The sequence below is a fragment of the Schistocerca piceifrons genome, chromosome 2 (genome assembly GCF_021461385.2).
Source record: "Schistocerca piceifrons isolate TAMUIC-IGC-003096 chromosome 2, iqSchPice1.1, whole genome shotgun sequence".
Classification (NCBI taxonomy): domain Eukaryota; kingdom Metazoa; phylum Arthropoda; class Insecta; order Orthoptera; family Acrididae; genus Schistocerca; species Schistocerca piceifrons.
The window spans coordinates 618,534,027-618,678,205 of record NC_060139.1 but is presented as its reverse complement, the minus strand read 5'-3'; the positions used below and the strand labels follow the sequence as shown (position 1 = coordinate 618,678,205).

Genomic DNA, 144,179 nt, shown 5'->3' with positions numbered 1-144,179 from the left:
TAGCGTCTGTATTGGGTTGTGCAATTTATTTGGATGATATTGCATTTCCTGATGCTTTGACTGAGGGACATCTACAAAATTTTCTAGGCAGAGTTGCCTACTACCGCAAATTTCTGATTGAGGCAGTGATAGTTACTCAGGCTTTACATGTGTTACTGCTCAAAAGGACTCAGTTTTGCTGGTAACCGGCGTGTGCAACCTCATTTTCCACCCTTAAGACTATTTTGCAGTCATCACCCAGTTTAGTGACATACCATCTAGGCCTCCATTTGGTCCTCATGATGGACACTTAAAGTTATGGGTTGGGGCAGTTCTGGCTCATAGAGATATCTCAATAGCTCCGAGTGGTCTATTGCTTATGCCTCAAAAATGCTGACTCCTGCTAAAAATAGATACACTCAGATTGGCCATTGTATATGCTGTGAAAAAATTCCATGTTTTTCTCTATGGTACCAAATTCTACTTGGCCACTGATCACAAGCCATTGGTTTCCTTATTCAGTCCTTCTGTGTCATCACCAGATAAAGTGACAAATCACACTCAAATCTGAGCACTTTTCCTTTTGCATTACAACTACGAGATTCATTTCCACCCAACGAATCAACATACAAATGCCAATGCTTAGTTCCACATGCCGAGCAGTCTGGACCCAGTATCTGATCAGGAGGAAATGCTTTGGTTCCACACTGATGTCACTGCACAGCAGATGGTTGACGGTTTTCTTGTACCTAGCACACAGACCGCAAATGCTGTAGTTTCGGATCCCATTTTGTGGAAGGTCATAATATTCGTACAACATGGTTGGCCAGATTCACCACCTTCCTGTGCATCTGACCCCCTCCATAATAATTACATCTTTTGACACAGATTCTCTGTTGTGAATGGTGCTCTCTTAGACTTGGGTCACATGACCCCTCAGGCAGCAATCCCCTCAGTGCTTCATTCAGAGGTTCTCCATTTATTAGATGCAGATCATTGGTTGTATCACACATAAAAGCATTGGTCTGTTGACCCATGTTTGGCCCGGCTTGGACAGTGATATTACCCACCTGGTTGCCTCCTGTTTACAGTGTGTGATGCACCAAGCAGCTCACCAGGTATTATTGTCTCCTTGGCTGATGCCACTTTCAAATGTGTATTTGCTGTTGGTTCTAGATGGTATTCTCATTTTCCATATGTCATTTGTTGTGTTTCTATGTCAACAAATGCACCATCACAGCCTTCTCCAAAAGTTTTTCACTCAATGGCCTGACCACAATGTTAGTGTCTGATAATGGTCCACAATTTTCATCGCAAGAGTTTGTGGCATTTTGCGATGCCCATGGTATCCGTCACATCTGTGACCAGTTGTTCCATCCACAGTCTAACATTGAGGCAGGACACCTAAGGTGAATATTCAAAACTCACATGAAAAAGTATGCTACCAACTTTCCATCTGATGTTGCCTCAGATCGGTTTCTCTCCTTGTACCATTTCATGGTGTTCAGTGAGAAGAGCTCGGCAGAGCTCCTCCATGGGTGCCAGCCCAGGATACTGCTCCACCTCCTGCGTCCTCCACATGAACATCAACCCATGCAGCCACTGCACCTCTTCCCACCATGTGTGGCTGTCTGGGCATGCGGTTTTGCATGTCGCCCAAATACATTTCAGCTGTCATCACCAGATGCTGGGGGTGGCATCTCCGCAACATCCACATGGTGGACAGCCTCTGCTTGAGGCATGATCAGCTCTGCCTTTGCATGGATGGCTGGGTGTCCCTGATGTTACACCATCCAGTCTCTGGCTGCTGAAGCCAGAGACTGTGGCCATGTGTGTATTCATCAGTCTAAAACAATGAATGTAGTATTTCAGACCAAGCATAGTGAAAATTATAATATAAATGTTAATATAAATGGAAACACTATTAAAGAAGTAACCAGCACAAATTTTCTAGGAACTATAATAGACAAACATTTGGCATGGGGGGAGCACATAGATGCACTGTGTAAAAAGATAAACAAACAGATCTTCATCATGCATAAAACAGCTAAGACTGTGGATGATAAAGTCCTCAGATCAATGTATTATGGACTTGTCTTCCCACATTTGTCTTATTCGGTTCATATATGGGGAAATGCACAAGCTGGCTACCTAAAAAGAATATTCACAATTCAGAAAAGGGCAGTGAGATGCATTGCAAAAATACCACCAAGACAGACCTGTAGGCAAGCTTTTGTACACTATAATATTATGACAGTATATTCACTGTATATATACCAAAGCATAATGGTGGTAAGGTCAAGTGATAAACACCTCCTAAATAAAGATGTACACAAACACGGTACAAGAGGAAATGAAAATTACTACATGATAAACAGAAATCTAAAACTGTCTATGACTGCCCCAGAAGAAGCAGGCAAAAGGTTTTTTAATAAACTCCCCAAAATCATTAAAAAAGAAACAGATCTAAAATGTTTTAAAAATCATTTGAAACTATATCTCACAGAGAAATGTATATACAGTTTGAGTGAATACTAAGATGTGTTTAAATATATCATTACTGAAATGTACCTGTAAAAATTATCATTTCTGTATGTTTTTTTGATTTGTGTGTACATATAATGTGAAACATGTAAAACCTTTGTATGATTATGGACTATTTCTGTTTAATCATTTGTTTCATTTATATATATATATATTGAAATCAAGTTGGATGTTAATAGGCTATTGTATGACACACCCAATACTCTCAGCTGGATTTTCAGCTGGAGTCCATGGGCAAAGAATAAATAAATAAATAAATAAATGAGCTGTGTTTGCGTGTGAGTTGTGTTTGCATATGTGTTTGTGTGTGTGTGTGTGTGTGTGTGTGTGTGTTTTATATATTTCTGATGAAGGCCTTGTTGACCCAAAGCTCACTTTCTAACAGTCGTTTTATTGTGCCTATCTGCAATTCAGCATCTCCGCTATATGGCGCTATATGGTAAGTAGCAACTGTCCTTTTCATAATATTGTTACATACCATCCTGAATTTTCTATTATTTGATAAACAGTGGTCTAATAGGCAACTGCCTGGTGACAAAGTTTGGTCCATATCTGGCTTAGTGTATCTCTTTTGCATTACTCTGTTAAGATTTGTCTGCAGAATACATGAAATTAATAGAATGAACAGATCATGGTTCTTAGTAAGTTATTTTGGCCCTCAAAAGGGCACTGCATGTGGCTTGTTTACCAGTGAATGTTGTGTCCAAAGGCCTTCAACTTCAATGACTGTCTGCAATCTGCTAGGAAGGGAGTCTGTGAGGGGGGTAATAAATCTCTCATTTTCTGCCATTTCCTCCCAGGCAGCTAGGGTGACGTTCCAATGGTCATCATGGGTTCTTGGTGTGGGCTCAGGCCAGTTTTCTCCCATGCTTCATTTTGTATCTGCAAATACATATTCAATAGGGTTATATCTGGTGCAGAAGGAGGACAATCAAGAAAAGAAGTCTCATTCTATTCTGCAAACCACTCCTGCACTGGCATGTGTAGAGGAGTCTGGTCTAGCTGGAAACAGCTTACTTTCTCAGTATACAGCTGCTGCACTGATGAGACCATAATATTACTCATAATATGGGTATAGTGGGAAACATCAAGTTGGCTATCGATCCTGTTAAGCATTCCGAGTCCATGTTGTAATGGTGTGTGTTGTTATTTAATACAGCAACATGTCTCACTTCTCTTTACTATAACAGTGAAAGATGTTCATGGAGAACATGACTTAAATCAGTAGTGTGGGAAGAACAGCATACTGTGCATGCATTTTTTGGATTTATGTGCAGATATGAAGGGCAAAATGTGAGCACAGTGTATCAACAATATTCGATGCTGAGCAAGGGTCTTTACTTGTGATGGAGAAGTCATTTACATTTTGCAGTCATGCTTTGGGAATGCCGTGGACTCCAGAACATTTGATGCTGAGCAAGTGTCTTTACTTGTGATGGAGAAGTCATTTACATTTTGCAGTCATGCTTTGGAAATGCCGTGGACTCCAGAAAAGAAGGGACCTGATGATAGTTGTCTAGTCCCAGAACAAAAGAAACTATATTATATAATCTCTTACTTACTCACTGTCATTCGATGAGTTATCATGTCCAGATTGGCTATGAATGTTGTAAATGAGTGATCTGTTCACTTGATGTCACAGTTTATGAGAATTGTTAAATACTGATGGGTTCTTTAAAGAGTAGTCAGATGTTTTCACAGATGATGGATATAGAAACGAGCTCTGTTACAGCCTCACCCCTTTGCAGAAGGAAAAGAAGTCCCATGCTAATATTGGTGGTATTCAATAGCATCTGTGCATCTGTGCATCAAGAATACTAGGAGAAGAAACCATCAAGTTGAAATAAGGTAACAGCAACTGTGAACAGCATCAGGGTGATAGATCCATTCATGAAGTAGGTATCTATAGCAGTGCATATGCAAACCTGAGTGAACCGTACCATTTCAACATGAACACATCCAGCTGCAAACTGCCGTGGACGCAAGGGCACTGTGAGATGATTTATGAATATATTTGGGGTGAAATGGGCAACTTTGCTGCATCTACACTTGTACTGGATCATCATTCACTGAGAACAATACTGACTCATCAGAAAATATCACGTGCTGTCAGTCACAATTGACACTACCCTCAGAAAATCCTGTACAGTAGAGTAGATGTTCATCACAGAACTTCTCCTTGATGGCTACATTTGCAACATATGGTAAGTAATCTGGCCTCCCATAACTGGTGCTAACCATATCTACTAACTCAGGAAACATAGTAGTATGTTTCAACTGCACTGCTTTTAAAAAAGGATTTTGCTGTGATATGTTCCAAGTTCATTATCCTGGATGGGTGTTGTTACATGTCAAAGTTCTGATCCTACATGCCTCTGGAACCTATAGATTTCCAATAGCATTTTATCCATTGTCATGCAGTGCACTCAGTAATGCCATATCGTGTCCCAGTCTCTGATGCTGTCAAATTCCTTTCTTCCACAAGAGCAATAACATGGTTCATGGTCATGAATGACCTATTGAATCTGAGGGAAAATGTGATTCAACGGAAAGTGATGTGGCAAAGTTATTTGACCTTGCTTGTGTACTTTAATTGGCTGGTTTAGAACGAATGGTGCACTTGCAGACCTAACTCTCCATGACAGGCTGTCAGTCTGCTATCATGTAATATAAATGAAACTGTGTGAATAATTCTCTCATATTATGTCCAATAGAGGTAGTAAATTTGACTCCAGGGAGGTCATTCTCCTCCAGAAGTGACTCTCATTGATTTATAATCAAAATTCCATCACATCTTATATAGGAAATGAGCTGCACATCATCAAAATGTTTATGTATAAAGCCTGAACACTGCTTATTCAGCTACAGTGACCATTAACAAACTTATATCTATTCAGTTAACTTCCACTATATCTATAGATAATACCAGAATATATTATTTGCAGAAAAAATCGTGTGTCTTCTTGGAACATATTTGGGAAACTGACAAGATTAGTTTCCTGTAACTTTAGCAGTAATATTTCCCTGTCTGCAAGTTCCCAAGATAAACAGAAAAATATAGCACAATGTATTTCATTCCTGTTATGCTGTAATGGACTTTAGCTGTTATTTCCACAGGACAATTTTTGTGCTGTCAAGTGAACAACTTACGTTTTCTTTAGATAATTTTTATTTTGCAGAGAGGTAGAAATTTCATGTTACCTAAATAATAAAGTACCAGTGTATTTTTATCTTATAATACAAATTTGTGCTTTTATGAATAATTGTTTGAAAATAAAGTAAGAACCACTTATCAGCATTGAAAAGTATTATTTTGTTGTTGTTCTTGTTGTGGCATTCAGTCTGAAGACTGGTTTGATGCAGCTCCCCATGCTCCTCTAGCCAGTGCAAGCCTTTTCATTTCCAAATAACTGCTGTAAGCTGCATCTTTCTGAATCTGCTTACTATACTCATCTCTTGGTCTCTCTCTACTATTTTTATCCCCCCATGCTTCCCTACTTGCATGCATATCAAAATGCAGGACTCTCAAAAAGAAAAGTTTTAGATGAAAAATTGTTCGTGTATTGAATATCTCACTAAACTGCTTTCCAGTATTCAAGAATAATCTCTAGCTGTGGCAGTTCCATTTCGAAGGGCAACCAAACCTTCATCATCAGTCTTATACAGGGTACTTACACCCATCAAGCTGAGAAACTGCAGTATATTCATAAAATATGTTTGCCTCTTAGATCATTACTGCCAGAAAATAAAGTTAAAGGAAGACTTTGAAAATCTCGCAAACTACAGACCTATAAAAGAGTCATTTGTAAGCCCAAACAGATACTGTTTCAAGGATAGAACAAAGCAAACCTAGGTTGCAGTGTGTACAGAAAACAATATAGGTGCAAAATTCTTTAAATTCTGAAAATTATTCACAATAATTTTTGAGGAGACATTTCTGAAAGTGGCCATGGCAGTTGCAGCAGCTAGGGAAAATAAATAGATAACTGCAGGTATTAGAAAGTCCTCTGAAATTCTTAAATACCTAAGTTCTTTACAAAAACATTATACTAATCCATAACTCCTAAATTATTACCACAATCACAAAATGATACAGAGGAGTTTTGCTTGCTGCAAAAATATTATTTAATAATCAAAGAATAAATAATGCAGAAAAAAATGAAGAATAATTTTCACAATATGTACAGGCCTTCATAAAATGAAAAACTGGAACTGGCAGACACAAGTGCAAAACATAAAAATCTAATACAGGAGTAGGCTAGTAGCATATTTTGTACATAATTATTTTTCATGTAGTATTACAGAAAAGCTGCAAACAAAATTTATCACCCAGAGTGAATTATGCAGCCAGCAAAATGATGGTGTAACCCACAACAGAGCAAGAAGTGAGGAAGACAATACAAAAATTTAAAAAAAGCTTCAGGCCAGCAGAGCTAGATGTGTCCATCTCTTTTCTGAAAGCATGCGTAGACAGCCTAAAAACTTCATTAACAAACATAATAAATACATCTTTTAGTTCAGTTATATTTTAACAGTATCTAAAGTATGCACAGGTAAAACTCCTACTTAAGAAGGTAACCAAAAATACTGAAAAATACAGGTCAGTTTCCTTATTTTCATCAATCTCAAAAGTATGACTTCTGAGGGAGCAGAAGAACAGTATTGGCCTTAACAGAGTTTACAAAATTGGTACTTGAAGATCTTGACATGGATGGCTATGATACAGGCATATTTATAATGGCAAGGTTTTTGACACTGTTGATCATAAAATGCACTGGGTATAAGAGTTGCAGCCAATGCGTGGGTCCAGTCATACATGGAAAATAGGGTGCAAAAGATCACATTTCAGATGATACTTAATATATAATGTAACAGCTACCATTCTCAAAACATATTAACATAGATGTTCCTTGGGATAATATATTGGCACCAAATCTGTTTTAATTGTGGTAACTAATGAACTATCACCTAGGCTTTGGGCACTAGCTGAAGTCTCCATCAGAGGCCACAAGGAGGCAACATGGTGGCCAAGCAGCAGTGCACAGCAACTGCACAGGTGCATTCAGTGCCCCTGCCATGTACAACAATGTAGGCAAATGCTGACTGGCCCTCAGTGTCATTCGGCTCTAACTCTGACTGTGACTTACTTCGGCATTAATCTGTGTTATTGTTTCCTTGTCGTGAAGCACTACAAACATTGTATTCGCTTCTTTTATCTTGTAACTGTGATCCAAAAATATATTTGTTCTAGCAGTGACAGTGTGTTTTTTATGCTGAGGATTACACATAATTGGTAATGATCATTGGTGTAGACCGGGTATTTCACTGGATGAGGTGATGGAAATCATGCTCCAGCAGTTTGTCCAATAGAAGTTAGAAGGTCAGAAACATCAAGAGGCACTGTTGCCCATGTTGCTCTCCTGACAGTCAGATGTGAACTCACTGCCATTCCCACCATATGACAAATCAGCAGAGTGGAGGGCCTATGAGAAATACCTTCAACAGCAGTTGACCATGTTTCAGGTAATGGATTACAGCATGGCCAAAGTCCTTTTCCTGTTGTGTATCTTGTCTAGTGCATACCAGGTTTTGTGCAAACTGGCCACTCTCAACGGAAGTGGTGCACCTGTTATTTGATAATATGTGTGTTTTGCTCTCAAGTTACTTTCACAATCACTGCCATGCCACTGCATACCATGTGATCTATTCTCAAGGTCATAAGCAGGCAAACCAATCCTATCATGCATTCACAGCTAAACTGCAGTGACTCAGTAGGAAATGTTGATTTTTGACTCTTGTGCATAGGGAGCCATATGCCAGTATGTTGATTTGGGATGCCATTATTCAGGAGTTTCTGGATATGGAAGTGTGGCAGAAAGCTTTACACTTTGAAGACCCATCTTTGGAGGACATTCTGAAATTATCTCAGTCCTTCAAAGTTTCCTGGGGGGCGAGTAGCAGCTTTTGTTTCCAACTCAGAAGAGGAATTTGACCTAGCCAAAGTAGCAAATGTGGCAGCTGCAGAGAACAAACACCACTGGCTTCTTGCCCAGTCCCTGTCTGAATAAATTACCTCAACAATATTGTGGGGATGGTGTCTACGACAAAAGAACACTTAGTAAATTTGTGACAACTGTTTCACACCCTCCAGTCTGTGAGCCTCAAATGCAGTCTGAGAAGTCAGTTTTCTTTCAACCATTGATTGAATACCTAGGGCATGTTATCTTCCATGATGGTATTCAACCCACACAGACGTTGATCAAAGCCATCTGTCCAGAAATCTAAAGGACCTCCAGTCTTTCTTGCGTAAGGTCACATATTACAGCAAATTCCTCCTCAGTGTGGCATCAGTTATCACCCACTAAACAATCTACAGAAGAAGAGCATCCCTTTTGTCCAGTCATAAGCATGTGAGCAGGCTTACAGGTTGAAGCACACCCTCTTATCAGCCTCCTGTCTGACCACCTTTTAACTGGTTGGTGGTGGCAACAGTTACCTCTGAATGGACCCTGGGGGCTGTCCTGATTCATAGAGATGCAGACAGCTTGGAACATCCTTTCTCTTTCATGTCAAAGACACTCAATGCTACACAGAAGAAATATTTGCAAATCAAAAAGGAGACGCTTGTGATTATCTTTGCACTGAATGAATTCCACATTTTCCTTTCCAAAACAAAGTTTTGCATCACCACTCTCTCTTCAATCCATTGGTGAAGCTCTCTGAGAGGAAAGCCCACCACCTCCAGCACTGGCCACTTTTTCTCAGGAGGTATTACTATGAGATTCACTTCTACAATGGCACAGAATACGCCAACATGGATGGCCTTTTCCCTTCTCTTGATTGGACCCAACCCAGGGTTAGACCAGGACAAGATTTTGTGTTTTAACTTTCACTATCACAGTGCCCCATGTGTGGCAGCAGTGATGGTGAAAGATACAATTTTACAACAGATATGGTGGTAGATCCAACAGGGCTGGTCTGACCACAGTCCCGGTCAGGACTCCAACCTTTTGTGCCACTTTTTCACCTTCAACACCAGCTCATCCTGGTGGACTGCATTATCCTCCTCATTACTGACCAGTGGTCTTCCTGGGTGGTTCTGCCGGAACCTTTGTGCCCGATAATACTACAGCTCCTACACCAGGGTCACTGGTGCATCTCTCATACCAGACTGCTCACCCAGCACCAAGTGAACTGGCCAGGCATAGACTGGCAGATCGAGCATCTTGTTCACAGCAGTTCTCAGTGTGAAAAACAGCAGGTTGTGGTCTTCCAGATGTTCCATTCCTGGCTGATGGCCTTCTGCTGGTGGGAGCGAGTTCATGTTGACTTTGTGTGATTGTTCTTGGCTACAACCTGGCTGATAGTCATCAGTGCATACTCCAGCATTCCATATGTTGCCAATGGTTGGTCCATGAGTGCAGAAGTTACAGTCAATGTGCTTGTCAGGATTTTTGCTACAGAAGGCCTTGCTCTCATGCTGCTGTTGGACAATGAACCGCAGTTACATTCCCAAGTTTTCAGTGAGCTCTGCTACCACAACAGCATCCTCCTCAGTCGAATGGTCAGGCGAGAAGGCTCTTATGCACACCAAGATGCTGATGCAGAAGTACTTGGTCTACATTTCTGCAGATGAGGCCCTTAACATTTATTTTTACTTCATACAGGTCGACGCCAATAGGGGAGAAGAGCCTGCTGGAACTCCTCCATGACCGTCAGCCCCAGATGCTTTTCCCCTCATGCTGGCATTGCCTGGGAGTGTGTCCACAGTGCCACTTCCCCATTTCTGGTGGGGCACTTGCATGTGGGCACAGGGGCCAGTGGATTCCAATGAGTTTCGGGCAGCAGCAGGGCCATTGTGTGTTCACTTTGGACACAAGGAACTGGTTGGTGATGCACAATCAAAATCTGCTGCACCTGTGGCAGGAGATCCTTCCAGCCACTCCTCTGGACCCTTCAGCAGTTGCTCACTGTGACATCACTAATGATTTTCATCCCCACCTCTACTGTTCCCTCCCGTGCTGTGACCCAATGTGAACATAGCGTGGCCACCATTGCCTGCGGTGGAGACACTGCAACACTGACCACACAACTGGATGGAAGCCTTCTGGGCATTTGCTCCTGTTATTGCCACCTGGGAGTTTGTCAAGCTGGAGAGGCAGTCCGATGCTTCTGATGATGTTGGCCTGGTTAGGGGCACTGCTGGATACCTGGCCAGATGTGAGTTACTGCACTGAGATGCTATCAAACTACCACCTAGGCATAGGGTATCAGATGACATCACAAGCAGCAGCTGCTAGGAGGTGATATAGCAGCCGAGCGACAGTGCATGTTGACTGTGCATGAACATTCAGCACCCCCTGCCACATGTGCCTGTCTAGGTGAGGGCCGACTGGCACTCAGTCGCATCCAGCTCTGGCTCCATAACTGATTTACTTTGTCATTAATCTGTGTCACTGTTTTCTTGCCATGTGGCATCGTGGACATCATATTTTCTTTATCTTGTAGGTGCAATTCACAAATATACTTGTTCTAGCACTGATGGTGTGCTCTTTTATGCGTGGATTATTACGGTAATATACAGTACATCCATGACTTTCCAAACACTATAAGAGAAAAATTCATGTTGCTGATAACAGCAAGTTTACAGTCACTGTTAAAACAGAATGACTCCTTGCTGAGAAGGCAAATGAAATCCTTAGGGATAGTGCAAACAGCCTGGCCAACATACTATTGAACAGCGTGGCATAGAACATGAAAGGTGTTACCGTCTGCGCTATCCCAAAAAGTCAGCTGTAGCAGAACATGCTCTGGAAAATGGATACCGAATTGCATTCGATGAGATATCTATTATTAAACAGACTAATGGCTTCTTGGATATCGTTATAAACGAAGCCATAGAGATTAGAATTTCTGACAACACCTTCAGTAGAGACGGTGGACTGCAGCTGAGTACAGTGTGGGATCCAGTGTTGAGGGAGATGAAGCAGGCCTGGTGGTCGCGTGGCCAAAATATTACCATATATGGTGCAGGACCGAGCACCAGTGACATCATGAGCAACAGCGTGGCTATGTAAGCACGGCAATGACAACCACACGACAGTCATCCACTTGACAATGGCAGAGGAGATCTCTGCCAAAAGCTCGTGGGCAGTAAACCACCTGACATGGCTTGAAACCCGAGAATGTTTTATTAATGGATATCGCAGCGAAAGTATGCATTTGTACATAATGTACCTCTACAGGGAGGAGATGTGGTGCAGCTTCAAATCCCTGGGAAAGCTGCACATTGAGAAGGCTAATTTACTAAGCTTGCCCGCCTTCCTACTATGCTGCCGTTATGAGAAGCCAGTTCCACATTTTGCCATCGTTAATCATCAGATCAACACCATGACAGCCAGAAGAATTTTTCGCCATGCTAGCTTCGCACTGCTATGGGAGAGGATACATTTCACCAGAAAACAGCTGGATATGAACGCTCATAAGCTTTTGGCCGTTCACCTGCAACTGACTAGGTCACTTTCAGCTTTTGATTGGGACTGGATTGATGCAGCAACAGTTGCACAACAAACATCATCGAGACAGAGAGCAATGGAGAAGCAGGAAGGGAAATTCAGTAGGCTTTTGCTGCAACAACATGGAGCAGAACATAAAGTTACGGAACGTGCTGTGATCAACATGACAGCAAGAAACATCGACACAGGTACCACCTCAGCACTTAAGAATGGACTTAACTTTGCTCCTTCACCACGAAGCATCCCCTTTTCTGACATATTGAGTGGCGTTGAGCAAGTGGTTTGTAAGTTTCCAAGTGATGTGGCTGAGGAAATTCGTAGAGAAATGAGCTGTATTCTTTTAAAATCCATACCACCTGCTTCAAATGTGACTAGAGCTGAACGCAGTGGCCTTTGTGCTTTCCAGAATGATCCTCTCACTGTCATCCTATCAGCTGACAAGGACAGTGCTGCCATCTTAATGGAACGAACCGACTATGATGCAAAAATCAGATGGATGTTGGAGGAAGACACATACCAAAAACTACCTTGGGACCCAACATCCAGAATAGTGAGGAAGACTTCAGAGCTGCTCAAATGGTCATCACTGGAAGAGAATACTATTAAGAACCTCCTCCCCAAGGTACCAAGACTGCCCACGTTCTATGGTCTGCTGAAGGTGCATAAGAAGGACACACCATTGAGGCCGATAGTGAGTACCATCAGATTGCTGACCTATAAACTTGCTAAGCATCTGCCCACCCTCCCCTCTACGCACGTTGGACACTGTGGACACCATATAAAGAATACGGCGGAGTTCATCAATTGGATTAAAGGTCTGCGACTTGCTGAAGGGGATATTATGGATAGCTTCAATGTGGTTTCTTTATTCACATGTGTCCCTGTCACAAACTCTATTGACTTGCTGTCCCAGCTCTCTGACAATACCATCGTGGATTTATTTAAGCACACTCTGACGTCATCGTATTTCTTACATGATGGAGAATATTTTAACCAAACAGACAGTGTGGTGATGGGATGTCCGTTAGCTCCAGTAGTAGCCAACCTCTTTATGGAGCATTTCTAAGACATTGCCTTGGACACGGCTCCTGCAAAGCCAAGCTGTTTTTATTGCTACGTCGACGATACCTTCGTCATTTGGCCACATGGACAAGAAAAGTTAGAAGAGGTCCTGGAGCACCTCAACAGCATCCACGACCACATCAACTTCACAATGGAAGTAGAGAAGGAGGGTTCCCTGCCGTAAACCCAATGGGTCTCTAGGTCAGCATTTACCACAAGCCCACACACATGGATCAGTATCTGCATGCCACCAGATTTCATCATCCAGCACAGAAACAGTCAGTTCTGAGGACCTTAGTACATTGTGCTGAAACTGTCTCAGATGCTGAACACTTGCTGAGAGAATTGAGCCACTTACGCAAAGTTCTTAAGGAAAATGGTTACATCAGCAACCAGATCTCACAAGCAGTGTCATCCAAGCCCCAAAGGAAGAAGACCTCTGAAGAAGACACCAAGCAGGTTGCATTCTTACCATTCTGTGGTTCGACAACAGGGAAGATTAGTTGGCTCCTGAAGTGGCATAAAATAGTCACAATCTTCAGGCCTCCGGCAAAGATCCGGCAACTAATGAAATCTGTGAAAGACGATGTAGGCCTCAGAATGCCAGGAATTTACAAGATACTGTGTGGATGTGGTCAGTTTTATGTCGGCAAGGCTGTTCACACTATTTAACAGTGCCGCATAGAACATGAAAGGTGTTACTGCCTGCACTATCCCAAAAAGTCAGCTGTAGCAGAACGTGCTCTGGAAAATGGACACTGAATTGCACTCAATGAGATGTCTATTATTAAACGGACTAATGGCTTCTGGGATAATGTGATAAACGAGGCCATAGAGATTAGAATTTATGATAACACCTTCAATAGAGATGGTGGATTGCAGCTGAGTACAGCATGGGATCTGGTGTTGAGGGAGTTGAAGTGGACCCGGCAGCAGCGTGGCCAAAACATTACCATATATTGTGTGGGACCGAGTACCAGTGACGTCACGAGTGATGGCACGGCTATATAAGCATGGCAATGACAACCACACAACAGTCATCCACTTGACAATGGCAGAGGAGATCTCTGCTGAAAGCTTGTGGGCAGTAAACCACTTGATGCGGCTTGAAACCCGAGGATGTTTTATTAAATTATAGCCTGGTCAGATGAGTGCCGATTTCAGTTAGTAAGAGGTTCAAATGTGGTGCAGACCCCATAAAGCCACAGACTCGAGTTATCAACAAGGCACTGTGCAAGCTGGTGGTGGCTCCACAATGGTGTGTGGTACGTTTACATGGAATGGACTGCGTCCTGGTTTTGTTTGGATACTTGGAGACCATTTGCAGCCATTCATGGACTTAAGGTATCCAATCAACGGTGGAGTTTTTATGGGTGACAATGTGCCATTTCACTGGGCCACAAATGTTCACAATTGGTTTGAAGAACATTCTTGACACCTAAAGCAAACGACTTAGCCACCAATACCTTCATAATTACAAACAGCTATAGAGGCAGCATGTTTCAATATTTCTGCAGGGACTACCAATGACATATTGAGCCCACGGAACATTGAGTTGTTGCACTTTGCTGGGTAGAAGGAGTTAGTAGGAGGTATCCTATGACTTTTGTAACCTCAGTGTATTTAGAGAATTGACAATCCTTACTGTGCACAACACACTTGCTTAAAAAGCCAGTCAAAACAAGCCTCTTAAATGATGCATCCAACACAATTAAACATTAACAGTACTGCTGTGCTGCAACTGTTGCACTGTTTTTATATTGATATGACTACTAACCAGCTATCCACTAGGATGAATGGCCACACCATGCCGTGGGTAAGAGCAAAGTGGACCATGCAATGGCAAAACATGCAGCTGAACATAACATGGTTGATTTGAATGACTGCTTCACAACTTGGGCCATCCGGATCCTCCCCTCCACCACCAGCTTTTCTGCACTGTGCAAATTGTGTTATCCTTACAGCACATTCTCCACTCCTAAAATCATTCCAGCCTCATCATGTGGTAACCTACTGTCACCACACCCTCCATCTAACAGTTTCTGCACCTTCTGTCCTATCACCCCCTCCTAATTCACATTCCCTCACCCTCATTGTGCACCACCCTTGCCAATGCATCCACCGATGCTTTCCCCTTCTCTGCTCCTCCTCTTTTCCACTGTGTGTTCCACCCCACCCTCTTCCCCACAGCCTCCTGGGGCTCCGCCTGGCAGCCTAGTCCTGTCACCGTCTAGGCCCTGCATGCTCCGCCAGGTAGTGCTCACTTTTCTCAGCCAACCCATTCCCCTTCCCTATCCCACCCAGTATTTTTGCTTCCATTCAGTGCAGTTGCAGTCTTGCCAAGGAAACCAGAAATACTGGTTATGTGTGTGTGAGCTGTGCTTACTTGTATGAATGTGTGTGTTTCTTTTTTGAAGAAGGCTTTGGCCAAAAGCTCCATATGTATGTCTTTTCGCTGTGCTTGTCTGTAACTCAGTGTGTTATTTTTATGGTGAGTAGCACTCTGTCCTTCAGAATATTGTTGATATTCCAGTCTGGACTTTCCACTGTACAAGTAAACATTATTTAGAGAAATCAAAGTAAGGGTTGATAAAAAGAAGTCACAACTACAACACCTCTCCCACATTGTAATATATATTTACAATGTAATTCTTTTCATCCAGCATCAGTAGGGCATTATCCTAATAGCTCACCATTTTTCTGATCTCAACATCTCACTCAACATGACTGGATGCTGATTCACTTTTTCAGTTAAGCAGATGGGAAGATACTGTGATGTAATAGAGGCGTGGCAGCGTGGTTGTGGTCTTAAAGTCATCTGCAACGGTGTATGCAGTGATAATTGCTGAGATACTAAATGAATGGTGTATAATTATTTTTCAATTTACTAAGCCAGCTTGTTTCAAGTGTGTACTAATGTAAGAGAATTGTGTGTTAACTATAACCAAATGAGATAATAAATTTGTTAAGACAGTCTTAGTTTTGAGAGAGTGGAAGCTCATGCACCATCTGGCCAGCCTGATTTAGATTTTCTTTGGTTTACATAAATTACTTCTGGCAAATGCTAGGATGGTACTTTCAATGAGGTCATGACCAACCTGTTCTCTCTTCTTCAGACACATGACTATATTGGGGTTATAACTTTTGTAAAATATTTAATTTCCCATGTCACAAATCAGTGAGCTCCCATTAAAAATGAATGGAAAATTGCTTTATTGTGTTAAGTTCTTTAAAATTGTCATCCTCCAAAAATGAAATCTATAAAATTATACAGGTAACAACATTATGGAAAGGATAGCCACTACTCACCATATAGCAGAGATGCTGAGTTGCAGAAAGACACAACAAAAAGACTGTCAAAAAAGAGCTTTCGGCCAACATGGCCTTCATCAGAGATAGAACATATTCACACACACTAACACAGAGGCAACTCACACACACATGACTGCAGTCTCTGGCTGCTGGGGCCACAGTCATGCATAGGTAGTAGTACATAAACTTTGCAATTGGTACTATGATGTTCTAGAAACACACGTGTTTCATAATTCTCTATCCACTCTTCCTAATAGGCAAAAAAGTCAGCCAATCTTAGAAATTTTGAGAAGAAGTACTGTTTTCAGGAAGAAAGGAACATAAAAAACTGAAATATCAATTTTATGGAAAAAGAAATTAAATTTGCCAACCTTGTCAATTCAAGTGGTAGATGCAAAACTGTATAAGGTACTAAAACCCAAGATGAAGGTGTAAAATCAGAAAAATAAGATAAACTGAATGAAGTTTCTGACATGACAAAAGAAAATGGTGAATAGCTGTACAGTGAGAACAGAAGGTTATATCATATTCAGCTTGATATTAAAGGACGTGTTGATCATACAAATGGGAAGACTGCGAGTTCCAGAACCATCCATCTTCCATCATCCATCCATCCATCGAACCAAAAGAGAAAAAAGTACCCTTCAACTTACTTCAATAAGTGCAATAAAAACTGATGCTAACTAGGATTTCAAGCACATCAGTGTCAGATTCTGACAGAGAACATCAGGAGCCCAATAGTTCAGATGAACAATCCACAAGTATAAGGAAGAAGTATAACTGCAACCCAATTAGTAACAAGTCCAAAGTTATCAACCAGCAATGAAGCAACTGTAGGTAGTGGGGAGCAAGCATGAAAATTACGATGATAAATAATCACTCGCACTCCTGTCACTTATATGAATACTTTATTCTTGCAGTGTATACACAATGTGTTTATCGTAGAGCGCGTATTACAGAGACCTGATCTGTTAAAGATACAGTTGCTCTTGCTGCGGTAGAGCAGCAATATTATTGCAGGGTAGAGCAAGGTTCTATGTCCTCACAGAGCCCCTCTGCCCACAAGTGCAGAGCAAGGTGACTGGTGTATATCATGGTGTGTTGTCCTGTTGGTGATGGTGAGGGCTGACATATCATAGTTGCCAGGTGCCTGGGTTGCCGTAAGGGGCAGCTGACCCATGACGTCAGTGGTGGTGTCAATTGAAATGTTGGTGGTGCGTCATCTGGTGAGGCTGTCGGTTCACTGGCAGTGGTGTCCAGGGTGTCAGTCATCATTATGAAGTCCTCCAGGGCCAACAAAAGGAGGTAGTCATCCAAAGAATGAGTGGATTTCAGATCTGTTGTGTCGATTGTAGGCGGAAAGGGTGTGCAGTGCTCTAATGACCTCGAGGCTGTGCTGTAGCCTATCTATTGTCAAATTTGGCCCTAACTATGAGTAGTCAGTTCTGCAGTGTTACAGAAATGTCTTCTTGGTGGTAGTCTTGCAAGTATAGGCTGACTGTGAATTGGCTTGACGGGCCTGCAGCTGGGGCCAGTGGAGGGTAAACACCGGGTGTGTCCACTAAAGACCACATCGGTTTTAGGTGGTTCAGTGATACTGTGGTCGTTTTTGCAGCTTGAAAGATATCAAAAGTGTTTGGCTCTCATTTCAAAGCCTTTTACGGTTTCAACACCTTGTACGGGCCACTGTACACAGGGTGGAGGGCAGGTTTGACAGCGTCAGTCCTGAGCATGATGTGTGTACAGGATTGGAGGTCCTTGTGCACAAAGATGGTCTGTTTGGTGTGGTGGGATGGCAATGGGATGCGGACATGGCAGATGTGGGCCCTGACACATTTTACTAGGTCTGGCAGGTTGACGTCAATGGGGTTGGTGGTTTGTGGTACGAACTCTGCTGGGAGGGTGATTGGTTCCTCATAGAGGCATCTCTGACAGCAAGGCATCCAGATCTTCTTTGTAGGCAGCTCATATGCCCAGTAGCACCCAGAGGAGGGCCTCCGTCCACTCCTGGTCAAGGCATATGAGTGCTGTCTTGAGAGTGCAGTGCCACTGTTCCACAAGTCCATTTGATTGAGGATGGTAGGCCGTCATGTGGAACTGGTGGCACCCACAGTGCACAGTGGTGGGAGAGCATTGGGAGCAGGGCCGACTTGAACTGCCAGCCCCGGTCAGTTGTCAGGGAATGGGCAGCCGAAGCGTGCAATCCATAGTGTGATGAAAGCATGGGCAACAGTTTTGGCCGAGATATCAGTCAGAGGTGTGGTCACCACCCATCAAGTAATCCTGTCTATGGCTGACAAGATGTACTTGTATCCGTTTGAATCTGGGAGTGGCTCTACCGAGTCTATGCAGATGTGTTGGAAACAGCCCTCTGGGATGGGGAATTTTCCAAAGGACGGTTGGGTGTAATGTCCTGTCTTGGCCCATTGTCATTGGATGCAGGCTCTTGTCCATGTAGTGAAGTTCTGTTTAATGTTAGTCCAAACAAAATGTTCTGTTATGAGTTTCAGTGTCAGGCATACTCTGGGATGAGACAAGTTGTGGTCAAAAACTATCTTCCTGAAGGTCCGTGAGTCTTTGACTACCATGGGATACATCACACCAAAATAGTTTTGTTGCACGTGCAGTGGTGCACTGCTTGAGATAGAGGCCCATTGTGTGTCCAGATGGCAAGTTTTGGTGTCAGTTGCTTGTACTTCCGCTAGCTGGTCGAAGTCAAAGTGTGCCAATGTTGCAATAAGTCATGAGAGGTAGTCAGCTAATATGTTTTCTGCCCTCCGTGCATAGTGGATGTCCATAGTATATTGCGAAATCAAGTCCAGGTGGCAGAATTGTCAAGGGGATGTATTGGCTGGCAGATTTTTAATAGTGTCAGTCGGAGGGCAGGGGTCTTTGTAGATAGTAAGTGGCCAGCTCTCAATGTCATCTCAGAAGTACTGAACTGCTTCGTATATCACAAAATGCTCATGGTTGAAGGTTGACCACATTTTCTGGGAGTCAGTAAGTTTTTGAGAGAAAAACCATAGGGGATGGGTTGCACCAGGCACTTCCTGTCGTAGAGCCACCACAATCGCCCAGTCACTGGCGTCGACCATTATTACCATATGGGCATCCAGTGATAGGAGTGCCAGGATTGTGGTCTTAGCGAGCTCGGTTTTGATGTTCTCAGAAGTTGCTTGCATATCAGGAATCCAAGTGAGCTCACATTTGCCTGACGGGTACTTGTTGTGGAGTGACCTTGTTACTGGTAGAAGTGTTTCTGCAGCATGGGATAGGTATTGTCAGTAAAAATTAAGTACCCTTAAAAATGGTGCAAATCTTTAGAGTCAGGCGTGGTAGGTTACGGATTTGCTCTACCTTTTCCGGGGTGGGGCGCATGCCCGAAGTGTTGATGAGGTGGCCTACGAATGTGACACATTTTTGCCAGAGTTGGCATTTGTCCTTGTTGATCACAACACCATGCTCTGCTAGTTTGCCGAATACCACTTGGAGGTGTTTCTCATGATCTTGAGCTGTTTTTGTGAGAAGATAATTACATCGTCCAAATAATGATAGCAAAAGGACATAGTAAAAAACAAGCCGTCAATGAACCATTGCCAAGTCTGGGTTGGGTTCTTTTGTCCAAAGGGCAGAAAGAGGAATTCAGATAGACCAAATGGTGTAATTATTGTCATCCTTGGGGTGTCCTCCATGGCCATTGGGATCTGCAAATAAGGTCTTTTGCAGATGATCACGCTAAAGATGGTTGCACCAGTCACTTCCTGAGAGAAGTCCTGAATATTGGGCACGGGGTAACTATCGATGATGGTGTTCATGTTCAAATGTCTGTAGTCCCCACACAGGCGCCATGTTTTATCTTTTTTCATTCTCATAGTAATTGGTGAGGCCCACGCACTGGCTGACAGCCTGATGGTGCCCTCACGTAACAGTTCCTCTATTGTGGCCTTGGCTGCCTTTAGTTTGTGAGGGGTGAGGCGGTGGGGCCGGTGTCGTACTGGTGGACCTGGGGTAGTATTGATTCTGTGTACAGTACCCTCACGTATGATGTTAATCTTTTTATGGGGCTGATGTGGAGTAGCACGTGAGGCACATGATCCACTCTTGTAGGTGAGTTACGATTTACAGTCAACCCACTCACAAGAGCAATATCACTGTTTTTGCATGGTCATCTCGCAAGAGCATCATCACCAGAAGTAAGAGGCACTGGACTGACCTGTGGTTCTGAAGGCCTGGCGGGCACTGCAGGTGGGTGGCTCTTGTTGTTGCTTGTGCGACGACAGCTGTTATGTGATGTGCAGTTGTGTCATGAGCTCAGAGCCGCAGTTGCGGAGGTGTTTGTTAGCTGCTCATGAGCTGACATTGGTGCGGTGAAGGTCAATGTATGCAGTAGTCATGGTTTTAAGCTCCTTGAGCAGTGCCTGGCACTCCAGCTTGAGGTCCAATACTGTTTCAGAGGTAGGAGGAAGAGGCAGCCGAGTCTCATCTGTCAATAGGTGGTCACTGTTTACTCCACTGACTGGCGTGCAGCTGTTGCGATGTACACTCCTGGAAATGGAAAAAAGAACACATTGACACCGGTGTGTCAGACCCACCATACTTGCTCCGGACACTGCGAGAGGGCTGTACAAGCAATGATCACACGCACGGCACGGCGGACACACCAGGAACCGCGGTGTTGGCTGTCGAATGGCGCTGGCTGCGCAGCATTTGTGCACCGCCGCCGTCAGTGTCAGCCAGTTTGCCGTGGCATACGGAGCTCCATCGCAGTCTTTAACACTGGTAGCATGCCGCGACAGCGTGGACGTGAACCGTATGTGCAGTTGACGGACTTTGAGCGAGGGCGTATAGTGGGCATGCGGGAGGCCGGGTGGACGTACCGCCGAATTGCTCAACACGTGGGGCGTGAGGTCTCCACAGTACATCGATGTTGTCGCCAGTGGTCGGCGGAAGGTGCACGTGCCCGTCGACCTGGGACCGGACCGCAGCGACGCACAGATGCACGCCAAGACCGTAGGATCCTACGCAGTGCCGTAGGGGACCGCACCGCCACTTCCCAGCAAATTAGGGACACTGTTGCTCCTGGGGTATCGGCGAGGACCATTCGCAACCGTCTCCATGAAGCTGGGCTACGGTCCCGCACACCGTTAGGCCATCTTCTGCTCACGCCCCAACATCGTGCAGCCCGCCTCCAGTGGTGTCGCGACAGGCGTGAATGGAGGGACGAATGGAGACGTGTCGTCTTCAGCGATGAGAGTCGCTTCTGCCTTGGTGCCAATGATGGTCGTATGCGTGTTTGGCGCCGTGCAGGCGAGCGCCACAATCAGGACTGCATACGACCGAGGCACACAGGGCCAACACCTGGCATAATGGTGTGGGGAGCGATCTCCTACACTGGCCGTACACCACTGGTGATCGTCGAGGGGACACTGAATAGTGCACGGTACATCCAAACCGTCATCGAACCCATCATTCTACCATTCCTAGACCGGCAAGGGAACTTGCTGTTCCAACAGGACAATGCACGACCGCATGTATCCCGTGTCACCCAACGTGCTCTAGAAGGTGTAAGTCAACTACCCTGGCCAGCAAGATCTCCGGATCTGTCCCCCATTGAGCATGTTTGGGACTGGATGAAGCGTCGTCTCACGCGGTCTGCACGTCCAGCACGAACGCTGGTCCAACTGAGGCGCCAGGTGGAAATGGCATGGCAAGCCGTTCCACAGGACTACATCCAGCATCTCTACGATCGTCTCCATGGGAGAATAGCAGCCTGCATTGCTGCGAAAGGTGGATATACACTGTACTAGTGCCGACATTGTGCATGCTCTGTTGCCTGTGTCTATGTGCCTGTGGTTCTGTCAGTGTGATCATGTGATGTATCTGACCCCAGGAATGTGTCAATAAAGTTTCCCCTTCCTGGGACAATGAATTCACGGTGTTCTTATTTCAATTTCCAGGAGTGTAGTAGCAAGGCCCTACCCAGGTCTGGCAGAAGGTTATAATGCCTCAAAAAATCTGTGCCCAACACTGGCTCTATGGTGTCGGCCACGAAAAACGTCCATGGGCAAGGGGTGTGGTTGTCCAGTTGAACTGTGATAGAGGCTGTGCCTATCACAGGAATCACTGAATCGTTTAAGGCACATAGTTGTATTGTGGATAGTGTATGTTTTCCAGGTGCCAAGGTCTTAAGAAAATTAAAATTTTAAATAAAGCTAGAGTAAAAGCCCCATTTTAATAGTGTCCATATGTACATTTTACACACTTTCGAATGTGTTATATTTTGAACTTTCTTTCTGTTTTCCATGTACAATACAGGTAAAACAGTCCCACTTACGGTTTTTGTTAGTAATTCACAGAAATAACCCTAGCCCCAGACTGCTAATTCATTTATATTACAGATGGCAGGGTACCATTAGGTTTCAAGGAGTGTGCTTGCTCTTTTTTTTTTTGTCAACTCTTCACTTATTGGGACTGCCTGACAATCAGTTGTATGATGCACACAATCCAAATTGTTACCCATATTGTTGTGACTGCTCAGCAAAGTGGTCTTTAAAATATGGTACACCTAAGTAACAATGCAGTACAGCAAAGTAACAATACCGTACACAATTTAAAACATTGGCTGACCACTGCTGTATGTACTGTACTTGGTTGTGTAGTAACATATGTATGGCAGTGAGCCCACTTTTGTCATGTTAATTTTAAAGTGATATATGTAGGTACAGTGTACTGTAAATAAGTAACTCTGTGTTTCTTAATGTTTTAAGTCAAACATTACAGTAAGTGGTAGGAATACAGAAAATTTGTGCCATTGAATCCAAAACTGGAGGCTTTGAAAAGACTAGACAAAGAAGAAACATTTTTAAAAAATCTTACTGCTGAGTATGGGTTTGAAGAAGTGACAGTTGGAGATTGGGAGACAAATTTGAGATGTTTCCATCAAACAAGTGTTCTATTTCATCATTTGAATGAAAGTCAGTGAAGAAATCTGCGTCTGAAAAAATGAGTGAAGCTTTGTTCATTTGGTTTACTCAACAAAGACAAGAAGGAAATCCAATTGCAGGGCCTATTCTGAAAGAAAAACCTGTATTTTTTAGAAATGAGTTAAAGGAAGGAAATAACAATTTTATTGCAAGTTGAGAATGGTTGGATAGGTGGAAGAAGAACTATGGCATAAGACAGCTTGAAATTTGTGGTGAAAAACTTTCTGCGCATTCTCAAACTGTTACGCAATTTTGTGAGAAATTAAGAAAAATTATACAAGAAGGCAGTCTTACTCCTGATCAACTGTACAACTGTGATGAAACAGGGCTAAATTCTAAAATGATTCCATCTAACACTCTAGCCTCAAAAGAAGAAAAAGCTGCCCCAGGTTACAAAAAAACATAAAGAGAGGTTACAGTTCCTGCTGCATGAAATGCAAATGGAGACCATAAACTGAAGCTGCTGGTAACAGGGAAAATTAAAAAATATCACTGCTTCTGCACTGTCTGTTACCTATGTCCACCAAAAAACTGCTCGGATGGACAAAAATATTTTCAAGAATTGATTTTTCAAAGATTTTGTTTCAGAGACCAAACGATACATAAAGAAACAGTGCTTGCCTTCCAAAGCAATCTTAATATTTGACACCACTGATTCACACCTTGATGAGAAAGGATTACAATGTGCCGGTATTCACGCATTGTTCTTACCCTGTAACATGACGAGTTTAATACAGCCTATGGGCCAAGGCATGTTTGAAAAAACAGATGTCATCAGTGTTTGCTTCATATACTCTACAAACAACTGAAGGTGAAGGAACCATCACAGAATTTCTAAAAAAAACTAGGCCTATAACAAAAGATGTAGTTTGCTGGATAGATGATTCATGGTCTGAAATAAAGGTGGAGACACTAAAAAAGTCTTGGAACCAGATTTTACAGAATGATACGGATATTTACCATACAGACAACGATGACCTGTCGCTGGCAGAACTGATTAAAAAGCTTGCTGGATGTAAAAATTCAAATGTGAGTGATGTTTCAGGATGGATGAACAGTTTGCAGTGACTGATCTTGCTATTGTTGAGATTGTTAGTGAACCCACTGAAGGCAGTGACGACAAGGAATTGCCTGAAGAAATTGTACTAGTGATCACTCAAACCAAGGGATTGGCAGTGCTAGTTGTGGCATTGCGTTATATAGAGCAGCAAGCAGAAGCTACTCCATGCTTCTTAGAAGATGGCATGACATTGCTGCTAAAAAATGAGGTTCAATTTTAAAACAAAGGACTATGGACAATTCTTTAACACTTACCTTATAGTTTTGCAACTTGGAAATGTGTGCCCATATATGTACATATAACACAGGTTATGCAATACATTGTTTCTTATTTATTTTTTAATCATTACTGTGCTCATTAAACATTTATTCATTATTTACCCATTGATTTAATTATATTTCCATATTATCCAAGATTTTTGTTGTTCGAGGTAGCATCAGCCCCAATTAGCTTGAATTACCAGGAGTCTACCGTATTTTTAATATTTTTAAAGATGATTGATATCTTTTAAGTAGCCATAAAAAAACCAGTTCTGAGGCTATTAAAAACTGTGTATTACTGACTTTTAAATCATTTTCTTGAAAGAAAAACACCTGAATACATCATACTTCTATGGCACCCCCTGCCCTAGGTATGGTCGCACTTGCTGGACACTGAGTCAAACTGATCTTTGATGGTAGATATAGGTGTGTTATTCTGTACTGCTTGAATTTTATGCTGGAGTTCATCAACTGTTGTGATTGGTGAGTTGCCAGTCTATTGGCAACCAATGACCAGATGTTTTCAATGGATGACAGATCTAAAGAACAGCATGTCAAAGTAACACTTGAACCTACTCAGTGTTAAGGGAGATCAGAACCACACATGCAACATGTGCACTCAGCGATGGGGCTTAACTTGTCAGATATGTATGATCAAACCAGATGCTGGCCCAGTATGACAATGACAAATGTAATCTGGCAATGTTCATCAACCTTGGAGCCTCCACAAATTGTGATTCTGTATGCAAAACTAGAACTTGTCTGAAAAAATGATATGTTGTCATTCCTGTGTCCAGCAATATCATTGGGAGCATCACTGTCAGTGCCCTGTCTGCCCCGTGAAGGGAAACTACAACAATTGTTACTGTGCAGACAGTTCAGGGTGCTCTAGAAATTTTTACACAGTTCATGTGGATACCGGTCTTGGTATAAATATGCCATTTTCGTGGCTGATGGTAAATGATTTTCTTGTACGAGTGAACAATGAGTCTATCCTCTTGGACAGCAGTTGTGTAATGTACTTGGGATCCTGCTTGGTAGTGTGTATGGTCCTGCTAAACTGACCAATTCAATATTTATATGAAAGTCATGGGATTCCAACCAACAAAAGCAGAAGTATTGTAGAATGATGAACTAAAGCCTCGACAGCCCACAATCCTGCTGCTTTTGAATTTCTACATTTACTGGTATGTGTTTCTCCTTACACAAGGCATAACATGACTCACAAACAACACTCAAATGACAAGGAGTTTGGTGTTTTGTTAGGTGAGGAAAGTTTCCTATAGATGATCTATAAATAATTTAGCATAGCAGGGTGCCATGCGGATGCCCATGGCTGTGCCGCAGATTTGTTTAAGTGTCTGCTCTTCAAGGGAATGGTAGTTGTGCATTAGTATATAGCTGGTAAGCTGTATAAGGAATGAGGTAGCAAGTTTGGAGTGAGGAGGATGTTCAGAGAGATAGTACTGAATAGCAGTGAGGCCAGGGACATGATGGGTGTTGGTGTTTACACAAATCCATATGACGCTACTTGGCACCCTCATGGCAGCCTCCTATGCTAACCTGTTTATGAGCCATCTGGGGGAACCTTTCTACCCTGCCAAAACCCAAACTCCTAGCCTGGTGGCGATTCATTGATGCTATCTCCATGATCTGTAACCAGAGCTGATGCCATATCTTCATTCCTCCACAACCTCTATGCCTTCTCCATTTAGTTCATCAGGTCCTCCTCAACCCAATGTGCCTCCTTCCTGGACTCACACCTCTCTGATATCCCCATCTATGTCTCTGTCAATATTAAGCCTACTAACCACCAACAGTATCTACATTTTAACAGTTTTCACTGCGTACACACACACACACACACACACACACACACACACACACACACACACACACACACACACAAAATCACTCCCATGTAGCATAGCTTTCCATGGACGGCATATCTGCACTAATGAGAACTCCCTTTTCTCACAAAAGGATTATGCAGACAGGCTGCAGTTATTTAGCTTGAGTTCAATGGCTACTTCACAACCTGTGTCCTGTGGAACCTTCCCTCCAGTGTCAGCTTTTCTGAACTACATAGTTGGGAGTTGTTCTTGCAACACATCTTTCTCTCCCATAATATCACTGGCCTCAGTCTCTGCTAAACCATTGTCCCCACACTCTCTACCTACCTGTTTTCCCTTCCTCTGTCCTGTCATTCCCTCGTAATCCACACCATCATATCTTCCTCATTGTGTGTCTCACGAACCCACTGGCCCTGGTGCCCTTGAGGCAAATGCTTAACCTTGTACCTGCCGCCACTCCCTGCCACATTCCTGTTATGCACAGCTACTGCCTCCCTCCAAGCCACTATCTACCTGTCCCCCACCCCTCCTTCTGATTCCCCCACCTCCCTTTAGCCCTCTAATCCCCCCACCCCCAACAACACCACCATCACCAGACACAATCCCTGACCCCAGTCCACCTGTGAACCACACATGCACTGGTGGGTAGCCTGTAATTCTTTTTGCTGATGTTTTTCAAGCAAATATTTAAAAAATATAATATGGATGTTTCTGATGTTAATGGTAGAAAGATTGAGGCGTAAATGTACCATATATTTCGAAATCGAAGACTACTCCGAACTCCCGTTGTTCAACATGGGAGCACAGAAAAAACATACATAGCTACAAATATTAAGTTTATTTTGAAAAATTATAAATGGTTACTGGTATCTTACTACAAGTAACTGAAGGAGACAATAAAAGTACTGGAATACGGAACATAAAATCAAACAGACCTCCTTAATCAGATACAGATGCCACTTAGTCCTCCTAAGTGGAATGGTCCACAGAATCTGCAGTGTCACTTCACTCCCATCTAATGCATTTGTTACAAACCAGTAAATACTGAAGGCTTCATCAACTTCCTGGTTAGGACTTGACCACCTTCAAGTAGCCAATTGCCCTACAACTGCTTCAGATGGACCTTTTTATTTTCAGTTTATAGTAATGTTAATCATGATGATACGAAAGTAAGGACAACACAACACCCAGAGAGCAAAGGATGTTCGACATCGCAACACCAGTCCATTGTGTCACATCATTCTTGTACACCAAGCCTTAGGCTGTACATTTTTTCATTTGGTTTCGTATTCTACATCTACATCTATACTCTGAGAACTACCATGTGGTGCATGGCAGAGGGTACATCTCATTGTACCTTATATTAGAGTTTCTTCCTGATCCATGCATATATAGAGCACAGGAAGAATGATTGTTTGAATACCTCCATATATACATAATTATTCTAATCTTATCCTCACGATCCCTATGTGAGTGATACATAGGGGGTTGCAGTATATTCGTAGAGTAATCATTCAAAGTCAGTTCTTGAAACTTTGTTAACAGACTTTCTCGGGATAGTTTACGTCTATCGTCAACAGTCTTCCAGTTCAGTTCCTTCAGCATCTCTGTGAGACTCTCCCATGGATTAAAGAAACCTGTGACAAATTGTGCCACCCTTCTTTGTATGTATTCAGTAGCCCCTGTTAGTCCTATCTGGTATGGGTCCCGCACACTTGAGTTATATTCTAGAACTGTCGCATGAGTGATTTGTAAGCAATAACCTCTGTAGACTGATTGCACTCCCTCAGTATTCTACCAATAAGCCGAGGTCTACCATCAGCTTTACCTACAACTGAACCTATGTGATCATTTCATTTCACATTCCTACAAAATGTTACACCCAGGTATTTGTATGAGTTGGCCAATTACAGTGACTCACTGATATAATGGTCAAGGGATACTATATTTTTTACATTTTGTGAAGTGCAAAATTTTACACTTCTGAACATTTAAAACAAAATGCCAGTCTCTGCACCACTTTGAAATCTTATCAAGATATGACTGAATATTTATGCAGCTTCTTTCAGTTAGTACTTCATCACAGATAACTGCAGCATCTGCAAAAAGTCTGAGGTTATTATTAATATTGTCTGCAAGGTCATAAATATACAATGAACTGCAAGGTTCTGACACACTTCTCTAGGGTACAAGTTACTTATACATCTGACGATGGCTCTCCATCTAAGATAACATGCTGTGTCTACCCTACCAAAATGTCATACACTCGCAAATTTCACTTGATATCCCATATGATAAAGCTTTTGATAATAAGCATAGATATGGTACTGAGTCAAATACTTTTCGGAAATCAAGAAATACTGCATCTACCTGATTGCCTTGATCCAAAGATTTTAGTATGTCATGTGAAAAAAGTGGAAGTTAGATTTCATATGATCATTGTTTTTGGAATCCATGCTGGCTGGCGTTGAGGTTGTCATTCTGTTCGAGATACCTCATTACGTATGAGCTCAGGATGTGTTTTAAGATTCTACAACAAATCACTGTCAAGGTTATTGGACAGTAGTTTTGTGGATTGCTTCTACTAGCCTTCTTGTAGACAGCTGTTACCTGAGCTTTTTTCCAAGAACTGAGCACAGTCTTTTGTTAAGGGATCTATATTTAGAAGAGGGCTAACTCAGCTGCAAATTAAGTATGGAATCTGACAGGGATTCCATCGGGCCCTGGAGCTTTGTTCAGTTTTAATGATTTCAGCTGTTTCTCAACACCACTGACACTAATACTTACTTCATTCATTGTTTCGGTGGTATGAGGATTAAACTGAGGTAATTATTAAGGGTTTTTCCTTGTAAAGGAACACTTGAAAACTGTGTTAAGCATTTCAGCTTTTGCTTTGTTATCCTCAGTTTCAGTTCCTGTCTCATTCACTAGGGACTTAACACTAACTTTGGAGCCACTAACAGCCCTTTACATATGACCAGAATTTCGTTGGGTTCTGTGAAAGATCACTTGATAATACTCTGCTACGGTAGTCTGTGAAGGCACCACACATTACTCTCTTGACAGCCAAATGTGTTTCATTCGGCATTTCTCTGTTTACAGCCCTATGCTTTGTTTTGTATCTATTATGCTGTTAGTCTCTGTTTCTTTACAAGTTTCTTTACAGTGACTGTTTACCATGGAGGTTCCCTCCCATTATGGATTGTTCTACTGGGTACATATGTATCCAGTGTGCGGTCAATTATTCTTTAAACTTGAGCCATAGTTCATCTACACTTTCCTGCCCTGTGCTGAAAGTTTCAAGTTCCTCACTGAGATATGTCACTACTGACTTCTTATCTAGTTTACTGAACATATAGATCTTTCTTCTTGGTCGTTGTCCTTTGTACTTTGATAATCATTGTTGCCACAACTGCATCATGCCACTGATATGTTTCAATGCGGTCGTCCTCAAAGAGGTCAGGTCTCTTTGTTGCCATTAGATCCAATATGTTTCCAACATGAGTGGAGTTACTAACTATCTGTTCTAGGTAGCTTTCAGAGAACGCATTTAGTACTGTTTCATGAGATGTCTTATCATGTCCACCATTAACAAAACTGTAATTTTCCCAATTAGTCATTGGATGATTTAAGTCTCCACAACTAATTACAGTATAATTGGGGAACTTACATACAAGTGAACTGAGGTTGTCTCTAAAGTTTTCAATTACGTCAGGAGATGAGTCTAGTAGGTGATAGAAGGATCCAGGGATCATTTTATGCCCACCCCTGATACTGAGTCTTGCCCAAACAATCTCACATGCATCTTCAATTTCCGTCTCGGTAGATTTGAGTTTCTTGTCCACTGCAACAAAAGCACCACCTCCATTTCCTATTTGCCTATCCTTAAATTCTCCCCAAAAATATCACTGCTAACAATAACAGTTTTCAACTAGATTTCTGTACCTAATAATATGTGAGCTACACTGTTTTTCATGAGCACTTCAAACTCTAGCACTTTGTTGCGAATGCTTTAGCAGCTTACCAATAGATTTTAATGCTCTCATCTGTAGGAGACATTTCTTTTGATCTCACACTCATGCTTCTGGTTTTTCTATGGCTATCATTATATGGCTCGGCTGGAGATGTATCTAATCTAAAAAAACTCTTGTGTGCACCCCACACACACAGTCAGCTACCTGAGCAGCAGCCTCAGATGTACAGTACAAATCTGACATATTTCGGGGGACTCTCAACTCTACGGTGCAAGCCCAGGAAGTCACAGCATAGCTTGTCACAGAACCTTCAAAGTCTCTGGCTCAGTCCTTCCACTCGACTCAGAACCACGCTCAGTCTTGGGGACAATGCTGCAAATTGTGAACTTCGTTGAAACTCCATGCATAAGGCTGGTCTTCTCGAACTCCTCTACCACTCGCTGAAATGGCTCAAGTGTGACCTCGGAGTCCAGATGACAGGCATCACTTCTTCCAACGTATGCCACAATCTGCAGTTGGTTGCACCCTGTTCCTCCAATGGCCGCTGGAATAACCTCTTCAGCATGTTGAATGAGACCCGCCAGGCATACACACTGAGTGCATCTGGTGTCCTTTCCTGTCCCTTGCTGCCATTTCCATAAGGGGTACCATCATTCACCATATGTTTGAACTGCTGACGATTCATAGACCCTATCATTTTGAATTTGCGTCCTCTTGACAATGGACAAACCAGGTTTCCCCAAAATAAGTGAAGTGAGTCCCAGTGGCTCCGTTTCCGTTTCAGCGAGAGGAAGCACCTCAAACTTGTTGGTTAGAGGGATCGGTACAGCACCCTGAGTCCTTCCTGGACCCTGCGTAAGCTATACAGGCTGCCTGGATCTACCATTGACAAGTCACTCACAGTCAAGTGGACGAGTAATGACAGATCCTGTATTTTCTGCAGATGAGCCAGGATCTACGGAAGAGGAAAATACTTGAGGTACCTCTAACACTTCTTTGCGAATGCTTCGGCAGTGTACCATTACGATATTAATACTCTCACTTGTGGTAGGCATTTCTCTCGATCTTACATGATACTTATGGGTTTCCTACAGCTGTCGTTATCTCGATTCCTCGATTCGGAGGTGAGTCCCCAAACCTATTTTTTTTTTTTAAAAAAAAGATAATTGTGTGCACCCCGGCATATGTATGCAGCTAACATGAGTCAAAACAAAATTATTTTTATTTTTGTATTTTCCTTTATTAGCTCTCGTTATTTGGTTATCGAAATATTGTATGTTTTGCCATGAACAAATACACGACATGTTACATGGTAGTTCAGCAATAGTTTCTGGTATAATCACGTTCTTTCCTATCAGAATAGTGTACCTCAACACTTTTTTTCCAACGTCTCAGAAACTAAAATTACAAATTTTAGGAATGCCTCAAACTCTTGACCCAAGATGACCGCCACAGTGAAAGAAAATTTATTCCGAGAGACAGAGCTCTGCTACGGACAACTCATCATTACCCCCGAAGTTACGCGAATCGGCTTCAAATAAGAATGAATGATTAAAACAAATTAAAAACGACTAACCGTTGAACTACGTTTATGAACGATAGCACGCATTGCATATTTTGATACCTTCCGTTATTAGGCTACGATTCGTTTAAAACAAAGATCTGACATTTCAAGTACATCATTATTGTCTCAATTAACACATTGCTTACGTCTTTATCCCTACATTTTACCTATTCCACCGGAAAACCTACATGCTAATTACTAACACCGCCAGAATTTTTCTGCATGCAAGAAAAAAAGGTTTTGACAGAACGCATTGTAGTTTGTTCCGCAACAGTTGGCTACCGTAGAAGTAGTAGAGCATGGATTTACGCTTTGAATGCGTCTTCAATGAAAAAAACTTCAGCGAAAATAAGGATGAAATGCACTACTTTGCAGTAAAACATTGTTTATGAGTACCCTAAAGCGTAGGTCTACTTAAAATTTGCGTCTCAAAATTAAGACTATATTTAATATACATATTTCATACCCGCATGTATGAGAAATGTCTGGTAACTTTTGGGAGAGTTCGCACAAGTAAGTGTGCCTAGTTAGCTAAATAATCCACGAAAGTTACATTGATTTTGGAATTTCGTGTATTTGCAGGTAGTACAGAAATCTCTTGAAAATGGCTGGAAACTTTTGGCAGAGTTCTCACTAGTAAGTCGAAAACCTCGCCAATATTCCTGGAGTGGCTTTGTAAACATTGGTTTAACCAGAAAGTTACACTGATGTTTCTTCTGTGGAAAAAAGCACTTATGAGTGGAAACCAACTGATATTTATACTAGTGTCATAAAAGATTTATATTGCAAAACGAAATCACTATTTCATAAAAAATATCTTACTCAAATTAGCATCACGATGGATGTAAACAATTCTCTGTAACTTTGTTATTGACCCGGCATTGTTCACGTTATGGAACACGGTGTAACATTTACCAGCTAACGTGACCCTGCATTTGCTTCTATAATTTCCACACGTTGAATCCAAGATCCGTACTCTTAAATGCCTTGTTAAATTTCGTTTTTGTGAAAGACGAATATTGTACTGGTTCAGAATATGCAAAGCTTTGAATATATGAGTAGAGAAAAAGGCAGAATTAATATAATAGGCATCTGGTAAGGATAGATTCCTAGTTTACATTGCCCGCGAAATGTTCATTGCTTTTGTTCCTGTGGTGTAAGATGTGAATAGTATGTGTGTTGTGTAATATGATCTGATTTTGTACATTTGAGATTATTGAAGTGTAGTTAAAATGCAGTTACCAAGCCATAACACATGGCGCTGTGTAAAGTTTTGTGCTCTTGTCAGATTAAAGTCTGTATTGGTGCAATTACAGGCCTAACAGAAAGTTTGTTTCATGTTTGTACATATGATTCAGAATTGATACTGAAAATTTCATGGAGCAAATATTACTTGCTATTTTTTTTCTTTTTACATAAGGAGCAGTTTCATGCAGAATGAAGCTGTTAATTTGCACGCATTTTATGTCCATTGTATTTCACTTGGTTATGTTTTAATTGTGTTTTTGTTACAGTCAGCAGTGGCTTCTGGATAAACAGGACCTGATCAGAGAACGACAGTATGATTTAGGAATTTTAACTGAAGAAGAGTACCAGAAAATTTTCATCTTCTTTTGTAATTGTGAGTAATCAACTCTTAAGATATAAATGATTGGCCCAATTCTTACTAATATATGGTTTTTTTATTTCGGTGTTATCTAATTTGGTGGTTTGTGCTAATTAGCACTACTAAATCATTGCTTCGCTAGAACTGTTTTCAATGTTTTGCGGCAAAATGTGTTGATGTAAGATGTGGTATTTGGGTACTTCACATTCCCTAAAAATTATTAAACTGCATATATGGTTCACAGCTAGTAAAATAAGACAAATGTATTCTCAGAACTGTGTATCTTAAGTGAGTAAATTATTTAGCCAAATAAGATTTTCTTGGTCCAACATAATAACTTCTACAAATTCTGTGTTAATTTCTCATGTGATGATGTGCCATCCTGCACCTCTAGCTTAGATCTTCTGTTGTGTTATTGAATAATTTCAGTTAGATGTCATTATAGTTCTCTCATCAATGCAGCATCTAGTTCTTTACCCAACATTACCCATTTGAGCAAGCCCCTATTGCAGAAGACCCGTAAGCTGGCAGAATTGAACTAAAGTTTACAAAGTGTTATCTGGGGATAGTGGTTGCATGCTGTACTGAACTTGTGGTAGCAATGCATAACCAGTCAAGTTAGAGGCACCAAGGGGGAGAATTATATGGCATAGCCAGTGACAAGCTTCTAATCTGGTAGCAGCTAAATGCTGTGAGATACAGTTTGCTCACATTTTGTGCACAATACTGCCTTAATTTTGCCTGTTTGCCAGATATTGACATTTTTGTTAGTGATCTCTTTCCGCAGACTTGTTATGTGTAAATAGTTACTTTATATATAGAGTTTTTCTGAAATACTAGAGTTAGGTTTTGTTGACACAGACTGATGTCTTTGTTGACAGACAGGTCTGTAGGTTAGCAGTCACACGGTAGCCTTAGTACTATGTTAAGGTGGTAGATGATTATTTGGTTGAGAGTTGGCAAAGCAAATAATGTAGATATACAGTTTTCCAGCTTGTGACAGCTCGTACATAGTAATGGCTAAGGTGGCTTGTTTAAGGGGGGAGGGGGGACACTGTAATGCAGTGTGCAGTCCCCTATGATCTGCTGCCTTGCTGTTGGCTGACATCTCAAAGTGTGCCTTTAGTCAGTTAGCGTCTTCAATCTCATTTGACATGAGCTACAAAAATAGATCAGCTAAACTGTTTAAAGGACAGTCCATGGGCTGTGCTTGCTCACCGTATAAAGCAGATGTTGGTAATATGTCTCCATGTCAAGTTGAAGGCAACCAGAGGGAGGATGACGAGTGGTAGCCAATGAAAAGGTGTTAACTGCATGTGTCATAGTGCTGCTAACATACAAATTAATTGGGTGTTCTATCCTTTACATTCTGCTTTTGATGCGTGTTGACATATCTGAGATTATCAGTTCATCTGGAATACGAATCTTGATTGTGGTGACAAAATTACTTTCTTCATTTTCTGCTTTTGCCACTAATACAAGTTTCTTTTACTGTTCTGTACAGCACTGTCTGTGTTGAAATTAATATTAACAACTTTATCGCATAGGCAGAATCTGTATTGTACCGATGTCTAGGTTACGCTGGAAGATAACAGTGTTTGTTGAGAACTACCAACAATTGTGAAAGTGATATCTTGGTTGAGGTGATAAAAGGAAACACAAAAATGAGGCAAAACCAATTAATGAAAACTCAGTTTATATTATGTGGTTTATATTACATGGTTCCATGCATTTGCCCCCGCAAAAAAAGGGTTTTCTCCGAAAATTCAGTTCGATCACACTCTAGCAGGGAATAAGTTAAGGTGGTTGTTACGTTAAATCTCTGATGATAAAAATGCAAGGATTGTTATATCACTGGCTTTTCTGCCGCCTTAACTTCCCATGACCACATGTGTCAGATGTTACCAACACACACTTCAAGGTTACAACATGGACTGCCCCTTTTGAAGTTTACTAGTTGATCATTCATGGAAGTCTTCAAAGCTTTGATCATTACCAAGATTGCCTTAGTACGTTGCAATCATTGTTAAAACATATGACTTCTATGATACATTATTGGAATTGTGTAAATGGTTTAATGAATACTCTTCTACTGGGTTCTGTCTGCAGTTTAGGTTTATACGTGACAGTCCCATAAATATTGGACCATTATATGTGAAACTCCACTCATTGATGGTACGCGCTGCAGTTTCAGCATTATTCCTTGTGACAGCAGAGTACTGTTTCCACTGTTATAGACCAGCCTGTTCCATGTAAATAGAAAACAAACTCAGTTTTGTTATTCAGCGTGTAAGAGCAAATGAATTCAGGTAAAAGAAATATGTAAAAGAGATGACGGAGAAACAAAAGAAACATATTGACATTAAAACAAAAAGTAGATGTAGTTGAAAGATTTGAGAAGAGGAAAACTGCTGCAAAACGTAAGTGCTGATTGTGGTCCGTGGAATGCAGACTGTTTGGAACATAACACTGAAGTGACAAAAGTCATGTGATGCCTCCTTTTGCCCAGCATAGTGCAGCAACTGAGCATGGCATGGACTCAAAAATTGATTGGAAGTCCGTGCAGAAATACTTAGCTGTGCTGACTTTATTGATGTCCATAACTGCGCAAGTGTTGCTGGTGCAGGATTTTGTGCACATGCGGACCTCTCAATTATGCTCCATAAATTTCTGATGGGGTTCATGTTGGGTGATCTGGGTGGCCAAATCATTTGCTATAACTGTCCAGAATGTTCTTCAGACTCAGAAGCAATTGTGGCCTGGTGACATCATCCATAAAAATTCCATCATTGTTTGGGAACATAATGTCTCTGAATGGCTGCTAATGGTCTCTGAGTAGCCGAACATGACCATTTCCAGTCAATGATCGCTTCAGTTGGACTAGAGGACCCAGTCCACACCATTATGGACCACCAGCTGACACAGTGCCTTGTTGACAACTTTGGCCCACGGCTTGGTGGGGTCTAATCCACACTTGAACCTCCTGTCATCAGCCCTTACCAACTGTAATTGGGGCTCATCTGACAAGGCCATGGTTTTCCAGTTGTCTAGATAGGGTTAAGAGCCTTGGAGAGGCACCGCAACGATGTCATGCTGTTAGCAAAGGCACTCGCGTTGGTCGCCTGCTGCCATAGACCTTTAACACCAGATTTTCATCGTACGTACAACATTGATCCCTGCCATTATATTGCACAATGTTGCTTGTCTGTTAGCACTGATACCTCCAAGCAAATGCCACTGCTCTCGGTTGTTAAGTGAAGGCCGTCAGTCACTGCATTTTATATGGTGAGAGGTAATGCTTGAAATTTGGAATATTCGGTATACTGGAATGTTGAATACCCTAACAATTACCAGAATGGAGTGTCCCATGCACCTAGCTCCAGCTACCATTCTGCGTTCAAAGTCTATTAATTATTTTGGTGCGGTAGTCCTGGACCATATGCGCAAAAAAATGAAGACATCTACATTTACATTTGATTTATTAGATGCTGTTCGTTTGCAGTGGTTTAGTCAAAAACGAGCAGAAGTCTCTCATTGTTTCAGGTGTGATGTGTGCTAAAAGAGTTGAATTTTTCATGAAGCTCTGGGGTTAGAGGGAGAATTTAATGCCTCATCTGGAAATCTAATCAGATGCCAGACTGCCCGAGCGGCCAGAGATAGTAGTCATGCCTATGTGAAGTGCTTGCTTGTGCGAATGTGTGTGTGTTTTTCTTTCTGAAGTAGGCTTTGCCAAAAATTCAGTGTGTATCAGTTGTTTCGATGTGCCTTTCTGCAACTCAACAAGTCTTTTACAGTGAGTAGCAATCTATCCTTCCTAAAATCATACCCTGAAATGAAGTCCATTCTGTCAGACATTTGCCCTTCACACCTAGAATAGCTTTTTATTTCCCTTCCAACCTCCACAACATCCTTGTCAAACCCTATGCCCCTTCTGCATCGATCGCCCTACCCTGTGGCGCCTACCCCTTGACCATCCCTGCTATAATACTTGCGCTGTGCACTCTCCTACCACCACCTATATCAGCCGTGCCGACCATGCTCTACAACATGACAGTCATGACCTCAATGTGTGTTACACCACACCTGCCATCTGAATTCTTCCCCGAGACACCAGTTTCTCAGAAATCCACAGATGGGAATTAGTCATACATCATTGGTTGTCGCCACCCACCTGGGCTTAATTTATTTTAATTTCTTCATTCTCAGTGTTTCTTCACAGTAACTATTGCTTTCTACACTCCCTTTTAGTTTTCTACATCTTTCATTTTCTGACCTGTCTTCTTTTTGTTGATCCCCTCCTACCTCAGTCACATACAGTGCACTTAGCTTTTCGCTTTTATTAACTTTATTACCCTATCTTCCATCTTTAAGATCTCAAGTTTTCAAATCTTGTCTGGTGCAGTTTCCAACAGTCTTTCCATCTCATCCTGAGGAATACGGAAGCGTCCGATCCTGCCTGTCGGCTTTGACCCAAGACATCACAAATATGGCAGAAACGACCATAAACCACGATTCCAATATGGCACATATAAAGTCATTACATACACATTATGAAGACGAAAATACATTGAAAAACAAACACACACAATTTCCACAAAAAGCCTAATGACACTAACAGGACAAGTGCGGGAAATGGGGGGTTTTTGGGTGGGGACAAACTAAATATAAACAAATTTAGAACCCACCCCCATACAAAACCATACAAAATGACGAAAAAAACCGATACCACAAGACTCCCCAAATACCACTAAACACAATATCATCTGGAATCTGACACTTCCCTTGACCTATATCACTCAACAGCAGCTGCCGATCATAAATTAGGACCTAACATTTCCCCTGACCTATATAGCTCAACAGCAGCTCCCGATCCCATAAATTAGGATCAAACACTTCCCCTGACCTATATAGCTCAACAGCAGCTCCCGATCCCATAAATTAGGATCAAACACTTCCCTTGGCCTATATAGCTCAAAAACCTCTCCCGATACCAATACCAACATTCACAGCCACACATTTTAATTAAACACTTCCCTAGACCCCAACACACAACAGACAACACACACACTGAAAACAAAACAATAAAAACTTACCCCAAAAAAGTTACGGCACCACAAACTAAGTTGGCCACCACAATCTCACACAGGCACAGGCGCGCACGCGCACACACACACACCAACGAAAAAATGCTCAACCAAAAGAAAGGCCCGACCGCCCGGCGGTGTGGCCGAGCAGTTCTAGGTGCTTCAGTCTGGAACCGCGCGACCGCTACGCCATGCCTCGGGCATGGATGTGTGTGATGTCCGTAGGTTGGTTGGGTTTAAGTAGTTCTAAGTTCTAGGGGACTGATGACCTCAGATGTTAAGTCCCCTAGTGGTCACAGCCATTTGAACCTTTTTGAAAGAACCGACCCACCCACACCTCAACCCACCCTTCCCCCCAACCAACCCAACCTCCCCCCTTACCCCAAAATAAAAAACCAATAAACAAAAACCAAATGCACCATAAAAAAATCTCAGTTACACACTAAAACTCAACAAAAACTTCAACAAAATAGATCCTCCACAACTGAAACACAAACCAACACACTCCCCCCCCCCCCCCCCCCCCCCCCCCCCCCACAAACACACTAACACAAAATAAACCACCCACCCCTCCCTGAGCCGCAGCCACCCACCCACCTACCCAAACCACCCTAACCAACCACTTTCGGCCTATACATTTTACTAACAGCCCTTAAAAAAACCCGAAAAAACACAATAGCCCTCAGGGACACTCTTCTGCCAACAGTACTCATCTAAATGAGACTGAAGGTTGGAAGAGCGCCTCTTCCCCCTCCCAAGAACTGACTTAACAGCTCCCCACATCCCCTCTATGGTATTTGTGCAAGCCCCCGTCTCATAATTTTTGAACTCTAAGCTATGGTTAACGACTAAATGATTGAATCCCCTTTCACCCAACCCCCTATATGAAGAAAATGCATCTGAAACTACTGTGGCCCTCGGTTCTACGTACTCCTCAATTAACCCCACTAATTCCGCCTTAGACCTCCCTTCTACAACCATAAAAACACATTCAGAACACCCAACCCCCGGAACAACAGCGCCCCCCCCCCCCCCCACCCCACACCCAGAGACCAACCACAGACTTACCCCTCCCATACTTCCTTTTCCCAAACCTCCACAACAACCCCATGCCCCCCCCCTCCCCCCCAGCTTACCCCTGAACTCAGAACACACTTCATGGCAAGAAGAAAACCACTCAAGCACACTACTCTCACTCACACCAGTCTCATGCACGCAAAAACTTTGTGGTGATCTATAACAAAAATAATAAGTCACCAGTACAATCTTGCACATGCCCAACCTAGACTTCTCGAACCAGGAACCACGTCGTATGGAAGGCCAAATGTCATCTGTTCGACAGCGCCACATATAACCGTCCCTGGTCCGAGATGCTGGAACTTTAGCGAACATCATTTCTTCGCCACAAATAGAGCATTTCACAACCTCGGCAATTAAACAGAAAAGCTGCAAAAACTTGATCAGTTCCAAAGGAGTGTTCCCCATCATATCCCTCAGACGCGCACTATTAATTTTATCCGTCATATCCATTCCTGAACAAAAACAACCAATTAATTTTACTAAAGTTACCATATGACGTACAGCGAACAACACTAAATTAACCTTCACACAAAACTACAAACTCGTTAACTCACTGAAACGAATTCCACTACAAACACAGCCAACACTCAAACAATTCTGGATAATGAGCAAGAGCAAACTGAGCCCATTGCACCACACAAATGAAAACCCTGAACATCCCACCAGAGGGCACAACAAACCACAACACGACGACATCTACAAACACGTCACACTCACAAACCAAACTCCCCGCCGTCGTGACGTCACACACAACAACACCCTTATTTCACGGGTCAAAGCCGACGCGTGGGATCGGACGCTTCCATCGACCCTCATCCTGTCTGTTAAGTCTCCCCTGACCTGGAGTTCTGGATGACTTTTCAAACTCCACCCCTTTTCCTAAACCTGATCAATCCTTTTCCTTCATCCCTCTTCCTTCCTTTTCAGCCCTTCTGCAGAAGGAGCCGCTGGCTCCGAAAGCTGCAAACTGTAATACATTTTATGTGTGCGTTCTCCTGCTACTGTGTGGTGAGTAGATTTTTTAATCAGTCCACTTAGATTATACTCTGTCCTTTTCATAATATTGTTGATATTCCAATCTGGGCTATCCATTGTTTGAACGTTGCAGTTAAGTATCAGGACAGTAAAAAGAAAAAAAAAGAAAGAAAAGAAAATAAGCAAGTAAGTAAGTAAATAGTTATAATTGTTGGTTTTATATACACTGTGGTTTGAATATGAGCTACAATGATGTGGAGATCAGTCTCAAGGTTGGCTTTATATTTGGAGAAGGACCAGGTGAAAGTGAATTGGGAAGAGGAGTTAAGTCATTGCTGGAAGTGTAGTAGTTGTTCCTCACTGTAAGTCTGGACCACAAAGATGCCATCAATAAATGTGTACAAAGCTGAGGGGTTCAGCTTCTGGCTCTCAAGGACTGCCTCTTTCATGTGCCCCATGAAGATTTCCATAGCAGTCCCTATGATTTGTTTGTAGGTGTAGCCCTCAAAAGTGAAGTAGTTATGGGTGAGGATGAAGTTGGCTGGGATGACAGTAAATGATGTTTTAGGAAAACTTTCAGGTGGCTGTTGGTAAAGGTTTGTTCTTGGGCTGAGAGGCCATTTGTAACTGGGACATTTGTATAAAGTGAAACTGCATTAATGATGATGACATGGGTTCCAAGTGGGAGAGGGATGGGAATGGATTTCAGATGTTCCAGAAAGTGATGAGTGTCGTGTATGTTGGATGAGAAGCTCTGTGTGATGGGTTCGAGGTGATGGTCATCTAGATCAGAGATGTGTTTGGCAGGACATTTAAGGGCAGCTACTGTGTGACAGCTCGGATGGCTGTACTCGTAAGCAGTCTGAGACAACAAAGGTGATTCACCATGAAGGAATTATCCAAATGTGAGGGAAATTGGTAGATGTGATGTACATGTACAGACAAGCAAATTATTCCAATTTCAGAGAAACTGGATGATTTTTTCAAGAGAAAGAGCTTCACAAACTGAGCAGGTCAGTAACGCGTTGGTCTCTTGGCACTCTTGCAAGCAGTTGTTCAGCTCGGCATTGATTGATGAAGTTGTTGAATGCCTTCCTGAGGGATATTGTGCCAAGTTTTGCCCAGTTGGTGCATTAGATTTTCAAAATCCTGATCTGGTTGTAGGGCCCTGCGTGTATAGCTCCAACCATTCTCAATTCTGGAGAGATCCGGCAAACTTTTTGGCCAAGGTAGGGTTTGGCAAGGAAGAATAAAAGCAGTAGAAACCCTCGCCATGTGTATGCTGTCTTTAACTTGCTGGAAAGTAAGTCCAGGATGGCTTGCCATTAAGGGCAACAAACAGGGTATAGAATACCATGATGTATCCTTGTGCTGTGGGGATAATGTAGATGACAATCAAAGGGGTTATGCTATGAAATGAAATACCACCCCACATTATTAGTCCTGGTTGTCTCGCCTTATGATGGGTGAAAGTCATGTTGGTATTCCACCGCTGTGTGGAGCGTCTCCAGACATGTCTTCGCTGGTCATTGGGACACAGTTCAAAGTGGGAATCATGTCCAAAGACAATTCTAAGTCAATGAGATTCAAGGCCGAAGACATGTCTGGAGACACCTTGGACACAGTGGGATGCCAACCTAGTTGTTGCCTGCCGTATGTCTGGACAACCAAGAGTGATGGTGTGGACCACTATTTCTTTTCATGGCAGGACCCCTTTGGTTGTCATATGTGGCATGCTTACAGCTCAGTGGTACATCATTGATAGTCTACATCCCATTTGTCGCCCTTTGTGGCAAGCCATCTGGGGTTACATTTCAGCCAGACAATGCCCATCCACACACAGCGAGAGTTTCTACGGCTTGTTGTCATGCTTGCTAAGCCCTACCAAGGCAAGCAAGCTCGTCGGATCTCTCCCCAGTTGAGAATGTTTGGAGCATTATCTGCTGGGCTCTCCAACCATCTTGAGATTTTGACAATTTAATGTGAAGCTGAATAAGTGCTTGCATAAGGTCCAGAGGTGGACCAACTCGTTATTGACTTGCTCAATTTGTGAAGCTCTTTCTCTTGAAGAAATCAACCAGTTTTTTTGTAATTGTAATCATTTGTTTGCCTGTACATGTACACCACATCTACTGATTTCTGCCCCATTTAGATATTTCCTTCATGGTGTTTTTTGTCTTAGAATGTATTTTTAGAAGTAGGTAAGAAATGTGGATGTGTCAATCGGGAGGAGTAAGGAGTTAAGTGGAATCAGTTTTGAGTCCCTGTGAGGGCTTAGGGTTTTCAGCATTTCTTGTGGTTCAGTGTGGATGGAACAATTTTTTGTATGTTGTGAAAGCAGAAGTTTCTAAAAAACACTAACAAGCAACCTAGTGAGTGTGAGGTCGCAAAAGACCAGTGGTGTTTATGGCATTTGATGTCCCACATATTATCTAACATGCAACCACAATATTGGCTGCTCATGGCAATGGTGGAGTGGCACTGGAGGTATCTACTGGTGAGCACAGCACGAGGCTACGGAACATTGTTGAACTGCTTAGTCAGCAAGTAACTCACAGCAGTGGTACAGTGCTAGTAGTGTTGATACAAGGCAGAACAGTGGCAACAATAAAAAAAATGCAAATATTGCCTTATATTTACAACATCAGTTGCCGAAGTTGACATTTTGTTAGAAAGCACCCCAAGGAATTTTGCAGAGTGAGAAAGAAGGAGCAGATGAAATATTAGCATTTCTGCAAGATGAGTCAGTGGAATGGGGTGGTGTATACTCTCAACTGTGAGGACACTGTACATAAGGAGTACAATGATGATAATATTTGCTTATAAATAGTAATTTTGAAACAGGTGTTGAGCCATGTAGTTCATCATCCTTGTTGGACATGTAGCCACAAATCCTGTCGCCAGTGAAATGTAATAAAGGACAATCTTTGTCCAAGGAGTGGGTACTAAACATTATTACATACGTGGAAGAGTGTCTGCAGCATAATAAAAAAAGTTATGAATAGATTTCAAATATGTCTGCAGCAATATGATCGTGTAGTGCATAAAAAAACTATGGATATTCAAGGGAAGACAAGATGCACTAGTTACAGAAACTGGTGTTGGCATGTTCCAAGGATAATCGATGCAGTTTACATGATGAGCGTGATAGTGACCTATTAAGTTACACACATCAGATTGCACTTGACATAAGTTGCAGTGATTTCGATGTAAGATACGGGTGGTTGCACAAATTCAAACAGTACTACAGAACTGGAAGCCGTAAAATAACGAAATTTCAAACAAGACATCAACTTAATGATGCATGGCAAACTGTGGAATTGGCCAGAAATTTTGTTGTTGTTGTTGTTGAGATAAACAAACTTACCCCATTGTTCAGTAAGGAATTTTTCAACTCCGACAATCAAGATTTGGAGAGGAAATTAGAGGTACCAAGAGAATTGTATCAAGATCATCCAACATCAGTGCATTAACATATTTGTGTCAAATTAAGCTGGCTGTTAATCTGGACAGTACATTGGCTGGAAAGTTATTTATTGTGCTGCAAGAAGTTGGAGGTGCCTATGGTGCCCCTATGGTTCATTCTCGTGTGTGTGATCTTGCAAGTGCGGTAGGGAATGTTTACAAAATAGCAACCAAAAATTGGGAAAATGGGTTTAAGATAACTAAAACAATGGTATGATAGCTGGTCAAAATATCTTGCTTTTCCTTGGTTCCTGGTGTGCATGTAAAAATCATGGTCCTTTACAGCAAACTATTCCTCTGGAAAACTGAGTAACATTGCAATTCATACCATCTGGAACCATTGGACAAATTCAGCCTCTGGATGTTTTTTTTTTTTTTTCCATGCTTATGAAACGTATCACACTATCTGCAACTACACCTTAAAGGATAGCCAGTGTCACGATAAGCTCCATGAAAGACGGTTCAAGATTTGGTTGCATGTTATCACATTCCATCAGTTCTCATCACCCCGTTAGTTAAGTTTCCCATTGATCAATCTCTTGGTAACTGTTATGACATGGCATGTGTCAAGTGCATAAGAAATGCATACATGAATGAAGGTTTTATTATTTTTTTAATTTTATTTTTTTTAAACACCAGTATTGTTCAATGTGCACTCTTTCAAAGTGGATACCTAGCTGAATGTCCTACACAGTTAGTAACTCCCAAAGAGTTTGCCATCTTAATGGTGCAAACCTGTGTGATCATTGTGGTGCACCATTTTTCATTTGGCGTTCATGGTGTAAATTAATGGTTTATTTTGAATGATTCTTGAATGTCGATGATGTCCATTCTGTGAAGTATAATATGTACATCTCATAAATGTTGAGCTGTGGACCTCCCAGACACTCATTTTCTTTTGCTGTTCTGATGCATGTGGCAAGCCATTAGCAGCTAATATTTTTTCTGTCACAGTTGTTAACACTTTCAATTGAATTTGCAACATTGCACTGAAGGGGTTACTTGTAAGAACAAATGATGTGTTAACACAAAATTGTTAAGGCTTTTGTGGCAACTTGTTGACAAACTGCCTATTGGCTTCTGTCTCGGGTTTTTCGGCCGACGTTCATCTAATGATTTTACTGACGTTTCGCCAGCACGAGTGGCTGGCATTGCCGGCAATGGAGGGTGAAGCTTTGACAGTGCCAACCACTCGTGCTGGCGAAACGTCAGAAAAATCATTAGATGAACGTTGGCTGAAAAACCCGAGACAGAAGCCAATAGGCTGTTTGTAATGTGATAACGATTCAGTTGGTACTGGATAAATCTGATCTGTCCAAGAATTTTGTGCTTGATTAACAGGTGACCAGTACTATCTGACTTTGACTGTACTTTTCTAGGGTTTTGTTGAGATCATTTGTTAAAGTATATTTTTCTGTCTAATTTCATAAGTATTGATCACATAATTGTCTTGTATTTCATATTTATAAGAATGTATGTTTATTGCACATAAGGGTGTGTGTTGTAAGACAAGGTTTAGTTACACATTTTTATCTTGTAAAATTTTGAATCACAGTATGTTTTGAAATTTTACAGAATGAACCTGTATTGTAATGAAATATTTCTGTCACTTGTGTTACTTATTTCTCAGTGATTCAGGTACTTGGGGAGCAGCTGAAGCTTAGGCAACAAGTGATAGCCACTGCCACAGTTTTCTTCAAACGTTTCTATGCCAAGAATTCTCTGAAATGTATTGATCCTTTGCTGCTTGCTCCAACATGTGTCTTCCTTGCTTCCAAAGTTGAAGAATTTGGTGTAATATCCAATAGCAGACTTATTACTACCTGCCAGACTGTTAGTAAGTACATAATGTTGAATATATAAATAATTACTGTAGTTACACGAAATGTAACTAAAATATGACTTGAATAGTATTGTGGATGAAGAAAATTGTATTAAAGTGTGTTATTGTTGAACAAAGTGGAAGTAAATCATTACCAGTAAGCAATAAGCCCTCCTTCAGGAGGGAAATAACACTTGAAATTTTGTAAGTGCTTAATGAAAGAAAGTTGTTGGCAACTATTGTACAGGGTGGCACAGATAAAAGTAGTCCATGTAAGTGCAAAGAAAATGCAGTGAAATTACAGAAACAAAGAGCTGAAATGAACTTACTATTTATTCATAATGGAAAAAAGTGAAAAATACATTTATAGAAGATGTTGGGAGTGACCTCCTGCAACACAAATACACAACTTTTCATGTCTAAGTGTGTTCAGATACAACCGGCATGAAGGTTGGATATCGATGGTGGCAACTTCACAAGTGATTATGTCTTTTAGTTCCTATATTGGGTGTGGATTTGTTTCATACACCTTGCTCTTAGTGTCCCCACAGGAAAAAACACATGTTGTTAGATCCGGCAAATGAGGTGGCCAAAAATGTTTGCTGACATTTTGTTCCTCAGTGAAGACATTGTGGACTCATTCCAGGGGTGCATTAGATGGGTGGCACACTGGCCTATCATTCTGGATGAGGCAGTATATCCTTCATATTCAGTGAGTTGAAAACAAAATATGCAAAATTTCCATGTATGCATCTGTGTTGAGGGTAGTTTCGAAAAATATTGGTCCGATGATACGTCTTCCTGTTACACTGCATCAAACACTGGTTGCTGATGCACAGTGTTAGGGTTCTCTGTTGCCCAGTACCTCTGTTACGTGAATTAACATGACTGGAAAAATGAAAGGGTACTGGATAAATGGAAAGGGTCTAACAAACCATCATTGATGATACTAAAAAGCCACATGCAGTAATCTACACATTTATGACTGTCATTCTCCCATAATTGCTGCACAACCATCACATGTTATAGCTTAAAATTTAGATATTTCAGTGTCCACTGGCAACTCCTCTTACTTAAATGTGCCTGTTGGGCCACTTTACATGTAGACTTTTTTGGCCTCTGAATAATTCTTTTGGTAAATGTCTGCAACAACTTCTGGTGTGTGAACTAAAGCAATTCTATGGTGTTTCACATTTTGTACAGATCTGTAGGTTTCTCCTGTATTGCTCTCTTTGCTGGTAGTCCTCTGTCCAATAACTTGATCTTGTTGTTGTTGTTGTTGTCTTCAGTCCTGAGACTGGTTTGATGCAGCTCTCCATGCTACTGTATCCTGTGCAAGCTCCTTCATCTCCCAGTACCTACTGCAACCTACATCCTTCTGAATCTGCTTAGTGTATTCATCTCTTGGTCTCCCTCCACGATTTTTACCCTCCACGGTGCCCTCCAATGCTAAATTTGTGATCCCTTGATGCCTCAAAACATGTCCTACCAACCGATCCCTTCTTCTAGTCAAGTTGTGCCACAAACTTCTCTTCTCCCCAATTCTATTCAATACCTCCTCATTAGTTACGTGATCTACCCACCTTATCTTCAGCATTCTTCTGTAGCACCACATTTCAAAAGCTTCTATTCTCTTCTTGGCTACACTCCGTACAAATACTTTCAGAAACGACTTCCTGACGCTTAAATCTATACTCGATGTTAACAAATTTCTCTTCTTCAGAAACGCTTTCCTTCCCATTGCCAGTCTACATTTTATATCCTCTCTACTTCGACCATCATCAGTTATTTTGCTCCCTAAATAGCAAAACTCCTTTACTACTTTAAGTGTCTCATTTCCTAATCTAATTCCCTCAGCATCACCTGATTTAGTTTGACTACATTCCATTATCCTCATTTTGCTTTTGTTGATGTTCATCTTATATCCTCCTTTCAAGACCCTGTCCATTCCGTTCAACTGCTCTTCCAAGTCCTTTGCTGTCTCTGACAGAATTACAATGTCATCGGCGAACCTCAAAGTTTTTACTTCTTCTCCATGAATTTTAATACCTACTCCGAATTTTGTTTCCTTTACTGCTTGCTCAATATACAGATTGAATAACATCGGGGAGAGGCTACAACCCTGTCTTACTCCCTTCCCAACCACTGCTTCCCTTTCATGTCCCTCGACTCTTATAACTGCCATCTGGTCTCTGTACAAATTGTAAATAGCCTTTCGTTCCCTGTATTTTACCCCTGCCACCTTCAGAATTTGAAAGAGAGTATTCCAGTTAACATTGTCAAAAGCTTTCTCTAAGTCTACAAATGGTAGAAACGTAGGTTTGCCTTTTCTTAATCTTTCTTCTAAGATAAGTCTTAAGGTTAGTATTGCCTCACGTGTTCCAACATTTCTACGGAATCCAAACTGATCTTCCCCGAGATCCGCTTCTACCAGTTTTTCCATTTGTCTGTAAAGAATTCACAGTATTTTGCAGCTGTGACTTATTAAGCTGATAGTTCGGTAATTTTCACATATTTCAACACCTGCTTTCTTTGGGATTGGAATTATTATATTCTTCTTGAAGTCTGAGGGTATTTCGCCTGTCTCATACATCTTCCTCACCAGATGGTAGAGTTTTGTCATGAATGGCTCTCCCAAGGCCATCAGTAGCTCTAATGGAATGTTGTCTACTCCCGGGGCCTTGTTTCGACTCAGGTCTTTCAGTGCTCTGTCAAACTCTTCACGCAGTATCTTATCTCCCATTTCGTCTTCATCTATATCCTCTTCCATTTCCATAATATTGTCCTCAAGTACATCGCCCTTGTATAAACCCTCTATATACTCCTTCCACCTTTCTGCTTTCCCTTCTTTGCTTAGAACTGGGTTGCCATCTGAGCTCTTGATATTCATACAAGTGGTTCTCTTCTCTCCAAAGGTCTCTTTAATTTCCCTGTAGGCAGTATCTATCTTACCCCTAGTGAGACAAGCCTCTACATCCTTACATTTGTCCTCTAGCCATCCCTGCTTAGCCATTTTGCACTTCCTGTCGATCTCATTTTTGAGACGTTTGTATTCCTTTTTGCCTGCCTCATTTACTGCATTTTTATATTTTCTCCTTTCATCAATTAAATTCAGTGTTTCTTCTGTTACCCAAAGATTTCTATTAGCCCTCGTCTTTTTACCTACTTGATCCTCTGCTGCCTTCACTACTTCATCCCTCAGAGCTGCCCATTCTTCTTCTACTGTATTTCTTTCCCCCATTCCTGTCAATTGTTCCCTTATGCTCTCCCTGAAACTCTCTACAACTTCTGGTTCTTTCAGTTTATCCAGGTCCCATCTCCTTAAATTGCCACCTTTTTGCAGTTACTTCAGTTTCAATCTGCAGTTCATAACCAATAGATTGTGGTCAGAATCCACATCTGCCCCTGGAAATGTCTTACAATTTAAAATTTGGTTCCTAAATCTCTGTCTTACCATTATATAATCTATCTGATACCTTTTAGTATCTCCAGGATTCTTCCAGGTATACAACCTTCTTTTATGATTCTTGAACCAAGTGTTAGCTATGATTAAATTATGCTCTGTGCAAAATTCTACAAGGCGGCTTCCTCTTTCATTTCTTCCCCCCAATCCATATTCACCTACTATGTTTCCTTCTCTCCCTTTTCCTACTGACGAATTCCAGTCACCCATGACTATTAAATTTTCGTCTCCCTTCACTACCTGAATAATTTCTTTTATCTCATCATACATTTCATCTATTTCTTCATCATCTGCAGTGCTAGTTGGCATATAAACTTGTACTACTGTAGTAGGCATGGGCTTTGTGTCTATCTTGGCCACAATAATGCGTTCACTATGCTGTTTGTAGTAGCTAACCCGCACTCCTATTTTTTTATTCATTATTAAACCTACTCCTGCATTACCCCTATTTGATTTTGTATTTATAACCCTGTAATCACCTGACCAAAAGTCTTGTTCCTCCTGCCACCGAACTTCACTAATTCCCACTATATCTAACTTTAACCTATCCATTTCCCTTTTTAAATTTTCTAACCTACCTGCCCGATTAAGGGATCTGACATTCCACGCTCCGATCCGTAGAACGCCGGTTTTCTTTTTCCTGATAACGACGTCCTTTTGAGTAGTCCCCACCCGGAGATCCGAATGGGGGACTATTTTACCTCCGGAATATTTTACCCAAGAGGACGCCATCATCATTTAACCATACAGTAAAGCTGCTTACACAATTCTAGTTCTTTCTTCTATCAAGAAAGTCATTCAAATCACAAAGGGAAACATCCAACTTCAGTGATGAAATAAACTGAAATGCTGAAGAGGAAAACTAACAATGGAATATTGTGTGAAATGTTCATTGTTGTAGCTTTTTACTCTATTTCAGAAGACAAAATGTTGCATTTGCTTTCAAAGGGGAGGTGGGTTACTTTTAACTGTGGCACCCTGTTCTTCCCCAACTGAATTTCAGAAAAGTTACATATTTAGCAGTCAAGCAGAAATTGAAGTGCAGAAAAACTGTATGATGATCTATTGGTTTATGGCTGATTATTCTTTGAATGTACACATTGCGTTTATTCTAAGATACTTGTCATTTAGAAGAGTTCTGTGGTCTACTGACTGCCTTAAGAGGTAATGCTACACTTACTTATGTTACCTGCTTGAACTTAGTTTGTAATAAGAGGTTTTCCTTTTTTTTTTTTTTACAGTAAAGAACAAATTCAGCTATGCCTATACACAGGAATTTCCTTATCGTACAAACCATATCTTAGAATGTGAATTTTATCTTTTGGAAAACTTGGATTGCTGCCTCATTGTTTACCAACCATATAGACCACTGATGCAACTAATACAAGATATTGGGCATGAAGAACAGTTACTGGGACTGGCATGGCGAGTTATAAATGATAGCCTACGTACAGACGTGTGCCTGCTATATCCACCATATCAGATAGCTTTAGGTATGGCAGCTCTTTCTTTTAAAACTATTTTTAGTTAATTCCTTGTAATTTAAAATGTCAGTAATTTGAAAGTTTTAGGAGTGGTATATAAAAGTATTTCAGTTGTCATGATAGTCATAGTTGTAAAGTACAGTGATTAATTAAAATAAGAAATTGTCTAGTAATAGAAATAAGGAAAGATACAGAAGTCGTGTACTGCTATCGGCTTAAAAACATGGTGACTAATGTTTATTACTGTTCGTTGAAGGTTATGACTAGAAATTATAGAAACTGTTAGTTTGCTTATTGTGCTATGGATGTCAGATGGTTTTTTCAATATTATCATACATTTGAGGTTTTGAAAGTAACTGATTTATTTTAACTACCAACATGGTAGTGGAATGCGGGTGATAAGTTTTTCATAAAGGGTGACAGGTTTAACTGATTTTGGTGGTAACTAGAAGTCATAGAAGTGCAAAAGACGAGATGATTGCAGATGATAGGTAACAAGTTGAAAACTGACAGCCAAAGAAAGTTGGGTAATCTAATGAATTATAATGAAGACTATTTTAGAAAAGATAAGATTTTTGACATTGATTGTGGTAAATTGGTTAAAACAGATGAAAATGCTTAAAATTAATAAACCAATCTTGCTGCATGGATGTAGGCTAATGGAAAGGCAAGGAAACACCTAATTTTGTTGCTGAGCACCAAGTCACTTTGTATCAGTGAAAGCAAAAACTGCCAGAGGTACTTGGGACACACTACATAAGATTTATGAAGTTCACTCAGCTGAAAACATTGATAACTTACACACACATTTCATATCATCATCTGTACAAAGTCATCTAGCCTAATTTGAAGAAATACAAACTCAACTTTCTCTGTTAGACAAACCAATCAATGATGGTGAACCTTGTGTACAATTTTTGCAAACTCTGCCAAAAAGAGTTCAATTACATTTGTTACATGGCCTGATTATCTGCTGAAGGGGAAACGTGGAATAAATTACAAAAATGGAATTTAAATTCTGAGTTGAGAATAACAGATCATGATGATGAAAGTGATGCTGCAGCAATGATGACGGAAATGTAGGCTAACAGCAATGAGGGCCCAATAAGGCTACATCTGAAACAGATGTATTAAAAAGTCTCATTATAAAACAAATGAAGATAGAAAAAGGTTTTATATGTGAGACTGGTGATTTACCAAAACAATGTAACACAGATTTTGTATGTTTTAGCAGTAAGCAAAAGGGCCTTCAGTCAAATGAGTGCCCTAGCATAGAGAGAAGAAAGGGTTGTGCTATGTTGTCAACTTTCGTAACATCAATGGGAAATTGAAGAAATTTAACCCCACAGATATTTTGAAAATTGAGAAGACAGGTGCATTGTGAGAGACAACATTTTTTCTGTAGATACAAACAAACTGGTTAGTGAAGAGTGGTACATTGATGGTGGTACAGTGTATTACATAACAATTCTTTGTGTTCTGTACACCATGTGTGAGCCATCTAAAACTCCGAGAAAGATGGATAGTGCCCAAAATGATGTACAGGTTGAAGCATTTGTTATCGGTCAAATTAATGTACTGGTATTCAGTGGACAGAAATTGAGAGAGCGATATTTTGATGATGTTTGGTTTTGTCCATATGAATGTTGTGGTTTACTTTCTCTTAAGAAAGTTGCACAAAAGGAATAGATCAAGAAATGGAAAATGATGATGAGTGTACGTATTTTTCAAAAACAATATTGCAATTGCTACTGCTGTAGTCAGTGTTGAAAATGAGCTTTCTCATTGAGCTAAGAAGGTTTTTCATCAAGAAAAACCTTCTGTTGTTATTGAAATTGGTGATCCCTTATAGAGACTGCATGGAAAAATGGGTCATCAGAGTGAATGCTTTGTGTGCCAGTTTTTGAAAGGCGGTGGTAAAAGGAGAATGATTTATACCAGCTTCTGTGAGGGGGTGTATCTGTGGTAAAAATCATCAGTTGGTATTTGGAGAATAGAGTGCAGAAACCCACCAAACATGGAGAATTAGTTTACACAGATATTTGTGGACAAGTAGAAGAAAATGGTTTGCATGGTCATTGATACTTTCCTGTTTTTAACCCTTTTGCACCGGTGAACTCCTGTAGAAGTCGGGAGGGACTGTGTCCTTCAGTTGGAGGACTGCTGTAGCAGTTCCATCTCTCTTGGGATTTCTCCACTTCGCTGCACTCTGTTTCTGTGGAAGTTTGACCTATGCGGCATCTGGTGGCCATCTTGGAAGATTTTAATTAGCAGTAAAGTTGCAAGATGGCAGTTGCATTCAGTTTCAAGGTGTAGTTTCAGCTTCTGTTGCACTACTGATTTCCTGTCTTGTTTCTGTTCTTTACTGCATTCCTCTCTTAGTTTCTATCAAGATTAATATGGCAGAGAAATGACGTACTGTGGAGGGCATTGGCACCTCTGGAGATGTCGTAGCTACAGCGGTAGAGCCATATTTACGAAAGGGAGACACAAGGTATTGTGACAACAGGTACTTTTGTTGGTTGTATGACTGAACAACCAATGCATGTGGTACAGTCAAGCACACAAAGAAAGATATAACTAATGTGGCTGAAAAATTAAAGCAAGGTGAGCTTACTTTCTTTTCTGCGTCGTGGTTACTGTTGGCACTAAAATGGTGTGACAAAAGAGAGGTATGAATGCTTTTGACATTCTGCTCTACAGAAATGGTGGAAACATTGAAGGTGGATCATCAAACAGAAGAAATTGAAACCTGCAGCAATATTGACTACAATAAATCTGTGGATAAAGGTGACATGGTTTAGACAGTTGAAAGCATCAGAAAATCCACCAAATGGTACTGGAAGTTGTTCATTCACATTGTGGACATGTCACTTTTTAAGTCTTATTGCCTATACAAGACTTTATAAGGAAAAGTAGCTGTGCCAACTTTCAAGTGGGAGTCATACAGGAAATATAGAAAAAGATAAATGAGAGAAAAGGAGATCTGGTGGAGAAAAGAGATCTGAACTCCCCTCGAGACTGATAGCAAGACCTCATGTGCCTGACAAGTGGAGCAGATACAGAACTTGCGTTATCTGTAAGGAGCAGAAGAGGAGGAAGCAGATCAAAATGTGATGTAAGTAATGCAATACAACACTGGGCACCTTTGCCGTTTCAAGATTTACAATACACAGAAGAAGTTCTGAAATGTAACACTTTGTGTGATGAAATTGACATAATGTAATGTATTGAAATGTAACTGAACCAAATGTAAATTAACATTACTATACATGTGAAAACAGAAATAACGTTAACCATACATTTTTAATAAAGAGCACCCACCCCACTAATGCTGTGTCCAAACGTACAGATGTGAAAAAAGGCATGGAAAAAATTACAAAAATTGTCTAAAGGATCAAGAACATCCTTTTCATTCAAAATGAAGAAAAAAACATTTGAATGTATGTATAAATATTTTCTTAAATAAGTATATGTTATAAAGTCTTATCATTGTGATTAAACTGAGAGCGTGAAAGCAGGTACAGAAAAGTACTGGTGGGATGGGAAAAGATGCTGTACGGCATGCACAGCCAGGCAGGACAGGCTTGTGTCCTCAGCACATGACTTGACTTCACTTTGCAGGTGTGAAAGGGTTAAAAATAATTTTTCCAATTTGAGGGTAGCCTATGTTTTACTACCCTAGGGTGAAATTAAAAGTTACCACTGGCTATTACAATTATAAAGGTTGAAGTTGAAATTCCTGTGAAAGAATTAAGTACTGATGATAGCAAGAAGTTCCATAATAAAGATGAACATAGGTTTGCTGAATCAGTTGGACTGAAATATTCACTTGCTGCACCATATACTCCACAGCAACCTGGAGTTGGTGAGTGGGAAAATAGAATCCTATGTGAGATGACATGTTCTTGGCTCTGCTTTGCAAATCGTGTGAAAAGTGTTGTGGGATGAGGCAAATCTGGCTGTAACAGGCATTCTGAATCGTTATGATCCCACAAAGATTAAAAGTAAAACCCCAGTTACAACATTCGTATATAAGGGAGATCTGCTGAAATTTTATTTTTGCATGTAAAATCTTCCTAAGACATTCGGAGTGCTGAAGTTCATTTATGTAGATGTTCCACGGACGTAGCCTGGTTTGTTTATTTTTTGTGTGACCGCTTATTTTTTTTTATATATTTCATCAGGTTATGGGTGCAGAATAATTGCATAATTCCGGCACATGATTTTATTACATCTTGGGTTTCATATATGATTAGAGTTGCTCTATGCATTGTCTGTGATTTTTCTTTTTCCCATGTACCGTGTCAGATGAAGGGATCAAAAGCAGCATCATGAAATTCAACAGATCAAATTCAGGCTTTATTTGACACCTACAGCATTAGAGATGTTGTGGACGGCCAGAGAGCAAAACCTGAGGATTTGACGGTGTCTGATGGAACACTGTGGGTAAAAGACAATGCTTGTGCCATGTGTTGCATTTCAACCACAATTGAGTATACACAACTTGAATTTTTGATAAAGTGAGGTGAACGACTGTCTCACACAAAAATCTTCCACAAGTACTACATGAACGTGAGTGATATGGTGGCAACTCGAAGATGTGGGTGAAATTGTGTTGGACATAGTGATCATGGCTAAGATCCTTGTAAGCCTTTTGACAAAGTTCTACACACTAAGTCATGACATGGGACGGTGTGCCCGCAGATCAGCAAATGATCTGGAAACTCCAAGAATGGCTCAGTACTGGAGAAAAATGACTGTGACATAGAGGAGGTGTCCATCATGCTGGCTGCGACTTCATCACAAGGCTGGAAGCAAGAGCATATGAGTGTGAAGGAAAAGAATCTGAGTCAGGAGAATTCGAGAGGAAAATTTATTTACTAGACCTATGGGAAGAAAGGCCGTCTGTCGAGAAATTGACACTATAAGGAGAAGGAAAACAACGAGCAAGAAAAAGGTAAAGTAAATAACGTAAATGCTTTTGTTGTCACTGATGGAGGGTCATACAAAAGAGTTCTGCATGTAAAGTGATTTATGAGAATTTGCTGAACGTTGATGTAAGTGATGTCGTGACTACCAACAGTGGGGCATTGCGGCACGTCACTTTTTGGCGGGAGTGGTTCAGTGAAATTTGCGAGTGTCAAGACATTGAAATTTCACTTGAGACAGTGCTAAATGTGAAGCGCATAGAATCAGATCAGTTAAAATAAAGAAATTTTTAATGGGCATCGGGTAGATGAATTGATGATGTGGTGTGTGTCCCTAAAATAAGAAAGTATTTGTTTTCTTTCTGTGTTTGTACGATGAATGGGTTTGAAGCAAACTTTGTAGATAAGTTTCTAAACCTTTCTCGTGATGATTGTGCCATTGCTCAAGGGATAAAACAAGAAAACCAGATTTACAGGATGCTGTTTGTATCAAACACCCAGTGTGATGTGAATTTGACAACCACGAACATCTGGCATTAAGGATTGGGTCATAAAAATGTCAAAACAGGTCTTATTAAGGGAATAAGCATGTCTGATGTGGCATCATTCTCTTGTGAAACATATCAGTATGGAAAGTCTCACAGTTTGTCTTTTAACAAGAAATTCGGAAATTGGTGATTTCATACACAGTGATGTATGTGACCAATGCAGGTCTAATCACTTGGTGATGCAAAGTATTTTGTAACATTCACGGGTGACAGCTAATTTTTGTCATGTCTGTTTTTTGAGAAATAAATCTGACATTTGTGATCGTTTCCAGGAATTTGAGAAATTTATGTCGAATAGGCTGTGTAAAACTATGAAGATCCTGAGGATCAATCGAGGTATTGAATACTTGAACAAGAATATGAAGAGCTCTCTCATCAAATGTGAGATAGCGTTCACGGCAACGGCACCATAAAATGGGAAGACAGAATGCGAAAACATAAACATTGTCAAGTCCGTGAGGTCTAAGCTCATTGCGGCAAATATTCCAAAAATTTTGTGGGCAGAAGCATTTAACACCACTGTTTATATACTGATTCAGACTTGATTCAAAAGGGAAGAAATGCAACACCATACGAATTACGGACAGATGAAAACCCCAAATTTCACACAAGAGAACTTTTGGAGAAGCAGTGTTTGTTCCTAAATTGCTCTGCTGACAGCTGGAACTTAAGGCCAAGAAAATGTCCATGGTTAGATATCAGGGAGACTCTTGCAAGTACAGACTTTTTGATCCAGAAAACAAGAAAATCGTTGAATCCCACAATGTGACTTTCAATGAGGCACCATGACTATCCATAAACCTGTTTTGAAGCAAGATTGTGTTGATTTATGTCTTTTAGTTTTATGTTTTGGACACGAACACCGAAGAGCGAGAGGAAAGTACAAGTAGAGAGGGATCGAGATAATGAATAACCACTTGAAGATCAACAGGAGTCTTGCAGATTACATGACAGGATCCAGTCTTGACCCCTGGACAGATATTATGCGAACTATGCAGATTATTTTGAACTGAACACTGTTGAAGAGGCAATCTGGTGTTCAGACAACAAAAAAGTGGAAACGAGCAATTGAAGAGTAATTTGAAGCACATCAAATGAATGAAACTTGGATCATCATGCCAAAAGAGACACAAAGGTTGATAGGTTCAAAGTGGATTTTCAAAATTCAAGCACTGAAAACTAAAAATGGTTCCCAACATAAAAATCCACTTGTCGCACGAGGATTTATTCAACGTCATTGACTGGACTACGACAAACTTTCCTACTGGTAGTGAGATGTGACTCACGATGTACATTTCTCATGATTTTGGCTGAAGAAGATTTTGAAATGTTGCAGTTTGATGTAAGAATTTCCTTTTTATATGGAAAACTGAATGAGGAAATTTGTATGTCGGTACCACAAGATGTAATGCTGGACAAGAACAAATATGTATGCGAGCTTAAAAAGGTCAATGTATGGTTTAAAGCAGGTCTCATGTTGTTGTAATTGAACACTTTGTCAATTCTTGAGAAAGTTTGATTTTTAAAGAGAGCAACACAGATAATTGTATTTTCACTGGGAAAGTTGGAAATGATTGGTTTCTTGGCTTCTTATGGAGACAATGTCTGCCTTGATAGCTGAGTGGTCAGTGTGACGGATAGCAGTCCTAAAGGCCTGGATTCGATTCCTGGCTGGGTCGGGGATTTTCCCCCCTCAGGGACTGGGTGTTTTGTTGTCTTCATCATTATTTCATCCCCATCCGGTGCATAGGTCGCCCAATGTGTCGTTGAATGTAATAAGACCTTCACCAGGGCGGCTGGACCTGACCCATAAGGAGCCTCCCGGCCAATGACGCCGAACGCTCATTTCCATTTTCATGGAGACAATGGGTTATTGATTGGAAAAAACAAAGAATCTGTCAAAGTCATTGTAGACAAAATGGCAAAAATGTTTGTAATAACAGGTTCAAAAGAGTGTCTTTTGTGGAATGGGAATTGAGCGAAGTGGAGAAGAAAAAACGCTTGTGCACCAAACAGCATATGCAACATGAATCTTGAAAAGTTTTAGCATGGAAAATTCAAATCCTGTATCCATTTCAGTGAATCCAAATGTGAAATTGTCTTCACTGGATTAAAATGAATAATTTATATCGAAATTTTCATTCAGGGAAGCAAATGATTAACTTTTATTTCTCGCTAATCTTAATCAACCACATCTGGTGTTCATAGTGTGTGCAGTGAGAAAATACTTGAACACTTATGATGAGCGCCATTATGAAGCTGTCATAGGCATTTTCACGTACTTGCAGTGCTTTATAGATTTTGATATCCTGTACAGAAAGGGTGAAGGCAAGATGAGCATGTTTGGTATAGTGACAGGGGTTATGCTGGAGCCGTAGAAACAGGATGACCTACTTCTGGTTTTATTTTTCTGTTAGCAAATGACTGATAACATGGTTCTCTCAGCATCGAAGAATGGTGTCTTTATTCACCACAGAAGTGGAATATGTAACAGCTGGCATGGCTGTAAAAGACATGATGTGATAGCCAAAGTTTGAGTCATTTCAGAAATCAGTGTGATGAAGCAACAAAAATCTATGTGGATAATCAGACTGTGATAATACAAAAAAAAAATACAGACTTTCACAAAAGATTGAGATACATTGATATCAGATATCGTTTCGTAAGAGAGAAGTATGAAGATGGAGTGATCATTCTCCGGTATGTTCCAAGTGAAAAACAGTACATGGTCATTTTAACCAAACTACTGAGCAAGGATAGGTTTCTGATGTTGGTACAAGTTTGAACATATAAATGGATTTTAAGATGCTGAAACAATGGGAGCATTGAAATTTCATTTATGCATTTAAAGTCTCTTAGACATTGATTGTGCTGAAGTTGTGTTTATGTAGATGTTCCACGAGCATAGCTCCTTTTGCTTATTCTTTGTGTGTTACTTATCTTTACAGTTTGCATTGTATTGTAAAACGCAAAAATTTTTATCTGTTGTATTCCTGTTTCTGAAATTGAATCCCATATGTGCCATCAAGGTTGTTTTGATAATTTGGGGATATGCGGTACAGAAAGCAATGCGTGGATTCTCAAGCAAAAATGGAAGAAGTTTAATGCTAAATCTTCAAAATGATACGTGGTTGCTTATGAGTAGTGTGGGTATCGTGTTTATTTTCGTGAAAAAAGGTTTCCTGTGTGAAGAAATGTACAGCTCAGTTGTAAAAAAGTTACGGAAACCACAGAATTGTGACTAAAAGGATTGTCGATGTGTCAGATATAGATGAAAAGGAAGAAGGCAGAAAGTGAATGAGAAAACATTGACTTTGATGATGATAGTGAATTGTATGAATCAAGATGTAAGTAACAAAAAGGTTAGCAACTATTTTATGATCCTGAGGGACAAGTTGAGAGCAACTCTAAGCATGAAATGAAGACAGAGAATGCAATTCAAAATTTGAAGAAACCATAATGTTATCATCCCATCAACAAGGAATGATGCTTCTTTGCGAGACACCAAGGAATTGTAAAGAAGCAGTGTGGCCTGAAATTCGTGAACAACAGAAGACGGAAGAAAGTAGTGGAGGAAGAAACGAATTCTCTGAAGAAAACTAAAACATGGGAATTAATTTTGCTACAAAATTAAATGCAAATAATGAAGTGGTTCCGTATAAGGTTCTGTTGGTGGCAAAAGGATTTACTGAATTATTTGTAACGGATTATGTTCATATATTTAGCCCTGTAGCAAGATTTGAGATTATGAGAGCCCTCTTGAGTGTTGGAATTCAGTAGGATTGGAGTAGAAGGCAATTTGATGTAAGGGCTTAATATCACAATGGTACTTTGAAGGGGGAAATTTACATGTATTAACCAGAGGCCTATGATGATGGCACATGACGGGTATGTGAACGGCTGAAGAGTCTCTACAGTTTAAAGAAAGCCTCAAAATGCTGGTGTGAATGTCTTGTTAAATTTATTAATGAATGTAATTTACTGGAGAATTGTTCAGATTCATGTATGTTCTATAATGGAAACCTGGTACTACTGTACTTATTTATAAATATAACACAGCTTACATAACACAATTTTAGAGTATATGACAGGTAGCCTATGGGGATAGGACAGGTAATCAGTTGTGGCTCTGTTTAAGGAACTATCCTGTCATAAGCCTTAGTGATTCAGGAAAACTCAAATCAGGATGGCCGGACGGCTCAAGCCTCCCATATATGAGATCAGTGTCCTAACAGCTGCAGTGCCTCATTCAGTAATTCTCTAATGAATAATATTTCTTCATTTAACCCACAAATTGTATCATGTAGCTTGCCATATGAAACACAGTTTTCTTCTTCACTACTCACCGATGACTCCTGAACTGAGAAGATGCTGCTGTGCCCCATGACTCAGTTCTGGACTCAATATTCAATTATGTTCTACTGTCCACCTGAAAAATTAAGCCAATAGGTATTACTGTCATCCATTACACATCATGACACATGATATTTGTGAAAGCAGTAAACCATAATCAAGTATTGAATGTGACAAGGTGCTGTATTTATCCCCTTTCATTACTATCCACTACTGTGGGTCCTCTAAGTAATCTTTAATTGTGTAATATACATTACTTGTGTAGAACATTTTAGCTGCCTTTTTAAAGACATGTGGTAGTAATCTTTTTCACTTCCTTTGTATGATTTTATCCCTGCATATAAAATGTTGTTATGAGTGTTTTCTTTGTTTTTCCTGGGTAAATGTAACTCCCAACTGCCTCTTGTTTCATGATTGTATATAGAACTATGAGTGCAGTATTTATTATTATTTTCCCTGGTATGCAGAACAGATTGGTGTATTTTCTCACTTGGTGCAGTAAGGATGCCCTTTTTTTAAAATAGCTCTGTACAATGAGCCCAACTACTATTTTCAGTTACGATTCTCATGGCCCTTTTGTGCAGTTCAAAAACTGTTTCCATGTTTAGTGTCTTTTATCCCCGGAAAATAATCCCATAGCTAAGAATTTAGTGTATGTAGGCATAGTGTGTCACCATAAGACATTGGCTTTTACAAACTGATGCTAAAATCTAAGAGCATAGCATGCTGATGACATTATTTTTGTCAGTATCTTTGAATGTTCACTCCATGTTAGCTGACAATGTTCGCCCCTAAAAATTTTGTGTTTGCTGTACACTCATCTGTGCTTAAAGTGACAGAGTTGCTTTCTCTCTTCGTGCTGATGTGCGTACTGTTAGTTTTCAATTTATTACATGCTGCTTGATTATAAACATCCTTGGGGGTTTCATTTGCTTTCCCTAATAGGAGTTGTGATGTTTTACGAGTGACTATGATGTTGGTGTCATTGGCAAAGAGAACTTTTTCTCCATGTCTTGAACTGTCTGGAAAATCATTGATAGACATCAAGAACAGGATTAGACCCAATACACTACCCTGAGGAGCAGCTATATTTATGTATTTTTTGTCTGACAGTTGTTCTGCTAAAGTTTTATCATTATAAGACTTGTGAATGATATCTTTGTACTGCATCCTGTTTTCCAAATAAGGCTGAAACCACTCATTCATTGTTTGTCTTGTATCTAGCATTCCTAACTTCCTCAGTAGTATTTTGTCACCTGTGTTAAAAGCCTTGGACAAGTATAGGAAAATGCCTGAAACCAAACTGTGCTTCATTAAAGATGCTGTATTTATACAAGTAACTTATCAGTCTATCGTTCATGATTGCTTCAGTTATTTTTGAAAATGAAGACGGCAGTGGAACAGGCCTATAGTTTTCCATACTTTTTGCATTATCTTACTTTAGTAAGGGCACTACTCATGCACACTTTAGGTACTGTGGGAAATATCTGAACTAAAGGATTCTTTTATTGAGAACTTTTAACATCGCAGCGCATCAGCAATCGTGAATATTTTAATGATTATAAGGAATCCGCCTTGATTGCAGATAGAAACCGGATGTTGACCTAGGTTTCGGTGCGGATAACCACGCCTTCTTCGGAACACACTAAAACTACAAACTGCCTAAAGAGGCATGGTCCAACATTAATACAGAACGCCCAAAAGGGCAAAAGACTCGCATAAAATGTAAAATAAATGGTTCATGTGTACCATGTCAATAGCTGTACTTAGCTCAAATGTCAGAAGCGTGCTTCCTCACCCCAGCCAACGTTCGGTGGGCCGCGGGCTCTCAGGTAAACTGAGGTGGCGCCGACAGCTAGGCTGTGAGAATTTCAGAAAGAAACGCGCATGCGCAAATTGAGAAATTGTCTCCTTCCATTTGATTGGCATAAAATGCGTTACGAAAGTGATGCGATGACTGGGTCAAAGGCACAGGAAGTTAATGCTTGTGTATGTATAATGTCCTAGCTCGAGGACGATTTTATAGAATTATAGAATGTGAATAGGCTGAAACTATATATGTGGGATAACAAATTCCATGGATGGCCAAAACGTGTGCACGCAGGACAGACAAAATACCATCAGCTAGAAGCAGTCTAAAAATATGGGGGACGAATAACCCATTTTTCAATTACTTGGGGTCAGTGATAGTATTTGATGAGTATGCTTGGATAAGTGTGTAAAGTTACTATATTAAATTCTAAGCGCTGTTGACCAGAAAAGGGTCAAATTAGTATGACAGTCTGAATGTAATTTTGTGAGAGGACGTACAATGTCCCTTCATTGCTCTTAATATCTAATGACCGACAGAGGTAATTTTGAATAGTGCTATTGGATATGTACCAAAATAGTGTAAAAAGAACCTAAAGCTAAACTGGTTCTTAAAATCAGGTACTTGAGATACTGAACCATGAAGCTTAATAAAGTGAGATCTGTGAACACATATAGCTTGGAACAGACAAACTACCTTTATGTTCTAATAGTTGTTGACGTGAAAGATCAAATAATGTAATGTGCTTAATATACATGCGTGAAAGGATGTACAGCGCTGCTTTCATTGCCCTTATTATCTATTTACCGACAGAGGTCAAAGTGATTAGTGCTATCAGGTGTTACCAAAATGGTATGCAAAGTTACATGTATATGCGTGAAGAGACCTACGACGTCACTTCAAACCTTTTTAAAAAAGGTTAAGGATTTATTTCCTAATTTTAGGTCAGAGCTCGGACTTGGAATGAATATGACTTTAAACATCCTTGCATCACCACATTCAACTTGGATAATAACAACTAAGTGGAATGGCTATTTGGACCGTATTAGAAATATTGGAGCTTGTAAGAAGTGAGAATACTGTCAACATATACAAGAATTACTCATTATAAGGCTTTAAATGAAAGAAAAAAACACGTGTATTGTATTAGTGTGCCCACATTTGTAAGGGCAGCTGTCATAACTAAAATTAAGGGAACATTTTGTACAAATGGCTCATGTGCCTAATCCCTTGGCCAGTACTGAGCTGCTTCATTCTGAAGTTAAGGGTATGAAATTAGACATATTAGAAGAAATGGAGATTTTTAAACATCTATGGTATGACAGAGACTGCATCCTTAATGACCAACTCCAGTTAAAAAACAAAATTTTTTTTGAATATTTTATCCCCTTGCTCAGTGCTTCACATTCTACCATATGACACAGAAGATAGCTGATGCACTCATGCGGTTGCTTGGTGTCACGGATGGTCAATTCGGCACCGCCTCAATTTACCTGAGAGTCCGCGGCCCACTGAACGTTGGCTGGGGTGAGGAAGCGCGCTTCTGACGTTTGAGCTAAGTACAGCTATTGACACGGTACACATGTACCATTTATTTTACGTTTTATGCTAGTCTTTTGCCCTTTTGGGCATTCTGTATTAATGTTGGACCATGCCTCTTTAGGCAGTTTGTAGTTTTAGTGTGTTCCGAAGAAGGTGTGGTTATCCGCGCCGAAACCTAGGTCAACATCCGGTTTCTATTTGCAATCGAGGCGGATTCTTTATAATCATTAAATTCTTTTATTCTATTTGTTAATGGGCCTTGTATGACATCTATGCACACCTTCAGGTCATAGAAAGGAACTTCATCTATGCCTGCTGACCTCTTATATTATAATTGTTGTACTGTGTTCTTAACTTCAAGCTCTATTGTGGGAAACATTTCCACTTTGGTTGTTGTGTAAGTCATTGTGGGTGCTACATGTGTTTTAGGAAGATTTTGCTGCAGCTTCTCCACAAACATCAGAGCAATAATTTCAAAATTTCCTAATTCCTGAGGACTTCGTTATTGTATCCCCATCTTTAATTTGTATGTTGCCATACTTGTCTACCTTTCTCGGTTTATTATTGTACAACACTCCACACAACTTTGCTTTTATTTTCTGCATTATATACTAATGTGTCATTGAATGATTTTTTTGCCCCAAGCAGTACCCTCCTGTATATTTTTCTATACGTGTGGTAGTGCTCAAGGAACTGTGGATTAGGCTTCTGCAAAGAACTGAGAAATTTGAAGACTTTCTAACACCCGCAGTTGTCCATCCATTTTCCTTAGCTGCTGCAGTTGAAGTGGCTACTTTTGAAAATGTTACTTCAAAAACTAATTTAATCATTGTGCAAAATTTAGAGAACTTAACATCTACATTGCTTTCTGTACATGCCTCATACCAGGTTCGATTTGCCAATGATGTAGAAAAAGTATGTATCTTATGATCTGAGAAAATGCTTTTGTAGGCCTGCAGTTTTGCAGGTTTCACTGAGTCTGTCTTTAGCTTTATTGTCTGGCAGTAATGATACAAAATGCCAGGACCTTATTAGTACTTTTATGCTGTCAATGTGTCTAAGTATATGGCCCAAAATTGGAGCTGAACTTTTTCAAATCCTTGTGGCAGTGTTTACCATTTGTGCCACAGCGAAAGTCTCAAAATGTTTAGGAAGTTATTACTAATTTCACACTGAACACCTGTATTAATATTCGTGTCTCAACATACTATTAGGCTAGTTTTGGGGATGGAAACCCCTTCCAAGGCTTTAGTTAATTTATTGAAGAAAGTGTCCACATTACTGCTTAGTGAACAGTAAATACACATAATGATCACCTTGTAATCAGCTAGCTTTGTTTCTTCAATGGCTGACAGTTATTAGGGTTTATAGACACTAAATCCCCCCCCATGAACCATGGACCTTGCCGTTGGTGGGGAGGCTTGCGTGCCTCAGCGATACAGATAGCCGTACCGTAGGTGCAACCACAATGGAGGGGTATCTGTTGAGAGGCCAGACAAACGTGTGGTTCCTGAAGAGGGGCAGCAGCCTTTTTAGTAGTTGCAAGGGCAACAGTCTGGATGATTGACTGATATGGCCTTGTAACAATAACCAAAACGGCCTTGCTGTGCTGGTACTGCGAACGGCTGAAAGCAAGGGGAAACTACAGCCGTAATTTTTCCCGAGGGCATGCAGCTTTACTGTATGATTACATGATGATGGCGTCCTCTTGGGTAAAATATTCCGGAGGTAAAATAGTCCCCCATTCGGATCTCCGGGCGGGGACTACTCAAGAGGATGTCGTTATCAGGAGAAAGAAAACTGGCGTTCTACGGATCGGAGCGTGGAATGTCAGATCCCTTAATCGGGCAGGTAGGTTAGAAAATTTAAAAAGGAAAATGGATAGGTTGAAGTTAGATATAGTGGGAATTAGTGAAGTTCGGTGGCAGGAGGAACAAGACTTCTGGTCAGGTGACTACAGGGTTATAAACACAAAATCAAATAGGGGTAATGCAGGAGTAGGTTTAATAATGAATAGGAAAATAGGAATGCGGGTAAGCTACTACAAACAGCATAGTGAACGCATTATTGTGGCCAAGATAGATACGAAGCCCACACATACTACAGTAGTACAAGTTTATATGCCAACTAGCTCTGCAGATGACGAAGAAATTGAAGAAATGTATGATGAAATAAAAGAAATTATTCAGATTGTGAAGGGAGACGAAAATTTAATAGTCATGGGTGACTGGAATTCGAGTGTAGGAAAAGGGAGAGAAGGAAACATAGTAGGTGAATATGGATTGGGGGACAGAAATGAAAGAGGAAGCCGCCTGGTAGAATTTTGCACAGAGCACAACATAATCATAACTAACACTTGGTTTAAGAATCATGAAAGAAGGTTGTATACATGGAAGAACCCTGGAGATACTAAAAGGTATCAGATAGATTATATAATGGTAAGACAGAGATGTAGGAACCAGGTTTTAAATTGTAAGACATTTCCAGGGGCAGATGTGGACTCTGACCACAATCTATTGGTTATGACCTGTAGATTAAAACTGAAGAATCTGCAAAAAGGTGGGAATTTAAGGAGATGGGACCTGGATAAACTAAAAGAACCAGAGGTTGTACAGAGATTCAGGGAGAGCATAAGGGAGCAATTGACAGGAATGGGGGAAATAAATACAGTAGAAGAAGAATGGGTAGCTTTGAGGGATGAAGTAGTGAAGGCAGCAGAGGATCAAGTAGGTAAAAAGACGAGGGCTAGTAGAAATCCTTGGGTAACAGAAGAAATATTGAATTTAATTGATGAAAGGAGAAAATATAAAAATGCAGTAAGTGAAACAGGCAAAAAGGAATACAAACGTCTCAAAAATGAGATCGACAGGAAGTGCAAAATGGCTAAGCAGGGATGGCTAGAGGACAAATGTAAGGATGTAGAGGCGTATCTCACTAGGGGTAAGATAGATACTGCCTACAGGAAAATTAAAGAGACCTTTGGAGATAAGAGAACGACTTGTATGAATATCAAGAGCTCGGATGGAAACCCAGTTCTAAGCAAAGAAGGGAAAGCAGAAAGGTGGAAGGAGTATATAGAGGGTCTATACAAGGGCGATGTACTTGAGGACAATATTATGGAAATGGAAGAGGATGTAGATGAAGATGAAATGGGAGATAAGATACTGCGTGAAGAGTTTGACAGAGCACTGAAAGACCTGAGTCGAAACAAGGCCCCCGGAGTAGACAATATTCCATTGGAACTACTGACGGCCGTGGGAGAGGCAGTCCTGACAAAACTCTACCAGCTGGTGAGCAAGATGTATGAAACAGGCGAAATACCCTCAGACTTCAAGAAGAATATAATAATTCCAATCCCAAAGAAAGCAGGTGTTGACAGATGTGAAAATTACCGAACTATCAGCTTAATAAGTCACAGCTGCAAAATACTAACACGAATTCTTTACAGACGAATGGAAAAACTAGTAGAAGCCAACCTCGGGGAAGATCAGTTTGGATTCCGTAGAAACACTGGAACACGTGAGGCAATACTGACCTTACGACTTATCTTAGAAGAAAGATTAAGGAAAGGCAAACCTACGTTTCTAGCATTTGTAGACTTAGAGAAAGCTTTTGACAATGTTGACTGGAATACTCTCTTTCAAATTCTAAAGGTGGCAGGGGTAAAATACAGGGAGCGAAAGGCTATTTACAATTTGTACAGAAACCAGATGGCAGTTATAAGAGTCGAGGGACATGAAAGGGAAGCAGTGGTTGGGAAGGGAGTAAGACAGGGTTGTAGCCTCTCCCCGATGTTGTTCAATCTGTATATTGAGCAAGCAGTAAAGGAAACAAAAGAAAAATTCGGAGTAGGTATTAATATTCATGGAGAAGAAATAAAAACTTTGAGGTTCGCCGATGACATTGTAATTCTGTCAGAGACAGCAAAGGACTTGGAAGAGCAGTTGAATGGAATGGACAGTGTCTTGAAAGGAGGATATAAGATGAACATCAACAAAAGCAAAACAAGGATAATGGAATGTAGTCTAATTAAGTCGGGTGATGCTGAGGGAATTAGATTAGGAAATGAGGCACTTAAAGTAGTTAAGGAGTTTTGCTATTTGGGGAGCAAAATAACTGATGATGGTCGAAGTAGAGAGGATATAAAATGTAGGCTGGCAATGGCAAGGAAAGCGTTTCTGAAGAAGAGAAATTTGTTAACATCCAGTATTGATTTAAGTGTCAGGAAGTCGTTTCTGAAAGTATTTGTATGGAGTGTAGCCATGTATGGAAGTGAAACGTGGACGATAAATAGTTTGGACAAGAAGAGAATAGAAGCTTTCGAAATGTGGTGCTATAGAAGAATGCTGAAGATTAGATGGGTAGATCACATAACTAATGAGGAAGTATTGAATAGGATTGGGGAGAAGAGAAGTTTGTGGCACAACTTGACCAGAAGAAGGGATCGGTTGGTAGGACATGTTCTGAGGCATCAAGGGATCACCAATTTAGTATTGGAGGGCAGCGTGGAGGGTAAAAATCGTAGAGGGAGACCAAGAGATGAATACACTAAGCAGATTCAGAAGGATGTAGGTTGCAGTAGGTACTGGGAGATGAAAAAGCTTGCACAGGATAGAGTAGCATGGAGAGCTGCATCAAACCAGTCTCAGGACTGAAGACCACAACAACAACAGACACTAAATGTAGGTAGATCTACTCACTTTAAATCGTGTGCCACCTCTGATATAGATAATGAATCCCCACCCTTCAAGGTAAACCTTAGTAGCATCTTGCACATCCATACGATGATAATACTACTGGATGTTCACAAATTTCCATTATAAATTTCTAGGCTTTTAGAGGGGAGTGAGTACATAATATTTTGAATAGGAACATCTGGAAACATACTGTTTCCTTTTTACGAAAGTTTCAGTTCAGGCATTTAAGTCATACACATCTGCTTGAGGAATTGAATTAGGTGTGTCCCAGTACAGTTATTAGGTAACAGTTCGACAGGAAACATAATGAAACATCTGTTATCTCTTAAGCACATTCACTTGTATTAACACTTGAACATTGTATGTGTACATTATTCCAAAATAGAAAAGAATCCAGCGTAGTGTACTTACATAACAGTACTGATATATTACAACAGCGGCTCAATGTGGCGAACACCAGTGTACGTACTAAGCATGACCTGATACACACTATCCATCTCACCTGGTGTCTCTTCAGTTTCTAGTACAGCAGCCAGAACTCGTGCCAGCAGATCTTCCTTTGTCTCTATAGGAATCTCGCAAATTAAACTTTGCATATGACCCCAGAAGTAGTAGTTTGTACAGGTGATGGTCTGCTGTGGTACATGTCATCCTGTCTACCCTATTGCGTGCCCGGACAAGCAACCCTGAGCCTTTTCTCTTTCCATCAGCAGACGTGGATGCATTAGATATCTGAATTGAAATCATCATAGAATGTAATCGGTATGATTCTGGACATGGGTTTATATTAAAAATATTATGTACTCACTCACCTCTGTAAGTCCTAGAAGTTTGTAAATGGAATTTGCGAACACCCTGTCAATGCTGTAATTCATAATCTCTACACCAGTGCCCCGTAACACACATTATGATGCTGTTTAAGGACTTCAACTTCAAGCTGATGTATTTTATTTTTATTGGACTGCACGTTTTGATGAATAATAGATAATTATGAGCAAATCTCCATGGTGCTTGCACACTCTAGTGTGGTACATTATATTTCCAACGTTCACCATGCAGAAGTCTCTAATCTGGCTGAAATACTTTTAAGTGGTTTATCGTAAAAAAGGCCTACCTCTCCTGCCGATGACAGCATGTATTACACCCTGTGTGACCCCACACCCACCCAACATACTCACACTGATGACTCCACGAGCCTCCCTTTCCCAAACTTGTCAAGTTGCAGACCATGCCTAATGTAACCCCGTCTCCCAATAGCCCCACTGGCACTATCACAGTGTGTGCCCTGCCAGCAGCCGTTAGCACCCCCTCCAGCTCTGCATTGACATGCCTTACAGCATGATCACACTGCTGGAACAGCCCCTATACAACCCCTAAAAAACACTCCATTTCAAATATGCCTTCTCCATGATATCACATTTGAAACAGTCAGCCTACTAGTTGTAAGAACCAAGATTATAAATAATATCACTACTCATTTCACTCACAGCTTTTTTGAGTTATCCACTTAGGTTCCTACCTAACCTAACCATCAACAAACTTGCCACATTACAAAAACACCCAAATAATTGTGAGAAAGAACATTATAACAGTCTAATTGTGCTCTTAGATCCCTGTCTAATGTTACCCTTGGAAATCATGCCAGATACGGAAACAGCCAGCGAAACATTTCCGAGAAACAGGAATATAAGAATAATTGCTACTAGTTTCTCTAGCAACAGTTAAGCTGTGTTCTAAGGTTCTACCCTAACCACACCCTCGTAACTAGTGACACCTTTTGAATAAACAGTGTAGTTTACTATCATCATAGTTTACACCAGTTACTAAGTGAATCACAGATAACATTTAATAACTGGACACTTACATCCCTTGCATTGTTAACTCGTGATCTCACACAGCACATTGGATTAAAGCAGACAGGTGGAATTGACCCTATGCTTGGCACATGTTTTATTTTAAAAACCGTCTATTGTGTTTTACTAACAATTATCTAGACTGTACTACTTGTTTGTCTTCATTCCATTTCGATGGTCAAAATAACATATTATGAATTTACAGTAAATTGACTTTTTCCATGTGGTTGGACAAATGCATTGACTGCAAAATCATGCAATCAGAATAAAAATACTAAAACTGCAACACAAATTTGTAATGTGTCACACTAAATTTGAAAACAGCATTTGAATGTACACCACAGTACAGATATTTGTATTGTATTTTAGAGAGACATTGTAAAACATTACACAAACATAAATGTTTCATAATAAATGAGGGCTGCAACTTGCCTCTACAGCAGTATCCTTAATTCATCAAATTTCTCAGTATCTGAATCCTTGTTTTATGCTTTCTCTTCTTTACAAACATCTGTCATTAAAAGAATAAAAGGGTGAGTTATCATTGACACTAAATACACTATCTCATCAAAAGTATCTGAGCATCTGTTAATGGATATCAATATGAGGTAATACCTTTATGATAGCTTGAACTCTGTTGGGGACTCTTGCAACTGAATGTGAAACCTGAGTTTCTCCTGGTATATAGAATGTTCGAATAACTTGTAGGAATGCAGTAAGGTGACATCTTCAACAACTGCTGATAGTTTGGTGGGTGCACACCCTGTCATTTTCAAGATACAAATGCAGGTGGGAGGTGCTGTGTAAGGGAATTTAAAACTGTGGTTTGCAGAGAATATCCAGAAAGCCATCTCTATTTATAAGGTCACTCACTAATTTAATTTAAACTGGTTCCTTAATAACACTATCGCTGTAGCTGGAAGTGCGTGCCAGACACTTCATGTTACTATATCATATATAAGCCAGTGTCCCGCAATAGAATATGGTACCGGACAAGCAAGATTATGTTCAGGAGATGCAGTGTTTACTGCCTGATATGGTGTATTGTAGGATCAGTGCTGACCTTAGGAAAAGTGTTGAGAGACGGACTAACAATTTCTTGAAGAAAAGTTCCTTGTTAGAGGAGATTATCAAGAGATTTAATTCTTATTGTAATGACTCGTAGATTATATAGCATTTAAGATCCATAAGGAAGGTGTTCCTCTTAAACCGATTATGAGTAACATTAGTGCTTCAAAATATTGTGTAGCAAAATATGTTGCTACTGTGTAGAGCCCACCAGTAGATTGTTGAGAGCATCACATTAAGATTTCACTGGATTTCGTCCAGAAATTACTGGGAATGCCTCTGAATGACTCTGATATTTTAGTACATTGTGATGCAGTTTCTCTTAACTCATGGTCCTCGGTCTGACTGGTTACGGTTAATTGAGGTTAGGTTTGGTGTCGATTTAATGAATATACTTTGACTATAGCAAGCCCTTTGTCACTACTTTTTGTCAATTTGTTTATGGAAGACTTCAAGGAACGTGTCTTGGGGCTGACAAATAACCATTTCATGATAGAGATGCAAAAGGATGTTCGCCTTCGCTTTCTTGATGTGTTTGGTGAGGAGGAAGGTTGATGGTATGTTGGGACATGCCATTTATAGGAAGTCAGTGTACTCAGAGTTGTATCGGCAGGCTGATAACTGTTACCATCAGGCTCAGCATGAAGAGGTATTTCATACACTGGGTCACAGGACCCATGTCATGTCAGATCCTGAAAGTTTGTCAGCTGAGTTAGCCCACCCTTTCATCAGAATGGTTGTAATGAAAAACACATCAGATGTGCAATGCACTATCGACCAACCCATGAGTGATGATAGTATGAAGGTAGCACCAAAGGCTACAGTCTTTTTGCGTTACACAGGATATTTCCCCACACAGTTGGTCATATTTTGTGAAAATATGATGTGAAATGTGTTTTTTAACCATCATATAAGATTAAAGACTCTCTTATGATTCATAAAGACTGATCTTGATTTTGTAAGGCAGGTGTCTGTCATATTCCTTGCAGTTGTGGCATATCATCATATCATATATATTGGTCAGACCTTTAAATCAAGGACCATTGAGCTGACCATAAGTATCACACACACACTTACAACATTTGAGGAAATCTGCTTTTGCAGAACATTGCATTGGCATCAGTCATCCTGTGGGAAATAACAGCAGGAAGATTCTGCCACGCATGTCCAGCTGTTGGGATAGTGTTATTAAGGAAGCAGTTCAATACTAAAATCAACAGCATTAAAAAGACAGGAAAAGGAAATATGGGTACAAATAAAGATCTGCAGTAATTGGCTGAGCAAACATATAATATTTCTTCCAAATAATAACTGGTGTTAACAACCGAAACTGCAAGTACTTTCTTCCTTCTCGTTTTGTGATAGTTCATCATTCCTGACTCTGAGAATGAAATAGACTCTTAATCTTACAAAATACTTTACAGTAAGCAGGTTTATTTCCTCACAACAGCCATTAGGAAAACCTGAAACTAGGCCATTCCATTCACATATTTTTCTGAAATTTTGTAGGAACATTTCCACATATTACCAATGAACATTGGTAAAGTTTTACTTTCGCCAGTTTAATACTTGGTGAAGTATAGTCATTTGTGTGACCCCATAGCACAGCTATCAACAGTGCACCCACGCGTTATCGGCTACTTTAAGGCACAATATCTCTGGAAATATGTTATTGAAAGACACAAAACTATGCTGTCTTGTACAACCTTTTGTGCTCTTTTAAATGAAATACTAAAATAAATTTCTGAACGATTTGTATAGGGATAGTTTGAAGCAAAGTTGGCCAAAAAATATACACTCTGAAAAAATGTGAAGCTTATCTTTTTATATCACTGGAAGTAATTGCGGGATACACCTGAAAATTTGCATGTAGTAGCTTTCCAGTAGTGTACAAATTGAGGGCAAAGTGGACGATTTTTCTAAAAACGTCAAAAATGATAACTTTGCCTCACTTTTGCAAAAAGCACCCAAAAACTATATTTGGTATTGAACCGCAAACATATAAAGCCCTAAAAAACGACGACAAGTTGGAGGACCAATATTCTGCTGTTACTCAAATCTGGTATCGTTTATGTTCTAAAGTTGTTTAGCGTTCTCTGTGGGAGATAATCTCAAAAATCTTGATGGCTGGGAAGTGAGCTCGAGTCAGTAAAACTGCAAGTAATTTATTTTTTTGTTTTTATTTTATTTTATATATTTATTTGCACATTGCTACAGCATCCAGCTCTACAAAATTCTTTTTCTAAAACTGAGATGGAATAAGGGATACAATAAAAAAATAGTTTTCTCTTTTTTGTGAATCTAATAATTTGAGGTACAGTAGAGTCTTGATAGTTCGAGGTGGAAGGGACCAAGACCATATCAAACTGTTGAAAAGTCATATTGTGGAAATGCATGTAGGGACGTTGAAAAGAATAAATGACGTAAGAACCTCACTTCAGTAACTTTGTGGACACAGTATAGGAGTGCAAATTTTTTATTGTCTTCTTTATTTAGTAGTTTCAATGTTTCTGACTTAACAATCAAAGACATGAATTTTGTTTCTTTGTTAAAGCACTCATTTTAGAAGGTTTACATGCAAAACCAGTCAAGAAAGAAAACTAAACACATCTCTGTACTGTATCAACAATGACAAATGTAAAACATCAGTTACAACAGATGGTTTGGCTGTGTATACAATTAAATACCAGGAGAAGCATATGCATGAGGTCATTGACAAAGACACAACAAGGGGGAGTGAGTAGTTTGGCAGGTGTTATGGCATGAGTGTGGGGGAAACATCGAGGATCGCTATACAGTACAGTAATCTCTCCCCCCCCCCCCCTCCCCCCTTATGCAGCTCGAATTTATAGGAAACTCATAATTCTGAGACTTGAATTATCGAAGCACATTATTTCAAAAGTGTCTCTTTTTGTGTTCTCCCTTATTAAAACTTTTTTCCCCAAATATTTGCATCATTGACATTATGTGGTATGTAGTACAGGTTTCCTCATGACATTCTGTGGCAAATTAATGAAACCTATAAAAATTTCAAGTAGCTTGAAGTAAACATAGGGTTAGGATCATGAAAGAGGCCTCTTCAAGCTTTGGCCTCTGGCACTTACAGAAGTGTATCATCAGCTTGGGATCTTGGATAAAAAAATCCTTATCAGGTTTGGGAACCTGTTGTACAGAAACTCATTCATGGCTGCTGTTGCACAGCTGTCGGACATGGGCCCTATGGCAATAGGGATGCTGGTTTTCTCCTTTAAAAGGAACCAGTAGTGGTTAAGGCTTCATGGGCCATAGTGTGACAATTACACAATTTTTCTCGTCTACACTAATTTTTCACATTAACCGCAAAATATGGTAACACAAAGTATGCTATACCTTATCCCAAATTAAACTAGCACATCAGTAGCATTACACAATAAAAAGACAAACTGATAATTCTATAAATCCATTCCATAAGAAAAGTCAGGAAGTCTGCTGCGAACTTCAACAAAATTTATACAATGTAAAACACATTTACACATTTTAAAACCTGATGGCTATTTACATGATGTATGCTGCAGCTGACACGCAACAATTTTACTATCATCATCTCCATTGCCTTGGTAATGCACAGTTAAACTGTGAAGGTTATAACTAGTTTGACTCTGTAGTTATAGCAGAAAAACATACTGAAATACATCACAATGAATAGTGACAAAAGGAACCCCTTTTTAAGTTTTTAGATTTATTAGGACTTTATCTCACTTTCTGATCATCAAAACTTTTGATATTGCCTTTCTCAGATAGTACTAAACAATTGTAGAACGTAATGAAAAATGCAAAATTTAATTTGAGGACAAGTGGAATATGGACCTATTTTCATTGCACCTCCATCTTGTCATTGTGTGCTCGCACTGCAAAATCAAATACAGTTTAGGTGGTTTAGAACATGCTCCGTGGTGTCCCACAACAGATTCTGCATTTTTCAACCAAAATTGGGTGAGAAAAAAGAAGTGTTGTTACTTAATGAACACTCCCTGTACTTTTTAAACTATATGCATCTTTGTCACAAATGAATAATCTTGGCAGCTTTATGCCATTGCTTCTTTTGGTGATCAATTGTTTCTTTTAATTATTTCTTCCTTACATGAACTGAGTGGTGCACCTGATGAATCAATGAATGGTGCACCTGAATCAATGAGTGCATCCTCCCCTCCACGGGGGTGTGTATTATGGGCACATACTGCTGTACTCAATTCACTTTCATCAGTTACACCCACAGAGCATGATGATTTTTTGCTCCTATTGTACTAGCACAGTGCATCTGTTGGGCAATTTGTGTTTGAGTGAAATATCTGGGGTTTGGTTTGGTACATCAGATGATATTGCCACTCCATTTCACACAAATTTCTTCTTGCCTGCACAAAAGGACCTACACATTTCCTCACTTAGTCTAGTAGGTAACTGGAAAAATATATCAGTCTAGTAGGTAACCGGAAAAATGTATCATAGTATACTTTTTTGTGAAATTAAAGTATGAAACTAAGTACTAAAAAGTTGTAGCCTGATATGCTTATCTGCAGTTGAGAAATGTTCAGACATTTACACAGTAGTAACACCCGAAAAAGTGGTTAAGTTCTGAAGACATTAAGAGTGAATGGAAATGTTAAATATTTTCTCACAGGCCTTAAAGTATAACTAACCATCCTAAAATGAGCATGTATTATTCGTAACATTATTCGTGTACTGGTGCCTCTTGGCATCCTTGGAAATCAGAAAAATGGTGTTCTATTTTTGATTGCTGCTACAATTTATAGTACCACAATAAACTCTGAAATAAGACTGCATTTGCATTTTAAATGTTCTTCTGCACTCCACATACACAATACACAACCATTTCACAGTATGTTTATATGTGCTGCAGTAGTGAAGTAGCAAAAACACTGTGGGGGTTGTGTGACTCATTATGTTGGACTATGATAAAACAACAAAGATGTTGAAAGTTGTAAGACCCTAAACTTAGGAATAGGGAAAAGACGCCCATGCCAGTAGATTCTTTGTGTTTACAGCACAGAGAGATTAAAACTGTAGGTTTGATTTGAAGGGGGAGAGGAGACTGTGCTGTAATGAGTTGCATCAGATTATGATAAACAGTTTTAGCAGAAATTGTGTCTCCCATGTAAATCATAATTCATAGTAAAAGGGATAACATGCAATCATTTGTTACGGTGTATGGTAAAGAAAACTTTATAACACATGCATTTTCCATGTCTCCTATTCCTCTTAAAGTCACTGCTGTGTTCTTCTTTATATATCCTAATCTATTTTACATTGCCGTTAAAACAATTACATGATATCCACAAACAGCTAGTAGTTAATATTGTCTGTGTATTCCCTTGGAAGAGAGTTCATATTATTTTCTCCATGGTTACTTGTGGGAAGCATAAATCCTCCCAGTAGAACTCGTGAGTCTATTGTATGTATATACAACACTTGTGCCAATAAAATGAACCCATTACAAACAATTCAAAATTGTTTTCAGCATAGTAAAGATTCCACACCTGTTGCAGTGAATTTGCACAGTTGGTAAACCATTAATTGCTGCTCCAGGCACAAATTTTCTGCTTATTCTCAAGTTTTACAATGTTCCTCACAAGATATTATGTTATTGTAAATCAGAGAATTTTTTAAAGTTAAAGTGGGTCTACTGCACTTCCCTAATACATGCTTGATGGTGTTTAGTTTGTCTCAATTTAGCTTTATTTTTCATCTGATCTTACATAAACGTACAGATTATTGATTTTGTATTAGTTTGCAACTTTATCAGAAGCCTTTTTAAAAGTAATAAAATAAAGTATACCTGACTATTCTCTGCAGTAATATAAAACCTAATGGGAAAAAAATTATAAATGAGTTTCATGGTAAAAGATTTATAATTCAGCAGATTGATCTTATAACTAATCTTGAACATCAGAATGCCTTAGACATCCTTTATAAGTAAAAGATCAAAAGAAAAGAGGGGGAAAAAAGAAAATAAGAAACTACATAGAAATGACACAATAGAAGATACAGTAAAATGGAAAGAAGTATGGGAGAACATTCATTATCTAGTAAAAACAGTGAAAAATGGCTCAGATTCTGTTCTCATGTGCTGACTATCTTTAATTTTGATGTTCAGTACAGTTCTTTAAATTCCTTGCTTGATACCACTTCATCTCCCACCTACTTGCCTGTTTTTGTATGTTTGAAGAATTGCCTCTTTTCTGTTGCTGCAAACCAGTTCAGATGCCTTTGCTTTTTGAATGCAGTATCATTTCACTCTACTAAAATGGGAAAATATTATGCACAGTTTCATCATTTACTTATGTGGAACTGCTGGCAGTTTCACAAACATTTCCTGGGATCACGCTCTACTATCTACAGTTTGCACACTTGCTGAAATATCTTCTACCAAGTCATCAAATATTATACAAGATCATGCCTAATTAAGATTATTATTAAAATGTTGCATCAATCATTTACTGCTTGCCTTGTAGTATTGTTGAAATTCAAAATGAGTGAACCCTTCTTCGCTCTAACAATGTGATATGAGATTCAGCCTGTGGTACTAATAATTTCTTGTCTCATGTTTGTGTAAGGCATCTGTTTAGGGTCTATTACCACAGTCACAAATTGTGTGCAGAATAAAATATTTTTCAGCTGTGATGTTCGTTATTACCCACAGTCTAGATTTTCTTGCTCATCCACTATGACTGGCCATGCGTCCTATCACTTCATAGTATGATTTTAGCCATATTGTAGGCCTCATATGAACTTACTTTTGAGACTTTGAGTTTTCTGGTTTCAGAACTGAAAAAGAATGACACTATAATGTCATTGAATTCTTTGTGTAATGTATCTTCAGTGTGCATACTTCGCTTTTTCTTCTGAACACCCAGTTTTCTCATCTGCAAATGATTGTGATGTATAATATTCTCATACTCCTGTGTACGATGTACGAATACTATCATTCATGATTGCTCTCTTTATTCATGTTTTAAAAATATTTCATGTAGAATTTATGTTATTTTCTGAGTCACTAGAATTTGTGTACACACCCCCATTTTATATTTACAACTTTTCTAAATAAGTTACTGCACTGCTTCGTTCTTAACAATGTTGTTTTGGTCATCAACTTTTAATGTTGGATTGATGCCATTCTTGGTTCTTGTTGCTTGCAAGCTATCCTCTTCATATCAGTACAGCTCGTGCATCCCATATCATTGACAATCTGCCTAATGTAGTCATCTCTAGGCCTGCTCCTACAATTCTTTTCTTTTACCATACATTTAACTACGATCTAAGAAATGACTTCTGTGTTAACATGTGCCCAACCACTCTCTCTTTTCATTGCAACGTGTTCTTTGTAAGCACATTTTCACATTGACTTTAATCCAGAACATTTCCATTCTTAATTTATTAATGTACTTGATCTTCAACAGTCTCTTCTGTCACCACATTTCAAAGGCTTATAAGTGTTTCGTTTCTCCAATCTTATTGGTCACATTTTGCATTCGTAGAGAACTGTGTTCCAAATGTACTTTTTTGTGAATCTTTCTCTGGTTTTGAAATAGGTGGAGTTTAATTTTAAGACTTCACATTCAGCAGATTCCATACTACCTTTTCTGATAGTTAAAATAGGCCACAAACATTTAAGTGACAAGCTGCCTAGCTCAAAAATGCCAGTTGCAATGGACATATCTTATACACAGTTTTGAGTTTAGAAATATCAACAATAAAACATGTCCCCTGGCAGATTGAGATGTAAGCCAAGAAAGTTTCCTCACACAGTCAGCATATGTTTGTATTTAAGCCCTGAATAAAATATGAGTTCCAAACTTGTTCATGGAGTAAATGTTTTCATTGATCAGCAAGTTTAGTGTATTTTTGCTTAATACAAATTCTTAATTATAATTAACTGCATTTCAGGGTGCCTTCAGATTGCTTGTGTAATTCTCCACAAGGACTTAAAAACGTGGTTTGCTGAGCTGAATGTTGATATAGAGAAAATACAGGAAATTGCTAGGTATGTAATTAACCTATTTGAGCTGTGGAAATCGTATGACGAAAAGAAAGATATACAAGCTTTGCTTGCCAAGATGCCTAAGCCCAAAACACAACCTAGCAGATAATGAACTTAAGGTTCTTAGAGGCATTCAACAATCATGGTGATACATATAGATATATGAATTGAACAGCAGCATTATTTTATTATTGTACTAATTATTATAATGCATTATGCATTATAAAAATAATTGACTAAATGTTTATGTTAAACATTTTTGATGAAACAGAAATTGTGATATCTGAGATATTGAGCGTGTACTCCTGACTCTTTTATATCACTATGTGCATTTAAGAAATAAAATATTTTTAATGTATTAGTTTGTTACTTTGTTTATTGGACTGAGTTATTCCAAAGCCCTTGCCCTTGTTGCTCATATTTCATGTAATATTTTGTCTCCATCCCATTCAGTTGCCTACGTTGCACACTGCTGGAGAACTGAAGATTTCACTGCAATATGTAGTTCGGGTTGTGTGTTATGCTCCAGTTGTTCATGCTTAACTCCCTATAATTTCACACTGTACCCAGAAGTGAGGAGTGGGATTTATTTCGCAGTGAATAAGTGATGTGGAATACATAGCAAATAATTTACAACAAATCTGGACCATACCATTACTTCTGGTGCTCTGAAAAATGGCCATAAACTTTTAAACTAATATTCAGGGCAAACATCACATACGTTCAACAAATCACAACACACTTCGTTAGTGTAAAATGTGGTCATGCTACAATATAATGTCAATTGATATTAATGAATTATAACCAGCAAAAAATGCTCCTATCAGACCACAAAAAGTTGAATATATTCCTATTCAGAAGACTCTGACAGGAAAGTGGGGAATCAGCCACCTCAATCCTCATCCCGCCTTCCTTCCCAAAAATTTTGGCATGTAGGATAATGCGTTCATGCCCTTTTAACCCAGAACATTCTAAATCCTTTTACTCAGTTTCTCTGTGTAGTTAATTACTTACACTGTCTCACTTTGTCTTTCTTTCTCATTGCTACTCTGTCCGCCATACCTTGACAGATCAAAAATTGTGTGGTATTCAACTTATTTTTTCCTTTATACCCAAGTGTTTAAAATTTTGATTCAAAATGCATCCTTCCCTATACCTACGTGGTAAAGTGTGCTGGTGAGGAAGGGTCCAGACCCTCCAAACCTATGTATGGTCTCCACTCATCTATATTTTTCATTTCCACTGTCTCCTCTCTCTTGTACTCCCTTTGCTTCTATCTCCTTTCTCTTTTACTGCTACTCTCTCTCACTGACCATCAATATCCCCTTTCTCTTTGGCTCCCACTGCTATTGTCTTCATCCATCTTTCTTTCTTGTTTACTGCCACTTTCTCTCTCCTGCCATCACTGTCTCCTCTCTATTCCACCATCATTGTTCTCTCTGCTACTCTCATTTAACACAAAAAAATGTGGCTATGCTGGCTTGCCAAAACTTCTGGTGAGGAAGGCGGAATGAGGACTGAGGCAGCTGGTTCACACTTTTCTGTAAGAGTCTTTGAAGAGGAACATATTTGCCTTTTTTTGTGCTCCGAGAGGAGAATTTTTGTGCTGGTTCCCTGCTTTTCTCTGCTATGGCAGGGTGTGCTCTTTATATAAAACAAATACTATAGGTTGGTAAAGCTTTGACAGTTTATTTCCTTCAACACATTTATAGACACTAAACTCTTGATAATCCGGTCCTCAGTAATCTATCCCACATCTGGCCTCCAGTTGGTGAAGCAGAAATGACTTGCACAACAATGAATTATTGTGTGCAACAATGTTGTTAGTTAATTACAATATTAAACAATGCTGTACAATACAGGAGGAGGAGGAGAAATTGATGAATATGATGCCAAGTGGTTGAATGAGGAAAACGTGAGATAGACCAAACTTTAACATGTGAAGAAATACACAGAAGTGTGCAGAAAAGTAATAATGAAAGTGACAAAGGAGAGGGCATACAGATTTCTCACACTTCTGATGCTGAAGCTGCAGACATCTTCCTGGAGTACATTATGCAACAACCAGATACATGCAGTGTGAATATAATGCTTGTAAATAAGTTGCATGCCAGGGTTGTGTATCATCATTCCAACAGATAAAGATTCAGGGTATGTTTAGAAATGAATGTATCCTTGGATTTAATATAGTCTTAATGAGTCTAAACAAAATTTCAGGCACTTCCACTCATTCAGCACCTGTTACGTGCAAGGAGTTGGTGGGCTTAGTGAGAATCTAGTATACTTGGACACATATAAACAATATATAACTATGCATAATACAAGATTAACACAAAATTGTTTGCTTTACGTTTTTTTCTGGATACTTTGCGTATCAATCACAGTTCATCGAAAATGCCTGGCTTATGTTTTGTATCTTAAGAGAGCAAAAATGTTGTTAGAAGTATTTTCCTGACTTTGCAGTCTTTCCAATGTTATGTAATTTTTGGTTTTTTAAAGCATGTTAAGTCTGCCCCCGGTAGCTGAGTGGTCAGCGCGATGGACTGTCAGTCCTAAGGGCCCGGGTTTGATTCCCGCCTGGGTTGGAGATTTTCTCCGCTTAGGGACTGCAGAGTTGTGTTGTCCTAATTATCATCATTTCACCCCCATCGATGTGCAAGTCGACGAAGTGGCGTCAAATCGAAAGACTTGCACCAGGCGAGTGGTCTACCCGACGGGAGGCCCTTGTCACACGCCATTATTATTATTAATCATGTTAAGAACCTTTTTAGCCCTTTTCTTGTCACTGCTGTACCACTTTGGACATGGCTAAACAAAGGCCTTGAGTTCAAGTTTCGGTCTGGCGCACAGTTTTAATCTGCCAGGAAGCTCACTTTGGGCATATTTGTATAGGCATCAAGTGCCCATTATACAGAGACAGTGTGACATAAAATTTTATTGGTGAAAAATGCTGGCTAAAAGCATAATTTGGTGACCTCATAGCCCTTGTGATTACCCTAGAACACTTTCCATCTGTTCGCTATGTCAGTAAAAACTACATTTATGCTTCAGAATGGATATTATGTGCATATGTATGGTTACTTTGAACCTTTGGATCTTGGTAAAGCATAATCATACCGAAAAAAGTTTTAAAGCTACACAAGAATATCATCTTAAGAACATATGGTATAAATTTTGATGATCTGCCATGAATATAAATTACGTAAGTTGCCGTCCCCACAATTGGTACTTTTTGTACCCGAAAGTCATGGTTTTTTGGGATTTAGACAGGAACCGCCTGTAAACGAATGGTGCTTTTATAAGACACCTAAGATACATCCTAGATCATACCTAGCGTAAAAGAACCAACAGATTTGCTCAATCTCCCTGGGCTAGGGAAAGTGTCTAGTATTTTAATTTTGACCCTGTACTATAGCATACCTGCAGTGTGTCTATTCTTCCAATAAGTATGCAAATGGTTGCTAGGCCAAGGGCTATCCAGAAATCTGGACCCCTTATTTCTGTCATCAATAGAACCCGCAGTATGACTGCCTGAAATATGAAAGCTCGCACACGGCTTTTTGGAACATATTGGTACTGTGCTAGGACTGCTAAGGCTGACAAGGTGAAGGAGAAGTGGCAGTGAAGAACACAATAAAGTACACGACCGTAGAAATAGAGTAGCCTCCTACTTCCATACTCGCACTTGATTCACAAATACTGCCAGAGTATATCAATAAAGGATTTTTCAGCTTAAAAGTATGACTTTTCATTCCTCATTCAATGCATTGTTACAAATGTGAACACTTTTGGCATACCAGCTGATCCAGTATAAAACTGTGAATATTCAGTTAACATTGCAAAATGAAATACATAAGATTTTAAAGTTACTAGAAAGACCACGAGAAATGCTTGCTTGAACATAAATGCAGATGCTAGTCAAGCCTGCAGGTTGTGCTATTGTATTTGAACACAAACAGCACCTTGCAATATCCTCAATATATAGCAGGAATCAGTCATGGCCAAAACAATGTTCTTTGTAGTTGTGAGTACATTATGTCAGAGCTAAATGAATTCGATCATGGGCAAACTGTTGGTGCTCATATGATGGGTGCTTTCATACCTAGAGTAGTCAAAGTGTTTGATGTTTCAAGTGGCATGATATCAAAGATTTATACTGCATACAGGGAAAGTGGAAAAATGTCACCCACTAAGTCACAACGCTGATGAAAATGTGTGTGTTGAGTGATCATGACAGAAGGTTGCAGAAGAGGATAGTGACGAGAAATAATAGGATGACAGCTCCAAATGTCACTGCAGAACTGCATGTCACATTTGCGAACACCGTCAGCATCAAAAGAACATGAAGGGACCTCTACAAGCTGAGAATTGCAGGGTGAGCTGGAATTCCAAAACCACACATCAGCAATGAAAATGCCTGTAACAGGGAAATGTGGTGCCAGAGCCATGAAACCTGGACTGTGGAGCAATGGAAGGAAGTCGTGTGATTGGATGAGCCTTGTTTCACATGGTTTTCAACTTTGGGCTGAGTTTAAATCCCAAGAGTGAAACATGGTAAGGGTTTGGTGGTGATTTAGGCAATCATATTGTGCTATTCCATGAGCCTCATGGTTACTCTGCAAGGTCTCATTACTGTGAAGCATTATGGGACCATTTTGCCTGATCAGGTCCATCCCATGGCACAATGTGTGTTCCCCAATGGTGATGCTGTGTTACAAGATGACAGGGCCCCTGTTCACAAAGATTGACTTGTCCAGGACTTGTTTTGTGAGCAGGGAGTTGAATTGTCACATCTCACTCAACCACCACAGTCATCAGATCTCTATCCTACTGAGTCTTTGTGGTTTACCTTGTATAGAAGAGCGTGTGATTGCTATCCACTTCCATTATTATTTCTTGTGCTTGCCACTATTTTGCCGGAAGAATGGGATAAGATTCGCTTGAAAACCATACAGAACCTCTATTCATCCATTCTGAGATGAGTGAAAGATGGTTTGAAAGCTAACAGGTTTGCTACACAGGCATGGTAATATGTTATGTTTTCAGTGTTTCAGCATTTTTGCCCACCCCTTGTACATTCCTTACGTTGATCAATAAAAATAAAGTACATGTTGCTTTCCAAAGTCCCACTTCTCTATAATCCCCAGTGACAACAGTCTGTGAAAACTAACAGTTTATCAAAGAAGACTAGGTAAAAACCATCAGACCCTGCCACACTGGCTGTAGCTGTTGGATCAGATGGCCTTTTAACACACAGGAAATAAAATTATCTAAGGCTCCCTGCACAATACATTAGAGCAGGGCTTCCCAACCTTTCCAGCTGCCGGACCCCTTCTTCAGTCGAAAATCCATGGCGGATCCCTAGTCAGTCAAGAGCACAGTAACTTTAAATTTCAGAGCGAAACCCATGGGAACTGAAAGCTTCTTAATGCAAGTGCCATGTTCCCAATGACCCCCCCCCCTCCCCCCCTCCCCCGAAGTATCAATAGTCTTTGGTTTAGAGATGAATGAAAACAACTTGAAATCAACAATCCAATTTGAATTCCCAGTGTATCTAGACACTTACTAGTGGATTTACTCCCTTTGTTCAACACACTATAGCCTGATTAAAATTACTTGGTAATTGACATTTCACATGATGAAGCTGCCTTCCTCCAAGAGCAATCAACTTCATGTCCAAACTGTTTGCTGTTGACAAGCTGCCACTTGCAGTCTGTTCACTTCCATTGTTTGGCTACTGTTGTGTAAGGAGCATGCATATTTCGTAATAGTCGTGTGTGTGTGTGTGTGTGTGTGTGTGTGTGTGTGTGTGTGTGTAATTTTTCGTAAAATCTGAAGAAAAATGTTCAAATGTATGTACAGTCTATGGGACTTAACTGCTGAGGTCATCAGTCCCTAGTCTTACACACTATTAACATAAGTTTAACTTCCGCTAAGGACAACACGCACACATGCACACACACACGCGCGCGCGCGCGCGCGCTCGCGCGCACACACACACACACACACACACACACACACACACAAACGCAATCCACGAAGACATGGCGCCTTAGACTGGGCGGCCATTCCGCACGACTGTGAAGAAAAGAGGCGGACCCATGATTCGGGATACAAGCACATCACGAAAGAAAAGAGACCAAGTAACTGCCTTTAAGGGACTATTGTAACATCTGTTGTGCAATGTGTGGGGATACATTCACCCAGTTTACATGCGTTTCCAAAACTGGATTTCGTAAGCCAATGTCCCAGTTTCACTTTTGGTTGCTCAGGTAAACACTTCAAAAACGATTCTGGAAATCTGCTTCTAGAAAGCCGTTTTCCAGTTCCAGTTCCACAATCGATTTTCGTGCCAATGTAAACAGCTCGGAAAGTCTAGTTATTTTTACGTCTTTGCGTATCTACTGAATGGCAGCTATCAGTCCATAGCCGGCAGCTAGCAGTGGCGTTCCAACAGTGTACTGTCATTTGGTAGCTGGCAACTAGCAGGTGGCGTGGCAACAGTTTAGCCACAGCTGCCAACTTCAATTACTACTTGGACACTATATCGTGGCAGTCAGCCTCGACTGTAAACAAATTAGGAAAACAAACAAACAGACTCTCTTATTTCTATATAAGAAGACAAGCATTTCACAGAATGTAAGACTATTTTTCTCAAAGGAAACAATTTTGGGAGAGGAGGTTTACCTTTTACAAGGTGGCACGTGAAAAGTCCTCATTTGTTTACGCTTGCAGCCAGTTGCCACAATATAGTGTCAGAGTAATAGCAAGTAATTGTAATTGAAGTATAGGCAGGCCATATTTTTAACTCAGAGGACGGAATATATTATAAAGAAAAGAAATTAGCTTTAGAGATCATTTCAATTTTCGTAACAAAAGTATCAATGCCAACAGAATTCAATTAATAATTATTTTGTAAATGATAGAAGACAGAAACAAAATTCCTACAGAGCTATAGTTCAGGTACGTTCACTGAGCATCTATAAAGAAAATAGCTTTCTTCTTTACTATAGATGAGTCTGTAGGAATAATAATGGAATCCTAATGTGGTGGTTGATGGTGCTTCTGCTGACACAATTTTGGAAAGTTGGGTACAATTCTTGACAACTGGAGATGGGTGTCTGGTTCTGCATCTAGACAGCTTCGGTACTTAGTTTTGTGGGCAGCATAGATCGAGAATCCAGATTCACACATGTATGTTGTGGCAAACGGAAGTAGTACACGTTTTGTCTTTTCAACAAGGCGGTAGTATTTCTTGTTATCCAGACGGATCCAAAAGTGTGGGTAACCGTCAATGTCAAAACTTGATTTCAAGGTAGGGTCTATGGCAATTTCTATTAACAACTCATATTCATTTGATGATATAGTGTTCGGCTTTTTGGATACAGTGAATGGGTTGACCACCCATTCGTATTTCTGCAGCTTTTCATCTTCAGCTGTTGGGAAATAATCCTCGAACAATGACATCAAGCTTCAGAGATGTTCCAGGATTTGATGAAACAAATTCTTCCCAAGTGCTGATCTTTTGTTTTTCAAAAAGTCCTTGAGGAGAGGAAAACACTCGACCTCCCTCTCCTTGACACTCTCTGCCCAAAAATTGATTTTCCTCTTGAATGCTCAAAATTTGTCGATAGCAGTGACTTTTGTTTCACATTGCCCATGGAGTGAGATATTTATTTCGTTCATTTTGGAGAAAATATCTGACAAATAGGCAGGTATACACTGCCAATTTTCATAATTAGTAAGGTCTGCTAATTTGGTGTTATGCTCCAAAAGGAAAGCTAAGACTTCCAATCTTAATTCGTACAACCAAGAGAGTGCATTCCCTCGTGAGAGCCACCTCACTTCTGTGTGGAGAAGCAGAAACGATGAAGGCTTCCCATACCTTCACACAGTATTGTGAAAAGTTTGACTTCAAAGGCCTTGATTTTATGTAGTTAATGATTTGAATGGATTCGTCTAAAACTTTCTTGAATGAAACAGGCATTTGTTTCGTAGCTAAAGCTTGTCTGTGGAGAACACAGTGACTAGTGGTGCAATTCTCGGCGTTTTCTTTTATTTTCATTATTGCTCCGACTGTAGGATCCGTCGTAGCTTTTGCACCATCTGTGCACACATCTATGCAATTAGTCCTTAAAAAATCATCCAGTGGACGGAATATTTCAGTACCTGTTGTGATGGCAGGTAGTGGTCCGCACAATAAGAGGTCCTCCTCAAAACATCCAGAATATTCATAGCGGACAAAATCCAATAAAATCACTAATCCTGCAACATCAGAGGATTTATCTACCTGCAGAGAAAATTAATTGTGTTGGATGCGAGAAACAAAAGTGTCTTTCACATCATTTGACATGTCAACAATACGTCTCTTGGCAGTATTGTTCGATAATGGCACCGAAGATACAAGCTTTACTGCCTTTTCGTCTAGCATGCAAGAAACAATATCATTAACACACGGCTTTATGAGATTTTCTGCAATGGTATGATCTTTGCCTGTTTTTACCACTTGATAACTAACCATGAAAGAAGCTTTTAATGAATTCTCATTAATTGTTTTTGCATGAGTTTTCATGCAATGCTGAGAAGCAGGTTCAGAACTCTTCCTTTTGAGAAAAATCGATGTCTTTAGCCTGGAAATCCGGGTGAGTACCTTCAAAATGATGGCCAATTTAACTGGAACCATTGAACTGTTCGGAAGGACTCCCGCACAAATTACAAACTGAGATTTACCCTCCTTTGTCTCCATAAAGCCCATTTCTAAACAGCTTTCATTGTACTTGCACTTCTTGGTTATTCCACTTCCGCAGGATATTGCAATCAATGGAGTACTTGCAGCATTTTCACATAATAAATGCGGCTGTGCAGCTTCTTGTGATTGTTCTTCCTTTGGTCGTCGTCCTTCCTAATTCATTTCAACAGGAAACTTCCCTTGTTGTGAAGGCAATGGAGAAACTGCACCCTTCTTCAATGATCCTGACTTCAGCCACCGATCCATGTTAGAAGTAATAAACTGGTCAAAACTCGATTTATGAAATAGGGGTGCACTGACAAATCAAGTTTAACGTTTAAGAATGCCTGGGGCCGCATACGTGCCAGCGAGCGCTGTGATTGGTCGACAAAGCTAGCTCCGCTCGTGTGTGAAAGGTTTCAGCGTGCCTAGCGCTGTGCGCCGGCGCACAAACGACCCACACATTGTTGCGAAACAGTCGATCAGAGAAGCCGCATTCTCTGGCACTAAACTGTGTATGTGTTCTCACTTAGGAACCGCAAAGGCTGCTTGGGAATACGACCTGAAGTAAAAGTACACATGTTTTCCACATGAAAAAAAAATAGTGATGAATTTGAGTTTCACATTTTTATTCAATAATTTTACTTAATATTTTACACGATTTGGTGAAAGGTGACCACGGACCCCCTAGAAAGAGCTGGCGGACCCCTAAGGGGTCTGCAGACCACACGCTGGGAAGCCCTGCATTAGAGTAAAACCTCAAGCTTTCAATAAGAATTTTCATTGTCTTCAGGAGGAACAGGTGACTGTCATAACTACTGCTGTGATTTCCTTACATAGCAAATAATTGGTCTATGTTGGATGACTTACGTCATCGTGGCATTGATCTCCAGAGATTCTATCAATGTCTCTGATGCTATCATGGCCTGCCTCCCGCTAAACATAAAAAAACGCGATGAATTTCTCTGTAGTACAGGATGTCCATAATTAAAGTTACAGTTCAAAACACTGTAGAAAGGGAATAACTGCTCAATTTGACATCAAATTTGAACAAGATATTGATGCAGGAGGAAAAATTCATGGAACAAAAGAAAAAATGAATGACAATTTGACCAGCAAGTGGTGCTGTACGTGTCAGAACATGCACACCAACAGATGCATGGCACAAGGCTGTTCCCCAGTTTGCATCCGAGTTGCCCAACATGACTGTCTCAATGAAGGGTCATACACTGCTGGTAAAACTCTTTTAGAAGAATAGTGACTGTGTGCTAGTAACCCTGCAGAAGTTCCAGACACTCAAGGGTATGAAAAAGTCTGCTAAGAATCTGGAGAAAATGATTACAAAATTTGAAAGCCAGTTTCTTTCAAAGTGAAGTGTGGCGAGGGAGGAAAGCAATTGATCCAATGTCTATCGAAAATGTGACCACAGCATTGAGGGGTAGTGTACAAACGTGCAGTGCAAGGGAAATTGCCCAAAGATTGGACATGCCTGTGAGCACAGTGCAAGAAATCCCACGAGACATTCGCATTGCTATCCATACAAAATCACCTGTATTCAGGAGTTGCTTCCTGCTGTTCTGCCAGCAACACAAATGTTCGTTTGGGAATTTCTTTCCCGCATGGGAGTGGACAGTGAGTGACCATGGAAAATTGTATGGACAGATGAAGCCCATTCCCATCTCCAAGAACATGCACAATAGAAAATTCACACACACATCAACTGCTACCACTTTGTTCTGCGAAGGTGGCTGTGTGATGTGGGTTTCTGCATTGTTCATCGTACAGCTGTATTTTTTTGAGGAGATGAGTCCTGCGGGTCCTGTCACTTGTACCGTCACTTTTAAACAGTCTGAGTGTCTTTTGCCCACCAATGTCATTCCAACACTTCAACAGTGTGGATGTGTGGGCAGGATTATTTTTAGGTAAGATGACACTATCCTGCAATTGCATAGCCAGTGATGTGACTGCTGCAGAGGCATTTCAGAAATGCTAGAATTATTGGCTGTCCTTTCCTACAGCCCAGCCATCCAGATCATGTGATCTTAATAACATGTGACTTCTGGCTGTGGGGATATCTGAAATATGCTGTGTTCAGTTCTCCAATTATGAATGTTACTGAGTTTGAAGGCACACATTGGGCAACACACTCTCAATGTGACTCTCAAGTCACTCCGATCTGTTGGGGAACTTGGTGTTTCTCAATTTCAACCTATAGGAATAAACAGGAGAAGTATACTGAACATGTGTTGTGCCAGTCTCACAACAATTAGAAACCAATGTCATTTGCTTTTTATGCAATTTTTAGCTCAAGGACTATTAAAAAATCAATTTCATTTTACTTTCATGTGGTTTTTGGCCACAGGACAATTAAAAACCAGTTTTCCACATCTGCTGTAATGGATGGGCTTACCTCACTAACAGTGCCACAACTATTGACTGCTGAACTTGTTTAGTCATGCACATTGAACAGTATGGATGGTATAATGAGCAACTCAAACCGTAGCTGTCATATTGCGATTCATCTGTCATTTGTAGCCCACCCCATTTATGTTTAAACGCTTACAGCGCCATGTATTGGTAAAATTTTCATTACATTTTTTTTGTTCCATGACGTTTCCCCCTGCATCAATAATATGCTGTTCAAATTCGATGTCATTCTGAGTAGTGACACTCGACAGCATTTTGAAACTGGAACTTCAAGTATGCCACCCCGTATGACAGTGCTAAGAGCCAGCATCTGTGCACCACTATGAGTATAGCTGCTGTCCTGCCTCAAGTTATTCTTGCACATTCTGATCCATATGTCTCTTTGACGACAATGTCCCAATAAGTTGCTGCACCAGACAAGACTTGCTTTATGAAACTTAATTTTAGTGGGGTGTGGTCATCAACCACAGATCATTCTAAATCACAATTTTCTTTATGCCATTGGTGCTTTGCACATTGTTCAGAAACTATAAATACTGATTGATCGATTTAGCAGCTTCTACATTGACAAAGAGTTGTATAAATTCCAGAGATTGTAAGGCCAAGACTGCCCTCAACTGGATGCAGAATCTTTTTTTTCTTGGCCAGTCAGAAAATAGGTCTTTCTTCCTGTCTACCCAGGATCCTACTTGTTTTGCTAGATGTAGCCACACAGAAAGGAAGTGTGCAATAGGAAGATTGTCTTGTAACTGTTGAGCAACTTTGCAGTTCCAGCTCTTGGCATAATTCCCACAAACATTCATTTAGAACATGTGCTTTTGAGATTTTACCCTGGAATTCAAGTGGACATTCTCAGAAACTGCTATAACCCTGTGTACCAACATATTCAAAACTACTCTCTTTTCAACTAATGACGACAATGTGTATTGGCTTGCGATGAATAGAATGGGTGAGTATCCCATCTGGTTTATGTTCTTCTAAAACATCTAAAAATGGCAACTTTCTTTTTCTCTCCACTTTGATAATGCACTTCATGTTAGGGTGTGTTGTGTTCATTTTCTGAAGAAGCTGCTAGAGATTTCCTTGCTCTGTGGGCAGATTATACACACATCACCATAACAATGTGGCAAAAGGGAGTCAATTCTGAAGTGCCACATTTGGAATACTCCATAAAGAAGCTATTCCTTGCTGTAGATAGTGAAGAACACATGACTGACTGATTTGTCATTTAAAAAACATATTCTGAATGTTGTACAGAACAATAGCAACATATAAAAAAAATCATGATTCAGAAAAAAATGCCCAAAGCAGTTCCATAAATAAACATAAAATTATGTTTCATGAAACAAAAATCTTGTCCTATGCATCAACTTACAAAGACTCCATCATCAGAGTGGCCACAGAGGTCATAATGAGCAACAATATCTTTAATCGGGACAGCAACCAAAGTGCTTAAAATGTCTTACACCAGTTGTATATTTGCACATGTATGGGCTTAGATTCAAGGAGAGCTGGCAATGAAAGATTATGACAACGATTTCAGTTTGTGTGGTGCTCAATGGCGTGGTTGTCAGTGTCCATACAAATTCCCGATCTTTTGAATTTCCAGTCTCGCCATTTCCTGAATGATGATGAAATGATGACAACGCGAACACCCAGTCCCCAGTCAGAGAAAATTCCCAACCCGGGCGGGAATTGAACCCGGGACCCTGTGCTCCTGGGGCAACAACGCTAACCAATAAACCATGAGCTGTGGATGGCAATGAAATAAAAGGTGTCATGAAACTATAAGAATAACTTCGCTGAGAAATAAAAACAAAACAATATTCAAAATTATAGCAGTATGTTGCACACATTAGCACCCTATTAACTTCTTGTCCTTCTGCGTAACAGTCAGTACCCTGTTGCTCTGTCCCATGCTTAGTAACATACTTGGACCCTCCTTTGCATGCCCCCCTTGTTTCGTCTGTGGTCCTGCCGAAGTCATCCACTGTATAAGACTGATGACACATAGAAAGTTTCTACCACACCCAAGCTTGGTCAATTGGGCTCACGTCAGCAGATGCATTTGGTTCATTCCTACCTTCTGGAGGAAGATGAGCATGAAGTATGCATGCTTTGTCTTGAATGAGAAATGTACTGCAGAAATTTTGACTGCAGAGCTGGATAATAGATTGGATGATCAATATTGCACAATCCTCAAATTATCCTAAACAGCAATGAGAAGTGTCTGACATTCTTACATAATACCAGTCCAAAATATGAGTGACCCATCCATCTGCTGAATCCATGGGATTGCATGCCTGAAATATGCATAGATCCCTGGCCATCTCCACATTCTTTTATGACAGTCGTTAGAAATCTGGTGATGTTGGTGACGAGAACTTGATACCAGTGATTCAGTGTCCTTACCAGGTGTTCCCATTCACAACTCCTTCACACATCATGCGGGTGAGGAGTTTCTACTGTTGTTAGGAATGGATACCTTGAGGCCACATTGATTTCATGGTTGCTTATGGTCTGTATTGACACAGATCTACCAATTACCTAAAAAGGCAGTGCATAGTACTTTTGAATTCTCCTTGGGACACTTACATGTCATAATTAGTAGGTAGTGGTCATGAGCTGGTGTTTTCAGTTGCGGGTGATCACAAGGAGGCAGAACTTCAATGATTCACGAGGCAGACTGAATGTCCATATGATGATGCTGCGGTGTATTTATGGAGCCAACTTACCATGCTGACAAACCTTTCTGTGATAAAGTGACAATTTACACACAGTCTAAACTTGAAATTACTCTTTGATTAATGTTGACAGACTAAATGGTGTACATGATTTGTAAAATCCCATTCACGAGTGGAGGGAAAGTGTGCTGTACTGAATTACACTGAAAATGCAGGTTTAATTTTTCCTGTGTGTTGGAAATGGCTGTATGTTTCATTCTCATGTAACCAAGAGATTCTTGAGAAAGAGGTTTCTGATTAAAAAAAAAGTATGCAAGTTATGAAGGAGATGCAATACTGAATTTGAGCTCTTTATAAATTCAGTGGTGAATGTAAATGGGCTTCCTACATGAGAGACTACAAGTAGCTTATATTACAATGGAAGTGGTGACACTACTAACATTGTAGCCATCATATATATGACAGCATGTCATCATGGTGATGTCACACACCAAATATTTCCCATAAAAAGTCATCAAAGATGGAGTTACAACAGTCAATTGTATCTGGTGAAGATGATGGAGTTTTTACTCTAATTTGACACAGCAAGAAGATCAAGGAAATTTTATACAAGGCTGTGCTGCAGGAAACTCCCCTCTCATCTAATCTATGGAAATTGTATGTTTCTCAAGACAACCATGAAGTCCAAACACTACAACCTCTCAAACAGTAAAACGTGGTCAAGGGTGATTGTTATTGGACTCAATCATCCATTCCAGCAGCTCTTCACAAGTACGGGGAAGTCATCAGTCTGTACAAAACAATCACAAAAAACAGCCCTTTTTCTGTGCCATCATTTAGCATTGTTAAGGCTTGGTTTTAACTTAGTTACACAACAGACTAGCAAACACTGCAGGCTTTAGCTAAGAAAATACACGAAGGAAAATTCAAATATCTGCTCCCAAAATGCAAATGTGACTGTATCATGATGCTGAATTTTGCAGTTTCATGTTTCAATTGACACAGAGTTTTAACTTGGGACAAATGTTCATTGCAATGTATGTAATCGCAGAGGTCATGGCATTACAAGTTGCCTCAGTTTGTCAGCAGGAAGCGTAAACATTGATTACATCACTGCCGAGACACTAAGAAGAGATTAACAAAAACAAGTTTTAGACGAATGCTGCTACATATGTACGCTGATGCAAGACATAGAGAAGATACAAAGAAGAGGGGCACATTTTGTCAGGGGATCATTTAGTTGGCATGAGAGTGCTACAGATGTGCTCGACAAACTCAATTGGCAGACTTTAGAAGGGAGGTGTTGTGTATCACAGAGAGATTTACTACAGAAATTTTGAGAGAGCACATTCTGGGAAGAGTCTGACAACATATTACCTGCCCCAGATACATCTCGTGTAATGAGCATTAAGAGAAAATTCGAGAAATTAGAACCAACATAGGGACTTATTGACAACACACTATTCGCGAGTGGAAGAGGGTTGGAGGGCTAAGTTAATGATACAAAAAGTACTTCTGCCATATACCTTCAGGTGGCTTGCGAAGTATGATGTAGATGTACAGACGCCTTAGTACCTTATACCCATTGTCTACAAGAGAAACAGTGGAAGCCACAGACCAGCGCACAGTGAGATACTTTTTCCTATGATACCTAATTTGAGATGATGATAAAAGTAATCAGAAGTGAGCCCTGATTTCTATAAATATGTAGGTAGTGAGAACAGAGTGTAGTCAGTACCATCAGTCTCAAGAATTCTTGGAATTTAGTCATATGCAGCATTGCCAAGTACCAAAGGACTCTAAGTGAGCCAAGGGCTGTCTTTGTCACTGATACTGATGAAATCTTCTTGGCTCATCAGCTGAATAGTGACGTGTTGTCGCAACGTTTCAACGAGTTTACTACTCATCATCTTCAGGCTCTGACCCCCCCACCCTATAATTACCGATTCAAACTAATTATTTAAATTCTGTTTCTGTTTATTTTCAGAAAATATGCTTTGTCCTTCATTGCAGCACACTGAGCTAACAGGGTGGAAAGTTCAGAAATGTTGATTGATCAAAATAATTGGTACTTAGCTGGTAAAATTCTTCTTTGTTGTTTTTATGGTTCACGTCTTCTTTCTTTCTTTCCTTTAGAATATTGACAAATTATTTGGATATGCAGAAGTTCAAGGTTTGATTTTGTTGTATCAATTCTAATCAGAGCGATGAACACATTTCAGTTTTCACTTTGGTGATGTGTTCTTGAAATGATTTCACAAATTATAAGTAACATGATTATAAAAGGATAATTTTGAGCATTGTTATCTAGACATAATGGACACCACTTGCCTAGCTTTGACCACATGCGGCCATAAACAGCTTCTCTTGATACAGCAATTAACTTAGTTAACCCACTGATCGTCCAAAGATTGTTAAATACAAAGATAACAACACACTGCTCAAAGATTATTAAATTTCTTCATGCCTCTTTGACTTTTACATTCATCACAATAATCAAGACAATTTTTATAAGAAATGTTTACAAAATTTCTGACAATTAAAAAGGGTATTGCAAAATGTGTGATAAAATGTCTTGTATTGGAAATTACACTTGATACATAGAACAGGATGTAGTTAGACCAGTTTCATTACAAGGTAAAGTTGTTGATTTCATGTCCAGTTTGAACACAAACCAAATGGACTACAAATGCGTGTCATGAGATAAATACACCACAAATCCACAATAGCCACTGGACTGGAGACTGATTTTTTTTTTGTGGGGGGGGGGGGGGGGGTGGCGGTGGTGTGGAGAGGGCTCTGGATGTCATTGCCTCCACTGCTTTCAGATCAGAGCACTCCTTAGTTTTAGTTGAGGATGGTAGTAGGGAAGGAGAATGGTCAACTTATAGAAAGAATTTTAGAAACGTATAGCTCATCTATAAAGGGGACCTATATAGACACTATTGTGACTGCTCATGTGTTTGCGACCCTCACCAAGTCAGATTAAAGGCAGACATAAAGGCAATTCAGATATGGGCTGGCAGATTTGTTACCAGTATATTTGGTCAGTAAACCAGTAATATGGAAACGTTTCATGAACTCAAATGGGAATCGTTGGAGGCAAGATGTTCTTTTCATGAAATGCTGTTGAGAAAATTTAGATAGCTGACATTTGAAGATGGCTACAGAAATATTCGACTGCCAGCAATGTATGTTTCGCATTAAAGATGATAAAGATAAGATGAGAGAAATTAGGCTTCGTATGGAGGCAAATAAACAGTGATTTTTCCTTTGCTCTATTTGTAACTGGAACAGCAAAGGAAATGACTAGTAGTGGTACAAGGTACCATTTACCATGAGCCATATGGTGGATTGCACAATATGATGCTTCGTCTGTTCGAAAACAAACATGTGTCTTTCGTTGACAGTGTGCTCTGCCACTGCAGACTTGTTGGTTCAGCCAAGATGAATGTAGGGAGGATGGGTACAACTTGCAGATGGACCAACTGCCAGTGACCCCAGTCCAGTAGGCCATATACATATTATTGAACTGTATGAAAAAAACGTAAATTAGTTACAAACTACAGCATGAACACACTTCATTCAATGTGTAAACATCACTACAGATGTTTGGATTTAGGTTATGACATGTTCGATATGCTTGCCATCATTGGCGATGATGTGGTGCAGATGAGCAGCTAAATTCTGCGTGACCCGATGAAGTGTTGGAACATCAATGCTATCGATGACCTCCTGAATGGTTGTTTTCAGCTCAGCACTGGTTCTGCGGTTATTACTGTACACCTTGTCTGTAATATAACCCCACTAAAAGTAGTTGCTTGTGTTCAGGTCGGGAGAATATGGCAGCCAATTGAGGCCCATGCCAGAGGCCTCAGGGTATCCCGGAGTCAGAATGCAGTCCCCAAAGTGTCAGGACATCAAATACACTCCTGCTTTGATGGGGTTGAGCTGTGTCTTGCATGAACCACATCTTGTCAAAATCAGGGTCGCTTTGGATAACAGGGATGAAATTATCTTCCAAAACCTTCACATATCATTCGGTAGTCACCATGCCATCGAGGAATATCACACCAATTATTCCGTGACTGGACGTTGCACACCACACAGTCACCCGTTGAGGGTGCAGAGACTTCTCTATTGCGAAATCCAGTGTCTAACCCCCAAAATGTGCCAGTTTTGCTTAGTGATGAATCCATCCAAATGAAAGTGGGCTTTGTCACTAAACCAAACCATGTTCACATCAAAGTCCTGTTTGTCAGTTCTGTGGACAGTAGTGTTGGGGAAACACAACCGCTGTTCCATTGCCCTGGGGATTAACGGCTGATGGGTTTGAATGTTGTATGGGAAGAGATGTAGGTCTTCGACAACAATATGTTGCAGTGTCTCCCAGTTGATTCCCACCTGTTATGCAGCTCGTCTGATTGATTTCCTGAGACTGGTTTCTAAACACAGTGCACGTCTTCCCGATGTTTTCAGGTGTTTTCACCCTTTTTGGAAATTGACATTGTGTACATTGCAATCACAAACACTACCTGTTCTCTGAAATTTGCGAATAAAATTCTTGATCATTAGCACACTTGTATGGGTTATTGCCAGCTTGAGCCTCTTCGCAAACTTCCTTTGAGCTGGAATTGGGCTGTTATTGCTCACATAGAAGGCCTTCACAAGTGCTGTACGCTCAGGCAAGCTGTACTGTGACATTTTCATGTGCAAATGGCTGACAAAAACACAGCACGTGCACATGCACATGGTCATACTAATTCCCATCATGCCCCACAGCCAACAGTGCAGTTTGAAGATCCTAATGTAAACTGTTCCCCTTGTAACTCAGTACCATCCGGGACTGGAGCAACTGAATTATATTCCCCACCAGGGTTTCGATTACCTCTCGTCATGCCCTGAAATGAGAAATGTCCTGCCCACTATCCTTCTCACCCCTCCTACCGTGGTATTCTGCTGTCCACGGAACCTACACAATATACTCGTCCATCCTTACACAACCCCTGCTCCCAATCCCTTACCTCATGGCTCATACCCCTGTAATAGATCTAGATGCAAGACCTGTTCCATACATCCTCCTACCACCACCTACTCCAGTCCGGTCACTAACATCACCTATCTCATCAAACCTGTGAAACCAGCCATGTGATTTACAAGCTGCAACCACTGTGCTGCATTCTATGTAGGCCTGACAACCAACAAGCTGTCTGTCCACATGAATGGCCACCGACAACCTGTGGCCAAAAAACAAGCAGACCACCCTGTTGCTGAAAACGCTGCCAAACATGATATCCCTCATCTCAATGACTGCTTCACAGCCTGTGCCATATGGATCTTTCCCACCAACACCAGATTTTCAGAATTGCACAGATGGGAACTTTCCCCTGCAATACATCCTACGTTCCCATAACTCTCCTGGCCCCAACCTTTGTTAGTCACAGAGATCGAAATTAAGAACTGAAATCCTAATTGGACAGGGGCTGCAGATAAGTGGTGCTCGATGGGTATGTAGATCGGCCATGACGCATGCCGAGATAGTCCACGCACTTGTGATACTGCTGTGTCGCAGATGGCACAGTGGTAAATGCACCTGCCTACTTGAGCATGAGGTCCCAGGTTCGAATCACAGTCCCAGTACACATTTTCACTCATCGTCGCTTATTCCACATAATGTCGCGATGCAGCAGACAGCAGTGATCCCTTCTCTTTTCTTTCCTTTCTCCCCCTCTCCACCTTCAGTTTACATACAACACCTACCACAGTTTGCTGAGGCCAGTATGTTAATGTCTGAGAGACTCTTGTTCATTGGTATTGTGTCATATAGTTGTTTTACCAAATTGAATACAATTCCATGGCAATATGGGATTGTTGATGTTGGACCACACTTATCTCCAGTTCAGCTGATTCCAGCTTGTGCACAAGGGGTCATCCTAAGAAAGTCGTATAGAGCTTTTGGACCGATCTGTACTTGTCAGTGACAATATATAATACACACCTCTTGTTCAGGAAATTGTCTTTGATGACAGACAGCGAAATGGAATGTCCGCCACTATGACGAGTGTTTCTGCAGACGGGGGCTGATACATTGCGAGCAGTCCTAGAGGCGTTTCATCTGGGTTGCTAGCCCGTATGGAAACTGTACAGTGGAATAGCAGTGCCAAACACTTGCATGAAAAGTTAACAAGTCCAAAGACCCTAGGAGCATATTTAAGACACAGGTTGTTGCATTCAACTTAAACATTTTGTGCCTCCATAGGAACCATTAAACTGCCTTTGAAACTGACCTGTATATGAGAGTAGGACAGGCCAGTGCAACCCCACTCTGAATTGTTGCCAAATTTATTCAAAATGGCGGATCCAAGTTGGCGGCGATAAATTCGGCAATGTCACAGTGACGTCATGGCTGGAAGATCAAATTTTGGCAGGAAAACAGCTCAATTGGGCTACCTCCACCAACCTAATCCCCTCCCCTCCCCTCTCCCCTCCACCAGAAAATTGCAGGAAGCTCAAATTTTGGTGGGAAAAAAGGTCACTTGGGCTCTCTCCACTGACCTAAGAAAGTGGCGTGAAAATACATCAATTGGGCTACCTCCACTAACCTCAGTCGTCCTTGGAATTCCTGGAAAAAGGACACAGTCTGTGCTGGGCTGCTGGAGAGCGGAAGGAGTGTATTTTATTTATTTTCAGTGGGAAGTTGGAACAGTTTATTTGGCGTGGACTTCATGTAGTTTATTTATTGTGCTGATACAAACATTCGCCCTGACGTGCTTGGGGTCACAATACATAGCCTGCAGACCTGCAGTCTGCCTGTAAATTACTGAAATAATGCAGTATAATAATGTTTAGGCACGTTCATAATGCGTAAAATTGTCAAAATAATGCATGTATAACACTCTGCAAACACACTCACAAATTATAAACTGTTGAAATAATGCATTGCACTCCTTACAGACCTGTTCATAAAGTAATGCAGTACACTGATGCACAGCCATGTTCACTATGCATAAAACTGTCAAAAAATAATGCACGTACCGGTACAACACTCTGCAGAAATGCTCACAACGCTTAAACAGCCGTAAATAATGCAGTGCACAAACACTCATTGCACGTAAAAAAGCTTTTGAACCTATCGTTAAGAAATTCAACTGTGACTTATCAGCAAACTGTTCCTTACAGAGTTCCTAAGGCACTCACACTGGGGGTGGTGCGCACACACCGATCCAATCAATCCCACATGCAAGACGCCTCTGGCCATGTGCATATGTTTACCTAGGCACCGTTGCTGGCGCGATGATGTGTAGCCGCGAGATGTTTAGCTAGCGACTCACTTTCATAGGTGGTGCTAAAACGTTGTTAGTGTTATACTGGCGTCTCATATCTATGTAAATAACAGCCAAGTCCCCCTCTGGACGCACTATAGAAATCTTTTGCAATGCTTCCCAGAATAACATACAATGCATTCTTCGTAGGGGTCCTAATGGGACAACTCGTCCCACATGCGAGACGCCTCTGGCCCCGCAGGTGTTTACCTAGCCACCATGCATACCTGTGAGGCCAGCGCTGGCCTAGTTGCTCAGTGAGATGTTTCCCTAGCAACTCACGTGCGCAGGCGCAGCTAAAAGGTTGTCACTGCTATACTGATGTCTCATGTCTATGTAAATAAGAGCCAAGTGTTCCTGTCAGAAATCATAAAGTGTCACAGAAATAGTTAACAGTCACTTTTGTTGATGTAGGAGCTTTCTTGATGTCTCAGCTTGCTTGCTTGGAAATTCTTGTCCTAACAGAACCAGAGTAACACCAAATGTATTCTTCCTGATGGTCCTAAAGAGGTCTCCCGTGCTATCCTTCCCAGAAATCGTGACGTCCTGCTTTCAACATACATCTCAGAAATGGTAAACATTCTTACCACTAAAAACTTTCATCATGTATGTGGATGCTTGCAAAAACACCGTTAATCATAGAAGCATTCTTGTTGTTTGGAAAGAGGGCACTGTTTAAGAACAGATGGGAAAATCAGAACAATTATGCAAACAGAATTCAAAGCGTTGTGCTACAGAAGAGAAAAATGGCTGGAATTTTCGGTGTCCTACAGCTACCGGTCTGGAGGTGTCCTAATGGAGGATGAGGGATAACATCCTGCCAGAGATGGATGGTCTGCTTCAACTTGTCTTTGAACACTTGAAGAAAGAAGACATCAGAACTTTTGATAGATACCTTGGTCCCATCTTTTTTGAACCAGTCTGTAGAGGCTTCTATGTACCAGCACAAAGGATGTCTTGTGAATGAATGGAGCATTCTGATTGGCTCTTACTGAATTCAGCCCCCAAATTATTGATGCTGCTGGTGTGGTAGCACTGTCCACCTTTTTTCTGCAGACAAGACTTTCAGTGGCAAAACTATTTTATACAGATCACCATATTACACTGCTAGTTAAAACCTGCTAATTGGTCACCAGATCGTCAAATATGGGAAGACACTTCCTCAATTACACTTTTCTGCCTCTGATGATGGAAGCTTGAATATTTCAGCGGGAAACTGATCTCCAGCCCAGCTATATATCACCACATACCATATCAATGTAGTAATCACGCAATTTGTACCCCGCTCCAAACAAAATCACCACTTCTGCATCCTGCATATAGCTAGCAACCACCAGATGCTCATACATTTACCGTGAAGACAGATAGCATAAGCAAATGTATTATATACATAGTCCTCGCAGCACTAGATATTTTTCCTGCAAGTTTGGTAGGTCATCCATGGCAACTGACAGTACAAGTCATCTACCCCTGTGCACAGACTGGCCCGGCATGTGACCAGAGCACCCTCAGCGGACCGAGGTCAATCTCCGGACCTTTGTCAGATTCTAGACTGACATTAACATGTTGTGATACATTGCCTCTCACAGAAAACTTGATGTCGCACGGTGTTGTTGCTGCCACACGTTGGATGATTTTAATAAGACAGTTACAACATAAGGAAACTGGAAGGGTTATTTGACGTTGTCAGGCATTTCCAAACTGCTGTGTGAAGCTGACTGACGACCTCTACATTTAAACTCGTCTGTCACAGTGACAGTGTTCCATTTCGATTGATTCCCATATTGCAGTCATCTACGTGATCACTGATTTGGTGCTAGCCATCCCCAGAAGAGGTTGCCCCTCCACCAAAACTCTTTCTCAATCTCAAACAAGCGATGGCAGTCACTCATTATGTGGCAATCAAAAGCATACCGGTGGATGGATGGGACGGAAAGGACACTGTTGATGTACTGTAATAATAAACATCACAGTTGACAGTGGGTACAATTTTTGCAATTATACAGTAATTTCAGCATCAAACAATGATGCGACAGCATCCTTCCCAGTTTTGGTATCATCGCTAAACCGCCTCCTCTAGTTTGCGAGTACCACTGTGATTGTAGATAGATGACTATGCAGTACGTCCATTCATTGTTAATTCTTGTACATATACATCATCAAAGTATACCAGACAGCGATCTACATATTTCTAGCACCTTATGCATTGTACGTAATTTACGATATTTCTCTATGCGGATGGGAGTCACAGGGGATTCTCGCATTCTGAGGATAAAGTTAGAGACTGAAAGATCCCCTCGCACTGTCTTTGACCAACCCATCCTGCAGCACCATTACCGGTCTAACCTGCAGCTGACCAGAAGTAGACCGCTACATTCTGTGTCTCATGAATAAATGGAACTTGCCGAGTCTGTAATTGCTGTTCCACACCCATCCAAGTGCACAAGATTTTTCCAAATGTGTGCATGTCAAGGAGGTTAGCATCCCTTATCAGTGTATAGTAGTAGATTTGAATGTGTTGTGATGCAATATCAGACGGTTAAGAAGAACCAGAAACGGGTGGTTTTTATGCATGATGGAGCTCCATACGGATAGAGTTTGAAGCATTGTACATAAATCAACTACGCTATCAATTCTAAAGTATCGTTCTAGTGTCTGGGATCAGTACTGGGAAGGTATCGGTAAGAGAGAACGTAAACACATGCACTCCTAAGGCTACACAGTTCTGCACTTAAAACAGGCTATAATGTTAGATTGCTTCAGTTGCCGACATACTAATCGTATGGAATGTAACGCTGTTAATAATCCAACGTAAGAAATATATTTCCATTGCATGACATACTTCCTTTTTGCAGGTTTCTCTATGACAAACTATGGTAACAAACTGAAAAATGAAAAAAAAAACCTGTTCCTTAGCTCCCATCAGCACTTCAATTCTGTCATTGTTTCCATTACTGTAACATAAAACTGCATCAGAGACACCTATTTTGAGTGCTTCAAGTCCACAGAATGTCCTTTTTGAGTATCTAATCCAAACTAAATTATTGAGGCTTTAATTTGCATTTTGTGTCTTCTGTGAAGACACTTCCACAACAAATCAGGGTTTGCAAGAAACTTGAAAGTGGGCTTAATTGCATTCATAACACGTTCTGGTAATGAGTGTTTATGTGAATACGTCTCATTTCTGTTGTTGAATTTCCACCAATCGTCTTTTGGAGACAGATTGTGCATTGGTGTTTGGTGAGTGGATAGTTTGTGGAATAAACTGCCCACACAGCACACCTCATTGCCCATAAATTGTGTGTATTTTTCCTGATAGCTCTCCCATAAAATAACTGAAGAGAATCAATTTCTTTCAGAGCAAGCCTGCCTTTTCCTCCTAGTGGTTTTCCATCCTCAAGTACTTCACCTTTCTTCTCTTTCAGCAAGCAACAGAGCCTACCACCAAGCCTCTTTTGGATGTGGCCAACACATTCCAACTTGTCTATTCTTGCATTGTATGGATTTTTATCTGTTACAGCAATGAACGAAAATGAGTCCCTATCACCAAGGTATTTAGTATATCTAACACCATACTGGTCCTCAGATCTGAAAAACATCCTCACAACTGCAGCAGCCTTCATGCCCCCCCCCCCCCCCCCTCTTGTGCCACTATAATTATTAGAGCATGCTACTGCATGCTTTTCTTGCCACAGTTTCTCACTGTCTTCACCGTTGGACATTTTCCTTGTTGCACATTGGTGGCAGTATTTAGACATAATTTCTACATCTTTACCTGAGTCAATAACAATAACAGCTGTAATTCCATACAGAGATGTGTGACCCCTATTCATCCAGGTCCCAACTACAGACACATACAGGTCAGTAGCATTTGTAGGAGATTCACTGTCATGAAAATTTAAAAATCACGAGCTATTTCCACTCTTCTTTCTTCAACAACAATCAAGCATTCCGTATTTTTACAGCGAACACATGAACATGAAAACTTTATAGCCTGACAGAGGAGTTCTAAATCCAGTCTGAATCCAGTGGAATCCATATAAACATCATTCACGCACCTGTACAATTCTCCTGTCACAAGTTTTGATGCTGAAGCTGAGAGCTTATGTTCTTCATTTCGAGCTGCTTCCTCTTTTTTGTCGATAAACCGATTTCCATGAAACCTCCATTTCCTAAACCCAGTTTTTCCAGTATTGTCAAAATGTAAATAACCCACATGCAAGAAAAATTTTCAGGCCAAGATATAGATGTCAGCCAGAGATACAGATGTCAGCAAAAGATATCAAAAGAAAATAGCCTTCACACTGACAGAAATTCCCAAATGTCAGGAAAGGTTTGAGTGGCAGCCAGTGCAGAGTAAATTTAAAGGCATTTGTAAAGCTGCTATCACTATAAAATTCACACATAACATAGATTAAACTGTGTAGATAAGGAAAAAAATATTTTTGAAAAATCGAGTTTTTGGACCAAAATCCATTACATCCCCCTTAAAATATAGATTCTGTGTGATAAATGCACACTCTAGCTTTCCAGAGATGTATAGCGTCCACTGTTCACATCCAATCATAGTTCAGAAATTATACTAAGCTCGCATCAGTGCTTTATAAAATGATCATTAGTAATGGAGAATACCTCTTCCAAGGTAACAGATAAACGCATAACAGAAGCGTTTGACATGTGAAATTACACGTCATGCCACCACTAACTCTGTAAACAACACATCTGTCAAGCAGATGTATACACGGGGACTGCAGTGCCTTACAAACACCTGTTGGGAACTTAGAATCACCTTAATTATGAAACTGAGTATCAATTTTATACCCACGAGGCGACAGGGGAATGGAGTATGTCACTTAAATCTTCTTTCATGTAGAGGAATGTGTCGGAACAGAATGGTAACATTTCATCACACATGAGATGGAAGTCCTCTGATGACCAAGAGGTTTGCTGTTAGCGATCGCAAGTAGACAGTGCTCTAAGACACACACAGAACACATGGTTGTACACGAGTTGAAGACAGGCTGTACCACACAACTGATGCATCCTGACAGAGCAATGGAAAAAATGGTCAAATGATCTGCAGCAGCATCTCCCTCCATCTCTAGAATGTATCTTCAGTCTGCCACTAAATCGTACCTTGTTACAGCTCCATATCAACCATCCTTTAACACAGATGCCTGTAAGTTTAGAGGCAGGTGGTTCTCTTTTCCTGGAAAGCGTCAAATATAGTAGTCAACTCGCTTGTATCACTGTTACCTTAATAGACATACAGCAGAATGCTGTCTTGACAGAAAAAAAAGTAACTGCTTCCCTGGTTCGCGGTGCTTCCATGTCAACGTTTTCTCGGACTCCCCTTGCTGTCGCATACTCGTTCCCATGTACAAGAATTGTCCTGCGCCAACCAGAAGACACGCACCTACTTCTCCCCGCATTTCGGTGTATTTTCCCAAATTTTATACGTATTTTCCGTCATTTTTCGTAATTCTAACAATTTTATGTCATTTCTACCCTGCGATCATGACATCACTTCTCATTCCGTCTTCTAAAATTGCATGTAAATGTAGTACAGCTGCCAACACCTAGTGCAAATGCACTATTTTTCTGATTGGGTGGCATAGTATAGCACTGTACTTGAATGCATCCAGCCACCTCCACCACATATTCTACATCTGCAGTGCATTTGCTCTGTTTTCTGTATGTCTGTGTACGTGCATGTGTCACGGATGGCTAGCACTGGAACAGTGATCGCGTACATGACTACAATACGAGGAATCAATCAAAACGGAACACAGAATCATCAGCTATCCCATCACTGTGGCAGATGAGTTTAAATGCGGAGGTCGTCAATCACCTTCGGACAGCAGTTTGGAAACGCTCCACAACGCCACAAAACCTTTCTAGTTATGTTGTAACTGTATTTTGTTTGAAGTTTTACAGTGTGCTTGTGTGTGTGCATGTTTGTGTGTGTGTGTGTGTGTGTGTGTGTGTGTGTGTGTGTGTGTGTGTGTTGTGATAGCAGCAGCAACACCGTGCGATACCCAGTTTTCTGTGAGAGGCAATGTACCAGAACTTGTTAATGTCAGTTTAGAACCTGACACAGACCTCGAAGTCGTGGCGGTAAAAAACAAAATGTATGAGAGTGTACAAAGCATGTTACAGCAGAAAAAAACATGTTTCAGAGAACGACACAGGGAGCCCCTCTTAGGACAGACAGTATAGTCTGTGGGATACGGTCATCCTCCTCCTTCTACGGTACATTCATTGACACTTTATATTGGTCTGTGCAAGAGACTTCAATCACTGACTGCCTGCTCCGATGGATCAATACCTGTGTATTTGGTAGAATCGCAACATGTGCTCGATGCCGGCACAGAGACGGTATTTGTTTTCGATATATGGGAAGAGAGAGATGCTATAAAAATCGTGTCGAGTTCTCTACCGCAAGAAGTTAGCGGAGCTTTTATAGTTCGTACTTTTTCTCTGTTGGATGGTACAGAATAACGATGATAAAATGTTGGGGTGATAGATGTGAATGGACCCTGAGGGTCGTGTATCTGCTTCAGATTGCAGTGCCTGTATGATGTTGAGTCTTCCTAATCTTCCCGATAAGGAACACCATCATAACTGTTCGTACTATCTTTATACTACCTCATGTCGCAGGAGCAGGTTTCCTTTGGCATTGGCCTTACACATCGTACACTGCTGGCGGAGCTACGACGATATGTTCCCATTTCCATCGAATGGTCAAAACATGGTCCTCTCGCACTAACTCAGCTTAGCCTGTTTCTACACGGGCTGCAGAATGTGGTAGACATAGCTCTCTCCGACTTCTGCTCAGTTCTGACTTAAATTGGAACGTCCACATGCACAAAGCTTCAGGGATGGCAGTGCAGAGCCTGAGGAGCAGTTGCAAGATGCATAGGGGCTATCTAAAACCACTTTGGAATTTTACTGTAGCAAATGGGTTCGAAAAAGGTGACCCGTGTCGAGATATGAGAGTGCCAGAAATATGATTCGCTAGTGGCTGTAATCATTAAGGGACTTCTCCATAGGATCGAACGCAGGTATGCGGTTGAATGGAAAGACTTGATTCGAATCACAGACAGCATTTCTACCAGAAAGCGTAGAATTAGAGATCTGAAAAGCTAGTGTACATTTCTTACGACTTCCATCAGCACACTATCTACTGTATGTGACCATTCTCAATCAACCATCAACTCTAACCCAGTGGATATATCACAGAACCTTTGACGTGGCTTTGAGACAGAATGCGTTACAAATACTGGAGAAATATATAGTGGCGGCACGAGGGAGTTGCAAATACTGGCTTCATATGGCATTCCTTAGCTGAATAACTTTCTAAATTCGGTGATTTTATTACGAGCTTACACCGTTCCGTGTTGTGGTATTTGTCTGGAAAAACCACTTCAAAATGGTTCAAATGGCTCTGAGCACTATGGGACTTAACTTCTGAGGTCATCAGTCCCCTAGAACTTAGAACTACTTAAACCTAACTAACCTAAGGACATCACACACATCCATGCCCGAGGCAGGATTCGAACCTGCGGCCATAGCGGTCGCGCGGTTCCAGACTGTGGCGCATAGAACCGCTCGGCCACTCCGGCCGGCTAAAAACCACTCCATTCGGAGGTAATGCCATACCTAAATTTATAAGGCTTATATAGTTTTTGATATGGATATCGTTAGCGACACTTGTGAGCACCTGTAGATCCAAGACTGCTTGTGACAGTAACTTAGTCGTTGCGATCGTGTTATTTAACATCTGGTAGCTTGTAAGACGGTTACATGTCTCTTTATAAGACACCGTGGTACCACTCGCAAGAAAAAACTTACGAGACATGGCGGCCACCCATTGCTGATTTTCGCTCAGTATTGTTTCGCATCGCCAGCAATGAGTTATTGGCGAAGTATTATACTTGTTAGTAGGGGATGCATGATAGGTTCGCCTTAAGCATCAGGCTTATAGTGTGTGTGTGCATGTGTTCCGACATGTGCAAAGAAAATGACTATGTCCTGTCATAGGGAAGATATAGATTTGACGGGGAATACTGCGATAGCCGCAAAGGGAATGAAAGATTTTTTTTACTTGGAAAAGTATGTAAAGTCATCAGAATGGTACAGATATTTCTATTTCCAGAGCCACTGCCGTCAGAAGAGACTATTTCTGATACTTTGATCATTGTCGGATGTCGTCCAATTGAGACTGCGATCGTAATATTTAATTGTAAGTACAGTGATAAAACACATGTGGCCGGTTTCCTAGGACGATTCTGTCTGGTGTGCGAGGAGTATGTGGCGGCGGTGGCCTGTAGCAGGAATGATTCACGTTTCCAGCTAACGGCAGGAGCCGTCTGAATGGAAAGACCTGTTGGGGTACAGGAATGTAGCTGACTTAACCGAGTTGCCCTCTAGATGGCTGAATAGTGAACCAATACTCGCTATGTGTTGGACGGGCTTCGTGATCACATGTGTTCTCTGTGGAAATTTGAGAACATTCAATATGGATGTGTGTATGCGATGGACCATTATTCCCTCCCATCTATATTGTCCGGTTGACTGCTTCTGCACATTTCCCGCCTTTATTTGGTCGACAGAACATCAATTGTGGTGCGTGCATCTAGCAGGTGAAAGGCGGGTGGAAGACACGTTTGCTGGTTCTCCAGACACGAGAAGCACATTATGTGACTTCCTATATCATAGGGATGATTTGGAAACTGCTATATCACCGACATCGGTATTCACGAGTGGAAATGTCAGCTCCCTCTATTTTTTCGAGTTTTTAAGTAAAGATCTTTGCAGACGGGATAAGTTTCTAGTTACTCAGTAGTTTACAGCACACTGTACCTCGCTAAAGTTTTGGGTTTCTAGTGAAATAATTTCCAGTCTATATCTTCGGAATTATACTGTGCAAACGATCGGTAGTGTACTGCTATGTGCTTGATATTGAGAAGTATCTTGTAAATGGTATGATATTGTGGCAATGTTCTTGTAATCCCAGAGTCTGGAGATGGGTGTAGGATGCAAGCAAGCAGGTCGGTACCAGAAGCAGAGACGCCTTTGTGACAAGGGGAACAGACCCAGCCCTTGTACAACAGTCTGGAGGGTGACCTCGGTCTGCTGAGGGTGCTCTGGTCACATGTCGGACCAGTGCGTGTGTGGTGGCAGATGACTTGTGACTGTCGGCTGCAGTGGATGACCTAGTGCTGCATGGACTATTTATGCTATCCATGTGCTTATCTATCTGTCTTCACGGTATATGTACAAGTGTCTGGTGGTCGCTAGCTATATGAAGGAGCAGAAGTGATTATTTTGTTTGGCGCAGGATACGAACTGTGTGTTTACTACATCAATACGGTATGTGGTGATATATAGCTGGGTTGGAGATAGGTTTCAGGCTGAAATATTCAAGCTTCCGTCGTCAGTGGCAGAGCAGTGTAATTGAGGAAGTGTCTCCTGGCATTAGACGATCTGGAGACCAATTTTGCAGGGTTTAGCTATCAGTGCAATACGGTGATCTGTACAAAATAGCCGGCCGGTGTGGACGTGCGGTTCTAAGCGCTTCAGTTTGGAACCGCGTGACCGCTACGGTCGCAGGTTCGAATCCTGCCTCGGGCATGGATGTGTGTGATGTCCTTAGGTTAGTTATGTTTAAGTAGTTCTAAGTTCTAGGGGACTGATGACCTCAGAAGTTAAGTCCTATAGTGCTCAGAGCCATTTTTTTGTTCAAAATAGTTTTGCCACTGAAAGACTCGTCTGCAGAAAAAAAGGCAGACAGTGCTCTCACAGCGGCAAGATCAGTAATTTGGCGGGTAAATTCAGCAAGAGCCAATCAGAATGCTCCATTCATTCACAAGACATCCCCTGTGTTGGGACATAGGAGCCTCTACAGACTGATTCGTACAAGATGGGGGCAAATTTGTGATGTCTTCTTTGTTCAAGTGTTCAAAGACAAGTTGAAGCAGACCATCCATCTCTGGTGGGATGCTGCCCCTCATCCACCACTGTGGCATTAGGACAACAACAGACCAGTAGCTGTAGGACACCGAAAATTCCAGCCATTTTTCTCTTGTGTAACACAATGCTTCGAATTCACTTTGTGTAACTGTTCTGATTTTCCTATCTGTGCTTAGGCAGTGCTCTCTTTCCAAACAACAAGAATGCTTTTATGATTAATGGGGTTTTCGCGAGTGTGCACATACGTGATAAAGGTTTTTAGCGGTGAGAACGTTTACCAATTCTGAGTCATATGTTGAACGCAGAACGTTATGATTTCCAGGAAGGGTAGCACGGGATGCCTCTTTAGGACCATCAGGGAGAATACATTCGGTGTTATTCTGCACTATTTTCGTAAACAGGTTCTGTTAGGACAAGACTTTCCATGCATACAAGGTGAGACATCACGAAAGCTCCTGCAACAACAAAAATGACCGTTAACTATTTCTGCGACACTTTATGATTTCTGAGAGGGAGACTTTGCTCTTATTTACATAGACATGAGACGTCAGTATAGCACTGACAACCTTTTAGCTGCGCCTAAGGGGGTGAGTAGCGAGGGAAACAACTCGCTGAGCGATTACGCCAGCACTGGACTGACAGGTATGCATGGTGGCTAGGTAAATACGTGCGGGGCCAGAGGCGTCTCGCATGTAGGATGGGTTGTCCCTTTAGGACTGCTAGGAAGAATGCATCCTGTGTTATTCTGGGAAGCATTAGATTTCCATAGTGTGTCCAGAGGGGAACTTGGCTGTTATTTACATAGACATGAGACATCAGTCCAACCTTTTAGCTGTACCTACGAGGGTGTGCTGCTCGGCTACGCGTCATCACGCCATCAACGGTGCCTAAGTAAACACGTGCCCGTGGCCAGAGGCTTCTCGCAAATGTGGTGGATTGGACCGGTGTGAGCGCGCCTCCCTGGCGTCAGAGCCTTGGGTACTCTGTAAGGAACAGTTTGCTGATACGTCATGGTCGAATTTCTTAACATTAGTTCGAAAGTTTTTTTTTTTTCGTACAATGAGCGTTTGTGTACTGCATTATTTTCGGCAGTCTAAGCATTGTGAGTGTGTTTGCAGAGCGTTACACATGCATTATTTTTTGACAATTTTACACGTAGTGAACGTGTCTGTGCATCAGTGTACTGCATTATTTTTTGAACAGGTCTGTAGGCTGTGCAATGCACGATTTCTACAGTTTATAATTGGTGAGCATGTTTGTAGAGCCCTTTAAATGCGTTATTTTTTTTTCTTTTCAATTTACAGTTTATTGGCATGTGTGCACAACAGTGTAATCTACGTGTAGTTTGCAGGTCTGTAGGCTGTGCAATGCATTATTTCAACAGTTTATAATTAGTGAGCGTGTTTGCAGAGCGTTATAATGCATTTTTTGACAATTTTATACGCGTAGTGAATGTGTCTGTACATCAGTGCACAGCGTTATTACGAGCAGATTGCAGGTCTGTAGGCTATGTATTGTGACCCCAAGCACATCAGGGCGAGTATTTTGCATCAGAATAATAAATAAACTACGTGAAATCCATCCCTAAATATACTGTTCCAACTTCCCACAGAAAATAAATAAAATACACTCCTTCCTCTCTCCAACAGCCCAGCACAGGGAGTCCTTTTCCCGCCAATTACAAGGAAGAGGCGCTGATTGGATGACTTAGGTTAGTGGAGGTAGCCCAGTTGACCTATTTTCCTTCCAAAATTTTCTCACCACTTTCTTAGGTTTGTGAATATAGCCCAAGTGTCCTTTTTCCCACCAAACTTTGAGCTTCCCGCCATTTTCTGGGGGAAGGGAGGAGGGAGGGGAGGGGTTAGGTTAGTGGAGGTAGCCCAATTGACCTATTTTCCCTCCAAAATTTGAACTTCCCGCCATGCGGACATTGCAACATTGCGAAATCTATCGCTGCCATCCAGGACCCGCCATCTTGAATAAATTTTGGCAACAATGCAGAGTGGGGCCGGACCGGCTTTGTTGCCCTGTTTATGAACATTGGCCCAATGAAGAGCTGAGTGAGATATCAGGCCTTAGAGAGAATTAGGGTGTTGATATTGGTTACTTTTTGGTGGGGAGATAGCCAACGAGTTCCATGATTCCCACAAAGTCCCGTGATGGAAGTGAGGACCCTTCTCCAGTTCTGTGCCTCACACAACATGGTACCATGGTCGAGTAACGTCAGTACCGAGCCGTCCCCGAGGGAGCAGCACAGTTACAGTTTTGTGGCCATTAATCACTGCTCCAGATGAGCGTGCGTTCGTACAGCGAGAAGAGCGAATCGAATCAATGTCTGCAATATGATCAATGAAAGCCCCAGCGTCATCTGCATATGCTATACATTTGATTATAGCTTTGCGTATCTTTTCACTGTTGGCTGTCCGACCTATAGTCCCGTGGAGAGGGTCTATGGTGATAATGTACAAAAACATTGGAAGGGGACGACTATGTGTAACTGACTGACAAATAGAAATACGTTGAGTTTTCCATCCACTAATCGTCACCACTGACCGTGCTCCTGTGAGTAAATTCTGTATTGTCCTGATAAATTGTGGGGAAAAACTCGTTTTACCCATCACTCGAAGTAAGTACGTGTGGCTTGTGCGGTCGAAAGAGTTATCAAAGTCAATCGTTAGTATGCTCGTCTATAGTCTGTTTGCTGCAGTATGTGCGACTATATGCGGAGGCCACGTGGAAGATATGGCTCTGAGCACTATGGGACTGAACATCTGAGGTCATCAGTCTCCTAGAACTTAGAACTACTTAAACCTAACCAACCCAAGGACATCACACACATCCATGCCCGAGGCAGGATTCGAACTTGCGACCGTAGCGGTCGCGCGGTTCCAGACTGAAGCGCCTAGAACCGCTTGGCCACACCGGCCGGCGCGTGGAAGATATTGCGACGCGTTACGCCACGTGATTGATAGGAGCTAATGACTTTGTCCATGACTGATTTCATCCTCATTTCGCTACCTAGCGGCAGTTTAGTAGTCCGTGTTCAGGAGGGTGAGGTTGTACTTTCGGTACAAGTACGACTCGACTTTCAAGGAATTTGCCAGAGACTTGAACGCCACGAATTATTTCATTGACCTTTCGTGTGAATTTGCCCCCAGAAGATATCCCATAAAACCTGGTATAGCTCTGTTGGGAGCCCATCAGATCCTGGAGGCTCCGCTTTAGAGTATATTCATAATTCCGATTTTATATTTTGTGTCGACACCTTCTCCCCTAATTCCTGGCAGTCAAGAGTCCGAAATGTCGCATTCCATCTCGTGTAGCAGGGTGTTTAGAGGAGCGTCGTCACCCTCACCAACTCGGAATAAGGTCTTGTAAGAGGCCGTAACTTGGGCGACGTTCTCTTATTTGTGAGAGAGATGATCGCCAGTTGCCGTTATGTTTGGTGCCACATGTTTTCTTCGCGCCCGTCTCTGTTTACATGCAAGCTGATACGACGATTGTTCTTCGGCGTCTAGTGTACGGAAGGGACGACTTCGGACCAAGATTCCTTTTGCCTTTTCGCTATGAATCTGGAGGATCTTGGACCTAATTCTATTTAGACGCAGGCGAAGGTTGTCATGTAATCCCATAGCGGCGTTGAGAGCATCTTTCAGGCATTACTGATAAAATTCCACCATGCGTCGTGTCCAGAAAGAAACATCCTGGCTGTATCATTGTACGACCATCCTGATCTGTGGCTTTGTATAAGCAGTCTGCCATGCACGTGTTGAACTGTAATTGTTCTCTTCCTGTTGGCAACGTTGCCAATCAGGTAGCACTGCCGAGCGGAGGACTGTCGGCGCAAGATGTCGCGTATTAAGCTACCAAAATCTGGAAACTGGAGCCACACTGCCACCCTCAGATATATGACGCAGACGGAGACGCAATGGGCGCTGAAATTGACGCGGCTAGTATCAACGTTTGCCGGCCGATGTGGCCGAGCGGTTCTAGGCGCTACACTCTGGAACCGCGCGACCGCTACGGTCGCAGGTTCGAATCCTGCCTCGGGCATGGATGTGTGTGATCTCCTTAGGTTAGCTAGGTTTAAGTAGTTCTAAGTTCTAGGGGACTGATAACCTCAGAAGTTAAGTCCCATAGTAAAAAAAAAAAGTCAACAAAGTCATCAACGCTTCTTGAATTGTCTGTGAGCTGCTGAGAGACGTAAATACGGTCGATGTGCTATCACCACTGAACATACAGTTCTTTAGTACCTAGGAAATCCACGAGTTTGGATATTTGGTAGCCAGTTTGGTGTTGGTCGGCAGAGGCTATCATACAAGTCACCACTTAAAACGATGCGACGGGTCGTAGCCAGAACGGGAACGACTTCATGATTGAAGAAAGCAGATCGTGTTCGTTGTTATCTGTGCCAGAGGGTGCGTAAATGTTGTTCAGTTCTACCCCTGCCCCCCCCCCCCCCCCCCTCCCTCTACCCCGTCCGTATGTTTCACGCTATCGTGCGCTCGTTTGGCAACATCCGAATATTGCCAGCCGCAAGCGTGTCTTTGTATAATATAGCGGTGCCACATTTGCCATTGTGGTTGATGTTGTAGACGACATCATATCCATCTACGTTATTAAAAACATTTGTAATCACATTCTGAAGTACGACTACGTCATAATGACCGTACTGAGAGAAGTCAGCAAAGGACAATGTCTTGTGGAACGCAGAAATGCCGTTGACGTTTAGGATGAGAATGGTCTTTCCTGTCTATTGTTGACGGGCATTAAATGAAGAGAGGCAACTTTGGCAGACGTCCGAATCCCTTCAGGAAAACCAAATGGCGTCCTTTGGATGTTGGTCTAAGACATCTTTTTTAAGTTCGTCGTCTTCTTCCTCACTCTAAGAATCTGGACCATTCACGTTTTGTTGCCTACGTGGGATGTGTTCATCTAAAAGAGTTTTAGACAGTTCATAAAATTTTTTTGCGAAAGATTCTATTTTTTTTTTTCACAGCAGTTCTCGATCGACATTTGCAATTGATGCGAGAGACTTTAATCCGTCGTTAAGAATCCCATTTTTGTTAATTTCATTGAAGTTTTTCGGATCCAAACAAGCGGCATCCGTTCATTAAATGTTCATTGCAATTGAATTTTGCATCTGTTTTAACCAAAGGTGCTTTAATAATGACTTTGCAGACGGAAATAGAATAGAATTCCTTTGCGTCCGCAGACAATAATGCCACTCGTCGTAGCATAACTCATCATGTTATTTCGATTTTTTAGGTATTCCTCATAATGGCAGGGTGACCCGTACGTCGCTATCAGCATTTTCGGCTTGCTTTAATCCTTGATCATGGGATGCAAACAAAGTTGCAGCTCCGAAAACGTTGTCAGAATTATCTAATTGTTCTCGCAAAATTATCTTCAAACTTCTTATAAGCCCCCATGCTTTAAGGTGGTCTAATGTAGGAGTTTGGAGGTACTGCCTTATCAGGGTTAACAGGTCAAACATTTTCTTAAATGCGAAGGTGTCAGGATAGTTTCGAATTTCGAAAAGGAATCCATCACTACCTTCGCTTGAAACGAAACGTTTGGCTCGAACTCCATGCTTGAAGTTACGGCAGTTAAAGTTTTTATCAACGCGATGTGTCGAGTTTTCTCCATAACAATGGTCAAGGCTCTCTCCTTAGCCCACCTCCTCCTGCTTTCTGTGTTCTGTTCTCGTCTCCGTTTAACTTGACCAGCTGTTATTATCGAAATTTTGTACACCCATAAAGATGTGCGCTTAAATGATTCGCGAATAAATGGAATGGTAGTCTCCAAGAGCCCAAGCAAATTCTTTGCTTCAGGACAGCCTGACATTGCTCCTCCGTGCACAAAATTTAAAACATGCGCGTAATAATGTGTGAAAATTAATTTTGGTACTCTGTCCTTCAAGTAGCACTTGCAGACCAGTCAGTATACCTGTCTGCCATATTTCCTGCGTCATAGGAAGATACCGTAAAAAGATCTTGAAAATTTAAGCCTAACGGGGCAGATTCATAAGTTACAAGAGATATGTAAGCTTCTTTTATTGATTTCCGTATAGGAACTATGCTGATCGCCCGTTCTCGTGGAATTCCATTCTTAACATGGCGCACGAAAATTACAGCCTGATCAACAACGCCGACATCCTGGCAAGACTCCACACTGAGGCTAAAAGGGTTCGCCACCTGAATTTCTTTGACGATCTCTTGTTTAACTTGACGAGCACATATATTTAATAATTTATTTATAATAGTATTTGACAAAAAGGTAGTAAGACTATCTCTGCTCTTACCTTTTCATTACTATTTTCTTATTTTACTTTCAATAATTGCCTCGGATATGTTGGTTTTAAGAACTGAATCGTACTTCCATAACCGGACAACTAAATTTAGGAAGTTTCAGTGATACTGGTTTTGACTGTCGGCGATATCCGTCAATGAGCACAAGGCCTCACTTTTTACACGATACCGATATGTTGTTTACATATAAATATTACTATATCAATGAATCTTTTCGGAACTAGACGCCTATTGGAAATCTCTTGCATATGTTTTCGCCTTAGATGTTGTTCAGCATTTCCTCTTTTTTTGCTACTCGCAAGACGACCACCGCTAATTGATGACTGTGGCTTTCTTCGTGTTTGACTTGTTCATAAGCACGTTTTTTTGAAGGAATAACACCAACAATGAATGGACTTCTTCCTCATTCTTCTTTCTTCGTATAGTAAGACGCAAAACATTTACTTAATTCTAGAGAATAAGAAACAGATTTTCGTCACATGAAAACTCCGGTTAATAACCTTGGGTAGTAAACTCGATTTTCATCAAAAGACACGCTGTTTTGATCATCGAGGGCTGGCTAGGGAGGACAGACATGAAACTCAATTTCTCTGTAATAGTGGCATTTTTTCTTGGTGGAGCAAATTGAGAAATTTATTGAATTTCACTGTACCCGTCGTTCGCAATGCAAGCGGCGCTGGCGCGACGATGTCGATATTTGCACTAATTCTGGTATGGCTAGAAACTGAGAGAATTGTTTCTTTACGATTAGAAATGCATGCATTTATTTCTTGTGCTGTGTCATAGTGATTTATACAACAGCCGCTGTTGCCATGCCCTGTTCTGAACCATTTCCATGCGAAACAGCAACCAGTTTTTTGTTTTACTGCAATATTGATGACGATCACGGTCGTATAAACAGGGCGCACTTCAGGGTTCATGAAGTAAACAACAAAATCATATTGTTAGTTCAATGAGATTCAGGAATTGGAATTTACGATTATTATGTTCCATAAACTGTATATAAACAACAAATACTGAAAATTACGATTTATATTGTTTTTTGTAAACTGATACAATTAATATGAAACAAATGTGGTTATAGCTTGATACCAGTGCCTACCAATTTTAATTGTATATTACAGGTACGTTCCTACCAACTGTTACGTTCATACGCAGGTGTAGTTGTGATTTTCGGTCTTATACACTCTGATCGTTATGTGAAAATTTTTAACTTCTAGCACTGGGGATGGCCACTAAGTGACCGAAAATCGATTTTGCTGACAATAATACAACAAAATACGGCCAATGCTGATTTTCCTTCCAATTTCTATACACTATTTGGTCGTGCTGCACACAACACGCCATGGAGTCGCCAATCAACAAATTATTTTATGTTAATTTATATTAATTCAAAACTTGGGATAAACACGTCACTCTTGCTTCGATTTGTTATAACTAAATGTCACTTAATGACATAACAGTGGTAAGAGCCTTCAGGACATCATAAGATGAAAGATTAAGCCTGTCATAAGAGGAAAGATTATGTGTGAAGTTGCGTGAGTTCACCGTAGTGTAATGACCTGAGGAATGGAGTTATGGAGTTGAAAGTAGATTGATGTGTTGCTACACGTAAAATTTTTTTATCTTTGTGTTTGTAGCAGATACCGGAAATTTATTATTAATGTAATACAAGTATGTTCTGCAATATTCGATCCTATTTACCTTTGAGGAATGAGTGTCTTCGATTCTGTAATTTTAGTCTGATTAAAAAACGAAAGATGAAATTGCTAAATGAGCAGCAGAAATATCATTTGTTGTCTGTCTTGTCACAAATATTTGGCTGTTTATTTCGGAATATGTTGTGGCTTCTGAGGGTGTGGTTAGGCGGAAACTTAAGAGGACAGCTTAAATGTCAATAGAGCTCTTTATGGACGGAGTCACCAGGCGGCGCTGTTACAGACTTTCTGCGTTCCTTATGACCTGCCAGCTGATAATCTCACAAGCTGCTAGCTCCAGCATATTGGTATTTGATTTGGAGCAAGTGCTAGTTTTGTGGGATGTAAGATCCATTGATGAGCCAGAATATTATGACCACCTACGTAATAGCCAGTATGTCCACCCTTGGCACGGATAACAGCGGCCAGCGGCGACGCGTCGTAGCATGCAAGCTGTGAAGTCTTGGTAGGTCGCTGAATAGAGCTGGCACCACATCTCCACACACGTCACCGAATTTGCTCTGACGTCACGTTCAATCACTTCCCAGATGTGTTCGATCAGGCTAAGATCCGACAAGTTGCGGGACCAGGACACCAATTGAGACTCACCACTATGTTCCTCGAACTATTCCATCACACTCCTGGCCTTATGACATGGCGCATTATCTTGCTGAACAATTTCACTTCCGTCGGGAAAAGTGATCGTCGTGAAGGGGTGTAGGTGGTCTGCAACCAGTGTACGAGACTCTTTGGCCGTCACGATGCCTTACACGAGCTGCACTAGATCCATGGAGGTCCACGGAAATATTCCCCAGAGCACAATCGAGAGGTATCAAGGAGCTGTTCCCCTGGAAGGCAACAGATTCGCGTCCTCTCATCGGCATTATGAAGAAGGTATCTAGATTCATTAGACCATGCAACGCTCTGATAATGCGCCAACGTCCGATTCCGACGGTCACGTGCCCATTTCAGTCGTAGTTGCCGATGTCGTGGCACATGCATGGCTCGTCGGGTAAGGAGGCTCATCGTTAGGAGTGTCCGGTGCACTGTGTGTTCAGACACACTTGTACTCTGCCCAGCATTAAAGTCTGATGTTAGTTCCGCCACAGTTCGCCACCTGTCCTGTTTTAGCAGTCTGCCCAGCCTACGACGTCCGGTACCTGTAATAAGGGGTGGCCGACGTGTGGACGTTCACTGTAGTTTCGCCACGTGTTGAGGACATTACAGCACTCCACGAACATTTATTTATTATTTATATTATTTATTTCTCATGTAAAGATTATTATGTAAAAGGTCGTACATTATGAGATTTTACATGTTATATCATACAAATTCAGTTTTATTACTAGTATATTTCTTTGTTGAAAATCAATGAACAACAAATTTGAAGTGAAAGTGTGTAAATTGCATGATTTTGAGTTAGTTATATTTATTTCAGTATAGGATGATACAAAATCATCATCTTCATAAATATTTAGGTCTAATTTTTTTAAAAAATGTACTCTACATTTTTGAGTAAATAATTCACTAACTAAATACGCTTTCGTGTTCCAAGATTTAGCATAATAAATTTTAAGAGAATAATTACTTGAATTATGTTATGTGTTACGCAGTGATAAATTTCAGTGACATTCTGGAAGTACAAAAGTAAAATATTAAAAAAAACGAAGATAATATTACATGAATGAAAATACTTTGTAAGTCTATTTTGTACAAGAACTATGTAAAGTACAAAAGAAAATATATAAATTAACTGGGCACAAATGTATATAAAGGATTACAAATGTTAAATGTCCATATGTACAGTATATACAATTACGTATTTTGTTCAGAGATAAATTCAGAAGATGACCTTCTTCGCTTGGCTTGACCTTTATACACATACTCGGGAACATCCCTTATGACCGCCCAGCAGTAATCTGGTAAAATAGTAGGGCTCCACTTTCCGGCATACCTCTTCTCAAATGTGGTAATATCTTGATGAAATCACTCCCCATGTTCATCACTTCCTGCACCACAATCTTCGAGGAAGAAGTCAAGATGACTACGTAAGAAATGCATTTTCAATGACATGTTGCAACCAAGCTTTTCATAAGATGACAACATGTTTCTACAATCTTCTTGTAATTTATTGCTCGTTTGTTCCCTAAGAACTGTAAACAGACTGTCTTAAAACATTCACATGCATGTTTCTCATCACCTTGTATGATTCCATCCAAAGTATGGTCTCCAAAAAGCTCTCGAATCTGTGGGCCTACAAAGATGCCCTTCTTTACTTTGGCATCACTTAAGCAAGGGAATTTTTGACTTAAGTACTTAAACGTCACCATGTTTGTTTATTCCCTTAACAAAGTTTTTCATGAGATCCAACTTGATGTGCAAGGGCGGGAGCAGAATCTTTTTAGGGTCTACTAGAGGTTCACTCTTAATGTTCTTTATACCTGGTTGAAGAGATTTTCTGGTGGGCCATTATGTTTACTGTAATGAGATGCACAAACTCAGCTATCCCATTCACAGAGAAAGCACCAATATTTAGTTTACCCTAACTGCATACCTAATAGCTGTGCAACCACTTTCAAGTCACCACAAATCTGCCATTGAGAGTCATTATACTTGATGGCTTCTAGTAAAATTTTCGTGTTTTGGTATAACTCTTTCGTATGCACACTGTGCCCAACTGGAATAGAAGGAAGCTCATTACCAATATGTAAAAGCACTGTTTTTAAGCTAAACTTTGACGAATCAATAAAGATCCTCCACTCATCAGGGTTGTAATTAATTCTGAGAGCCTTCATTAGACCATTTATGACTACAGATGCCACAAGACTGCCTTGCATGTTAAAAAAAAGGAGTGAATTGTTGCTCTCTTCTGTGATAGAATGAAACATTTACATTGCTTTCCAGAAAATCACGCTGCTGCAATCTTGATGATAAAATCTAAGCCTTAGCTTTAGAGAGTTCCCCAAATCTCTAATTCATTTTTAGCCAATTTTTGCGGATCATCAGTTGATGATATATTTGGAAGAATCCCCATCAGAAGTAATCTCGTACTCTGTCGGTGGTTCAGATATTGGTAATCCTTCCCCATTTAGAACTGGACGTATGGCAGATGGAATGATGGACTAGATCACTGTCCGCTTCTTCTTCTTGTTAGATATTCCCTTCTTGATAGGAGGATCCATAGCAGTCACTGACATAGTTAGTTGGCTCATGCCAGACCATGGGCACTGCAAAGGACATTGAATGTCCTTTCCCATGCATCCAATTCCCGAGGTTGCTGGCACAAGAGTTGCAGATCACATGTGGAGCCCAGGGGTTAACCTGATCACCTATTTTGCACCCAAAATAACAACTGTAAGCTTTTTTGATCAATGGAGTTACTTGCTGTTTTTGTGAAGCAAATGTCACTTCTCCACACACATAGCAAAATGTGCCAGCACTATTAACACAAACTCGTGGCATTTTTGTTCCATGCATTAATGAAGTCTCTGAAGTTGAATAGGAGGGAGACAAAAATATCACTAAAATTGGTATCAAAATGTTTATATCCAAAAAATTTTACACAAGTAAGACCAGGGATAATAATATAATCTATTGTTACTAGGTATTATGACTGTGACAAATAATTATAATATTTGATTTTAAACTTAACATAAAAATCGGTATATAATTATATCAGCGTGTAAAACGAAAACTAGAGCTAATGTTGAATTGCCTTTGTGATATTCGCGATCGGCACATTAGAACTGATAGGAATTGGCTATTTTCATTCAATTTACATTCTCATTGTTGTACAGTGAAATTTTACAAAAGGAAAAAAAGTAACAAATAAAAAAATATAATAGGTACAAACGCATATACACAGTTTTGTTTAAACTTGTTGCTAGCTTAGATAATGACACCAAATAAGATACGTAATAGGTGTTGGATGTATTGTAAATTGAAATTAAAAGTGTATTTAATGGAAGAAACAAGAGACGGCAATTTGGCTTAGTTATGATGTGATAGTTCTTCCCTTTATACCTTCTGCGTGTATGGTTATATCCGTTGCAGATGTAGTCTTGACAGCGGTAATACCTAATTTAATGTATCGATTAGTTAGGTTGTAATGTGTTTCCGAACCTAAGCTAACAGTGGGGATTGGGAGTTGATTTAGAATGTCATACTCAGCTGCGTCAGATGCTAGGGCTCGATAAAACTTCGAGCCAGTCACACCCGATGCAGCGAAAGAAGAAGAAATGTCACATCGTCAGATAGTATTACATGCTACGAAATTGTATGGAAATCAGCTACGTAGAGAGTTACATCTTCAGATTGACGGATTTAGTGCTGTAGAACCTTCACTTACTTTTGCTATGTCTGTATGTTTATTTCGTCTTCATTTACTGCGTGTGATAAAGCATCCGATTCCGTGTCTGTGCTTCTGTCTGTTTTGTTTACTATGTACTGCTGATCTGTCCGACGTGGAGCACGCCGTATTCTAGAGTATGGTCTCTCCTGTTTGTATGCCGCATATAGTGCTCTCGATACTTTGTCACCTGGACGGGTTTATATCGATAGAAGGTCGGTGGTCGTAATGTTCTGGCTGAATAGTGTAGTGATCAGTAGGTGACGTAAAAATTAATTTTTTCGATGAACAGTTTCTGTAAAATCGTATGAAAAAGGACTGCAGAGCTAACGGAGCGTTCATGACGTATACCCGTAATGGCGCTGCTGCATCTTGACTAGCGGGCTAACCAGCATTCTCCGTGTGTACCCTTCTGCGCCTATACTGTAGCTACGCTGGACAACGAAGCGAGTCGGCACGCAGACTACCAGCGTTATTTCTGTTCTTACAGTAAGTTGTAGCGTCCGCATAAATGAACGAGATAAAAGTTACTTATTCAAAATTCAGTTTGGTCAATGCAGTTTCATAAAAAAATGCCTTAATTAAACGATGTTACTTTTATATTATAACATCAAGTTAAATTGCAAAGAGTTTTACTACTAAATAAAGAAATTAATTTTCATAACAAATATTAACTGCACTGAAGACTGCATAGCAGACTCCTCGAATTGCACAATAAAAAATTTGACTTCATGGAGGTGCGTGCTTCGAGACAATATAATTTCCTGGGTGACAACACGCCAAACACAGACAGCCCCAACATTCAGTCTTGAACAGTCGAATCAGATACAAAATGGTGAGTACATTCAGGTATTATCTATCTAAAAATCAGTTACATAGAAAGACTTTTTACCTTGTTCTTTAATCTAGCTTCTCAGAATGTAATGCTTTATAATGAAATCCTTTACATCAATGCTTGTGCTCCTGATCTAACTATACAGCGATCCAGGTGAGATTCTTGTACAATCAAATCGACTGATAGAGCATTGGCAGAATCCGACCATTGCGCTCAGATGCCAATGCAAGAGGAAGCACCAAGAGGTCGGGAGAAATGAACAGTGTGAAGTAAATGAGGAATGAAATTCCGCCAAGAATTACATAAAAATCGCTTATATGTCCTGTGACTTTGAAAGGTTAATGCTGATAAATTGAAATGGCTGTGTGCACTGTGGTAGAAACTACTGTACAAAGAGTTCTTCTTATGGGGCAGTCGGAACTGTAAACTTCCATTTTGAAAAAAAGAAAGAAAAAAACCGCAAGACAGTTGCTTAATCCGCGATCTTTTATTGGGTACCCTACTGGTTTCGGAACAGTTACAGTTCCATCATCTGGTGTAAAAAGTAACACAAAAAATGGTGTTCCCGGTCGTGCAGCACGGGGAAGCTGTTATGGAATTTTTATCTCTTTTTACTTTCTTAATACGGAACCTTTGCTTCCATGACAACATTAGGGTGAAAAAAATGTGTGTGTAATCTTATGGGACTGTTAAGGTCATCAGTCCCTAAGCTTACACAGCACTTAACCTAAATTATCCTAAGGACACACACACACACCTATGCCCGAGGGAGGATTCGAAATGGTTCAAATGGCTCTGAGCACTATGGGACTTAACATCTATGGTCATCAGTCCCCTAGAACTTAGAACTACTTAAACCTAACTAACCTAAGGACATCACACAACACCAAGTCATCACGAGGCAGAGAAAATCCCTGACCTCGCCGGGAATCGAACCAGGGCGAGGGAAGCGAGAACGCTACTGCACGACCACGAGCTGCGGACGAGGATTCGAACCTCCGCCGGGACCAGCCGCACAGTCCATGACTGCAGCGCCTTAGACCGCCACTGGGGTGAGGATGACCTCAGATGGTGATTTTACTTTTTACACCAGATGATGGAATTGTAACTATTCTGCAACCGGTAGGGTACTCAATAAAAGATTGTGGATTAAGAAATTGTCCTGCGGTTTTCTTCATTTTTCAAAAAGGAGACTACTGTAATGGATTCGACGAGGAAATCTTTGAACATATGCAACCGTACGAGAAATATTTTTGTGGTGCACAAAAGTAACAGATCTAACATCCCCCTGAGATGGGGACAGGCGGCCAATCGGTGTGATGGATTTTCGGAAGCAACATACGAAATGTACTCGTCTCCTTTTGTGTGTCGCCGTGAGGAAGGTTCCCTTGCATCTTCTGGTATGAATAATATTAGCAACTGTCGCCAGTACCGTATGTGGTGTGGGCGTAGCTGACTGCTGTTACCTCTCCTTCGTTCGAGTGGGATGCCCCTCCTTGGAATGCCTCTGCTCTTCGTTCACAAGCCTAGACGTCCGTTGAATTAAGGGGTTCGCATGAGTGCCTACAGCAGCACTGTCGTTACTATGTCACTGGAAACCTTAGCATGCCCAACAGAGGCACACATTACAGCTGTCTTCAGTGGCTTCGGCCAGGAGAACCAGCTGGACAGTTCCAGAAATGGAATTGTATAAGGAGCATTCAATAAGTAATGCAACACAGTTTTTTCTCGGCCAATTACGGTTGAAAAATGCCCAATTTGGTGTGGAACATCGTGGAATATTCCTGATTCGGCTCCTGTAGTTTCATGAAGTTCTGATCGGTGGCGGCGCTATAAGTAGCCTTCAAAATGGCGCCTGTAACGGAGGTGCGTCCCACTCACAGAGCTGTCACTGAGTTTCTTTTGGTGAAAAACCAAAGCATCGTAGATATTCACAGGCGAGTACAGAGTGTACACGGAAAGGTGGCAGTGAACAAAAGCACACTGAGTCGTTGGGCGAGGCGTCTGTCATCCTTGGAACAATGTCGCGCAAACCTGTCCCATCTCCTGCGTGCCGGCCGGCCGCGCACAGCTGTGACTCCTGCAGTGCTGCAACGTGTGGACACTCTCATTCGTGGTGATCGATGGATCACAGACAAACACCTCGCTGCACAACTCGACGTCTTTGTTGGTAGTGCTGATACATTCTTCCATCATTTGGAATACTCAAAGGTGTGTGGCCGCTGGGCTTAAAAAAAGAGCCTCTAAGCATTACGGGATTTAACATCTGAGGTCTTCAGTCCCCTAGACTTAGAACTACTTAAACCTAACTAACCTAAGGACATCACACACATCCATGCCCGAGGCAGGCTTCGAACCTGCGACGGTAGCAGCAGCGCGGTTCCGGACTGAAGCGTCTAGAACCGCTCGGCCACAACGGCCGGCCCCGCTGGTTTCTCAGCCGCCTAACAGAAGACCGTAAAGAAAACGAAGGACCATCGGTGCGCAGCTGCTTGTGCGTTACGAGGCTGATGGTGACAATTTCTTGTCAAACATCGTCACATGTTTCATCACTTCGCATCGGAGACAGGAAACAAAACGGTGATCCATGGAGTGGTGCACACCACCTCTCCTCCGAGGAAAAAGTTCAGAGCCGCCCCCTTAGCCGGTGAAGTAATGGTGACGGTCATCTGGGGCTATGAAGGGGTTAGTCTGTTGATGTCCTCCCTCACGGTGCAACGATCAACTCTGAATTTTTTTGTGCTACCCACAGGCCCTCAGGAAATTGAAGAAACGACTTCAGCGTCTTCATCGCCACAAAAATGAAAACGAACTTTTCCATTTCCGTGACAACGCATACCACACACATGTCAGCGCACCCAAAAGCAGCTCACAAAGCTTCATAGGACTGTTTCGTTTTGATCCACCATACAGACCGGATCTCGCATCTTCCTATTTCCATCTGTTTTTCCCAATGAAGGTTGCACTCCGCGGGAAGCATTTGGTGGACGATAGGGAGGTTATTGATGCAGCTAGACATTGGCTCCGACATCGACCAGTAGAGTGGTACCAGTAAGACAGCGTAAGGCCGCCCGCCCCATTGAAAGGGAGAAGGTAATGAAAAACAGGCTTTTGTAGCTAAAAGAGTGGGGAATAATATGGTGTACTGGATCCTGAATAAAAAGAAACTGCTTTCAGAAAAAAAAGAGTTGCATTACTTACTGAACGTCCCTCGTAGTGTTGGGACCTGCATATAGAGCGTTTGCGTTTCGAATGTTGTTTGTTCACCCGTATCATTTCTCGCTTCTGGTTTCGACTCTCGGTTTCGCCAACAGTGACGCTGGCGACTTTTCTCGGAGATCACGTCTTGATGAAAGAGCTACTAATAACAGAACAGGTAGATCCACAAAAGGCTTCATCCAATAAAAGTTATTCTGACTTTTGTAAAATTTCGTATAAATAATCATAGTCATTAAAACGAGTGAAAAGTGTTAACCAAAAATTATTACGTTTGAGCCTAACGTCTAACAGACACACTTTCTTTTAGCCTCTCACCATAAAATTCCAAAATTTTAATGCAATAAAGTTTCTCAACTATGAATGCACGTGAGAATAACGAAAATTATGTATTATAGAGATTTCACAATCATAATCAAAAATGGATGTAGCCGATACTGTCAATGCGCACTGGTTATTGTAGCGATGAGCAGCAAACATTTTGCCTCACCAGCCCGCATATCCCACTGCTAAGCTGGGGTTGGCTTTGCTGATTGGCAGAGCTGTGTTATCTGGGGATGAAACGCTGGTTTATTTCGGGAGGGGCGCGCGTCTAATTGGAGGTTACAGCTGCAAATCATTTGCGTCACACTTATTACAGAGAAAACGAACAGCTTGCGATCGTTTGCTGTTACGTGAAAGCGCGATATTCATAACACCTACGCCATTCAGAGGCGATTTTGAATGTGGACGCAGCCCGGACCGTATGGAAACAGACCGAATGCTATAAATTTTCGAAATAATTGGACACTGTCGCGCGATATGTTCCCCCGGTTTAGCACCGAAACTGAATTTTTTTTCTCCCTCACGGGAATGCGACCTGGCGCCCAGTACCCAATACAATCGCGATAATGAAACAACGCCAATTATTCGCAGCTCCGAAACGTGCTACTGTACCTGTTCTCTGATGATTGTTCGCTACTTAATTACCGTTAAATTGGATCGAAAACTGGGCTGCTTAATTAAAGTGCTGTTCGCTAATGACGCCAGAGCACGGAGCTGGCGCACAATGGCTGGCGGTCCCGTGGGCCCCGCCGGGGTCGTAATTGGCGGATTCCGGGCTCGAGGTCCCCATTCGATGCCCGGCGGCGCCGGCCTGGTCTCTCGCTTCACGGCCCGTTGTCGGATTGCGGCGGGACGCGGCGGCGCCAGAGCATCTAATTAGCGACGGTGTCACCGCACCGCCCGCGCTGGGACAAGGTTCACACCCCGGCGCGCTAGCCTGGAAACTAGCTGGCACTCATCCAAATTATGGGATCGTATCTCTCAGTTCCTTTTACTGTCTCTCAATATCTTTATTTATGCGTATCTCAGAGTCTCAGTTTCGTCATCAGTCAGTTATGTAGCAATGGAAAATGAGAAATAAACCCCATGAAGGGACGACACCACGTAAGTGACATTTCATTCAAATATTATTTGCTTGGTTTTTGGACAACATGGTTATGGAGATGAAGCAGCGATTAGTATGATTAATCAGTTATTCAAAAACAGTCTTAATCGCATTTATTATTATCATACCGCCAACCGCTTTCAACCCAACGTAGGGGTCATCTTGCCGGCCGAAGTGGCCGTGCGGTTAAAGGCGCTGCAGTCTGGAACCGCAAGACCGCTACGGTCGCAGGTTCGAATCCTGCCTCGGGCATGGATGTTTGTGATGTCCTTAGGTTAGTTAGGTTTAACTAGTTCTAAGTTCTAGGGGGCTAATGACCTCAGCAGTTGAGTCCCATAGTACTCAGAGCCATTTGAACCATTTTTTTGGGGTCATCTTCTGGGCGTTTACACTGTGAAATTATAGATATCCATCAGAAAGATTCCATTATACAACAGCTAAAATTATGTAAATTTAAAATATGTTATCCACTGGTCGACTGCTGGTGGTGTCACTCCTGTCTACATAACGGCAGGAAACTATGTGAGACTAACTTTTTTTTTTTTTTTTTTTTCTTTATTGTGATTTCATGCCCCTGCCCCATATGGGCAGGGGAGGGCTGTCAGCAGCACAATCCGCCGCTCTTCAGCCGAGTGACATGACAACTAAAACAAGAATAAAAGAATACATACATAAGGAGGTAAAAAAGGGGAACATAAAACAGAGTAAGGGGAGAAAATGGAGGTAAAAATACACTGACATGTAGACGTTCATTGGGGACAGTTAAAAAAGTCACCAGAAAGTTAAAAAAAAACACAGTTGGCGATTCGTAAAACACAGAGAAGACACTGGATGCGCATGCACAGGTTAAAAGTTGGCCACAGTATTAAAAACACTCCGAAACAACACACTTAAAACCCACTGGGAGCACACACGACGAAGAATAAAACTACCATGCGGGACCTGCTGAGGGAAAGGTCAGAGAGGATGGAAAAGGAGGGGAGAGCATGGGGCAGCTGGGGAAGCGGCGGGATGAAGAAAGGAGGGGCAACCGTGGGTTCACGAAGAGGTAGGAGACACATGGGGCGGGAGAGGAAAAGGGAAGACAGGGCAGGAGGGAGCGCAGAGACACTGAAAGAAGGCACAAGAGATGGACGGGGAGTAGGAGGGGAAATCCGCTCAGAAGGAGGGAGGGGGAGGAGAGGGAGCTCTGAGGAGGAGGCAGGAAGAGGGGGTTAGAGTTGGTAGGAAGGGTAGATGTCAGGGCGAAGCTCATCATCCGGCAGTGGTAAACGGTGGAAGTTGTGTTGGGAAAGGAGATGGAGGGTGTGGAGATGGAGAGAGGGAGGGACACAACGGTAAAGGCGTGGCAACTGGTTGGGAGTGGAGAGGAAGGGAGACACCAGGGGGTGAGGGGGATCAAGGCGGCGGACAATATATAGTGTGCGGATGTGTTCAAGGAAAAGGAGAAGGTGGGGGAAGGGGATGAGGTCATAGAGGATGTGCATGGGGGACGGAAGGCGGATGCAGAAGGCGAGGCGGAGTGCATGGCGTTCGAGGATTTGGAGGGCTTTATAGAACCGGGGAGGGGCGGAAATCCAAGCGATGCTGGCATAACAAAGGATGGGGCGGATCATGGATTTGTAGGTGTGAAGGATGGTGGAAGGATGCAGACCCCACGTCCGGCCGGACAGGAGGTTCAGGAGGCGGAGGCGGTTGTGAGCTTTGTTTTGGATGGTAAGGAGATGGGGAGTCCAGGTGAGGTGGTGGTCGAGTGTGAGGCCAAGGTATTTGAGGGTAGGAGTGAGGTGGATAGGACGGCCGTAAATGGTGAGGTAGAAATCATGGAGGCGGAAGGAGCGGGTGGTGCGGCCTATGATGATCGCCTGGGTCTTGGAGGGATTAACACGGAGGAACCACTGGTTGCACCAAGCGGTGAATTGGTCAAGGTGGGTTTGGAGGGTACGTTGGGACCGTTGAAGGGTAGGATAAAGGGCTAGGAAGGCGGTGTCATCAGCGAACTGGAGAAGATGAACAGGAGGGGGAGGTTTGGGCATATCAGCAGTGTACAGGAGATAGAGGAGAGGGGAAAGGACAGAACCTTGGGGCACGCCGGCAGAGGGGTAGAAAGTACGGGAGTTGGAATTGTGGATAGTCACATAGGAGGGACGATGGGAGAGGAAGGAAGCAACGAGACGGACGAAGTTGATGGGGAGAGCATAGGTCTGGAGTTTGAAAAGGAGCCCGGGATGCCAGACACGGTCATAGGCGTTCTGGAGATCAAGGGAAACAAAGATAGCAGAGCGACGGGAGTTAAGTTGGAGGGAAAGAAGATGGGTAAGGTTAAGGAGCTGGTCGTCAGCAGAGAAGGAAGGCCGGAAGCCACATTGGGTAAGAGGAAGGAGGCGGTGCTGGTTAAGGTGGCGGTGGATACGACGAGAGAGGATGGCCTCAAAGACCTTACTGAACACGGAGGTGAGGCTGATGGGACGATAGGAAGAGGTAGCAGAGGGGGGTTTGTTAGGCTTAGGGAACAGCAGGACACGGGAAGTCTTCCACAGGTCAGGGTAAAATCCAGTGGAGAGGAGGACATTGTACAGGGTAGCAACGACAGACAGGAAGGATGGAGGGGATTCCTGAGACTAACCCTTCGTACGGGCTTAAATAGCGTGCTGAGATCACGTGAATACGCGGCAACACCCCAAGCGGCGATCAACGGCATTTAATACAGTTTATTATATGTAATTACTGGTCACCTTGGTTTAACATAAATTTAAGTGACAGGAAATAACAGAAAACGGAACCATTCCATTTAAAAATAGTTACAATTATAGTGTTGATTATAAAATAATAACAAATGTTCCGTAGTCAACGCGTAAAATTCGTGAAAGTATATTACATTATGTACCATAATATAAACTAAAACAATTTGTGACACACAGAAACTGGTGTCGTCTTGTATTATAATATATCTAGTTGTACATTTACGTAGAAAACATTTGAGTCAATTTACTAAAACGGCTAATATGGAAGGACCACAACCGCCCTCTACTCCTTGTGGTGAGGACGCGGTTGCCATGGATTATAAATCAGGCGCCCTCTAGTCTGTGTAGCGAGGACGCCGTCGTCATGGTAGCAGCTGGTGTGTTCGTATGATGTTATCTTTGCCCTGGGGGTGTTGACGTCTATTCACGTGATCTCAGCACGCTATTTAAGCCCTTACGAAGGGTTAGTCTCACATAGTTTCCTGCCGTTATGTAGACAGGAGTGACACCACCAGCAGTCGACCAGTGGGTAACATATTTTAAATTTACGTAATTTTAGATGTTGTATAATGGAATCTTTCTGACGGATATCTATAATTTCACTGTGTAAACGCCCAGAAGATAACCCCTACGTCGGGTTGAAGGCGGTTGGCGGTATAATAATAATAAATGCGATTAAGACTGTTTTTGAATAATTTATTTGCTTGGTGCCTAAGTTCGCAGGGTTTTTGTTTTGCATGTTGGTATTCCGGTTGCAATGGGTTTATTTATCGATTGGCATTTCTTATTTATAGTTCACTCTTGCGATGTGAGTTTACGTACTGTGATTTTGTCATTTGGAGATAGTGAGTGGAATGGAACTGTGTATGCTAGAAAATGTAGTGCCAAGTGGAAAAACTGGAACATTTTCGTTATATTTTCTGCTGAGTTCAATAGATGGGTTATGTCAGCGGAGGCAGTCAGAAACATTTGCGTCCTGTGCGGGGATACTGCCACGGGACAGAACACGGCAAGAAAATGGTTTGCTCGTTTTAAGATGGACCGTAATGACATCAGTGACTATGTTCAGAAAGACGTTCCGGGTTTGATGGAGATCTTTTATGAAGATCGTTTGAACACATTAATGCACAACTATCCACGTCAGTGTACTGGAGAGCTGGCAAAATTTGTGAACTGCGATCATTCAACCATCGTGCGACGTTTGCGTGCAGTGGGGAAGGTTTAAAAATCGGGTACATGCGTACCACATGCTGTAAGCCAAAATCACATAAGTCAGTGGGTAGCTGTATGTGCATCTGTGTTTGCTCGTCATCAACTGGCTCGTGAACGAAACCGACCATTTCTATTCTGTATCGTTACTGGTGACGAGATGTGGTGTCTTAATGCTAACATAAGAAGAAGAAAGGAATGGTTGAGCCCAAACAAAGCAGCAACTCCCCGTATAAAGACCTGCGTGCACTTGCATAAGATAATGTCATGCATCTGGCGAGACACCGATGGTGTGGTGTACTACGAATTGCTTTCTCAAGAAGTAAGCATCGCTGCTGACGTTTATTGCCAACAACTGAGACGTCTTGCAGACACAATCCAAGAACATCGAGCAGGAAGTCTGCGGAATTGATGCTACTCCACCTTACCGCCCGCCAGCATTCTGCTAGGCTGACAAAAATCACTATACAAAAGTTGAGTTGAGAAGTCGTTCCACACCCACCTTATTCATCTGATCTTGCTCCGTCGGTTTTTCATCTTTTCCGCTCTCTATCGAACAACCTTCAAGGAACTTTCCTTCTGGATGACAACGCGCTCCGAACACGGCTCGAGTTCTTCGCCTGAAAACCAAGTGGTTTCTTCAGTCGCGGAGTCGAAAAGCTACCCCAGTGTTGGCAGATTGTTGTAAATAGTGAAGGAGAATGTATTATTGATGATTAAAGTTTCTGTTATTGGGAATCTGTTTCGTTTATTAAACTCATGCAAAAGCCGGACGAACTTATGCACCAACCTATATAAGCAGTGTATAGTGAGTTGATTATACTCAGTGGGGCATTCACTTACATACGAAGCATGTTGGAGAACTGCAGAACCACATCGGTATCGGGCATTGATCCGCGTTCTGTTCCAGGTGGAAGTGCCTCCTTACCCCTCACATATACACTGAGCAGCCAAAACATGACCATCTGTTTAATGGCTTGTAGATCCACCGTTGCATCACAATACAACGGCGACTTTGCGTGTTATTGATTCGATAATTTCTTGGTTGATTTCCAGAGGTATGTAACAGCCAATGCGTACGCACAGGTCGCACAATTCCTGTAAACTACTGTCCAATGGTTTGTGGGCATGGGACTAGCGCCCGACGGCCTCCTAGATGTTTTCGCTCGGGAATAAATGGTTCAAATGGCTCTGAGCACTATGGGACTTAACATCTGTGGTCATCAGTCCCCTAGAACTTAGAACTACTTAAACCTAACTAACCTAAGGACATCACACACATCCATGCCCGAGGCAGGATTCGAACCTGCTCGGGAATAGATCAGGCGAATCTGGCGGTCAGTACATCAACATGAGTTCACTATCGTGACTCTCAAATCGCTGTAGCATGGCTCTGACTTTTTGACACGGGCAGTTAGGATTAGATAAGGCGAATTTGGCGGTCAGTACATCACTATCGTGACTGTTAAATCGCTGTAGCGTAGCTCTGACCTTTTGACACGGGCAGTTATCCTGCTCGAGGATGCGATCAGGGTAAGACATCAAGCATAAAGGTATAGAGGTGGTCCATAATAATGTTCACGTAGTTCACAACCGTCTTTGTGCCTTCGATTACAACTACAGTTCCCATGTAACCCAGGTGAATCTCGCCCGTAGCGTAATAGTGTCCCCACCGGTCTGCATCCATGGCACTGTCATGTTTCGAGCTGCGGTTCACTTGGATGACGGCGTGTCTGGGCATTTCAGTCGGCTTGGTCCAGCAAGATACCGAATTCATCGACCAGGCGACAAGTTTCCATTAAATCCCTTCTGTGTAATCAGACCTGTCTTCCTTTCCAGAGCGGGAAAGCCTTAGACCTCAGCGTTCTGTGATGTGGCTTGGGCATTCAACGCCTTGTCGCATACTAGTGGTTTTACCGTTCTTCAACCACTTTCCATAGATGTCCGTGATAGTATCTCGCGAACAGCCGTGCAGCTTCGCCGTTTCCGAAACGCTCGCTCCTAGGGCTTAAGTCAGTGGATTTCTCCTCTCGGTGGTCCTTATGCGACGGGCCTTCGCTTAGTTACGCATAATTCTCGAGTTATTTTTTAGAGTTCATAACATGTTTATGTTTTTCCTCCTATCCTCTCGGTGGTCCTTATGCGACGGGCCTTCGCGGAGTTACGCATAATTCTCGAGTTTTTTTTTAGAGTTCATAACATGTTTATGTTTTTCCTCCTATCCTCTCGGTGGTCCTTATGCGACGGGCCTTCGCGGAGTTACGCATAATTCTCGAGTTATTTTTTAGAGTTCATAACATGTTTATGTTTTTCCTCCTATCCTCTCGGTGGTCCTTATGCGACGGGCCTTCGCGGAGTTACGCATAATTCTCGAGTTATTTTTTAGAGTTCATAACATGTTTATGTTTTTCCTCCTGTGTTTTGACGCGGGCGGGAGCTCCAAAACGTCCCCTAGACGTGGGACCTCGGAATGTTCATGCAGCTCAGCCTTGGAGAGGTCCTTGGTAGGTGTAGACCAGCCGCAGTGCGCGGTACCACACCCTTCGTAGCGTCTGTATGTGAGTTTCGGTTGTTTCATTCGACACGATGCCAGCGTACTCCAGTAAGAGACGGAGAAGCGCTGTGTTCAATGCTCGGATATGCTGGCGCCATGTTAGATGGCGGCCTAGCGTGACACTCAATGGAACAGTGCTGTTGATGAGTGGCAGCGCTGCGGCAATGGCTCGGTGAGTTACTACCAAGAACTGTGCCTCGGTAGCACGGGGTTTAGGTCTCCACTTGACGGCCCGTGAGTACAGGTTGTCAGGGACAATCTGCAGTCGACGTTGAAGAGTGTTGTATTCATGCTGTGGCTGAATACCGCTGTATCGTCAGTGTACAGCACGAGCTGCACACGATCGGCGTTAGGTGCGTCAACGGTGTGGAGCGTGTGCGGTATCGGTCCAAGGACCAAGCTCAGTTGCACGTCTGCACAGATTCGAAGGACTAACTGTAGGCATTCACCTTCAACTCGCACATGCAAGGTCCTGTCTTGGAGATAGGAGAGGACAAGGCAGTCATGCGACACCAATACCCAGTGATCAAATAACATGCCACACACTGCAGAATGCTCTGGAACGTAGAGGAGCACAACCCCGAAGTACTCGTGGGGCCTGCTAACTCCGGAAGCTGATTCTTTGTCGAAACTCTAACTGGTTATTGTGTAGTATTGCATCAGAGGTGACGTGATGCTGTAGCCTCTTAAGATAAGCACTCTCGAAGGCCTTGTATGGAGCTGGTAATTAGTTTATAGGCCTACAATTCATCTACATCTACATCTACATGATTACTCTGCAATTCACATTTAAGTGCTTGGCAGAGGGTTCATCGAACCACAATCATACTATCTCCCTACTATTCCACTCCCGAACAGCGCGCGGGAAAAACGAACACCTAAACCTTTCTCTTATTTTATTTTGATGATAATTCCTACCTATGTAGGTTGTGCTCGACAAAATATTTTCGCATTCGGAAGAGAAAGTTGGTGACTGAAATTTCGTAAATAGATCTGGCCGCGACGATAAACGTCTTCGCTTTAATGACTTCCATCCCAACTCGCGTATCATATCTGCCACACTCTCTCCCCTATTACGTGATAATACAAAACGAGCTGCCCTTTTTTGCACCCTTTCGATGTCCTCCGTCAATCCCACCTGGTAAGGATCCCACACCGCGCAGCAATATTCTAACAGAGGACGAACGAGTGTAGTGTAAGCTGTCTCTTTAGTGGACTTGTTGCATCTTCTAAGTGTCCTGCCAATGAAACGCAACTTTTGGCTCACCTTCCCCACAATATTATCTATGTGGTCTTTCCAACTGAAGTTGTTCGTAATTTTTACATCCAGATACTTAGTTGAATTGACAGCCTTGAGAATTGTACTATTTATCGAGTAATCGAATTCCAACAGATTTCTTTTGGAACTCATGTGGATCACCTCACACTTTTCGTTATTTAGCGCCAACTGCCACCTCCCACACCATACAGGAATCTTTTCTAAATCGCTTTGCAACTGATACTGTTCTTCGGATGACCTTACTAGACGGTAAATTACAGCATCATCTGCGAACAACCTAAAAGAGCTGCTCAGATTGTCACCCAGGTTATTTATATAGATCAGGAACAGCAGAGGTCCCAGGACGCTTCCCTGGGGAACACCTGATATCACTTCAGTTTTACTCGATGATTTGCCGTCTATTACTACGAACTGCGACCTTCCTGACAGGAAATCACGAATCCAGTCGCACAACTGAGACGATACCCCATAGGCTCGCAGCTTGATTAGAAGTCGCTTGTGAGGAACGGTGTCAAAAGCTTTCCGGAAATCTAGAAATACGGAATCAACTTGAGATCCCCTGTCTATAGCGGCCATTACTTCGTGCGAATAAAGAGTTAGCTGCGTTGCACAAGAACGATGTTTTCTGAAACCATGCTGATTATGTATCAATAGATCGCTCCCTTCGAGGTGATTCATAAAGTTTGAATACAGCATATGCTCCAAAACCCTACTGCAAACCGACGTCAATGATATAGGTCTGTAGTTCGATGGATTACTCCTACTACCCTTCTTAAACACTGGTGCGACCTGCGCAATTTTCCAATCTGTAGGTACAGATCTAACGGTGAGCGAGCGGTTGTATATGATTGCTAAGTAGGGAGCTATTGTATCAGCATAATCTGAAAGGAACCTAATCGGTATACAATCTGGACCTGAAGACTTGCCCGTATCAAGCGATTTGAGTTGCTTCGCAACCCCTAAGGTATCCACTTCTAAGAAACTCATGCTAGCAGCTGTTCGTGTTTCAAATTCTGGAATATTCCATTCGTCTTCCCTGTTGAAGGAATTTCGGAAAACTGCGTTCAATAACTCCGCTTTAGCGGCACAGTCGTCGGTAACAGTACCATCGGCACTGCGCAGCGAAGATATTGACTGCGTCTTGCCGCTTGTGTACTTTACATACGACCAGAATTTCTTCGGAGTTTCTACCAAATTTCGAGACAATGTTTCGTTGTGGAACCTATTAAAGGCATCTCGCATTGAAGTCCGTGCCAAATTTCGTGCGTCTGTAAATTTTAGCCAATCTTCGGGATTTCGCGTTCTTCTGAACTTCGCATGCTTTTTCCGTTGCCTCTGCAACGGCGTTTGGACCTGTTTTGTGTACCATGGGGGATCAGTTCCATCTCTTAACAATTTATGAGGTATGAATCTCTCAATTGCTGTTGCTACTATATCTTTGAATTTGAGCCACATCTCGTCTTCATTTGCATAGTCAGTTCGGAAGGAATGGAGATTGTCTCTTAGGAAGGCTTCTAGTGACGCTTTATCCGCTTTTTTGAATAAAATTATTTTGCTTTTGTTTCTGGTGGATTTGGAAGAAACGGTATTGAGCCTAGCTACAACGACCTTGTGATCACTAATCCCGGTATCAGTCATGGTGCTCTCTATTAGCTCTGGATTGTTTATGGCTAGGAGGTCAAGTGTGTTTTCGCAACCATTTACAATTCGCGTGGGTTCGTGGACTAAATGCTCGAAATAATTTTCGGAGAAAGCATTTAGGACAATCTCGGAAGATGTTTTCTGCCTACCACCGGTTTTGAACAAGTATTTTTGCCAACATATCGAGGGAAGGTTGAAGTCCCCACCAACTATAACCGTATGAGTGGGGTATTTATTTGTTACGAGACTCAAATTTTTTCTGAACTGTTCAGCAACTGTATCATCGGAGTCTGGGGGGCGGTAGAAGGAGCCAATTATTAACTTAGTTCGGCTGTTGAGTATAACCTCCACCCATACTAATTCGCTGTGACAGTCACAGATCTTTGCCAATCCTCTGCATGTTTACACGCTAAAACCATTCTCACAGGGACGTGTCTATCATTGCAAAGCGCGCCAGATGTTATATCCGTCGTGGTGTTGCACGCTCTGAAACGACCTGATACATCTCACGGAACGTGCTCCTCGTCGTGATGTGGAACCTCAGCGCTCTCCAGCGGCAGTCTGCGGCATCTTGCCAGTAAATCACACCGTTTCTTTACGAACAGGGACGCGCGTAAAACATCTGCGGTAAGTATTAGCGATTGTCGCAGAAAAGCGGAGGACATCGCGAAGACAATTCTGGACTCATCGATGGCTTGAACGGCGAATAATGCTGTACCATGATCAGACATACATACTAGTACAAGCTATTCGTTAACTCAGTTGAATGTTATTTCTGTTTTCTCTATTAAATTTTGAATCTTTGTGCTGTTTCCTCTTTTAAATTAAGTACAGTTAAAACATAATGTGTAATGTCAATCTGCGCAAGCATAATATCCACGTTCTCGATGTTGCATTGAGTACCATCACTCTATAGTAACGTACTTCATCACATAGATTTCGAGACAGAGATTTGTACCGTAATTTCATATGAATGGAAGAGGAGATCTTTTATACAAACATGAGGCAGTCCATAAGATCAGGAGATGTGTACATCTATTTTTCACAAAGTTTAATAACAATAAAGACTTCCAGTGTATATCTTGTGTATACTTCCTGACAAAGGCTGGCAGTTAATTTAAGATTTCTGTCCACGGAGAAACATTCCAGTCGTTCACCTTTGCAACAAGATTTGCAGCAGATACATTACTTATAATAAACAACGACGACTACTGCAGGTAATACTTCCGTTATATTAATAAGGAAGGCCCAGGGTCTGTTAGAAAATAAAAGGTGAAAAACATATTGGAAGGAGGTGAACGCAAACCTGTAACCTTTCACTTCATAGTTCATAACGCAGTCAACTAAGCAACAGCTTCAACATGTAACAACTGTATATCATACACACAGCCTAAGACTGTATCTACGAACCTCATTATATGATATTTAACTATGACAAATAGTATCAAAATGACGCCCTTTTGATAGATTATCATTGTGCCGTAGCAATGAAACAATGTACTCTCACAACATACAAGTTGTAACACTAAAAAATGTCAAGCAGAGCAAGCCTGTATCTACCGATATGTAGCTTCCTGTCATTTTATCGTAACAAATCGTAGCTAAAATGACGCTTTTTCGAGAGATCCTAACTTACTCTATGATATTGAAAACTCAGAAAATACGTAGTTTAACTCATTACAATATAGTGGCTCCTAATTTCTGCTTTGACGCAAGAACGACGTCGCATCTCATTGGCCACGTTTCCGTCCACGAGGCAAAAAATCTGTCAGACCAAATTCTTCATTGCACAGTGTAGCGGGACGTTGAATTCCACGCTGTGAGGACACCAGATAGTCCACGTGCCTTTTCGCGGCCCGTAAGAGGACGGCTTAATGGATAATGACAGGTCCGTAAAATCTCATTAAATATACTGACCACACGTGCGGCGGCATCTGTTTCAGTAGGGCATTATGAATGTCTTCGGAACCCCAACTTCCTGGTGTAGAGGATGTGGAGTACCGCCATGATCTCTAGAGGTGAGGTTCCTTCTATTTCGCCCTCTTCATGTCTCGCCGCAAGGTAGCTTCCAAGCGGCTCAGTCACCAATGCAATATGCGCGGCATCCACTGCATCGGCGGGTGTTTTCTTTTTAATTTGGCTCGCTGATAACGCTGTTACTGTCCTGGAGCGAAAGTATTTGCTGAGTATGAGCGGTTGTGCACTGGGCAGAAACATCGTCAAGCTGGAGTTTAGTGTGTGAAATCTTATGGGACTTAGCTGCCCCTAAGCTTACACACTACTTAACCTAAATTATCCTAACGACAAACACACACACCCATGCCCGAGGGAGGACTCGAACTTCCGCCGGGATCAGCGCCTTAGACCGCTCGGTGGAGTTTAGTGACCTTATTTGCTTCTATCGCCAGCTTGATGTTCCGGGCTAGGCGACTGAGCAACCGTTCAGTTGTCACTGTCGGTATGTTCTGTTCTACTCAGTTGTGGGTGCAAGAATATCTGGTAGTAGCAGTCGTGAGTTGTTCGCAGATAAGCATGTCACTCAGCAGCAGCTAATGCTGCCTCACTGAACTGAAATAGCACTATAACGATTCTGCCTTCTGTAGGTGGCGAGACTGAATGAAAATCCTTTCGCGTCCGTTCCGCTTACAATGTATACTTTCCTTACCGCATTATGTGCCCACAACGCCACCACAAAGCATGCAATCTCGCAGTGGCCAGTGCTCATAATATTTTAGCTCGTCAGCGTAATTTGCCGTCGTCCTTAATTTTAACGGACCACACATACCCAGCAGTTTAAAAATAATAATAATAAAATACCGTACATAAAATGTTTTAATATACCAATAATAATATGTCTGTATTAGTCATTGGCATATCAAATTAGCATAATGCAAATTACTAAGCTAATATTCTGGAGTCCGGAAAACGGATAGGCAGGCTACCTATCCAAAGGCGTTCAGAGGCAATAGAAATTTTATTTTCCATATTTCGCATATAATTATCCACCGAATTAAAAATTTGTAAAAACATTCATGATCTTTCCGGTAGGAGGTATAATCTTATGTCAGAAGTTTAACACGTTATGGCAAGAATTACAGTTAGACATTGACTGTTTTCATGAATCAGTGGAACTGGCGACGCTCAAATACCCGGACGTCATTCATCCAAAATTTGAGAATGAGAGCACTAAGCAACTTCCAACAAACTTTACACATAATTTCAAATCTTTACGAAACTGTTTGTCGATGACGTCCCCTGCAAAATGATGAAAATGTTTATCCGTTACATTTTTGCTGTTCTGTAATATATTAATTATTCCTTGCTACTGTAATGTTATCTTGAAGCTGTGAGAAAGGAGGACAGGAGCTCCAAGGCGCAGAAGCAGAGACGGTACTGAGAGCAGATGAAACTAGGAGAGATATTGTTACATGAAGTAAACCGTAAGGGGAGAGTCTTGCGAAAATGCAGACGTCCCCAGACACGGTCCAAGGGTGTTAGTTAATCTTCAAGGAATTAAGATGTAACTTCATATGTCGTCTAGAGGCTGTGGTAGGTTGCCACCGTAGAACTTTGTAACCAACAGGCACGTACTAGCGTATAAAGCCAGCTTGATACCAGCCCTGAGAACAGCAAGTCAGTAGGCTCACAAGGGTTAGAAAGAGAGCTAAAACGCCAAAAAACTGTTGACGTAGCTGTCCCTACTCCGGGGAGCCCGAGGGATGGGGCTAAATGACGCATAACAATAATGTTGCAAGCCTTATTTGGCAGAGCAGTTACGTTTAGCTTTCAGCTGAAGAATGTTGATACCAAATACGGACTTAGTGCAACTGCATTAACATTCCCGCCTTAGGAGCAGTAGAGGGGACCTAACTAAACCGTGATTGGCAGGCGCCTGCAAGAGACCTACGGAATTGGCTGGGTGGCTTTAAGTGGGAAAAACAGTGCCCCCACGCGACTCTATAAAACCCCTAGATTCAGCATTTTGGCAGAGTACTCAGTCAGACGATCTTGGCGACGAATGTGCGTCCGTTGAATCCAGCCTCGGTCCAGTTCCACGTAAGTCTGCTCTGTCACTTGGAGTGCCTCAGTGAACAGTGTCACATCCAGTATGTTTTGTTTTGCAACTAAATTGTTGCCTTAAGATGCTGCTAGTGTTTGCTACTGTGGTTAGCACCCACTCCTGGGACTTTTGCACTGGCTTTTGTTGTAACAGTGTTATTCATGCTTTTTTCTAACCATAGAACTAACCTCCAGTGTATTAGTTATTCCAGTCTGGAATAAACAACTATTTCAAAACCCTGTTTGTCCAAGAGTCTCCACAACTAGTTCCCTACCAAGTCTCACCACCTGCATTTCTAGTAAATGATTGTACTAGTATTGGCTCAGATAGAAGAAAACAATCAGATGCCTTCACTGTGAATTATTCTTCTGCCTTCTGCAGACTGACCAGTAATCCCTTTTCTCCCTCTCCCACCTATGTCAGGACACGACAGTTCATGCATTAAAACTTCAGTATCAGACAAGACGTTTTAATTTATTACTTCCTTACTACCGAATCAATTCGCAACACAATTTGCAAACAGTATCCATATACACCACTGAAGGTATGTACCTGCAAAATTATATCACTGTGCGACACATACTTCAGGAGATACGACGTCATAAACATTGAGGTGGCTGAAATAGTAGTTTCTGCTTAAAACGGAGCGCGAGATACCCAGGCTGTACTCATCCAGTGTTTCATAATGACGGCACTTAGCGACCTAACGAACTTTAATCCTTTTTTAAACTAGTTCTCGCTTATATGCTTAACGTCAAATTTTGAACCAGTTAACTCATTTGTAAAGTAACCAGACGTCTGAAGCTGTTTTATTCATGGGAGTTTGATTCTTTAGGAAATCCGATGTTTACTGTTTTACAGAAAAGTTCAGTTCAGAGAACTACTTAATGCCATTTGCATTACTCCGAAAATTTGAGATCTTCATAGGTTACACAGTTCATTTAAGTGCTATAAAAGCAACAAACTCGAACAACTTCGACAACTTAATTCACGGGATATAAAATCGAAATGCCCGATAACCATTCAGTAATTCACTTAGCACTACGACTAAACACAGCAAGCGGTTCCATTTCTGTCAGTCTTTACGTCTGTGTTCTGTTACGTTTTTCTCTTTCTGTTATTCAACTTGGCTGATCTGTCGGCTCTAGCTGTGGACTCAGAAATCGTGTTGCAGAACACATCACAGCAATATTACCGATATTCTGTCCCACTCCATTCAACTACTGAGCGAGGGAAAAATAAACACCGTCATCATTAAAAGTTTTCAGAAACTACTGCAACCAGCTGCCTTTGTAATGGATCAATTTTTATTATACGATGACCAGTTTCGAATCGCCTAGCAAATAATCATCTGTTGGTACACCCTTTTAACGTTTGTTTGCAGCATTGTGAGGGTCGTGTAGCTGTTGTAAGATAGAAAAAACGAAACAGGTAAGTACAGAATGTGGCGATGTATCGAGAAATATTTACATCATTAGATCGACTTGAAAGCATTACTTACAGTAATTATTAGCGTCCATGTGTTTAATCGTGGTGCACACGATACTCTGGAAAACATAATTTATAGTTTCGAATTATCTTCAATCTACAGCACTACAAAAACTTTACCGTAGGCAAGAACTTGCAATGTGCTATTTTGTTTACATCCTATAAAGCACGTGGGAGCTGTTATCTGCAGCTGCAGTCATGGAATGTGCGGCTGGTCCCGGCGGAGGTTCGAGTCCTCCCTCGGGCATGGGTGTGTGTGTTTGACCTTAGGATAATTTAGGTTAAGTAGTGTGTAAGATTAGGGACTGAT

The 144,179-nt window shown here is 41.3% G+C and overlaps 1 protein-coding gene across 2 annotated transcripts; it reads left to right on the top strand.

Annotated features, from left to right (window-relative positions):
- The first annotated feature begins 32,378 nt into the window (after positions 1-32,378).
- LOC124776427 (cyclin-C) lies at positions 32,379-80,280 on the top strand. Of its 2 annotated transcripts, XM_047251421.1 has the most exons (6): positions 32,379-32,510; positions 32,689-32,742; positions 33,621-33,727; positions 45,947-46,153; positions 50,843-51,094; positions 79,829-80,280. In XM_047251421.1, exons 2-6 carry the CDS (start codon positions 32,711-32,713, stop codon positions 80,029-80,031), a joined length of 801 nt encoding a protein of 266 aa, XP_047107377.1. In that variant the 5' UTR covers positions 32,379-32,510; positions 32,689-32,710; the 3' UTR covers positions 80,032-80,280. The 2 variants fall into 2 exon arrangements, with proteins under 2 accessions (XP_047107377.1, XP_047107378.1); XM_047251422.1 differs by lacking the exon at positions 32,689-32,742 and having other exon boundaries at positions 32,390-32,619.
- Positions 80,281-144,179: the final 63,899 nt, after the last annotated feature.

What these genes read in the sequence shown, in the direction of transcription:
- LOC124776427 (XM_047251421.1), top strand. Translation starts at nt 32,711, where the DNA reads ATGGCTGGAAACTTTTGGCAGAGTTCTCACTA. An exon ending in TTTTGGCAGAGTTCTCACTA is followed by an intron (nt 32,743 to 33,620) that starts GTAAGTCGAAAA and finishes TTTTTGTTACAG; the next exon opens with TCAGCAGTGGCTTCTGGATA. An exon ending in ACCATATCAGATAGCTTTAG is followed by an intron (nt 51,095 to 79,828) that starts GTATGGCAGCTC and finishes ACTGCATTTCAG; the next exon opens with GGTGCCTTCAGATTGCTTGT.